The sequence below is a fragment of the Eupeodes corollae genome, chromosome 1 (assembly GCF_945859685.1).
Source record: "Eupeodes corollae chromosome 1, idEupCoro1.1, whole genome shotgun sequence".
In the NCBI taxonomy this organism is placed as follows: Eukaryota; Metazoa; Arthropoda; class Insecta; order Diptera; family Syrphidae; genus Eupeodes; species Eupeodes corollae.
In genome coordinates this window covers 257,893,373-258,007,169 of record NC_079147.1, presented here as the reverse complement: position 1 = coordinate 258,007,169, position 113,797 = coordinate 257,893,373, and the positions used below count along the sequence as shown (strand labels likewise).

Below are 113,797 nucleotides of genomic sequence, written 5' to 3'. Positions count from 1 at the left end.
CCAGTCTATATACCAAGCTCCCCCATGTCTGAAGAGGTCTTGTGCGTCATGTCAGAAACTCAGACAGATAATTCGGTTCTATTTGCTTGGGTTTTGTATCTCTAATGTTCTTTTTCTGCCGCTTCGAATTTTGGGTGAATAATTTAAAATCCCGTTCACCCGTATATAGTATTCCAAAATGAAGTGAGGGCGGAGTGGAGTTTTTGCCATAAGTGGGCGAGAAAAATACAAATTGAAAGGAAAACAAAACACTGAAAGTCTCACTTTTATATTATTTTTTTTAGGCATCTGCACGACTAACGGGGGTAAGAGAACAAGAAAAAGGGCTAAAAACAGACGTCTAAAGGGGTAGACCACACAAAGAGAAGGCTGAACCATCTGCCACGGCCCAGCCACCCCCTCAAATCTCTCAAATGTTCGTTCATTTGTTCAAATTCGGTTTTACTCTATGGCTCATTCATATGTATGAGCTTGAAAAGAAGCGCTTCTTCGTCTTTTTATGGAGAGCAGAGCGTGTGAAGAGGGGATGATGATGATGATGATGATGCTTGGTTTGGCTGTGTCGACGAGATGGATGAATGAATGAGGTTTCCATATATGTGCGGCATGGTGGAGCTGAAACGAAACCACCATTCTCCATGGCCAAGAGTCGAAGCCAAAGCCGATGCCAGGACTGGGACTGGGACTAGAACCGGGAAAAGCCAAAGCAAAAGAGAAATGAATTTGCACAAAAAAACATATGTTCCATTCCGTTTTCGGGGGAGAAATCGGTTTTAGGTGGCAGCCAGAGTACCCTTTAAGTGGTAATCATTTACGCTTTGCAATTGTGTTTTTGGGATGGAAGTTATTTTTGTTGTTGTAAGAACATGAACTGAGACTCCATATACCCACATTCATACATACCTTTGGGGGATTATTGGGAACGGGAGGTTTAACGATGGAAGGAAGTATGGGGTGTGTTTTCTGTTTTATTTAATTTTTTTCTCCTCTTTTTTCTTTCATCATTTTCGATGGGTGTTTGCTTAGGGTATGTCATTCTCATTGTCTGATCAAAGAGGGTGGAGGGATGATTATTTTTTCTTTATTTTTTTTTTTTGAAGAAGTGTGACACAACAATAATACAAGCAAAATATTTGCTCACTCATTCGAAATGACAACGATTTGGGGATACGTAAAGCGTATAGGGTATAGTGGGTGGGTATAGTGATTGTGTGTATTTTTTTTAAGAATATCGACTTAAAAAATGAGATATTTGGGTTTGTGTTAATTCATTTTTATTGATTTTAAGAAACACGATTAATCCTATATTGGTATTTAAGCTTAAAGAACTTGTAACGTCATTGAAGTAAGTTTTCAAGGTATAGTATACATATACATATGTACTTAAGGAAATTTGTGTATGAGAGCTCACATTTTTTATATGTGTTGTTAGATAGTTAATAAACGATGAGTTTGACCTAGAGACTTGTGTATCTGGAATTAGGACGAAAAGTCAAGCTAACGTCATTCAAGTATACAAATAACGTTTGGGATAATTGTTGTCCTCCAAAATTCAACGACCCAGCAAAGATATGAACTTCAAACTGATTTTTGTCTTGTGCAAAAGAATTTTCCAAAAAAATTTGGGACTGTTTGTTTATATATATTTCAACTATCTCGTTGACATTATCATAAAAAATTAATTTTACTTTTAAAATATGCACTGAAAACTTTCTACTTGGGCCTGTTTATGTATATTTTCTAAAGTCTTACTAAACATTAAAAACAACATTTTGTATGAAATCAAAAAAAGATTGAAGTCAATACCCGTGTTTTTGTTGGCATTCTATAAATAGTATAGAAGACAATTCCCAAGAAAACTCAGACAGATTTTTGTTTTTAAAAATTCGTACAACTGGAAGTAGACCTGTCAGAATATAAAAAAACACAAATAGAAGAAAGTTTAGTGAAAATCAAAAGTTAAACAAAAAAAACTAACTAAAACTTCTAAAATGGATAATTTTCAAGAAGAAATGGTAAGAAAACATCTGGAAATTGAAATGTTGGAGGTCAATTCAAAGTTTTAACCAAACAATTTGACATAAATAAACATTTAAAGAAGGGGGTTTGTTCGTAGACTACTACATTAACATGTGGTGATGAAGCTCGCTTAAAGCTCGCCTCACTACCTTATACACCTGAATCGAGTTGAAATGAGCTTGATTCCTGCGGTGAAAAAAGATATATTTAATATAAACTGAGATAAACCTTTGGTGGAAACATAGCAAAACTTAATTATCTTTTCTATTGCTTTTTTTTGCAAACTCAGCACAATTAGTTCATTTTTATAAACAAAACTAAATAATGTCAACAGGAACAGATTGATTTGTTCCCCAATGGAAAACATATGATTTCAAATACACAACTACTCAGCGAACACAGCCATCGATATACAAATGCGATATTAATCGTACCACTATTTGATTAAACTGAGATAAACCTTTGGTGGAAACATAGCAAAACTTAATTATCTTTTCTATTGCTTTTTTTTGCAAACTCAGCACAATTAGTTCATTTTTATAAACAAAACTAAATAATGTCAACAGGAACAGATTGATTTGTTCCCCAATGGAAAACATATGATTTCAAATACACAACTACTCAGCGAACACAGCCATCGATATACAAATGCGATATTAATCGTACCACTATTTGAGAACTAAATCACATAAGATCCATTCGAGACTCGTATAAATATCAAAAACCTATCCTTAGTAAGATTTTACTCTAACTTTTATTGGTAGTATTCATACTGCGGATATTGTTTTAGTTATTCGTGCAGGATCCTACCATACCATACAAAATATTGTTAATTAGATTTTTCTAAAAAAGTAGCTATTTAGAATTAGAATATGATCAAATAAGTTTGTTTTGAATATCATTTTTTTGTTTCTGAGATATTTTAGACAAAACCCAATTTTTAGTAGATTTTTGGTATAGAATAAAATTGTTTTGAAAACAATACCTTCATTTATTCTCCAAAAACTCGAATTCAAAAATTAGTTTCCATAAATTTTGTGTAGTGTTTTGTATATACTTGGTCTTTATACAAAAAGTTTCAGTTTGATTATTTTAAAAATTTTACAAGATGTTAAAAAAAAACGTATCCTTGTTTTATGGAAACTAGATTAAAGTCAAAATTTTTAATTTTAATTAAGATATTAGGCTCGAGAATCGATTGTTACCAATTTTTAGTAGTAGTGACTTTAATTTTTCGAAAAATTTACCAAATTTCAAAAACAATTTTTTTTGGTGCATGCAATTAACTGGAACTTAATATGGTTTTTGGTTTGCTAAATATTCGACGTGGCAAAGATTTTCTTCAGTTTTTATAATTTATTAAACCACAAACTTTTCATTGTTTTTGAAATTATTACGGTACTTACGGTAGTCAAATTAGATTTCGATTTTCAACAAAAATTGTCATATTGCCTAGAGCAGTTGTCATATTGACTACCGAGGATTTCGTATTGGCTACCACAGTTGTCATATTGACTACCGCAGTTGTCATATTATTCAATATGATAACCGGAGTTTCAAATTCCTTCAACCAAAGTTGTTATGTATACTATTATAGTTGTCATATTGACTATCACGGTTATTCTCTGAAAATAGACTACCAAAGAGTCATATTGACTACCAAAATAGTCAATAGGATGACTTTTTTCGTCCTGTGTATTATCTGTAAGACTGATTGTATTTTGAAGTCAATATCTTTGCCAGTTCTGGAGATATGGCTACCATGAGCACGTACTGATCTAACTTTGGATTGTACGACCGTTAGGTTAGGTTAGGTGAAAGTGGCTGTTGGTTGGGAAGTCCAACACACTTAGACCAAAGTATGGTCCGTTGTGATACCACATGAATCAGTTGATCAGCTTAACTCGTCGAACCAATTAGAGCTCCTAATGAAGCGTAGGAGACAAATAATGTCAGAATTGTTTAGATCACTGGTATCGTTGAAGTAGTAGTCTCCAAGGTGGATTCTACGTCTTTGTGATAAGGCAGGACATGTGTACAGAAGATGAGAGACTGTCTCCTCCTCCTCCTCGTCCATGCAACTCCTACAAAAATCATTTGCAGGTGCTTCAAGTCGAATAGCATGCCTTCCTTTTAAGAAGTGCAGTTTGTTTGCTTTATGGTATTTTGGTTTAGCATGAGTTAACTTGTAGCTAAGGGGATACGCTAGCATTGTGAACCAGCAGAGGTAAAGTTGTTCCGCTTTTTGCAAGTTCGTCATCTTTGCAATTTCCTGGAATTTCTCTTTGGCCCGGCACCCAGAAAAGGTGAATGTTGAACTCTGTAGCCATCTCCGTTAAAGATGATCGAAAATTTAGGGCTGTTAGTGAGTTAGTGAAAACAGATTCTATGGACTTATACGCAGCTTGGTTGTCCGAGAAGATGCGTATATAATTAGTTGATACAACGTTTTCTCTAAGTCATGATAGGACTTCTTTTATAGCCAGGATTTCAGCTTGTAACACTCTACAATGATCGGGTAGACGAAAGGAGAGACTTAAGTTTAGTCTATCTGAGAACCTTTAAGCCTCCACCAACCCTATCCTCCGTTTTTGATCCGTCTGTACAAAAGTTTATAGGATCATCGTTCAAAAATGATGTATTCTCCCAAGAAGACCTGGCAGGTATAGTCACTTTGAAGCTATAGTTATTAAACTGAGAATTGGGTATTACTGTTTATAATTCTGAACGAGTTCAAAATAGTAGTGTGGCCAATTTCATTATTGATCCACAGAGAGGAGGCTTGAAGCCGTATGTCTGTATTAGCAGCCGTTTGCTTGCTGAAAATTTCCAGCGGTATTAAATGGAATAGAACATCAAGTGAGGCGAAGGGGGTAGAGCGAAGTGCTTCTCCCATACACAGGCAGGCTGTTCTTTGGACTTGCTGAGTTTATCGCAATTTGTCGCTATATCTAGCGCCTTCCACCATACCGCTACTCCATAAGTAAGGATCAGCCTTAAGTCCAGGATATATAGCCAGTGTGTAATGCGGGGCTGTAGGCCCCATTTATTACCAATTGCCTTTTTACAGGAGAACAGGGCTACTGTGGCCTTGTTTATTCTCTCTTGAATATTAAGTTTATAACTTAATTTCTTATCCAAATTGAGACTCAAGTATTTTGCTTGGTCAGAGAATTTAAGTGGTACACCGTTTATGAGGGGAGGGTCAATGAGCGGGACTTTGTATTTCCTTGTGAAGAGGACAAGGTCGGTTTTTTGTGGGTTAACGCCTAGTCCACACCGATTTGTCATCTGGTGAGCTTATTTAAAGCGTTTTGTAAGAGTTCTTTTAGTATATTGGGATGTTTACCCGTTACTGCAATAGCAACATCGTTCGAGTAATAAGTAATTCATTTATTACTAAGTTCCAGAGGAGAGGGGATAGGACACCACCTTGTACCTTTGCCGACATCCCTTTGTGCAGTAAAATTGCCCAGTTTTGAATTGATAATCCTGCTTATCAGCATCTGATTAATCAAATCGCTGATCGGCTTATCTACCTTCAGAGACTTCAAGACAGGTATGCAATTGCAGATGTGTCGACATTGTTAAATGCACCTTCTATATCTAAGAAGGCAACTAATGTGTACTCTTTATGATGGAGGTAATATTCGATTGTACGTACTATACTGTGTAGAGCGGTTTCAACTGATTTCCCTTTGTTGTAGGCGTGTTGAGCCTTTGAAAGGAGGGACTTATCAATACTTGCTCTTAAGTGGATATCGATCGAACGTTCAAGAGTTTTGAGAAGGAATGGGGATAAGCTGATATGTCTTAGGTATTTACTGTTAACGTGGCTGGATTTTCCAGTTTTTGGAATAAAAACGACTTTAACTTGTCTCCAAAACATCATGATGTATGCCATTTTAAGGCATCCCTTGAAGATGTTTTCTAGGATGGGTATTAGAAAACTTGCATTTTCTTGCAGTGCAGCTGGAATTATACCATATGGACCTGCAGATTTATATGGCTTTAAGCTGTTAATAGCCCATTTGAGTTTTTCCCTAACACCTTAGATCCAGCCTTATTGGGAGGTAGATTGAGGAAATTAGAGGCAGTTTAGTACTGATGGAAGGACTGATTATAAGAATGGTCAAGAGAGGAATCGTAGGATGGGTTCGTTGGATGTTTTTTTTTTCCCAACAACGTGGGGTGCGAAGAAGATGAGAAGGTAACAATAGTCGACTATTTAGCTTCCTATGTGGGAGAGGAAGTTATCGAAGGAGGGGTGAAGATATGTGAGCGACCTTTGGTTTCAGGACTCATCTGGAGATAAATTCTCGAGAATCATTGACCCTTCTATGCCTCTACAACTTGACAAGCCGACGTTCGGGTAAAGGGTTGTACGACCGTAGAAACTATGGATTTTTATTCTAGAGAACTTGAAACGTAGAGATATTGTAACATTTTTGACATCTAAGAAAGGTGCGACAATTATCATCAAGAAATCATCAAGATTGATTTTACATAATTTTACAATTTTTTTAAATAAGAATTTGTCTCGTTATAAAAAATGCCAGATGGAAGGTTTCACTGACACTCCAAATACAAAATATTGTACACAAATTATATTGAAGCATCACAGAGACCTTGAACATGCCAAATATTTGATCATTCAATTAAAGATGATCTGTGACACACCCAAACCTTAAAATAATAGCTGCTTAGTCTAATCGATGCAAGTACAAAAGATATGTAAAGGAGATTTAGTTTTTAGAGACAGCATTGAGATTTGAAACTATTTAATTCTGCTTGTTATTAAGAACTGAATTCTTTGACATATTTCTTAAGCTGAAAGTTAATAACCTTTTCCATGGCATAGTAAAGAAGAAATGTTAAGGTTTTCTTTAAGATTAATGTCCGTTTTAGATCAAAACTGTATTACTGTGGAGTAGTAAGGATAAAAAAGATTACAAAGTGGTTTTGGCAGCGTTGAGAAGCACCACTCGAACGAACTAACTGGTCCATCGGATTTGGGAATCATGTAGTATTGTAGGTATTGGTACAAAAGAAGCTAACTGAACTGCTTCTTTTCAACAATTCGGGCTTACAAAATGATTATCAATAAAAACGAGCGTAGAATCTTACGAAATATCTCTTTTCTTAAGAGAAATATAAAATAGCTCAATCTATTTTATAGAATAGCCAAAAACGAAATGGTAAAATTGATCAACTCAACAAAAAGATCAACCAATCAACAGTATCATCCATGAAATACAAATAATATTTCCATAATCGTATTTCATCCGCGACAAAATGTTTTCATTTTCATGTGTTACCTTATTTCATTTCGTCAAACATCCATTCAGAAATGTTGTTCTCCTTTACTTTCTTTTATCAAAGTGTATCTGTGTATATGAATTTCTATATATAAAATTCCAACTATCAAAATCACCAATTTATATAAAAGTATAGTTGGATGATCCGTTTTGTCATCTGTAAAAGTTCTTGAACGTTTCACGTTATCAAATCGTTTATGGAATTTCTCTATCAGTTCCATTCGTTTTGGTTATTGGCATTTCAAAGCGTGCGTTTGGCATTAAAGTACTTCCAACCTTGATATATACCCTTGCGATATATACCTACCTTACCTTCTCTTATAAATGATATCATTGATAAACTTTGTTCAAGGCTCTATAGATATGTATATGGAATATACTCAAACCTAGGTACATATGTCATCTCATACATCATCTATAGCTGCAAATGAGAATTATATCGAAGCAATACCTTATACCTTTCATATAACTCGTGTATTGCTGGCTGGAGCTATTGCAGGAAGGAAAAAATGGAAGAAGTATCTATTCACAATTCCAAAGTGCTGCCGGTTCGTCCTTTTTTATTATTTGTCTTATTTTTTTCTGTAGATATCTACCCCGCTGTATATATGTTGTCGTCTGTTCATTCCATCGAAATGAATGAAAGTCTTCTGTCGAACGTGACATTTATGCGAAATGTGCGTTTTCGCATTTCCTCTAAGGCACCACACACCACTTACATAAAAGCTAGGTACATAGAACCTGTGACTGCCTTCCGAACCTCCTAAGGGCATATATCTTTAGCGATGATGAGCATGGGACGAGGAGGTGGTTGAATATCAACGGAAAGCATTTGTTCAATTTCACTTTTTTATCCTTTATGGTTCGTTTCTTTTCTGCTTTCGTCCTTTTCCGGTGGATTTTATATATAAATATGACGATGACGTAGGTATAGGTTCCAATGTTACAATGAGATGTGCGGTGCACATTGAAAAAATACCATTACCTCTATTCATACATACACATATAGAAGATCCAACTTCGAAGGGCGCTGCAGGATCTGATGGGTGTTAAAGAAATTGAATGAAACACATATTATCTACATATAGCATCATCATATATAGAGGACCTCTCGTCTCGTTTCGCATCTCACAAATGACACAAACAAACTCATAAAATTACAAAATATTTTTCTGTTATCGCATTCAAGGACATTATTTCCCGTCACCATGTGTAATGATCTCCAAGTGCCAAACGAAGCAACGAAGGTACATATGGCATCGCAGAAAATATACTGAAATGGTAACATTTCTGCCGCAAAGCAACGACAAGACACGACACCATTAAGGATGCTTGCGAAGAGTGATACTCTGATGAAATTACCATGTGGAATGTAGGTAAATATACCTATGGGAAGGAGTATAAGTTATAGAAGAGGGGCATATTGCGCGAATGATGCAGAAGCTTTAAATTGAATTAGTCAAAGGAAAAAAGCAAAAAGATGGAAAATACTTGTATATACTGTAAAGCTGTTTAGGGACCCAACATAAATAAATAAAATAATGTTGTGTTCTATTGCAGATGATTTCTTAAAAAGTTAACATTTCTTAAGATCCGATTATATGTAAATTGAGTGATGAAAAGAATTTTACAAACACTGAAATTATATGAATTTCTGACCATTAGTAATATTTCTTTAACTTGTAAAATTTTGTCTAACTAAAAGAAGTTACATTTTAAATTTACTGCTTTTTACGCAGTTTTCATTTTTTAAGTTGTCTTCTTTTGACATTTGATGACTTGAAATTACGAAAATGGCTAAAACGATATACCCTTAAACAACGCATTAAAATAGTAAAAAAAAAATTGGTTGCGCATCTGTCCTTTGAGAACTAGGGTCTAGTGACTTACAATTCTTAACCATTCCAGTGGGTGTGTCAGGGATAAGGGGGACGTACAGCCTTAAGACGAAACGAATCTGAAAGGCTAAAATAATTAAAATTCACTTAAAATATCGAAACAACTGACTGTTTTTGTATCGAATTTGTTTTTAATAAGGGCCTTTGATTCGACCCTCACCTATTCGTGCCCCTCTATCAATATTTGTAAAAGTTGTATAATATACCAATAACATAAGATCACAATAAGACGAGTGAGTCCATTTTTATACAGATGAATCAATAACAAAAGGAAAGGTTGGTGGAGGTGTGTACGCTGAACGACTGAAATAAAGTCTCTCATTTCGCCTTCCCAGTCATTGTAGCGTGTTCCAGGCGGAACTTTTGGCGATAAAGGAAGTCTTGTCCTGGCTGATATCAACATCTGATATCCGTATTTTCTCTGATAACCAGGCCGCTATCAAATCTCTAGACTCTGTCTTTACAAACTCCAAAACAGTCCATAACTGTCGATCATCTCTAATGGAGATGGCACAAACAGCTTAATATTCACCTTTGCTGGGTGCTGGGCCATAGAGACATTCCAGGTAACTGTAAGGCAGATGAATTCGCCAGAAACGGTACACGTTTCGCAAATGCTAGCATAAAAATCGCTACATTAAAACTATTGCTGCTGTATAGGACACTATGAAGAAGGCAAGTTGATTAACATCACCACTTGTCAGGTCACTAAAAACATCTTGGCCTACACTAGATTTAAAGCGATCAAGGTGCTTGCTATCTCCAAGCTGATCGCTTCTCAAATGACTTTTGCGCAAGCTGTAAGGACGAGAAAGAGGAGGAAATAATTCTATACCTTCTCAGTACATGCCCTGCTCTAGCTCAAAAACCCAAGAATTCGTCTATAACGATCTAAATCATATTAACATAATCAGCCTCTCCCGTTTCGTTAGAGACTCAAACTGGTTTCGGTGAGCTTATAAGAAATCCTCAAGATTCATGCGGTATCACAATTGGCCATTAAACTGGCCTTATAGTGTCCTACTCCATCACGGACAGCCCCTTCAACCTAACCTAAGCTTATAAAAGAAATGCGAATTGGAATTTCTTAGACATGCACCTTATATCAAAAACAACATTTCGTAGAGAACAGCATTATTTTGAAGTAAATACCTTCATTTATTCTCGAGATATTCGAGTAGAAAATTAGTTCTTAGTTTATATAGTATTTTTGGTTGTTTTTAATTTTATAAGAAATTTAATAATTCCATTTTTCTAAAACGTTAAAAACCAATTCAATCCAATGTCCTTAATTTTTACCTAGATATTTGATTCAAAAATTGATTCTTACGTACTGTTATTTTTAACTTCCCATAGGAAGTTATTGTAATGGGTCCGATTTGTCAAATTGAAAATTTTGAAATTTCTCGACGTTTCAAGGTCCCTAGAGTCGAAATAAAAGATTTTTAGAAAGATGTCTGTGCGTGCGTGTGTACGTACGTTCGTACATCCGTACGTCCGTACGTTCGCGACGTTTTTTTCGTTCCATAGCTCAAGAACCAGAAGAGATATCGACTTCAAATAAATTTTGTTATACAGGTACTAAGGCAGAAAGACGCAGAAAGGGCTCTCAAGAAAATTGCGTGGGTGGTTTTTTTACCATAGCAGTTTAAAAAAAAAGGTGAAAATTTTGGTTAACCATAAATATCTTACGAACCAAAAACGCTAGAGACTTGAATTAAATTTTATACAATAAACTGTAACGTGATCTCAAAGAGGTATATTTTTTGAAAAAAATCTATCCCACGGTTTTTTTTCTAAATCAAAAAAACTGAAAAAAAAAATTTGTCACCTCCTAAATTTAACGACTTACATATGATTTCATCTCCAAAACAATTTTGAGCAACGGAGAATAATGTTTTTGACATCCGATAAAATTTTGAGAAAAATCGAATTGACAGTTTTTTTTATAAAAAAATAAAAATCTAAAAAAAACATTATTCAAAATTCGTAAAAATTAAATATCGATTCAAATATCTTTTCAAAAACTTGAAATTTACGCTTTAAGCTTATTTTATCTTATAAGAAATATTGTTTTCAGCATTCAGTAAAATTTTGAGAAAAATCGAATTGGCAGTTTTTTTACAAAAAATAAAAATTAAAAAAAAAATTAATAAAAGTTGGTAAAAATTGATTTTCGACTCAAATATCTTTTCAAAACTTTGAGATATTGGCTTTAATTTACCTTTATCTTTCAAAAAATATTGTTGTCAATATTCAGTAAAATTTTGAACAAAATCGAATTGACAGTTTTCTTATAAAAAATTAAAAACCGAACAAAAATTGACAAAAGTTGGTAAAAATTGAATATGGAATCAAATATCTTTTCAAAAACTTGAAAGTTAGACTTCAAATTTATTTTATCTTATAAGAAATTTTGTTTTAAGCATTCTGAAAGATGTTGAGAAAAATCGAATTGACATTTTTTTTACAAAAAATAAAAACCTTAAAAAAAATTTATAAAAGTTGGTAAAAATTGATTTTCGACTCAAATATCTTTTCAAAAATTGTAGATATTGGCTTTTAACTACTTTTATCTGTCAAAAAATATTGTTGTTAACATTTAGTAAAATTTTGAAAAAAATCGAATTGATAGTTTTTGTACAAAAAATTAATTACCAAAAAAAAAATTTAACAAAAGTTAGTAAAAATTGATTTTCGACTCAAATATCTTTTCAAAACTATAAAATATTGGCTTCAAACTAATTTTATCTTATAGAAAATATTGTTTTCAACATTATTTAGAATTTTGAAGAAAATCGAATTGACTGTTTTTTACAAAAAATAGAACTCTAAAAAAAAACAATACTAAAACTTGGTAAAAATTTACTTTCGACTCAAATAGCTTTTCAAAAATTAAAAATATTGGCTTCAAACTTATTTTATTTTACAGAAAATATTGTTTTCGATATTCAGTGATTTTTATATAAAAATCCAACAGTCCGTTTTTCATAAAAAATAAAATCTATAAAAAATAGCACGCAAATTTGGTAAAATTGATACTAGTCCATATAGACAAACTTTTAAGCAAGACAAATCGACAGACGGGATGGGAAGTTATCAGTGTGGGTGCATCCCAGCCTCTTTTTTAGGTTTTCATTTTTATAAAAAAATTGAAACTTCGGGTCAAAAACGTTATTCATCGATGCATACAATTCTTTGCTAGGTGACATCATACACTTCGTGTCACATGAGTACGAATAGGGACAAGCTTTTTCGTTCTTTATTTGACCATGTTTTTCAAACCCTTAGGTTGAATGTGGAATGAAATAGGTATATATTAAGTTTATATTGCAAACAAATTGGATTAAAGGAGGTGTAATAATATGGGAAGCAATAACCTATTACGGGAACGTGAAGCTGGCCTCTTAAATGACGACAATCACTTACAAATCGATTGTAGAAAGAGCTTCTCAGCAGTTTACTAAATTATTTCGTTCTTATCGATAGACTTTCCAACAAGATAATACACTAATTATAGCACGGACAGCAAAACCTGGATTTAAGGTCAAAATGTGAACCTATTACCATAGCCCCATATTCTCCTGACCTCAACGTCATGTAAAACGTGTGGGGATGGCTTTCAAGAAAAGTTTAGAAAGGAGGACGGCGGCGTTACCAACAAACCGGAGAGATTATTAAAGCTATAAAACAGTGATGTGTCCAATTTTCGCTCAGCACTCTATGAATCCATACACCACAGGTTACTTGAAGTAATCTGTTCGCAGAAAATTCGAGGAGTTATATATTTGTTTTTATTCAGAAAAAAATATTTTTTAGTTTCTTGTCGAATATATACCAATTCGTATTACGTCGCAACATATCATATTAAATTTAATGTAATTTGATAGCATAATTGGTATTATTTAAATGCTGTAGTAAAATAAGCATCGTTGTTATCTGTGGAACAAAATTTATTGGAAGTCGATACCTCTTCGGGTTCTTGAGATCTTGCAGACGTTAACACAAACGTAAGTACGCATCAAATATCTCGCAAAAAAACCTTTGATTTAGATTCTGGTGACCTTAAAACGACGAGAAATGTCAAAAATTTCTATTCGAAAAATCTAACTGATTGCAATAAATTTCTCAGGGAAGTTAAAAATGGGCGATATATTAACACAACCAGTTGGACTCCGCCGCAACTTATAAAGAAACCGGATGTAGTGGAAGAAAATCGTCATAGGACAAATTTGGGTGTGCCTAACATTTCCATGATAATAAAGTCAAAATTTGCCACATTTTACAAAGAATTTCCAAACCTCGTCTTGGGTTAACATCTTCACTGTTATTAAATGATTTTGGACGATGCAACTCCATGTGGGGGGTCCACTGAGTGGTAATGCATCCGCAAAGAAAGTCACTAAATGGTGTGGATTGTGGGCTGGTTAAAAGCCCCCACAACACTTAAAAATAAATTTATTCAAATCGCTTATAACTATGACACTAAAATTTGAATTTAAATTCATTTAAATGCTCTTTTTTTTTGTTTTCATTTTTTATTAATTTTGTTATTTCAATTGAAAACGATTTAGATTCATTATCATACAAAAAAAAAACATATAAAAAGTTTTATACTATATCCAATTTATATCTATTTAGCTTTGAAATTGTCTTAACAGAATATAAAGTTTCATAATGCTGAATATGGTGACTCTTTTCACCCCATTTATAAGAGAGATCGAGATCAGTATCTAAAAATCCTCGATTTAAATAAATTAATACAAATTCTTACTTAACCATATCATTAACATGCAATGATGGTATGTCCCATCATCATCTATGAAACAACTAGCCTAGCCATCAACCAATTGACCCCCCACAATCACTCAAAATCCACTCTCCCAAATTTATTTCAACATTTTCCTTCAGTTTTTTTTGTATTTTTATAAATATTAATTTTCTGAGGAAAAGAAACTCATTTGTCATTATTTATTCGACAGGCATCAGAGTGACACATATTTCCATTGGGGTAACTGCATCAACATGGGAGATTTAATTCTGGATTCTCAGCAGCTTTTCGTAGCTAAATGTGTATGGATGTCGACGTCTTCTGAAGTCACAGTCATCATCATCATCATCATCATCAACGTCATGATCCCATGACCCACTTTTCTATTATTATTCTGGTGTCTTTTTATTATTTTAATATTAAAGTGACACTTTGCTCGTTAACTGCACTTCGATGGTCAAATTGATGATGGCGTTGGTGATCACTTTCATCATCTTGAAAATTACCTTCGTTTTCTTGAGAACACAAAGCAATCTGTTCATATGTAAAGAAGGTGCAGTTCTATATATTTCCTTCCACCTACTGCGATGTTTATTAATATTGATTTTCAACGCTGCGATGTAGTTCGATGCAACAGCAGCGTGGGTGGTTTCCAAGAGGCGACTTCTTTATTTATGAGGTGCATTGGAAAAGTGTGACCATGACCATTGAATAAAGCTTGAAATTTAATGGTCAAAGGAAATAATAAACAAAACCTAATGTTATGGATTTTTGTCTAATTTATGAATAGAATTCAATCAGCTACTGGAGTGAACTATATTTTTCTGTAGATATGGAAATTTAACCAAAATCCATTCTTAAAGTTCTTTTATCATTATCATGACGTTCATAATAGAACTTGAAATACTTAGTGGCACAATGCGTTTGTCTTTAGAAATATCCACAATAACTTCAAATAGTTCATCTTTGGTACCAATAGACCTTATCCATCAAATTGTATTTTTCCCAAATAAAAAAGTCATAAGATGTTAAGTTACAAGACCTTAGTGGTGAATTGTAATCACCCCTTAGCGAAATATCCCGAAGAGGCAACTTTTCTTGCATAGTTGCAAATTTGCGTAGCTCTGCTCCATCTGCTTCTTATTTAAAATAAACGATCGTCTATAACAATATTTTGATTACGGCTTTGAGAAACCGTAATAGTTACAAGTTACTAAATACAAAAATTCTGTTTATAAACGTTGCATGAGGAATGAAATTATGATTCAACACTGAAAATGATTTCTAGAAAAAAATCCCGATCATTGTGATGCATTCAAATAATCAATCAGCAATTTTACTACACATTGCTAGTGATCGATCTTCATTATTTCTTGCGTAACTAAACTTCAAAAGTCTAAAATGCGTATGTAAGTCGTTTTAGCAGTATTTTTTCATCAGATGGCTTTGGGAAAGTACTCATTTCCTTTAGCTACCAACATTGACCAATTCTACCCCTTGTTTACCTAGCTTTATACTTGAACGTGAAAATGATTCGATGTCAAAAGAAAAATCTTATTTCAATTTTCATAATGCTGACTCCGCTTTAATAATAACTAATAACCTAATCAGTAAATCCGCCCGTATCTGAGGTTTGTTGTGCTTCAAAAGCAATAATGAAGTTCAAAAGTTTTATGAGAAATGAAACGAAATTGACAAGTACATAAACCTCGAACCGAAGGATGCAAAGTCGAAAGTGGAACATCATAGTGGAACCACAGTCAATGCTTAGGATATGGAATTACCACTGCAAACTGTATAACGGCGATGGCGAACCGAATTCTACTGTAAGGCAGGATGATCAATTCAACAAAGACTACGAAAGCCAACAATCCCGTCCTACCAACAAAGAAAAGATTGCCTTTTCTAAGCTGAAGTCTAACACAGCCACTGGAGCAAAGCAGCTGCAGATAATTTGCCTAGGAGCATGCATCAACTTACTTGTAACATATGGCTGGAAAAAAGCAAAGAAGACCATATAAACTGCACCAACTATAGTGGCATTAGTCTTCTTAACATAACTTAAAAAATCTTCTCTTCCGTAATATGTGAATTCTAAAACCGTTCGCAAACAACCAGATGTGTCCTTATCAGTGCGGTTTCAAAAGGAAAGTTCACTATCGACCAAATATTCACATTACAGCAGATCTAGGAAAAACCCCAAGAACATCAAATCGACACAACCATCTTTTCATCGATTTCAAGGCCGCATATGACAGCATCTACAGGGACGAACTGTATAGGGCCATGCCTAGTTTTGGCATCCCTGCCAAACTTAATTCACACTGCTCCATAAAGGTTGTAAACAACTTGACAGAACCTTTAGATGTCAAAAAAGGCTTTAACAAATTTATTCGATTTTTGTTCACATCGTACTTGGAAGAATAGTGCAGAGCTCACACATAAACTGACTTTTCAAAAGTCTGTCCAATTACTAGCATATGCTGATTACATTGACATAATCGGAAGAACTCAGCATGATGTCAATGGGGCTTTTGTGAGTATTGAGGCAGAGGCAGCAAAAATGGGTTAAACGGTAATGTGGCAAAACAAGGTACATGCTGTCGTCAAGAAAGGACTTACTATATCGACGTCTCAGTCAAAACATCACCATCGACAGACGTAACTTTGAGGTAGTCAAGGACTTCGTCTACCTAGGCTCCGCTATAAACGCTGAAAACATCACCACGCTGAGATCAAACGATGAATAATTCTTGCTAACCGCTGGTACTTTGGGTTGAGAAAGCAATTGAGCAGGAGAACCCTCTCTGGAGGGATCCAAATGTAGCAATATAAGACCCGCTCTCCCATTTCCATTCTCATTCTGCTATACGGTGCAGAAGCATGGACAATGACAAAAGCGAATAAATTCACCTTGAGTCATTTGGAAAGAAAAGTTCTTCGTTTTATCTACGGTCCTTTATGCATAGATTGGGAGTGGAGGAGAAGATGGAACTGTACGGTTTGTTCACGTGAAGCGAATGGAAACCAATGGCATGGAAAGCCTTCGAATCCACACCCACAGGAGTTGAGGTTGACCGGGAATCAGACGGCTGCGCGCACAAATGGAAAGTGACCTAGGGGTTGACTTGAAACGCGAAACTGAAGAAATCTAGCTAGGGACTCAGCTAGATGGAGAAGTTTGATGGGTGAGGCCCTAGTTCACACGTAACTGTAACGCCACCTAAAGTAAGTAAGTAAGTATAAGTAATAACCTAATCCACATTGTTGATTTTAATTCGTTCTTCGATAACAACACCTCCATTGATCATGATTTGGAACTATGTATAGTTCAATGAGTACAATGTGTTCCACGTATAATTGTGTTTTCACCCCCTACCTGGTATAATAAAGATTTACGATCCCTTCAGATTTCAGAGAAATATCGTGAATAACATAATGTATTTGAAAATCAAGTCTGTTGTTGACTTCAAAAACTATCAGAAAGCTCAATACAGATTTTTGTATCTTTGTGAATTCCTTTATCTCGAATGCATTGATAAAATGAAAAATATCCTGATTACTGTACTCAGACAAATTTATTGATATCAAACATAGATGACATCATGCACGCTTTTTAAAACATTGCAAACCTCTTCATATGTTCAAAGGAGCAAACAATTATGTTATAAGCAAGAGACTCATAGCTATCTTTAATTTCCAAGCTTTCAAAAGCATTGTTTACGTCTCTCTCAATTTTCATTGAAGATCTATTTTTTATTCATAATTACATGTCTCCTTTTAAACAAGATCTGTACAACCAATTTTTCTGAATTTGTGTGTAAGGGTTTTACCCCATTAGAGAAAATATAGTAGTCGTTCTAATCACTTATTTAATCAAGCCTTTCTTAAACTTAGTCACCAAATTATTTCTCTTACACTAAAAGGCCTTGATTTTTATTTTAATTCTTGGCAAAGAGCATACCGCCAAGATAATTATTTTTCACGTTCTCAATCTCATATCCATTTTTTAGAACTTAAAGAATTCAATTTTGTTTAGTTAATGCCAATTAATAACATTTATCTGAAAGGGATTATAAATTTCATGATGGAACTGTGTGGTTTGTAGAACGACGTAGACTTAGCCAGAAGGGTAAAAGTCCAACGACTAAGGTAACTGGTTTACGTAGAGCGCATGGAAACCATTGTTTCGGCTCGGAAAGCCTTCGAATCCACACCCTCAGGAGTTGAGAATGACCGCGGATCAGACGGCTGCGTGCACAAATGAAAAGTGACCTAGGGGTTGACGTGGAATGCAAAACTGGAGAAATCTAGCTAGGGACCGTGCAAGATGGAGAAGTTTGTTGAGTGAGGCCCTAATTCACACATAGCTGTAATGCCACTTCAAGTAAGTAAGAAATTATAAGTAGTAACCTAATCAACATTGTTGATTTTAATTCGTTCTTCGATAACAACACATCCATTAATCATGATTTGGAATTTTTCTATGTCTAGTTCAATAAGTACAATGTGTTCCACGTAACAAAAAATAATCTTACTGAATTTGTGTCTTAAACTCTAACTAAATTAGAGAATGAAAATATAGTAGTCGTTCTAATCACATGTTTTAGTAAAGCCTTTCATAAACTTAGTCACCAAATTATTTCTCTTGCACTTAAAGGCCTTGATTTTTTATTTTATTTCATGGCTAACATCATACCGCCAAGATAATTATTTTTCATTTTCTCAATCTCATATCTCATTTATTCAAAATCAATGAATTCAATGTTGTTTAGTTAATGCCAATTAGTAACATTTATCCAAAAGGGATTAGAAATTCCCGCCCAAATTTACATGCTGTACCATACAATATGTCTCTTCTATTCGCTACTCTATAGTTATTTGCGATACTCAGTTAAGTTAATGAATACGGCCAACTTATTTATACCTCGGTTTGATCAAACGTCCGTCACTACATCCCTATACATCACCTTTGTTAGATATCTTCTTGAATACTCTAGTGAAGTCTAGTCTTCCCATCAGAAGTCTCAGTCTCGAACAACGCAGACTTTTTTGATTTGTGTCCTAGAGTAGAAGTAAAACATGCGTAAGACGTACTTAAGCAAAACACATGTAACATCCTATTTCTGGTTAGACAAGTTATTAAAACAAATTTTCCACATACGGCCCGCGTACGAGTATTATGTTTTAGAAAAACTTTATTACGTCTATTTGAATTTATTTTAGCCTTTAAGTTAGCTTGAGTTAACTTAAGGAAACCACAATCCTTAAAGAATAAAACCACAAACAAAAACATATTTTTCAATCCAACATAATGTCGTAATAAAACAATGCCCTTTCTTTTGACTAACAGAATAATTTTCCTTTTGCAAAAGTGTCAGACCAAATGACTCATGAATTTAAACCTTTATGTACCTTGCTAATAAATCGAGTTCGCAATCAAATTTGCACACATACAATATCAAAACTCTTCCGCCATATCGTAAACACTCGTAGTTTTAAAACTTCAATCTCAGTCTCTTTGGTAATTTTTATGTTTTCGCTTTTGTGTTTGTTTCCATCTCAACTATGAAATATAGCGAGTAAATATAACCCCTTTTACTTATATAAACCAAAATGCACAATAATTGGAAAACCATCCACTGCCTGTCACTTAACATCATGTTTCAGTTCAGTTTGCAAAAACACACATTCAAGAGTGTAGACGAGTATAACAAAGCCGAAATGCTTCAACCAAACTGTTTCTAAATTTAAACCAAAAGCCGACACGATGACGACGACTACAACTACGACTATGACTACCACGGTGAGATGTTAGTTCCTAGTTTGAATATTGATTCGCAGGATTTTTTTTTAAATACCATATCGAATGGTTCCCTTCTACTCTTCGAGTTCCCTGCGCTGCCCTCCTCCCCCGCCAAACAGCTTCAATGGTTCCTCCTTTTAATCATTTTTCGCATTGGTGCGTATAGTTTCTATGAAGTTTTTCCTTTAGGAACTTACCGCATGATGTGTGTGTACTTGAAAGTTTAAGCAGGCCCGTATTTATTTTTAACCTCGAAAATATCCTGAATAAGGTTAGGGATTGAGTTTCGAGATTTTGATGGTTAAATGTCAGGAAAAACCGATAATTATCACCAAACGCTCGATGTGACGATTTGCTGAAGTAGAAATATCCTGTCAAATATTGGTTCCTAAACTTCAAAGCAGCCTTCAATAGTTTGAGACCAAATGCAGCCGTGATTTTAGTATGTATTCACCATATTTAATATAGGTATACCTAGAAAAGCTTTGCTTTTGATTTTTCATTCTAGGTTCGTTTAAACGGATTGCATATAAAGCTGAAGCAAAAGCAATCACATCCTCTTAACGTCTCCCATTGATAGCTATTTGCGGTTATCTTTCAGTGCACAATGAAATCGATGCATTTTGGCGGGAAAACGTTGAATTTTCCAATATGTCTTTTTTTATATTTTCAAATTTTCCATTCGCGAAGTGCCATAGTGAGGTACCCTCCATCTCTCCTACCTCTATAGACAGACTTTATAAAGCAATATTCAACATACACATACTCGGCCTAGATATGAAAGACTCACTCATTCGTAAATGAAAACGCTGTCAGACATTAATGCGAGCTTCAGTGAGCTGGCTCGAGCAAACGTTCGTTCGTTCGAACGTTAGTTGGTTCGTTTTCGTTCTTTCGCTGAAAAGAGGAAATGACGTGCAAAACACTGGGAGTTTGAGCGTGTGGGAGGGCGAGGGAGGTGTTGAAAGTTAGTAAAACCATCACCATCATCATTTCCATCTTCCTTGACTTCAATTTTCTACCTTCCTAGGTATAGGCTATAGAGGCTATAGGGCTTATGTAGGTGATGGCATAAGGTACTCCAAAGCAAATAAAATCAATTGTACAAAGGCGGTTTTTCATATACATACCCAACAGAGCGGCGGAGGGCGGTGGTGGTGTCGGCTGGGTTTATTGTGGAAAACTGCCAAAAACATTGAAGCGGCACTCATAACGCCACTTTCGACAATAACAAAAGATTCAACGAAGTGAAAACTTGGCTATAACAAAAGAAACAAGAAAACACACTGACAAACGAAAGTGATGGCAGAGATTTTTGTTTTCCTTATTTGTGTGTGATAAAAATGCACTTTTTGTGGAACTCAACTCAATTACTTGTTGTTTTTGTTGTAAGAGATCTTGACTTTTTGGATAGCGTGTTATCTAATAAAATATTCAAATTAGCTTTCGCTTAGATAAGCTTCTGAAAGGTGTAAAGTTCAGGCTCGTTGGATTATTTTCAAAAGGGTTTTTCATTTTCTGCTGAAATTCAAAAAGCACCTTCGTAAAACTTTTTGAAACTTTTGACAGTTTGAAATGCTTTCATAAAAATACGAAAGGTGTGAATGAAATGCTGATTCGCAGGCACATCAACATTGTCGACGATGAAGGAAATGATGTAACTATAATTTTAAGAAAAAGATCATGTTTATTTATTTAATTTACTTTTCCAGTTGTCAATTTACAAACACAAACACTGATCCTGCAAAAAGGAGAACCTCTAAACTGATATGTAAACGTCTTAAGCCCATTGTCAACAACGTGTTAGGTCCTTATCAGTGTGGTTTTAGACCAGGAAAGCCCACAGTCGGAAAATATTCACATTACGGCAGATCCTGGGAAATAACCAAAAACTTTAAATCGACAACCACCTACTTTTCATCGATTTCAAGGCCGACGGTGGAACGACGAGCTGTACGGGCGTAGCCAGAAAGGTAAAAGTTCAACGACTAAGAAGGCTGAGTTGCGTAGAGCGCATTGAGCGCGAAGCTGAAGACATCCAGCTAGGGACCGAGCTAGTTGGAGAAGTTTGTTGGGTGAGGATCTTGCTCACACTGGACTGTAGCGCCACCTTAAGTAAGTAAGTATTTACAAACACAGATCAAATATGACATTTGTTTTTGATCAGATCAGGGTGACACCGAGGTTAATATTCAGGCTCGCAAGCTCATCGCGACATTGCTAGATGAGGATGTGGCCGAGTTAATGGCTTTGACAGCTACCTGGCTGTCTGTAAAGATATCCGAATTTCGGTTTTGGTTTGCCTCCCTTATTGCCAGCAGTTCAGCCTGAAAAACGCTAGCAAAGCCTAAAGGATTTAGCTACATTTAGGGACTCTTTCTGCCGTCAGTAAAGATGGTTGTGTAGAAAGCTATCGACACGATGTCATCCTCCCAATCTTCTCTGGATGGGAAAATAAACTTTAAACCCTTACTAACGCTCAAAGTAGGAGTGCAGTAGTCAGTGTCTATCGAGATAATATCTGAGGGAATCAATTGTTGTATTGCTATAACCATAGGTTTTTGACAACCAGCTGTTTGATTCCTTCAGCCTAATATCGCTGCAGGAAACTATGTATTTAATAAAAAGGTCGATTGGTAGAAGATCCAAAATAAAGTTTAAAGCGTCCGTTGGGCAAGTACACATGGCTCCTGTGGTGCCCACGCAAGCTGTTCTCTGAACCTTCTTTAGCTTATTAATATTATAGGCTTTGCTAAGAGCAGGCCACCACACAATCGAACTATATGTTAAGATTGGACGTACTTCATCTGTGTACGTCCATAAAATCATCTTCGACTGAAGTCCGCACTTTTTGCTGAAAGTTTTACTGCAGGCGTAAAAGGCAACCCAGGCCTTTTAACCCGTACTTCAATATTTAGTTTCCAGTTTAGTTTAGGGTCGAGTATAACTACCAAATATTTTGCACTGGAAGACAATGATAGGATTTGACCATTGAGTCGAGGTTGCGTAAAGGGCGGTCCTTTAGTTTTGGTGGTAAAGAGCAACAGTTCAGTTTTACTTTGGTTAACTCATAGTCCACAACTCGTGGCCCAGCTGCTAACTTTCTTCAAAGCTGACTCCGTGGTTTCACTTTTCACTTAGCACCAAATCATTTGCATAGGCTACCGCCTTCACTCCACATCTCTCTAATTTAACGAGAATTGTATCCATGACTAGAAGTCATAGAAGAGGCGAAAGGACAGCACCCTGGGGTGTTCCCCTATTCACGTGTTTTGTTCCGATTGTATTGCCTAGAGTGGCTCGAATCTTCCTACCACATGGGCATGGTTTGAGAAGGAGGAATCCTTTGATAATTTGTTCCAGCCATGGAGCTGCCACATCATGCTACTTTTGAAGCATAACTGGCAGTATGCCATCCATGCCTGGCGATTTATATGGAGAAAAAGTGTTGATGGCCCACAAAATATTTTGTCTAGTTATAACGGAATTGACTTGCTCCACATGAGCTACGTTTAGCTCTGTGGTTTCAAGTTGTTCGGGGTTATCACTCTCGCAACCCGGAAAGTGCGTCTTCGTCAGTAGCTCAAGAGATTCGGCTGGAGAGGCTGCCCAGGTTCCATTAGGCTTTTTTAGAAATGAAGGATTACAAAGTTCCTTCTATAAAACTTTGCTGAGCCTTGCGGAGTACTTTATGTCTTCGATTGATTGACAGTATTCTCTCCAGCCTTGTTTTTTGGCTGATGACAGGGCTTGCTTGTAAATTTTAAGAGAGTCTTTATACGGTTGGTAAAACTTATGTTTGTGGCAGATATTGAAAATTGTTCTCGTCATTTTCCTAAGACTGGGCAGTTCTTCATTCCAATACGAAGGAAGGGTTTTACGGCTATATTAAAATGGGCAAGAGACTCTACAAGCTTTACTTATAGACGTTTCAAAGGTTTTCACCTTTGATTCAAGGTCTTCTATTGATTCAGTGAGATTCGGTTGGTTGCTTAGTTTATAATTCGCAATTTGACTGAATTTCGTGGAGGGTTTTTCGACTCGAAATTAATTTGTAAAAGAATCCACTTGTGATCTAAAAACGAATTCAAAGGGGAAATTCTCCAACTCTCCACTAATAAATTACGGTTGTTTACTAAAGTAACATCAAGCACATTCTCCCATCCAACATAATTTTCCGAGCTCGGTAAGACGAAAGTGGGAGTATTGCCTCTGTTACAAATGGTCATATTATTTTCAATAATTAAATCAAAAAGTGACTAACCTCGTTTGTTGATGTCAGAACTTCCCCAAAGGATTTGCCGAGCATTTGCGTCGCCTCCGATTAGAAGGTTTGGCTTTTTGATTTTAGCTTCGGTTATGATTTTGCACACCTCCTCCGGAGGTGATGGTGTATTATGGGCAGAGTAAAAAGAGGCCAACAGCAAACCCTGTGTATTCTTATCTTCAAATCTGACAACTGTCTGATCGGGAGTGCTAAAATTTGGACACGAAAAACCTTTTAAATGTTTCTTAGCTAAAATACAAGTTCTGGAATTACCTTGGTCTTGACCTGCGGTCTTATAAAAGAGGTCGATTGGTTGTCTTGGAGGCCGTTTATCCACGGTTCTTTGAAAATGCCAATGTCGAAGTTTTCCTCCCTAAGGAAATCTTTCAGATTATCTGAAGCACACTTAGAGTGCTTCAGATTGGCTCTATGTCAAAACTATATGATATTGTATGTGGGGCGTATGTGGAACATTTATGTAGTTTTAAATTTTTCACCTTATACTTTTTGAAGAAGATGTTTTTTTCAGTGTGGCACTTGCATCCAGGAAACTAGTCAACTTTTAGTACTCGGTATGTGTATCACAGATCACTTTTTATGGAATGATCACAGATTCGATATTGCCGAAAATGCTGCTAGATGCTTTGGATTTCTCCGACGGTGCAAGAAATGTGTTACCCCTTTTGATCTGGCTGTAATTTACAAAGCCATCATTCGTCCAAAACTCGAATTAAACTCCCATATTTGGACAGGTGCCCCTAAATCAAGTTTAAATATTTTAGACAGGATCCAGAAATGCTCATCAGTTTACCCTTGAGGTCAGTTAAGGACGTACTGTCAAGTAAAGAGATTCTTTTTTTAACCGCACTCCCAGAATGTGGAATGCTTTACCCAAATCTGTTTTTCCTTATCATTTTAACATTCAAAACTTTAAGACCAATGTGCATCGGCATCTCCTCTTTTATTCTTCCCTAAATTCCTAAAGTTGGCACTGTGTTCAAACTTGTTAAGGGTATTAATAACCCCTTAAGTGCCCGTCAACTACATACAAAAAAAAAGTCATCGGTTTTTCTTACCATCTCACGAAACAGAAATGGGTCTCAATGTTTTTCGGCACCCATATTATTTAATTTATTATTTTATTATATTATTTATAATTTTTAGTTCTAAATCAAACACTCAAATAATAAATGAAATAATATGGCCTACAATGTTTAAAAAATATATACCTACAACATTTCATTCGCCCAACTTGATATACAATGATACTTTATAGATAAATGGTCAAGGCCAAAAAAAACATTAAAATATGTTAATTTAGAATTTAAAACTAAACACATAAAAATAGATAGTTTATATGGATTAGTTTATAAGCTAAACACTTGGGGAAATTTTCACTTTAGATATGTTTTAGTTCACTTTTTTATATCCCATATGGTCTAGTGGCTAGGATATCTGGCTTTCACCCAGAAGGCCCGGGTTCGATTCCCGGTATGGGAAATATTTTTTTCTGCCACTTCCACTACCTAAGGTTTTCCTATTGTTGAATTATTAAATAAATTACTTGACATTATCATTCCTTCCGGCACAACCAAACTCTTCCTATATAATAGCCTCAAAAATTAACATGCAAACCATCGCATCATCATCATCATCATCATGGAGACCAGCTAGAGACAGAAAAAATCATCCCCACTCTTCACCTTTGTATAGATAGGTATACCCAGACTCTATGTAACTACCTGTTGAACTCTTACCTTCAATTTAAGTATGGCAATAAATTATAACTTCTATAGCACACGACACCAAATCGCCAAAGTTTTCCACCGCATACTCGTACTAGGATATTTTTTGCACTTACTTTGCACCTTGGCGTTTTGTCGAAAGAAAAATTGCCACCACATCCGTATCAGCATCATTTGTACGCGTTCGTCTAAGCCTCTTCGTTTCCTTTCTCCCTTTACCACAATTTTCCAAAAAAGAAAGAAAAACTAAAATAAAAAACTTGGTAGATTGAAAATTCCGCACTTTAGAATCTAAAAGTTGGAAGAACTTTCTTTGTTTGTGTAAGTGTGAGTATTTGTGTGTGTGTGTAGATGTGGATTCCTGTGTGATTCTTGAAGCAGAAAAGCAACCATCATCAGTCATTTAGAAGAAGTGGGAGGCAGACTTTCTCTCTTGGCACTTGTATATTGCTGTGCTGCTGCAGCTCTCACAGGTAGCCAAGCCATATAAAGCATCAGGAAGGAACGAACAGCTCCATCAGCCCTGCTTCTGCTTCTGCTGCTGCACACTATACATTGCACATTCACATAATAAGACGTTCCTTCTTGTTCTTGCTATGCATCCGCCCAACAAATTGGCAAATATTTGCGGACGTAAAAGTGTTTGCTACTATTGATGCCCCTGGCATGGGCTTAGAATTCATTCAGATTCTCACCCTTCGTCCAAGGTTGCATTTTCTTAAAGGACGACGACCGTCGTCGTTCTCGACAACGACGACGACGTCTCTTTGCTGTTTTGTGTTATTTTGCACTTTTTGTAAAAATAGCAGTGTGTGTTGGATCCAGGCAAACATCAGAAGGCCAAAGCTCATCAGTGTCTCATTTTATGTGTCCCCCATGGACTTTGAGAGGCAACCACCAGCTCAAGCTCAGTAGCGAACGAGTCAGAGAAATGTTTTGAAGGTACATTATCCTTCTTCGGGTGCTGATGGTTTCCTCCATACTCCTACATATCCCATGTGTGGTGGCGGTGGAGGGTTCACTGAACTTTGATTGAAATATTAATATTTAATGAAGAAGTGTTGGCTGTTGGGTTGGGGTCTGTATATATGGAACTGTAAGTTCTGCGCCCATTTCATCCTGATGGGAATACAACTCTCATTCTGCACCAGAAACAACACCCACCCAAGTCAAGAAGGAAAATTAATACTTTTTGGATATACTCGCGTACTTGTAGAGAAAAACTACCGCGTCTTCACTTCTTTGGTAAAGTAGCACCACGGCTTTTGTTTATGGATGTGATTTATCGAAAGGATATCAACGCGATGAATTTTATGACGCGGCGACGTTGAAATTTCGAATGATTAATCATCATCTGGTGTTGCTGGATGTTGAATGTTGAAGCTGATGCTGATGCTGATGCCAAGGAAGTTGAATCCGGAGTTGCTTCTCGCTTCTTTTGAAAATTGAAAATTTGATTTCGCGAGAGCTTGTGCTGATGGTACAGTTCCTATTTATATGAATGTATGTATAATGGACTCTGGAATGGGGTAGAGAAGATGCGAGCTTTCTTGCGGTTGTTTGGTTATCCTCAGCTAATGGAGTATTTCGGTTTAAGTCGGACGAGTGAGTAAGAAGGGATTTAAAATATGTTCATGTTCCATATAATGGAACTCTCTGATACGTGGGACTTTGAAAAGGGTATGCGGTTGGTGTGATGCATTGTGTACATAGACGTCTGAAATCTTGTATACCTTTTTTATTAAAATTTTATTTAAGTAGTTATAGTGCTATTCAGGATTCAGATGATAGTTTTGAATATTGTCTTATTTAGTCATTATAGTTTCATAGGTTCGTCTGAGAAACTTATTAACGTTACGATAAAAAGGAAGTACATCAATAGGTATTGTATAGGTCGGAGAAGCCATTTTCCAATATTCTTTTGTTTTTTTAATGTACCAACTTTAAGAAATTAACACTTAACATTCGGACAAAATAATTTCCCATACCGGGAATCGAACCAGGGCCTTCTGGGTGAAAGCCAGATATCCTAGCCACTAGACCATATGGGATATGTGTCGAGCCAATGGCAGAAGATTTACCCGTAGGTTTTGATTTCACAACAGTGTTCTTATTTTTATTGACAATGCTTAATGCTTTTAGACAAAGTGCTGGCTTTCAAATCGATTTTAATTCATTTAATTTATTCAACAGACATAACATTTATATTTCTAGCACTTGGAGGATCTAACAAAGTAGAGTAAAAAGAGGCTAGGATGCGGCCCACATTGATAAATTCCCATCCCGTCTGTCGATTCCTTTAGATTGAAGTGTGTTGGTTTTCCTGTTGTGTAGAAAACTTGTCAGTTGAATTACTGTTAAAAATTCAAAAAAAACAATAATGTTTTGCATATATTAACATAGTTTGATTGCAAATTCAATTTTTGTTAACTAGATTTTTTGTCGCAAACCAGTTTTTTACCATTTTAGTAACATTTCTTTAATGTTTTTATATCTTTTATAAACAAATACAAATTGAATGAATAAAATTATTATCTTAACATAGGAAATTATTGTAATGGGTCCGATTTGTCACATTAAAATGTTGACATTTTTTGAAGTTTCAAGGTCCCTAGAGTCGAAATGAAATATTTTTAGAAAGATGTCCGTGCGCGCGTGTGTACGTTCGTTCGTACGTTCACGAAGTTTTTTTCGTTGTCCATAGCCTAAGAAGGATAAGTTAAAAAAAGTCCAACGTTCAGCCTGCCTATGTATCAGCGGATCGCTTCGCACGACCCAATCTGCGGCATTGGACACCTTGCTCTACCTTACAACTCTTGACATATTTAGTAAACAAATAGCTGCAAGCTCTGCTATTCGCCTCAATGCTTTGTCGCAGTGGACTAACAACAGCATTGGCCACTCCGTAATTCTAAGGTACTTAGAATCAATTCCAAAGCACACAGACTATACCATCCCCCAACTATAATTCGACAGGAATTTCCAGATTTCTATACCTACCAGATCTTTTTGGGAGGATAGGACATTCTTGGAGGATGAGTCAATCCACTTTTACACAGATGGCTCAAAAACCAAAGAAGGGGTTGGTGGTGGTGTGTACTCTGAAGGACTGAAATTAAGTCTCTCATTCCGCCTTCCCAATCATTGTAGCGTGTTCCAAGCGGAACTTTTGGCGATTAAGGAAGTCTTGTCTTGGCTCAAAGAAAACGTGATATCCGTATTTTCTCCGACAGCCAGTCCGCTATCAAATCTCTGGACTCTGTCTCTACAAACTCTATAACAGTCCATAACTGTCGATCATCTCTAATGGAGATGGCGCAACAGTTTAATATTCACCTTTGCTGGGTGCCGGGCTATAGAGACATTCCAGGTAACTGTAAGGCAGATGAACTCGCCAGGAATGGTACAGTACAGCCCATCCTACCACGTTTGGCAAGTACTGGCATACCAATCGCTACTTGTAAACTGCTACTAATGCAAGACGCTGCGAGGAGGGCAGGCACCAGGTGGACCAACATCACCACGTGTCAAGCTACAAAAAACATCTGGCCAACACTGGATTTAAAACGTTCAAGGGGATTGCTCTCTCTAAGCAAATCGTATATAAGCTCAATAATAGGTGTCATAACCGGACACTGTCTAATAGGAAAGCACGCCACGATACTAGGCGTATTCTCAAATGACTTTTGCAGAAGCTGTATGGACGAGGAAGAGGAAGAAACGGTTCTTCATCTTCTCTGCACATGCCCTGCTCTAGCTCGAAAACGCAAGAATTACCTAGGAGAATTCTTCTTTAACGATCTAAATCATATCGGTATAATCAGCCTCTCACGTTTCGTAAGGGACTCTAACTGGATCCATTGAGCTTAGGAGGAAGCCTCAAGATTCATGTGGTATCACCATGAGCCATTAAACTGGCCTAAGTGTGTCCGTTTCCATCTTGGACAGCCACTATAACCTAACCTAACCTAGCTTAAGAACCAGAAGAGACTTCGACTGCAAATAAATTTTGTTATACGGATAAAAAAGCAGAAAGATACAGGAAGGGCTCTCAAGAAAATTGCGTGGGAGGTTTTTTTAAAGATAGCGGTTCAAAAAAAAGGTGAACATTTTGGTTCACCCTTAATATCTTACAAACCAAAAACGCTTGAGACTTGAATTAAATTTTATATAATATTTTGTAACGTGATACCAAATAAGTAGGTATATTTTTTTATAAAAAAACCAATTGACGGTCAAAATTTGTCACCTTGAAAGTTTTACGAATACAAAATGATTTCATCTCCAAAACAATTTTGTGCAACGAAAAATAACATTTTTAAAAATTTGAAAAAATAAAATTGATATTTGTTTTTAAAAAATAAAAACAAATATCTTTTTAAAACTTTGAGATATTGGCTTAAGGCTACTTTTATCTTTTAAAGAATATTGTTTTCAATATTCTGAAAATTTTTGAGAAAAATCGAATTGACAGTTTTTTTACGAAAAATAAAAACCGTACAAAAAATCAATACTAAAACTTGGTAAAACTTTACTACTCAAATAGCTTTTAAAAAATTAAAAAGAGGCTAGGATGCGACCCACACTGATAACTTCCCATCCCGTCTGTCTATTTTGTCTTGCTTAAAAGTTTGTCTATATGTACTCGTATCAATTTTTACCATATTTGCGTACTATTTTTTGTAGATTTTATTTTTTAGGAAAAAAAACAGAATGTTGGATTTTTATATTAAAATTATAAAAATCGAAAACAATATTTTCTGTGGAATAAAATAAGTTTGAAGCTAATATTTTTAATTTTTGAAAAGCTATTTGATTCGAAAGTAAATTTTTAACAACTCTTGTTAATTTTTTTTAGGTTTTTAATTTTTTTACAAAAACTGTCAATTCGATTTTTTTCAAAATTTGACTGAATGTTAACAACAATATTTTTTGAAAGATAAAAGTAAATTAATGAAAATATTTCAAGGTTATGAAAAGATATTTGAGTCAAAAATAAATTTTTACCAACTTTTATACATTTTTTTTTGGTTTTTATTTTTTGTACAAAAACTGTAAATTCTATTTTTCTCAAAATTTGTCCTTATGTTGAAAACAATATTTGTTATAAGTAAAAATTAATAAAAAGCTTTTATCTCAAATTTTTGAAAAGATATTTGAGTCGAAAATCAGTTTTTACCAACGTTTATTAATTTTTTGTAGGTTTTTATTTTTTGTAAAAAACTGTCAATTCGATTTTTCTTAAAATTTTTCAGAATATTGAAAACAATATTTCTTATAAGATAAAATAACATTGAAGCCTAAATTGCAAGCTTTTGAAAATATATTTGAATCGGTATTCAATTTTTACCAACTTTGAGTAATTTTTTTTTTAGATTTTTATTTTTTATAAAAAAAACTGTCAATTCGATTTTATTCAAAATTTTATCAGATGCCAAAAACATCATTCTTCGTTACACAAAATTGTTTTTAGGATGAAACCATATTTTAGTCTTGGAATTTTGGAGGTGACACATTTTTTTTCAGTTTTTTTATTTATAAAATAACCGTTTTCAAAAAATATACTTCTTTGGTAACACGTCACAGTTTATTTAATAAAATTTAATTCAAGTCTCTAGCGTTTTTGGTTCGTAAGATATTGAGGGTTAACCAAAATTTTCACCTTTTTTTTCAAACTACAAACAAAAAACCACCCAAACAATTTTCTTGAGAGCCCTTTCTGTGTAACAAAATTTATTTGAAATCGATATCTCTTCTGGTTCTTGAGCTATGGACGACAAAAAATCGTCGCGAACGTACGGACGGACGAACTTACGTACACACGCACCCATAGACATCTTCCTAAAAATCTTTTATTTCGACTCTAGGGACCTTAAAACGTCGATAAATTTAAAAAATTTTAATTTGACAAATCGGACCCATTACAATAACTTCCTATTGGAAGTTAAAAATATTGTCTTCAAACTTTTTTAATTTCACAAAAAGTATTGTAGTTTTTTTTATAAAAATCCAATAGTCCGTTTTTTTCATAAAAAAATAATATCTACGAAAAATAGTACGCAAATTTGGTAAAAACTGATGTCGGTTCTTGAAATCTCTCAAATTAATTTCGTTCATCCAATTTGTAAAATTTTAAGAAATGCTACTAAAATTTGTAAATTTTGTTTTCGACTAAAAATCTAGATTTTCAAACTAAACAATTTCTTTATATGGAAAATGTTGTTAAAAATTTTTAAATTTTTAAGAATAATTAAATTAACAACTCGAAAACCTACAAACTTTTAAGCAAGACAAATAGGATGGGAAGTTATCAGTGTTTCTCGCTTTTTTTGAAGTCAATATCTTATATTGCTTACGAGATATTGAAAACCGAACATTAATTTTTACCAAATTTTAATACTATATTTTTATGGATTTCATTATTTTGTATGAACAAAAAATTATAAAAATTATAAAAAATTAACTGAATGTCCAAAGCAATATTTTCTGTGAGAAAAAAATAAGTTTGCAGCCAATATTTCTAAGTTTTTAAAAGATGTTCAAAGTAAAATTTTTACCAACTTGAATGATGTTTTCCTTCGGGTTTTTATTTTTTATAAAGAAAAACTGTCAATTCAATTTTTGTCAAAATTGTACCGAATATTGAATACAATATATTTATAAAGTGGTATTAATTAAAGCCAATATCTCAGAAGAAAGACATTTGAGGCGAAAAGCTATTTTTCGCATTCTTATAAAAAGATTAAAAGTTGTTACATAGTTAACTTTGAGTTATGTAAAATTTTTGAAGAACAAAGGCTTTCTAGATTATCAAAGTAAGTTAATAATAACTTCCATTGGTTTAAGGTGAACATTTAAAGTCTGAATTGAAAAATTTTAAGAATCAACCAAATTGCTAGAAATTGTTAAGCAGGGAGCTATTGTTACTAGGAAACACTCAGTTAAAATAGTGGCTTTGCTTGTTTTTTTTTCAGAAATGCTTTTCCATTTGATTTTATTGGTAATATTTCCACCTTAAACTTCTTCTTACGCAGTTAGTTGTTACTATTGAGGATTGGCAGCTTACAAATATGTACTAAACGTTATTGAAACTATATCTGATAATTTCTTACAATTTGCGTTAAGTTCTATATAATGTGAAAAATCCGTTGAAGTTTGATTTGTTTTATTATAAAGCAATACCTTGAAAAAAAAACCGAAAAATGTAGGTCCTACAACCAAAGTCTAGCAATCTTGGTGCCATAAATATATCATTCCTTTTCTTATTTCAAACAATTCAAAGCCATACCTTATGACAACGCTTAAAATATTTTTCACTACCTTCTTTTCCTCATACTTATAAATTGAGTACTATATTATGTACATAATATAGTATAGTGCACATATAAAATGACTGTAACATTTATTTGTGTTAAAAACAATCAAAATTGAAGAAAAAAAAAACATGAAAACTAAAAAATTAACTTTCAATACGATGATAGCTTTTCCAATAACCTTCACCGGCAGCCGCAATGCCACTTCTTCTGCTGCTTCGACCAATAAAAATCGGAAATAAATATAAAGAAAAAAAAAAAAGAAACAAACAAAAAAATAACGAAGAAACGAAATTCCATTCCTAATTAAATTCTTCTAGAGAGACCCTCATATTATATTCCCCAATTCTATTCATTGTTATTTAACTTCTTTTTATTATTAGGTATTTCTGTTTTTTTTTAAGACCACAGAAAAGAACTCTCCAAGGTAATGGACAACGGCGAAGAATATACCCAACACCAAAATAAGATACAAGACGAGAAAAAAAAGATGACGAAAAAAAAAACTCAACTTTTCCATCGCTTTTATAAAAGAAGCTACGAATCTTTTCGTAATCAATCCCTTTTATCTGCAAACACCAAACCAAAATAACGATAAAAAATCGACGGAAAATAAAATAAAAGAGATTGAACTCCTGAAACGGGTTCCCATCAACATCACAGCAGAACCATTGCCATCAGTATACCGAAGGCGATGGCAGAGCTATAGCCTTCCTACCTACTGTGTTTGTGTTGTTATATTCCCTCCCTGATGGCATGGCACTGGTACTGGCACTACTGGCAGTCTGGATCTGGACCAACCTGCATTTGAGGCAATTACCGCCTTCACAAATATACACCTTCTTCTTTTACTTCTTTGACGTCGTCGTTTTGGTCGTCGTCGTCATCGAGATTCGAATTGAGAATCTCAAGTCGAACTTTTGAGCCTTATCATTGCGCAATCGATACAAATCTGGTTCGGTTCTTATTTAGTCCCTTCCAAATCGAAGTCGAAGTCGTCGTCGTCGTCTTCCACCTTCTTCATTGCTCGACTTCTCTTTGATCGTTTGTTCGATGTCGTTTAAGATTTCCTTTGTCTTCCCAAAACAACAACAGCTTAACAACACAACATCAAGTATCTGCATCCGTATAATATTGGAGCATCATCAGGTGGCATGACAATTAAAATCGAACCAAGATCACATGAAAACAGCCGCACCTTTGATCCTAACCGCCACCGGCAGTGGCAACGGCAACGGCAGTGGCAACAGTTCAGCAGCAACAAACAGCGATCCAGGCTAAAAGGTCAAAAACGCTACTGGTACGGTCAACAACAACGCAACGGTTCCGAATCAAATCAAATTGATGCTAATGCCTGATGGTGAAATGCACGTGATGAGATGCAGGGAATCAAAACGTTTTCTGATGCAAACATTTTGTGATGAGCGACCCTCGAAAGGCTCTAAATAACTAATCAGACTCTTGCCTAATTCGAATTTGGTGTTTTATTTTAATTTTTATATTTAGGCAGGTACGTACGAGTGTTATAGTTCAACTGAAGCTGTAGCGCATTCGAAGGTAATTAGTTAAAGAATTAATTAAGTAGTCGATAAAAAATAGTGTTAGGGTCATCGTGATTTTTGTTTTTTTATATTTTGTCGGAAGATCAATAATTCCAAATATTCGATGTACAACATGCATACCTGCCTAGAACCCTCATAGCCGATATGAATATGGAAGCAGGACGAAAGGTGATGATGAGATTTCTCATCCAGCAAAGTGGAACGAATTGCGTAAAGTGCGTGTATCGAAATGAATGAAAATGAAATGAATCTTGGGAGATATTTCTTTTCTTTAAATTTAAGGTTTTAAGTTTTATAAATAATAAGATTCGATAAACAATTTGGAAAATGGGTTGTGAATTGATTTCAAAATACATATTATATGCATCTCGATTATAAGGAAATTAGTCATGCAAATTTCAAGGCGGCGCTTGCGCCTTGATCAAGGATTTTTTCAGTCGGTTAATTTTAAATAATAATGATCCTTGTTTATGGTAGACACATTCTCTAATTTTTGTGATTTAAATAAACTGAGTGCATTTCAACTTGGATTTTTTAAACTTAAAACACATAAATTATGCAAGACTGTTATTATAAATGCTAGAAAAATAAGATTTAATGAAATAGAGAAACATTATTTAGTTACGTTTTTAATGGAAATTTGAAAACTTTTTTAACAAATTTAGTGCTAACTCAAAATTTGTTTCATAAATAAAAATTGTAGTCTAAATTTTAATATTTTTCAGTTAAAATGTATAGCTTTTTGAATTTGTTGCATATTTGTGCACAAAGTGTTTTGTGTTCAGAAATTATAGAACAAGAAAACTACACCAGTATCTCAATTACTTAGATCCAAATGTTTAATTGTTTATTAATAATTTTTGAAACAAAAAGATGCTGGGTTGCGACTCACACTGGTAACTTCCCATCCCGTCTGTCGGTTTGCCTTGCTTTGAAGGTTTCTATGTTTTCCTGTTGTGTCAAAAAAATTGTCATTTGAATTATTCTGTAAAAAATTAAAATTACTAAAAACATTTTTTGAATAAAGAAATAGTTTAGTTTAAAAAAAATAGTTTTGTTAAATACATTTTTAGCCAAAAACAAATTTTTAGCAATTTTAGTAGCATTTCTAATACTTTTACAAATTGAATAAATGAAAATAAATTGAGAGATATCAGAAACAGTACATCAGTTTTTACAAAAAAAAACGGACTGTAAATATTTTCTCTGAAATAAGAAAAGTTTGAAGACAATATTTTTAATTTTTTAAAAGCTATGAGTCGAAAGTAAACTGTTGCCAAGTTTTGGTATTGTTTTTTGTAGGTTTTATTTTTTTTTAAAAAACCGTCAAATCAATTTTTCTGAAAATCTTACCGAATGCTGGAAACAATATTTCTTATAAGATAAAATAAGTTTGAAAAGATATTTGCGTCGAAATTCAATTTTTACCATCTTTGCGTTATGTTCTCTTAGGTTTTTATTTTTTATAAAAAACTGTCAATTAGATTTATCTCAAAATTTTAATAAATGTTAAACCGTTATTTTCGTTGCACAAAATTGTTTTGGAGATGAAATCATTTTTTGTTCGTAAGATTTTTGAGGTGACAATTTTGTTTCCAATTTGTTCGTATTTATAGAAAAACCGTCAATGGGATTTTTTTCCAAATATACTGACTAATTTGAGTCTCTAGCGTTATTTGTTCGTGAGATATTTAGGGTTAACGTAAATTAACCTTTTCTTAAATCGCTTGGTAAAAAAACCACCCACGAAATTTTCTTGATATCCCATTCTCCATCTTTCTACATTACTATCTGTATAACGCACGCAAATTGATCTTTCTAAAAATCACAATTTTCAATTCTACAATAATTTCCTATGGGAAGTTAAATATGTTTTATTTTTTTTATTGATTTTTTCTTAATGCAAGAAAATCAATTGAATTTAGATTTTCACCAATTTTTTCTTAATGAACGTTTCGTTAAAGTTGGAACCAAATTTTTGAATATGTAAATAGTTAATTTTATTTGTCGATGCTGATAAACACAGAAAAAGGCATTTAACATATACTTTTATAACTGGGGTGTTGTCCCCTCCTCATATATACTTATAAATTGTTTTATAACTATATTTGTCATTTTGATGTGAAAAAACAAGTATTTTGTTAAGGCCAATCAGTGAATTGAATGCACGGCAAAAAAGAAAATATTCCATTTACAATAAAAAACGATAATATCCAAATGGTCACCATTGTTACGTCTTTAAATTTTTTATTTAAAGTGGCCCCAAATAAAAATTCTTAAAGTTTTAAATTATAAGACCAATAATTGTAATCATAAAGAATGAAAAAAGAAAAAAGTCAAAAAATATTTTTAGCAAAAACTACTAACTGCAAACTTTGACTTTTTGAACATTTTATAGATCGTATTTTTAAAATGTCAATCCATTTTTGAAAAAATAGTGTTAGTGCATCGTTTTTAGTAATAACGTAATAACGATGAATTTTTCATATTCTAAATGTACTCTTGTCTGCCACTTCTAATCCGGTAAATTTTTTTACTGACGACAGTACAATCAGCTACTTTTTTTCGAAAAAAAAAAATGTTTATGAATTTCTAAATTAATAATAATTCATTTGAAAAATGTATAGTTTTTCATAAAATATTCAAAACTCTACATAAGTTGTTTGATATTTAGGCTTAAATCGTTGTCAACAAAATGGTTTGAAAGTAATTTTTGTTATTTGAGCGAATGCATCCTCTAACTGATTCTATTCTATATCAGTTTTTTTTTAAAAATCAAGGGTTTTCCAATAAAGACAAGTAGATGTTGAAATGGCGTGGCGTTTGCTGTGTAACACGTAGCGTTCAAAGGTTCAATTTGGGCCATAAGAAATTAGTTATCATCGTTATGTAGCGCTTGCTATTGACGGTAGCCGCCTCACTAACGTCGTTTTAAAGAAGTACGGACATATTACGATACTGCTTCTGCCCAAAATTCAAACCAAAGGAAAACTTTTTGAGGATGCATTATCACCTGGTGAACCTAGCTTGGGTTGGTGTCGTCCCTTTTAAGGCAATTTTGCTTCTTAACACAGCCATTTATCCTAAAGATGATTTTTCGGAAAAAAATTGGGTCCCCTTCCAAATGTTTCGATGCCAAGTCAATGTCTATGGTCATGAACTTTAAACTCTTGGGTCAGTTGGATCTTGTACGGGTGTAGGCCCAGGTCCTTTCCCCAAGTTGAAGTCTGTGATAGGCCGAGTTCAAGACTGCCTCGGGTTCTGCTGTAAACTTTTACGGACTGCGGCGATGTTCTCAACCAATCTTGCTATTCTTGAATGTACGGATGTTTAATGAACCGGTCGTCTTAAATTTGGCAACCAAACGTTGAAGAGTCGACTATGAAAGGCCACCAAGTCTGCCCTAAAATAAGGGCAATGCGCCCAACGTTTGCGATAACGGACACTCATTAAAAAAAAGATTTGACATATGTCACCAATGCACAGTGGGCACAACAGGGTGCCAAAATATACCTGTGCCAGTTTAAAAATTATTCATTGCATAAGGTAAAAATTATGTTGAAAATTATTTTTTTTTTTAATTTAAGCGGGCAGCTAGAAACGAAGTCTAGATTTGAAATCAGCTCTAATAGTTAACTCCAATATTTGTTAAAGCTATGAAACGATTTAATTAAGAGCTTATGAAAAGCTTCATATAAAGAATCAAATGAAGACTCATAACTAATGAGAATTTCCAGAACATACTTAAATGCTTTAAACTGCATCTAGAAGAAAGACAAAATATATCTGAGTGGAAATTTTAACATGATCCCATATGAAGTTATTTTAATAAGTCCGATTTGTCGAATTTTGACATTACTCGACATTTCAAGCTCCCTAGAGTCGAATTAAAAGATTTTTAAAGAGATGTATGTACGCGGATGTGTATTTACGGTTGTTTTTTCGTCTTCCATAGCTTAAGAACCAGAAGAGATATCGACTTTAAATAAATGTTTTTATACAGATAGTAATGCAGAAAGAACTTTCAAAAAATTGGCGAACATTTTACTCAAAGTTGGTAAAAATTGATTTTCGACTCAAATATATTTTCAAAAATTGTGAAATTATGGCTTAATACAAATATTTGTTTTAATATTCTGTAAAATTTTGAGAAAAATCAAATTGACAGTTTTTTTACAAGAAAATAAAACCTAAAAAAAAAAAAAAAACAATACTACAACTTGGTAAAAATTTACTTTCGAATCAAATAGCTTTTTAAAAACTAAAAATATTGGCTTTAAACTTATTTTATTTCCCAGAAAATATTGTTTTCGAGATTCACTATATTTTTTATAAGAAGCCAACAGTCCGTTTTTTATACAAAAATTAAATCTACAAAATATAGTACGAAAATTTGGTAAAAATGTAAAAAATCATTTCTCGATAAATCGTGACTTCAAATTAATTTAATTCATCCAATTTATGTTTGTTTATATAAGAAATAAAAACTTTTACGAAATGCTACTAAAATTGACAAAAATTGGTTTTCGACTAAAAATCTAGCTAACAAAAATAGATTTCGAAGTAAAATTATTTCATTATATGCAAAATATTGTAATTTTTTAATTTTTAAGATTAATTCAACGGACAACTTTTGTAACACAATAACAACGATATGTGATGGCATTCAATAAAATTATCGAGTTAAGTTTATTAACAAATGTATATCTGGTTATTTAAGTACCTTTAACATCGTGCATATATTTAGAATTGGGTGTCAATAAAAATGAGTTAAGTAATTTAGCATAAAAGGTTTTTTTCTTAAAAGTCAAATAATAACTAAGCAAATTTACATCCATACTTACTTTATTTTGTATAAAATAGATTTAAAAAGAATAAAAAGAGGGTATTAGATACATTTTAAATCTCAACCACTTAAAACACTAAATTATTAACTTTAAATTCCTAAAAAGTTTGTTTTTATATACATTTTTATCAGCCTAAAATAAAACCGCAAGAATGGAATGGCTTTTTATTTGATGTCCATTTCTTAATCCCGCTTCCATATAAGAAATATCAAACAAATAATCACTCCAAAAAAATCTATCTACTAATCTGCATAAATCAAATAAATCTCAGAAACCCATTAACATCATAAATACCCACTCATTAAATAAATCTCCATTTATTTCGCTTAGCTTAATACAAAATAATTTGCCCTAATCTCATCTTATAATCATCAAAACACAAACAATACTTTGGCCAAAGCTGAATTCCAGTCGTTGGCGCTGCTCGGGCACGGCGGTATTCGAGATCGCCAGTTCAAAAAGAAACTCAGCCTCTTATAATAGCAGTCAAATAGGAGTCACTGCCATCTATTATTGGAATTGGTCAATTGCAGCTATACAAACATATACATTCCAGCAACAACAGCAGCGGCACAATTAACCCTGAAATAATAAATCTATTGCACCTTTCACTTTAGACTTCAGTTCACTTCGATATACGAGTTAAGTATAGTAAACGCCCGACTTGAAGCGGACATAAGATCTCATTTCAAAAACTGATGCAATTAGCCATAGAATTATATCTGCGATTGTCAGAGAACAGCGAGTACCAGTACACTCCCCGAAAACCGAAAACGACAACGAATCCGCACTTAATTCCACCGAGAAACAAATTCAATTACAAGAAATATGATCACTTGATCGTGATGTGGACCACTTTTGTCCGTTAACTTGGTTTCCAAGTCTAGAGTCTTGAGAGTCTATGGAGTCTTATAATATATGTTGTTGATTTAAAATTTACATTATGTTTATTTTTATTTTTCCATCTAGCAACAATAATTACACGTGATTTGTGGTGGTCCAGAGCTGTAGATTGACCCAGAGACGCACACGATCGTATCTCGTATCTCGGCCACTCCCAAGCTTAAAGTTAAAAATGTGGTCTGTAGTATAATTGTGTCCACCTGCGGACATAATTCCGTTTGTTTTCTTTCTTCTTATTTTCAAGAAGATAGGCTTCCCAATTACATAGAAAATTATGTCAAATCAGCCTTCTGATGCATGCTAAAGCTATACTCCTCCTTCTGGCTTCAAAGAAACTCACTAGTGGTATCTAGACGACTTCTAAAGAGACTTGAAAATGAAATTCAAGCCCGCAAGTCTGATATCCCACCATCAAACAACAACATGTTCACTAATGGTCCAATGGATCACTTTCGCTTGTTAGACGATTGAACGAGCATTAAAAGCAGCAAGCGGGAAAGGTAAATATAAGGTAGAGGCTTATAGAGGTGAGGTACCTACCGTCGTCGCGTCCGCGTTCCTAACGTTAGAAATAAAAACAAATAAAACAATTTAAGGTTTTGATTGATGGAAACCCAGGAGATGTGACATGTGCCATGGGCTGTGACAAAAATTGTCGGGACTCATTTATTTTGGACTAGAGTTTCAAAAAAAAGGTTTCTGGGTGGTTAGATGGTTGATTTTTGTTGTTTTGTTGTTGTTGTTGGTATTCGAATTTCTTGTTCTGTTAGGGCTTTTATTTTAGTTGTTTGATTGATTGGTGGTCTTTGGTTTTGTATTCAATGGAATTTACTGAGAAAAGAAAGTTCATTATAGACGAGAATGCAGGTCTTTGAGAAACAGACAATAGAATAAGTGAACTAATATCAAGATCAATTTTTCGGACTCACACGTCATGGAAAAAAAGGTTTGTGAAGGAATTTTATCTAAGATTGTACTTACAAGGGTACCTACACGTTATAATCTATTTTTCTAAGAATGAATTTTATGTTTTTATAAGCTGAGTTCTTAAGATTAAGTTTATTGACATTTAATATAGGTGGACACAATTATAAGAACAACTGAAAGGAATTTCTGTTCGAAAAATTAAAGAAACTGGATTAAGAATAATTCTTTTTGTGAAACACAATACTAACATAAGCTTAGCATGCATTTATCTGTTCTTGATTTCAGAGATTTACTCAAATTAAAATATCGATATCATTTTTAGACTTTGACCTGCTATTACAAACTTAGATTATGTATTTCCAGGAAATGAGTTCTAAACATTCTGAGATTTTAAATTTAAAAAAGAACATTTTTATTTAATTAGTTTGGCATACTTACTAATAAGTGTACTGTTTCAAAATTCTTGATTTGCTTTGTCTCTTCAAACTCTTAGCTTATCAGGTTCTTTGCCTTTTTAATGAACAAACCTTAAATCAAACAATATTTAGATTTTTAAACAATTTCAATTTAATGGAGTCTGAATCGGGAATTAGCCTGAAAAATCTATATCAAAAACACAAATTTTAAATCATACGAAAATAAGATGTTTACCGCGGAAAAATTCTTAATTATTTTTCACTATACAACATTACTTAGAGTTGGTAAACATTTTCTTTCGACTCAAATATTTTCTCAAAACTTTAAAACATAAGCTTCAAATTTATTTTATTTTACAGAAAATATTGTTTTGGAAATTGAGTAAATTTTTTTTATAGAAATCAAACTGTCAGTTTTTGCATAAGAAATTAAAATCTCCAAAAATTAGTACGCAAAATTGGTGAAAATTGATGTTCGGTTTTAAATATCTCGTGAATAATAGATAACACATAATTTTATTCATCTTATTTGTATTTGTTTATATAAGAAACTGTTGAGAAATGCTACTAAAATTGGTAAAACTTACTTTTCGACTAAAAATCTCGTTAAAAGATCTAAATTTTAAAATCAAACAACTATTTTTATAAACAACGAAACCCTACAAACCTTTTAAGTAAAACAAATCAACAGACGAGATATTAAGTTATCAGTGTGGGCGCATTCCAGTCTCTTTTTAACTTCAGATAGGTAGTTATTGTAATGGGTCCGATTTGTCAAATTGAAATTTTTTACATTTCTCGACGTTTCAAGGTCCCTAGAGTCGAAATAAAAGATTTTTAGAAATATGTCTGTGCGTGCGTGTGTACGTACCTACGTTCGTACGTCCATACATTCGCGACGTTTTTTTAGTCGTCCATACCTCAAGAACCACAAGAGATATCGATTTCAAATAAATTTTCTTATACAGTAAATAAGATAGAAACATGCAGAAAGTGCTCTCAAGAAAATTGCGTGGGTGGTTTTTTTTACCATAGTAGTTTGAAAAAAGGTGGACATTTTGGTTAGCCCCAAATATCTTACGAACCAAAAACGGTAGAGACTTGAATTAAATTTAATATAACATATTGTAACGGAATATCAAACAAGTATATTTTTTGAAAAAATCCATTTAACGCTTTTTTTTATAAATAAAAAAAACTAAAACAAAAATTTGTCACCTATAAAATTTTACGACTAAAATATAATTTCATCTCCAAAACAATTCTTTCCAAAACTTTGAGATATTAGATTTAATTTACAATAACCTCTTAAAAAATATTGTTGTCAACATTCAGTAAAATTTTGAATAAAATCGAATTGATAGTTTTTTTACAAAAAATTAAAAAAAAGTTGGTAAAAAATGATTTTCGACTCAAATATTTACACAAATAGCTTTTTACTAATTTTTACTTATAAAAAATATTGTTTTCAACATTAGGACAAATTTTGAGAAAAATCGAATTGATAGTTTTTTTTTACAAAAAATAAAACTCTAAAAAAAAATTTATAAAAGTTTGTAAAAATTGGTTTTCGACTCAAATATATTTTCAAAAATTGTTAATATTGGCTTAAAACTACTTTTATCTTACAAAAAATATTTTTTTTAACATTCAGTAAAATTTAAAAAAAAATAGAATTGACAGTTTTTGTACAAAAAATTAAGAACCTAAAAAAAATTCAACAAAAGTTGGTAAAAATTGATTTTCGACTCAAATATCTTTTCAGAAATGTGAAATATTGGCTTTAAAACAATTTTATCTTATGAGAAATATTGTTTTCAACATTCGATAAAATTTTGAAAAAATCGAATTGACAGTTTCTTACAAAAAATAAAACTTAGAACCTATTTTTTAAATTGCTATGTTAAAAGAACCACTCAAGTTTTTTGAGAATCCTTTCTGCATCTTTCTGCATTATTATGAATATAACAAAATTTATTTGAAGCCAGTATCTCTACTTATTCTTAAGCTAGGGACGACGAAAAAACTTACAAACGTACGTACACAAACATCTTTCATTTAGACTCTGAGGAGCTTGAAACGTCAAGATATGTCAAAATTTTCATTTAGACTAATTACAATAAGTTCCCATAGAAAGATAATAATATCTTTTTATTTTAAGATTTCCATATCGACGATTTGAAGATTCCTTTGTTTTTCCAAATTTAAACTTATATTTACCTTATATTTCAGGTATTAAATATTAAACATTGTAAACGATGTAATATAAAGAATTTAAAAATTTAAAAAAAAGCTGTGATGCGAACCACACTGATAACTTCCCATCCCATGAGAGGTATTAAGAACCGAACATCAAAATTAACCAAATTTGAGTACAATTTCTTGTAGATTTAATTTTGTATGAAAAAACGAACTGTTGGAAAAAACAACTGAATATAAAAAACAATATTTTCTGTGAAATAAATCCCTGCCTATGCCATCTAAAGTCTTTTCACAGGTACTGCCTCTTGCGAGGAATTGACAAATTCTCCAAGAGTAACTCTTGTCATGAAAAAGTGCTTCTCGATTTAGCCGTTCGGATTCGGCATATAAACTGTAGGTCCCCTCCATTCCTGACAACATTACTCGCACACAGGAATGGTTGAGAGTTGTAAGTCACTAGGCCCTAGTTCTCAACGGACTGTTGCGCCACCCAATTTATTTATTTATATTTATTTGAGTAGAAATTAATATTTTACCAGATTTTAGTATTGACTGACATTGTAATATTCGCAATTTATTTCTTTCCGTGCGTATCTATTTTCCAATCCTATCTTACTCAACTAATTTTGTTATTATTGCGAAGGTATTTGTGACATCTTGAGCTCGTGCACAAAAAAAAATTTTCTTTAAATGACTTACGTTAACTATGATAACAGTATAAGATGGAACTTCGAACCATTTCTGCTAAGATATCAAATCAGTAGTATTTTCGAAAAAGTGTTAATAGTTTCGAGTCGTGAAAAAACATTTACCAATTTTTGGTAGTACTTTTTTGAGTTTTTCGTACACGCCAATCTTCTTATTTTTAAAACACTTAATTTAAAAACTAGAATACAATCTTGTCATTTCTGCATTATTATTGCAAAATAAAATTTAAAGTCAATTCATTTGTTTTGGCGAACGTGCAGACGTACTTTACAATTAAGTCAATATTACACTGAGTTACAAAATAAGTGGCTCACCCTGAAATTTTGCAATAATTTTAAATAATATGTAATTAAGACTTTTTTTTTATTCAGTATTGTTTATTAATAATTTACTATTATTAATTTATGTACAAAATAAACAAATGATAAGAATTTATGAATTAAACATAAAAAAATGAGTCACTGAGTAATGGGTATTGTCTCCCTTACATCTCAAATCAAAGTTTTAATTCGCCTCGGCATACTTTGGATAAGCTTTTTTACTCCTCAATCTGACCAAATCTCGGCCCACTTCGTGTCTCGGGAAGAGCAGGGTGCTTCCTTACCATTTTGCAGCAGGTCCCAAATATTTTCATGTTGGGGATCATGGCAGGCCAAGCCATCAATCACATCGATTTCTACTTCTTCCAAGTAGTCCGTAATGCAACTCGCAACTTGAGGTCTAGCATTGTCGTGAATCAGCAAGGAATGGTTATTATTCCAAAATTTTGGAGATGTAATAATTGAAGTTTATCGATCATTTCACTATGCACAGCCCCAGAAGTTTTCCCGCTAGGTAACTATTGTGGAATTGCAATTTTAATCATCTCCACACTCTTTTACGTCCATCTGGTAAGCGTAGACAAAACCTGGACTTATCAGTTAAGAGAAATATACCCTAGTCAGCCTCTGTTCAATCTTGGTGAAGACGAGCATATTCCATTCGCTTGTGCTGTATCGCGACTCTAAGTATACGACCAGGTCACTCTCAATTAAACTCTGCCCCACCGTTTAAGCATTCAAAGTGATCCCTCTCACTGATTAAAGTCTGTGAAAAACTTCAAAATTTGTTTGGTGACGGTCTAGAGGGCTTTAAGGCACCAACACAAATAGGTATATAATCAAAATAATAACAACACATCAAAAAGTATGACTGCGCCACTTGTTTTGTAACTCAATGTATTTTATAAATAACCGATAAGTTTTGTTTACGCAGAAATTGATATTTACGCACAACTTCTTCCATTCAAAGTTGTTCCGTTGAAGACTATTTTATCAAAGAGATATTATTAACTTCGATGTAACTTAATATTTCTTTGGGGTAAAAACACTGACAATTTTGTTTTAGTACTTATAAAAGGCCTTAAATTGATTGTTTGAAAAATCATCAATCTCAATATTTTTTTGAGATATTGATGATTGGAATTAAAAAAAAGAGGCTGGGATGCGACCCACACTGATAACTTCCCATCCCGTCTGTCGATTTGTCTTGCTTAAAAGTTTGTCTATATGTATTTTTACCAAATTTGCGCACTATTTTTTGTAGATTTTATTTTTTATGAAAAAAACGGACTGTTGGATTTTTATATAAAAATTACTGAATATTGAAAACAATATTTTCTCTGAAATAAAATAAGTTTGAAGCCAATATTTTTAATTTTTGAAAAGTTATTTGCGCCGAAAGTAAATTTTTACCAAGTGTTAGTAGGTATTGTTATTTTTTAGAGTTTTATTTTTTGTAAAAAAACTGTCTATTCGAAGTTTTTAAAAATTTTACCAAATGTTATAAACAATATTTCTTATAAGAAAAAATTAGTTTGAAGCCAATATTTAAAATTTTTGAAGAGATATTTGAGTCGAAAATCAATTTTTACGAACTTTTGTTAATTTTTTTTTTCGGTTTTTAATTTTTTGTACAAAAACTGTCAAATCGATTTTTTTCAAACTTTAACTGAATGTTGACAACAAGATGTTTTGAAAGATAAAAGTAAATTAAAGCCAATATCTCAAAGTTTTGAAAAGATATTTGAGTTGAAAATCAATTTTTACCAACTTTTATAAATTTTTTTCTAGGTTTTTATTTTTTGTAAAAAAAACTGTCAATTCGATTTTTCTCAAAATTTGTCCTAATGTTGAAAACAATATTTCTTATAAGAAAAACTTAGTTAAAACCTATTATCTCAAAGTTTTGAAAAGATATTTGAGTTGAAAATCAATTTTTACGAACTTTTGTTAATTTTTTTTTTGGTTTTTAATTTTTTGTACAAAAACTGTCAAATCGATTTTTTCAAACTTTAACTGAATGTTGACAACAAGATGTTTTGAAAGATAAAAGTAAATTAAAGCCAATATCTCAAAGTTTTGAAAAGATATTTGAGTCGAAAATCAATTTTTACCAACTTTTATAAATTTTTTTCTAGGTTTTTATTTTTTGTAAAAAAAACTGTCAATTAGATTTTTCTCAAAATGTGTCCTAATGTTGAAAACAACATTTCTTATAAGAAAAAATTAGTCAAAACCTATTATCTCAAAGCTTTTAAAAGATATTTGAGTCGAAAATCATTTTTTACGAACTTTTGTTAATTTTTTTTTCGGTTTTTAATTTTTTGTACAAAAACTGTCAAATCGATTTTTTTCAAACTTTAACTGAATATTGACAACAAGATGATTTGAAAGATAAAAGTAAATTAAAGCCAATATCTCAAAGTTTTGAAAAGATATTTGAGTCGAAAATCAATTTTTACCAACTTTTATACATTTTTTTTTAGGTTTTTATTTTTTGTAAAAAAAACTGTCAATTAGATTTTTCTCAAAATTTTATCAGATGTCAAAAACATTATTCGTCGTTGCACAAAACTGTTTTAGAGATGAAATCATATTTCAGTCGTAAAACTTTGGAGGTTACAAATTTTTTTTCTTAGTTTTTTTGATTTATAAAAAAAAACCGTTATATTGATTTTTTTCAAAAACTATACCTGTTTTGTATCACGTTACAATTTATTATATCAAATTTAATTCAAGTCTCTAGCGTTTTTGGTTCGTAAGATATTTAGGGTTAACCAAAATTTTCACCTTTTTTTCAAACTGCTATGGTAAAAAACCACCCACGCAATTTTCTTGAGAGCCCTTTCTGCATCTTTCTGTCTTATTATCTGTATAACAAAATTTATTTGAAGTCGATATCTCTTCTGGTTCTTGAGCTATGGACAACGAAAAAAACGTCGCGAACGTACGGACGTACGGACGTACGGACGTACGGACGTACGGACGTACAAACGTACGTACACACGCACGCACAGACATCTTTCTAAAAATCTTTTATTTCGACTCTAGGGACCTTGAAACGTCGAGAAATGTCAAAATTTTCAATTTGACAAATCGGACCCATTACAATAATTTCCTATGGGAAGTTAATAAATGTATCGAATTGTGAAATAAAAAAAACTGTAGTTTTTAGAAATGTTACTTCTCATAAATGTGTAGCAAAAATATCTGTAACCTTTTTTATTTTTAAAGTTAAAAATGTTTTTATGGCATTTTTGATTTAATTTTGTTTATTAAAGCTTACCTAATTATTTAATCTAAGGAAGGAAAAAGTGTTAGAGCTTTGAAATCCATCCCATTAATGATATTAAAAATCATTGAACAAAACAAAAAAAACTTCCATAATAATAATTTTCTTAAGGCCTAAGAGAATATACGTTAAAAAGATACAACCCAAATATAAACTAACTCAAAACAAACCTTAATTCATTTTTATTTCTAATCTAAAATTCCCAGATGACAGAACCTATATCTTTTCTTCTTTTCCTTATTCCGTATATCAAGTCTCTAGAAATAATAATATTCTTTATACCAACATATATTAAAGGAGAGGAGATACGCATCGAAGTAGCCTTAAAGTGTTGAGACAACCTAAAATATAATTTAATTACCCCTCGACAAAACAAAAAAAAATAAAAATATATAATTCAAGAAGGTCTCTCTCCACCTCTTTCTTTATCTATCTCCGTATAAACGTATACCTAAGATTATTAGCCTAATTATTAATAACCATATTAGCCCTTTCTCCTCTCTGAAGCCATTTAGACTTAGAGACTACTATGTGCTAAGCCCCGAAGCTAGGTTAGTTACGTTGCGTATCTAATATAACGAACCTAGATTTTTGTTTTCTTCTTCTTCTTCTTCGTTTTTTTTTTTTATTTGTTAAGAGAAGAAAAAATTATTGTTTCTTCGTCTTTGGGTTTCTTTTCGTTCCATAGACAAATTTTTAATTAACTAACGACTTTTGGCATCTCCAGCATTTTCATGGGTTATTTTTCTAGAACGAATAAAACAACAACAACAATAAAACAAAAATATTCAAAAAACAAGTGGTGATGGTGTCTAGTGTTTCGAGCGGATATTATGGACCACCATCATGATGAGGTATGAAAATGGGGCGGTGAGGGGGATTTATTCAAATTAAATGAAAAATCCAAAGAAGTGTATAGAAATTGTTGTAGGTAGATGATGAAAATAATTATAGCCAATTATTGGATGGATTCAGAGTCAGACTAGCTTATGTTGAGGCCTTTTTAAGCATAACATCAAAAACTCGTATTCTTAAATAAGCTTGAGGAGTATCGAGCCTTCGAAGTCAATTTATGGGTAATCCGTCACTGGGGTGAACCTTCACTTCTTCGAACTCAAAAATGACCGACAAAATTCTGTTTTAGGCAAAATAAATTGCTAACCAGAAACACAAAAAACAGAAACCAAAATTTTGTAATTATGTATGGACAGCGGATGTTGAAATGTCAAAAGTAATTATGACAGCTGTCAGCGTGAAAAAGGGGGCCTGAAATTGTGATTTCCTTGTTCTTGTCTTCTTTTTTGAACTTCATGCGATGTTATTTTCTGGACATCTGAAAATATTGTTTATAATAGAACAATAGATGAGGCTATATGACGACAACGAAGACGATATGACGATGACAACAACAGCGACAAGAAAATTGACTGACATTTTCAAGGAGGGTTGTAAATGGAGGCATACGAAAACAATAGGAAGCAAAATAGTCACAATGTTGTATATTCAACTCAATTTTATACTCTACCTCCTTAAAGAAGATGACTTTTCCAAATGAAAAGCCAAAAAGTCAGAAGTGGTATACCAATACCAAACCAATGCCTATATAGTTTTTGTATTGAGCTTGAGTGGGAGGGTGATGAGGAAAGACTTGATGCGAATGTGGCAAAAGGAATTGGGTCTTTGTTAGACACTGAAATTAAGCCATTAGCCTATAAGTTAAGTATCTATAGATGCGATGTTGTCGGGACTGAGTTGGAGTTGGAGTTGAAGTTGTATGTTTTGTATTTATTTTTTTTCTTTGGCCACTTTGACAGCAGATGGATTTCGGTTATGCAAATGAAGTCGTCTTCATCGTTCTACTTGTTTTCGTCGTTATTTTGAGGGGGTAATTTTTACAACCCCTCTCTAAAAGATGGACTTTCGGAAGCCCTAATGGGTGTCAACAATGAAGAATTGTTTCTATATAGCTGATGAAATTTTATTGATGTTTGGTTGAACATTTTATGTAATAGCGGATGAGAATATTGTTGACATGAATTTGGAAGGTATTTTACGGAATTCATTAAATGTAAATTTTCTGGCTTGGAGGAAGTCTAAGAACATCAGATAAAAATTAGTAATAAAGCAGTAAGAAAAATCAAAGTTTATTTGTTTAAAATTGAGATTAAAATCACGCTAATGCAAGGTTAAAGATTTTTCTTAAATGGCTCTTCTCCAAAAAAATTTCAACAAACAAACTAAGGTTTTTTTTTTAATAATCAAAAACTACTAAACTTCCATAGGAAGTTATAGCAATTGGTCTGTTTTGTCGAATTGGCGATTTCAACACTTCTTGAGGTTTCAAGGTCCTTAAAATCTAAATTAAAGCTTTTTAGCAAGATTTTTCTTTATCTATATCTCAAGAACATTCACAGACATGGGCTTCAATAAGTTTTAATCCTTGGACATATGACGTGATACCGAATTGGTAAGAATTCTAAAAATAAATTTAAACGACATTTGTTGTATAAATCAAAAAATTAAAGAAAAAATTTGTCACCCTTAATATTTTGTGCACCAAAAATGGTGTTACGTCTAAACTGATTTCATTCGACGAATAGTTATTTTTTCAGACTGGTAAAAGTTTTATACAAATCTAGGAGGCGAAATGTTTTAGCTGAACTTGAAGATTTTAACTTGAAAATAATTTCGTCATCCAAAATATCTTGGTAAATATTTAGGGAAATGCAATAGACGATAGTTATTTGTTTTTGAATCCACACCCACAGGACAGCGCAGTACAGAAAGACCGCGGATCAGGTGGCGCTCACAAGTAGAAGGTGACTTTACCCAACTTGGAGCGCGAAACTGGAGACATCTAGTTAGGGACCGAGCTAGATGGAGAAGTTTGATGGGTGAGGCCAACGTTATAGACGATATTTAAATATTTTCGACTAAAATATGTATATTTTGAACAAGAATGGGAAGTTATTAGTGTGGGTCGCATCAAAGCTTTTTTTAAATCCATTTGACAATAGTGATTTTATCCTTCTATCGTTTTTTGCTTAACACCAAAATTTAGTTCTTCATCAAAATTTAGATTTATCAAAACTTGGTAGTTCAAGAAGAGATTTGTAATTTAAAAAATATAATTATTATTCCAATACTGACTTTTCAACTTTGTCATTCGATAGCGGAAGCTGTAAAATTGTCTGTCAATTATTTACTTTTTTAGAGAAGTGCACATTTTGACATTTATCGATGTTTTAAGGTCCCTAAAATTTAAGCCCATTGTTCTTAGAAAGATTTGTGTGTTTCCATAAGTTTTAAGTAAAACTTTGCGCCCTACACAAAAACTGCTCAAAATATACAAAAATTGATTTTAGAAATACATTGACTTTAATTGACTAATTTCATTTTATACAAAATATCTTCGTTAAAATTTGGAAAAATATAAAAAAGAAATCCAATTGATAGGAGCTTAAAAAAAATAAAAGTCTTACTAGCTACTGAGTTGATTAAACGTCCCGAATACTTCTACAAACAAAAGGTTATATTCCAATTTGCTTGGTTACCTTTTTGAACTGTTTAAATGACAATTTTACTCAAAAAAGATGATGTCATCAATAATAAGAACTGCGCTTTCGTGCGAACCAACTTGACAATTATTGCCTTATCAAGAGCGACATGTAGACTTTTCCTAAGTTTTTTCATAAGAGCAGCGATGATGCTCGTTAAAAAATTGCCAAATGTGAGGTAGTAAAAATCAAATATTCAAAACCATATGTTTGAGTGCTTAAAAGTTTGTAAATAACTAATTTCATTTTATTTTAATTTAATAATATTATCTTAGAAGGACTAAGCGAGTTGCAACATAACTTCTTCTATGTCCTAAGGTGGATTGGTCAATTAACAAATAATGTTTGACCCAAATAGACTTTTGAATTTTAAATTTTCTAAAGCGCAGGTCTGTGAGAATAAGCTTAAATACTATCCTTGTCTGAAACATAGAAAACCATACCACTTTGCAATTATTTCTGAAAGCGATTCTTAACCTAATAATCCGTTGGATTTATTAAACGAGTACACCTTACAGTTTTATTTTACTATACATGAAAATGTCCTTCAACTATACTATTTGCCACAAATATGCATATTGTTGAAAATTAAAATTAATTATTCAACTAAGCTAGGTAGTAATGTGTAGGTACGTTTGTATAATAGCAAAAGGGTACCTACACATATAATAACCGAAAGCCTCAAACAAATGTATAAGTATAAATGTTACTTATAACAACCTAAAATACCAACCTACTTCAAAATACCCGCAGTTCACCCATATTTGCCTAAGCACTTTCAGTAAATTAAAAGGTAACACCTTTAATCCATTCATCCTTATACCACTGTATTTTAAATGTACCTATACATATACTTATTCTACATACCCTAGAACGGATGATTCTTGAGCTTTAGTTGGATACTAGATATGCAAGTATATCGTTTTTATGGCATGGAATTCAACATCACATACCTACATCAGAAGAGATATGACATTAAAAGGGAAAAGACCTTGAAACGTGACATCATCTTCGTTTCCACCCAAAACAAAAATGACACACAAAAATCCAATGTCGACAGAGTTACGCCCGCTATTTCCGCAGCCGCCGTCGTAGGTAGGTTTAAATATACATTTTAAGAAAAAAAAGGACGAAAAGGGTATGATATGAGGTTCTTCCTAACGACAACCAGCAAAAATCAAGAGATTCCTTTCAAATCTTATCATCTTCCATGCCGACGACTACGGCTCTATGACTATACAACGACGACGACGACCCATAAGATCCTTGGCCCAATTAAAAGTATTATTGCTTGAGATAAAATTTCCCAAAGCTTTTTTACGTGCGGAAGGGTTTTTCCTAATTCTCTGATGGCATCAACACTTTCAAATTGATATCACAGCATTTCTATTCGAGAGCATAACAGCTACCGCTACTGCTACCGCCCATGCTTCTGCCACCACTCCCAATGACGACGACGAACGCTGCCACCGACGACGCGGCCGCCGCCACTGCTCTGCCTTCGTTATGATTATAGAAATAATTAAAGATAAATACAAAGTTTATGGGTGCCATTTTCTGCATCCCCTTTCCTGATGGATCTCATTCCCCAAAACAACTACCCTTTTAACCGCTATATACGTATAACGTTTACGCGCCATCAACAATTCATCTTTTTGAAACATCCTCAGCCTCAGAACGTCAGAGCCTCAGAGTTCGGTCTGATTTTTGCGAAAATTCTCGACACAAATATTCAAAACACACAACCACCAACTCCCGTTTAAAGCCATTAACCCAAATCGTAGCTCCCGGTTGCATTTCAAAAAACATCAAATATATATGTGTGTATAGATACTGTATAGTGTATATATGTATATAAACTGTGAAATCTTGTTGAAGATTAATATAATATTCTCCTTTGCCACCACATCCGGTTTTCTTGTGATGTTTTATTGCGTTTCACATAGAAAACTTGAGCAAATATCTAGACTTTTGCCTAACATCATCAACCGACCCCCTACTAACGCTGTTAAAGTCGCTATAAGAAACTTTACTGATATAATATAATGATTTAACCAGGACGATTCGTGTACCGGAACCTTTTGCATAGATAAACTGTTTAACTTCTGATAAATTAACTTCACAACAATTCTAGATGATCGGATTTTATCTTCAAAAGAAAAAGCTCGTGTGTAGGGTATAAAGGTGCCGGCTTCGATATATCGAAATATCGTTTATTTGAATCATTTGTCAGGAGTCATTCGATTGCAATCTCTTGAAGTGCGTTCTTTTGAATATTTTGCGAGCTGTGCTCATCTCTAAAATTACCTTTTTCAATTTATGTGATTAGTCAATTATTATTTAAAGATTGCAATTCAATGAAGGAACGAAAGGAATACCAAGAATACTACAAGAAATATACAAAAGAAACCAAATTTGAACCGTAAAAATTCGTATTTGTATTCAACAAAATATGGAAAACGTGATAATTGCGAAAGATATGCAAATAAAATGCCCGCACAACTCATAACAATATTTTGTGGAAATAAATAATTTGAAGTCAATATAATTTATTGATTTACATACATACTTTAGTCGAAAACCCTTTCTTATCAGTTTTTGTTGTTGTTTTTGCAGGTTTTTGTGTTTTGTTGAAAAAGTCAGTTGATTAGATTTAGTTTAGACTAGAATAAGATTTTATTAGATACAATAATTTATAAGAATTTACTTAAGGTTTACAAATCTTTTATGACATGGCTATAGCCGTCTGTCAGATTGACAATATAATTGTAGTTTAACAAAATAGTTACTAAAGTTACCTATAATTATTATAATTAAAATGCTCTTCTCTTAAAATTTAGTTTCGATATCGTAATGCGTAATGAAAATAGCATTTCCAAGGTATAGTTTTCGTATTTCTTTAAGTAATGGCCATATTCCCACAAAATGCATTATATCTTCACGAGTATTCAGATTACACATACTACATTGGATTGGGAGATCTGGGCGGTGGGGTATAAAATTTAACGGCAGTAACTCTCCTCGTGTTTTAAAAATCGTAGATATTTTATTAATTTCTCATTACTTCCGAAATAACTTATCTTGCTGAGATCGTGCTCAGCTTATTGAAGATTCTTCGATAAATGATTTGTGCATACTTTCATCCAGAACCCGAAGAATATTGTATAACTCATTTCATTTGTTGAAAGTTGAACGTTTCTAGATTGAGCGGACATCCGGTCTTCTCAGCCAATTCCTTCCACTTTTCAAAACATAACGATTTTTTTTCCAAGGCACAGGTTGCTACTGTTTTAGGAAAACGATGTTAAGCACTTAAAGGATGTAGTCGATATGTAGTTTCAGTGTTGTGATGTATATTGGTTAAAGTCCAGTTTCAATATGTAACATATAAGTGGGTGTTGACATGGGCAAGTGTAGTACTCGTTTGAGAAAAATCTAAGTAGTTGTTCGACAGTCTCATATTGAAGGTATCCCCAAACATGGGCTGCATACAACATAATTGATCGAGCAGTAGCCTCAAACATCTGGTATTTTGCACGTAGACCAATATTTTTATTTTTCATGCAGCTGAACCAAGTAGAGTTGATAACATTTTTTGAACTTTTTAGTTTTTCTCCTAAATAAAACTTCATACTATTTTGTGGCGTCATTATTAAGCCAAGGTATTTGTAGTTGTCTAATATTTCTACAGGAACCCCATCAAGTTTTCAATTAAATTTACCACTCTGAAGTCCCTTACCACTACCAAACACCATTATCTGAGATTTTGCACGATTTACGGTTAGGTTCCATCTTTTGCAGTGCTCTTCCAATTTGGTAATCATCATCTGAAGTTTTATGGGAGTGTCGGCTAACATCACAATGTCATCAGCATACATCAAGACTTTGATTAGACTGCCTCGTATATCAATCCCACCGCTTAAATAACAAACTATATTATCAAGGAAGAGGAAGAACAGTAGTGTGCTTAAGATACATCCTTGTCTCAATCCCATAGGAGTCAAAAAACTTTCCGGCATCGAGGTCCCGTCCCAAACTTTTGCTGAGCAATTTGTATAAATTTTTTTTAGTGTTTTCCAAATTTTAAATGGTGGACCTAATACCGATAGTTTATAAAACGTCAATCTCTATCAACACCGTCAAACGCGGATTTAAAGGCTGTAAAATAAGCATACACTTTTTTACTCTGAGTTCGTTTGATATCAACAATAGTACTAAGTGTACAAATTTGATCCACAGTGGAATATCCTTGACGAAAGCCAGCTTGAAATTCACTTCGTATCTGATGGTCATTAACAGAATTGGTTAAGCGCTTATACAAAATACTTCCAAATATCTTGCGGATTGTATTAAGTAGTGAAATCCCTCTATAGTTTTCAACCACATTTTGGTTTTCTTTTTTGAAAACTGGAAGAATAACAGATGGTTCAAGGTATGGAGGGATATCATTTTCATACAATTCATTGAGCTGATTTAAGAGACAGTTGGCAAAATCGTCCGAACAATACTTATAAAATTCGTGAGGGATTTGATCTACTCCAGGCTTTTTGGGTTCCTTCATTTCAACTAGTACTGCTCTTAGTTCTGTAATTGTGAAAGGCTGGTCTATTTTTTGATCGTTTATGTAATTGACGCAATACTGAAAAAGTAGAGATGATTTCTATACATTTAAAAAAGATTGAAAATGTATTTTTAAATCCGATGTGGGTATGTTTATACCAATCCTAAGCTTTGATCCATTTAAAATCAAACTGCTTTCCCAATTATGATCTGTGCTTTTTCGTCGTATTACTGATCTTTCTTAAGAGAACAAATTCCTTTGAACGTCGCTTTTTCTTGACATACTCTTGTTTAAAACAACAGGTATCATACTATCTAAAAAGCTCGTTGAAAAAATTAAAATTTAAAATTACAAAAAATATTTTGGAGAAGTAGTTTGATTTCAAAATCTATTTTAGTCAAAAATAATATTTTCGGTGAGATAAAATTAGTTTGAATACAATATCTCAAATTTTTGAAGAGATATTTGAGTCTTCAATTCGATTTTTTTTCAAAATTGTATGGTACGTCAAAAGTATTATTCTTCGTTGCATGAAATCATTTTGGAGATACAATTATTTTTTGTTCGTAAAATATTCGAGGTGACAAATGTTTTGTTTTCAGTTTCGGTTCAAGTCACTAGCTTTATTACTTCGTGAGATATTTTGGGTTATCTAAAATGTACATCTTTTTTTTGAATTGCTACGGTAAAAAAAAAACAACTTTTTTTTTTGAGAGTCCTTCTGCATATTTCTGCATTATTATCTGTGTACCAAAATTTATTTGGAGTCGATATCTTTACTGGTTCTTGAGGTTTGCACGACGAAAAGAGCTTAGCGAACGTACTGATGTACGAAAGTACGAACATTTGAACGCACAGACATCTCTCTTTTATTTCGACTCTAGAGACCTTGAAACGTCGAGAAATGTCAAAATTTTCAATTCTACAAATCGAACCGATTACAACAACTTCCTTTCGGAAGTTAACTTAATGCATTTATGCAAACATTTTAGAAACCACAAAAAATTGTGCAAATACGAATAATGTAAAAACTTCAAAAATATCCAATGAATGTAAAATAACACAAGAAATTGATGGATTTGAAAGAGGCAAAAGAGATAAAAATGTGAAGGAAAGCAAAATGGAACTTAAACATTTAAAGAAAACTAACACGTAATTTGTAGGTAATTCAAAAAAGTGCAAAAAATGCAAAATCTTTATAAATGCCGCTGAAAAAAATCAAAAGTACCGCGAATAAATATTGAAATTTAAGTATATCGTGGAAATTTTGCAATCATGTTAAAAAATTTAAAACAAACGACTGCAATAAGTATTCCAAATATATAATTACTTACTGAAGGTGGCGCTACAGTCCTGTGTGAAGTCAAGGCCTCACCCAACAAACGTCTCCATTCAGCTCGGTCCCAAGCTAAGATGTCTCTAGTTTCGCGCTCCAAATTGGGTGGGGTCACTTTCCACTTGTTCGCACCACCTGATTCGCGGTCTTCCTCTAGTCCTGTGGGTGTGAATTCAAAGACTTTACGTGCCGAAAAATTTTTGTCCATGTGCTCCACGTAATCCAGCCGTGATAAGGGTCGTATATAGCTGCACTTTGGTCCTTTGAGAGAGGGCTTTGCTACTCAATTTTTTTCTTAGGCAAAAGAAACAGTGGTTAGCAAGAGTTACTTTTCGTTTGATCAAAGCACTGGTGTTGTTTTCTGCGTTTATAGCGGAGCCTAGGTAGACGAAGTCCTTGACTATCTCAAAGTTACGTCTGTCGATTGTGAGGTTTTGTCCAAGACGTCAGTGTTGTAGATCCTTTCTTGACGACAGCATGTACTTTGTTTTGCCCTCATTAACCGTTAAACCCATTTTTTCCGCCTCTGCCTCAATACTCACAAAAGCCCCATTGACATCGCGCTGAGTTCTTCCGATTTTGTCAATGTCATCAGCATATACTAGTGATTGGACAGACTTTTGAAGGATAGTGCCTCTAGTGTTGACATGTGAGGTTTGCATTATTTTTTCAAGTACTATATATTAAAAAAAATCATCGTGTTGTCTGAAACCTTCTTTGACATCTAAAGGCTCTGTTTAGTTCTTTTGAATCTTTACGGAGAAGCATGAATTTCCCTTGGTCATCCTGAACAAACAGACGAGTTTGGAAGGGATGCCAAAAATAGACATGGCTCTATAAAGCTCGTTCCTGCGGATGCTGTCATATGAGGACTTAAAATTGATGAAAAGATGGTGGGTGTCGATTTGGTGCTCTTGGGTTTTTCTTCCAGGATCTGCCGTAATGTAAATATTTAATCGACTGTGGACTTTCCCGCTTTAAAACCACACTGATAAGGACGTATCAGGTTGTTGACGAACGGTTTCAGACGTTCACATATTACGGCTGAGAAGATTTTGTAAGCGATTTTAAGTAGACTGATTTATCTATAGTTGGTGCAGTTAAGAGGGTCTCCTTTTTTCATTACAAATATACTTACTTACTTACTCCAACGTCTCCAGCCAGCTTGGTCCCTAGCAAACTGTCTCCAGTTTTGCACGACAATTTGGTCTTCACCCAACTGCCTGCCTGCGCCACCTGATTTGCGGTCTACCTCTACTGCGCCGTATCTAGAGATTGGATTCTAAAACCTTCCAGGCTGGAGCGTTGATATCCGTTCGCTTTACAATACCTAGTCATCTAAGCCGGTGGACTTTTATTCTGTTAAATAGGTCTGTTTCGCTGTAAATCCTGTACATCTCGTCGTTATATTCTCTCCTCCATTCTAAATCTATGCAGACGGGACCAAAATCACCCGAAGAATTTTCATCTCCTAAGACCTTCTCATCTTTCTTTGACAGGGTCCAGTCCTTAGTGCACTAAAAGAACCGGTATGATGAGTGTCTTATAGATGGTGATTTTAGATGCTCGAGAGAGGACTTAATTTCTCTATTGCCTTCTTAGTTATTCTTTGTTTGATTTTAGAGCTGATGTTTATAGCGGTGCTGGGTAGACAAAGTCCATAACTACCTCGAAGTTATAGCTGTCCATGGTGATGTTTTGTCCAACACGTCATTGTTCAATGTCCTTTTTTGATGACAGCATATACTTGGTTTTGCCCGCATTGACTTAAATCATCTTCTCCGCTACCGTCGCAATGCTCAAAAACGCTCCAATGACATCACGTTTTGATCTTCAAATTATGTCAATATCATCTCCGTATCCAAGTAATTAGATGGAACTTTGGAAGATTGTGCCTCTTATAGTGTTGCCGGTTGAGTTTTGCACAATTCTTTCCTAAAAGATGTTGAACAAATCGTATGACAGTGCATTGCTTTGTCAAAAACCTTTTTTGACATCAAATTCATCGCGTGAGATTTTTTCCCACCTTGATACAGCGGCGTGTATTCTCCATCGTCATTCTGCACAAACGGATAAATTTGATAGGGATGCCAAAACCCGACATTGCTCTGTAGACCTCTTCCCTATGGATGCTATCATACGCGGCTTTAAAATCGATAAAGAGATGGTGGGTATCGATTTGAAGCTCCTAGGTTTTTTCCAAGATCTGCCGTAGTGTGAATAGGAGACTTTCCTTGTCTGAAGCTACACTTATAAGGACCTATCAGGTTGTTGAAGAACAGCTTCAAACTTTGAGATAGTACGGCAGAGAGGATCTTATATGCAATGTGAAGGAGACTGATGAATCTGTAGTTGGCGCAATTTAGAGGGTCTCCTTTTTATGTATCGGACAAACTATGCTGAGATTCCATTCATCGGGCATGCTTCTTTCGACCATATTTTGGAGAAGAGTTGGTGCATGCTCCCTACCAAGTCATCGCCTGCTGCTTTAAATAGTTCGGCAGCGATGCCGTCAGCTCCAGCAGCTTTGTTTGACTTCAGTTTAAAAATGGCTATCTTCACTTCGTTGAGGTCGGGTAGCCGGAATTGTTGACCTGCGTCGCCTTCATTACTGTCGGTTCGTCATGGCTGTTATATGGTTTGGAGAAGTGGTCTTTCCATATTATAATAATTGCAACAGTGTTTTAAAAATGTCACTGATTCAAAAAGAATGTTTGAAAGTGAGAAGTTATAAAACTGGATAGAATACGAAAAACTATGTAATTAAAGCAAACACTTGCGAAAAGAATACATAAAATGCGAAAATTCAAAGATAAAAATTGATGCAAAAAACACTTAAATTCGATGATTCCAAGTTTTTGCTAAAACTAAAAAGAAACCAAAATTAAACTGTTGCAATTTTCATTGATGTTAAAAGAATTGTCATTGCAAAATCTGCTACAATATATCAACAAACTTCAATGAACAATTATTTCAGATCTCATTCACAAAAGATTCCATATAAAGTAATGATGTTAGCTACTTTATGAACAATTCTTCTCCAGTTTTGCTCTACTTCCCTCGAAACCAAAACTGTTTTATCAATTTAAAAAATGTAGATTGTCCTTTTGACATGAAATAATTTCAAATAAGGTCATGGTTTTTAAGCATACAACTACTCTCGTTTTGGGGCAGACCATGTTATCTAGGTAGTACCTAGATATTTTTTGTATCCAAATATCGTTTCTGTTATCTTGTATCTCTTTTTAGTTGTTCAATGTTTAGATACCCACATTTTTCTATATTTATATTTTTTTGTACGGAACTAAGTCAAAAGAACCTTTCAGACTATACTTAAAGCCTATTGTGGGGTTGTGTGCTTATCAAAAGTTCATTGTATCTTTGAGTGGATTTATTTTTGCTTTTGACAAAGGACTACTATAACGAAGTTGCACCCATTTATGTTTTTTTTTGTGTTGTATTCCTGCACAGAAGTCCCAATAGACGCAAACTATATTCTTTTCACAAATATATATACCTATAGGGAAAAGAATAGCAAAACAACGCCACAGACTATAATAATGAAACGACTTGAACTCTCTTTGAATGCGCATACCTATATCTACATATGGAAACAAGAATAGCACCAGCATCAGCATCAGCATCATCATAATCTTCATCATCGTTCATCAAAAGGACTCACTATAGTAGAGATAGGGATCCTTATGGCCAAAAACAAAGAAAACTATATGGAAATGTGCTGCAAAGCCCAGAAAATGCACAGAGCAAAATATTATATAGTGTTGCTGATGTGCCTCAGATGATGCATGACTTGACTATACGACGACGATGATAGCAACTAAGATGACGACGAGGACAACAAGGACGACGAGCGACGGCAAGCAACGCTCAACAGCGGCTATATCAGGGGGAATATAACAAATAAAAAGCGGTGATATGAAATTGGAGCAAATATTAACTTTAAAAGAAGGCAATGCTTTTATATGTACTGTACATGCTTTTAGCTTTACAAGTTCGTGGAGTCCTTTGCTTTTGTTTAGTTGGAGATTTGTGAACATGAAACAATTGCATCAAGGATGTTTTGTTTTGATTCTGTTTCTGTTTCTGCATCATCATAGAGACCGAGACGAGTGTTGCTTGGATAGAAGCAATTTGGTTATACAAAAGGGTTAAATTCTTATGTTGTCTTATATTTTCCTTTTTTTTTCAAACAAAAGCTCATACTTGAAATAGGTTATTGGGAACATTAACTTGGCCAAGAATATATGGTAGCAGTTATTCGACTAAGGACTTTAAAAGAAATCAATAGGAATTTAACTTAACTTTTTGATATTGGATGCGAATAAAAATGTCAATGTTACATAAAAGATTTGATTTAATAAAGACACTGAATATCGGTCTATTGGATAAAGTTTTTAAAGAGGGCTTGTAGCGTTTTAAAAACCTATGGCTTGTCAATTTTGAGGAATGAACATTTGTTTGTTTGACTGAAACTATGGCAATGCTTTCTGACTTTATGTATGTCCTCCACAAGTTCACGAATTTCATCTTTAAGATCTCAAATTGATTTTACAACTACCGTCAAACATATCTGTTCCAAAGTGAAAAATCACAAAATTTCGGTTTCCAATTTGATTACTTTTTCGACAAAACTGTCAGGAATTTAGTTTTGCACATTTTTGACTGTTTTCTTTTGTGTAGTCTCGTAGGGCAATATACATTCTCCGAAACAGTTGTACCAGTCAAATGATCACACTATATTTTTACATGTTAAAAATGGAGAAAAGGGCTTTTCGAAAAATGGTCACAAATTTATTTCTTTGTGGAATGAGAAATTTTATCTCGAATAGGTTGAAATCTATCAAACCCAAAGAGAACTCATGTTTTGATTCGAGGTTATTAGGTTCAGAGATGTATGTTTCCGTTGTTATAAAGACAACCCGACTGAGGAAAACCGGAATAAGTTCAAACAAGCTAGAAAGACCTGTTATAGTCATATTCGACGAACCAAATTTTTGAATGATCAGAAATTTATGGAAGTAAACGTACGAAACACCACGTCATTCTCGGTTCCAACACTCATCCACAATGACACTCCCTATGTAAGCTCGATTGATAAATCCAATTTGCTTGCAGCACAGTTTGCTGTTAATTCTACGCTACCGGAAAGTGTCATGAGTCCTCTTGAAAGCGTAAATGATTCTATGGGACGAATCTTCTTTCGTCCTCGTGCAGTTGCAAGTACTGAAGTACTGAAAGACCTTGACATACACAAATCCGATGGCCCGGATAGCATCTCCCCAATTGTTCTGAAGAGGTGTTCGTCATCGCCGGCAAAACCACTGCGTAAACTTTTTCATCTTTCCTATTCTACAGGTCTCTTTTCGTGCGGATGGAAAATAGCATTTGTCCAGCCTGTTTGGTCTATTATTTAACCATGAAGACTTTAAAAAAAAACTGGTGTTAGAATTAAACCCAAAAGAATTACATCAACGCCAAATTGGGATGAAGAGCAGCCAAGCACTATCATGCGGTTCAAAAATTTAACAAAATGGTTCCACACGCCAAAAAGTACAATGGATCAATTGAGGTGCAAGTTCAAATACAAACCGGCTTCGACTAACAAACTAGAATCATTTATTCTTCAGATAATGTACGAAATATAAGAAAAAAAAGAGGCTGGGATGCGACCCACAATGATAACTTCCCCTCCCGTCAGTCAATTTGTCTTGCTTAAAAGTTTGTCTATATATGTACTCGTATCAATATTTACCAAATTTGCGTACTATTTTTTGTAGATTTTATTTTTTATGAAAAAACGGACTGTTGGATTTCAATTTTTACCAACTTTTCTACAATTTTTTTTTAGTTTTTTATTTTTTGTAAAAAAAACTGTCAATTCGATTTTTCTCAAAATTTGCTAATGTTGAAAACAATATTTCATATAAGAAAAAACTAGTTAGAAGCTTTTATCTCAAAGTTTTTAAAAGATATTTGAGTCGAAAATCATTTTTTTTAAACTTTTGTTAATTTTTTTTTTTCGGTTTTTATTTTTTTTGTAAAAAAAATGTCAGTTCGATTTTTCTCAAAATTTGTCTTTATGTTGAAAACAATATTTCTTATAAGAAAAAACTAGTTAGAAGCTATTATCTTAAAGTTTTTAAAAGATATTTGAGTCGAAAATCATTTTTTTTTTCGGTTTTTAATTTTTTGTAAAAAAAATGTCAATTCGATTTTTTTTAAATTTAACTGAATGTTGACAACAAGATTTTATGAAAGACAAAAGTAAACTAAAGCCAATATCTCAAAGTTTTGAAAAGATATTTGAGTCGAAAATCAATTTTTTCCAACTTTAAAACATTTTTTTTAGGTTTCTATTTTTTGTAAAAAAAACTGTCGATTCGATTTTTCTCAAAATTTTTCAAATTGTTGAAAACAATATTTGTTATAAGATAAAATGAGCTTGAAGCCCAAATTGCAAGTTTTTGAAAAGATATTTGAATCGATATTCAATTTTTACGAACTTTGAGTAATGTTTTTTTTAGATTTTTATTTTTTATAAAAAAAACTGTCAATTAGATTTTTCTCAAAATTTTATCAGATGTAAACAACATTATTCTTCGTTACACAAAATTGTTTTAGAGATGATATCATATTTCAGTCGTAAAATTTTGGAGGAGACAATTTTTTTTCAGCTTTATTGATTTATAAAAAAACCATTATATTAATTTTTAAAAAATACACCTGTTTTGTATCACGTTACAATATATTATATAAAATTTAATTCAAGTCTCTAGCGTTTTTGGTTCGTGAGATATTTAGGGTTAACCAAAATGTTTACCTTTTTTTCAAACTGCTATGGTAAAAAAACCAGCCACGCAATTTTCTTGAGAGCCCTTTCTGCATCTTTCTGCCTTTTTATCTGTATAACAAAATTTATTTGAAATTGATATCTCTTCTGGTTCTTGTGCTATGAAGGACGAAAAAAACGTCGCGAACGTACGTACACACGCACGCACAGACATCTTTCTAAAAATCTTTTATTTCGACTCTAGTGACCTTGAAACGTCGAGAAATGTCAAAATTTTCATTTTGACAAATCAGATCCATTACAATAACTTCCTATGGGAAGTTAATAATCTTCAAACATTAAATTATATCCACATTGTTATCGATAAAAAAAAAACTTAATGAATGTTAGGCGCCAGTTATAGCTATCATCGAAATCGATCCGGAAAAAGTTTGTAATCAATATTTGACGGTGTTTTCTTTGATAAAAAATATAAATTACATACTGATCGTTCGGAAATCACGCAAATAAGTTTTGTTATAAAAAAAATGTAATTGCGCATTTATTTTTCTATTTTCCGGACACGTACAAATTCATTTTCCTGAACAGTTGATACTTTTATGTTCAAAAGTGAAACGGACCGTTCCACTGATTTGTGTTCTAATATCACACAATTCCAATGACAGATTTCTGTCAGAAAACATTTTTCGGTATTTTTCAATCAGGAAGCTATTTTCTATGACAGAAATGGTTAATGATAGCAAAACGACCTGCCAAGAGAATTCCAATGTTTGCTTTCAATGATGAAAACCAATGATAGCTATAACTAGCGCCTTTTGTGTTCTTTTATTTCTGATATCTCTCAAAATTTACTAGTTAAATGAAAACTCCCACGTTTGATTTTTTAACATACTTTACCTATAAAAAGTAATATACCAAAAGATTACACTTGGACTAGTCGGAAACAAGTCTGAGATAATTAATAAAAATGATAAAAAATCTCTGTCATATACGAACAAAATAATTATTTGAAAAAACAAATCAGTTTCAAAATGAAAGTGATGGTATCAATAAATTTAGTAATACTAAATGGAGCACGTGCTCAATGAATGTAGGTTAATTGCAAATTTTCAGTTCTGTTCACAATCACCCATTGTGATTGTATTAAATTTCAAAAAAGCCACTAATAAGTAAGGCTTCATTATAATATAAAAGTTAAATATATATAAAACATGATTTCCTATTCCCTATTAACTAAATTAGTTCTTCCGTTTAGCTATGTAAGATTTCATTAATTAATTATGTAAATTTAGATTGTTGTTACACATGTGGCTTTTTATTTCGTTTTCATCCGCTTTGCCACCAAGAAGATAGGCATAAAATTGTTGTAAACCTAACATTAATTTATTGTTTCAATTTAAGCGCGTGCTTATTTGTAACAATGCTCTAGTTTTGATACCTTCAAAGCTTCACACACCAAAATGTTACATACATGAATATCTTAAATTTAATCTATGTATTTTGTATAAAATGTTTTATTCATAAAAAACTATTTAAGTAAATGGTTTTGTCTAAGGTCTATTTTTAAATTTAGACATAAATAAAAAAATTCGTCTACCTTAAATTTTTCAACGGTCTTGTGGCGCAATGGATAACGCGTCTGACTACGGATCAGAAGATTCCAGGTTCGACTCCTGGCAAGATCGAATAGAAGGACACTTTTTTACAGAAATATGAAGAAAATGCTAATTCTAAGCTTGATGTTGTTCAGATGTATTAATATAATAACCAACTATTTATCCAAATTATAAAAGTGCCTTGAAATAAATTTTACTTTCAAAAAGAGGCAGGAATGCAAAAACTTCCCATTACGTCTGTCGATTTGTTTTGCTTAAAATTTTAACAAAATGTTCATAACAATATTTTGTTCGAGGTAAAATAGATAAAAGTCAATATGTTTCTTTGTTTTCTTATTACTTGAGTCGAAAACCATTTCTTCTCGGTTTTTTGTTGTTTTTGTAGGATTTCTTGTTTTTTTTTTAAGTTGATAGATAAAATTTTCTAAGAAACAAACTAAAAATTACCAAAAATATTTTGCATATGATGAAACAATTGATTTCAAAATCTATTTCTGTTAACGAGATTATTATTTTAAAACTAATTTCTACCAATTTTTGTAGCATTTCTTGAAAGTTTTCATTTCTTATGTAAACAAATACAGACTGTACTTTTATAAGAACAATATCTTACGTTAACAACAAAATTTAACACACAGTTAAATATTTTGAAGACAATATTTTTATTTTTTCACGAGATATCGAAAATTAAATATCAATTTTTCGTATACGTCCGTACGTTCACGATGTTTTTTCGTCAACCATAGCTCAAGAACCAGAAAAGATATCGACTTCAAATAAATTTTGTTATAAAGATAAAAATGCAGAAAGGGTTCTCCAAAAAACTGCATGGGTGATTTGTTTACCATAGCAGTTTAAAAAAAGGTTAATATTTTGGTTAACCCTAAATATCTCATAAAGCAGTGACGCCAGAGATTTGAATTAAATTTTATATTATAATTACATTGTAACGTTGTACGAAACAAAAATAGTTTTAGAAAAAATCAAATTAACAGCTTTTTTTATAAATGAAAAAACTGCAAACAAAAGTTGTCACAATGAAAATTCTACGAATAAAAAAATATTTTATCTCCAAACTATTTTGTACAAAATAACGTTTTCAACATTCGGTAAAATTTTGAGAAAAATCGTATTAATATTTTGATAAAAAACTTGATAAAAATAGCTTTTCAAAAATTAAAAATATTTTCTTCAATCTTTTTTTGCTTCACAGAAATAATTGTTTTTGATATTGACTAGTTTTTTTTATAAAAATCCATCTGTCCGATTCTTCATAAAAAAATAAAATCTTTTAAATATAGTAAGCAAATTTGGTAAAAATTGATGTTTCTTGATATCTCTTATACCAATTTCATTCATTAAATTTGTACTAAAATTGGTAAAAAATTGTTTTCGACTAAAAATCTATTTAACAAAACTAGATTTTCAAACTAAACTATTTCTTTATATGAAAAATATTGTTGGTAATTTTAAAATTACTAAGAATAACCAACTAACTACTTTTTTAACATAACACAAAAACTTACGAGCTTTTAAGCAAGAAAAATCGACAAGCGTGATGAGAAGTTATCAGTTTGGGTCGTATCCCAGCCTCTTTTTTTATTGCTATGGTAAAAAAAAACACCCACTCATTTTTTTAGAGTCCTTTCTGAATCTTACTGCATTATTATGTGTTTACAAAAGCTTCCCGAACGTTCGGACGTACGAACGTATATGCATCTCTCTATAAATCATTTAGGGAGACTGTATGGACCTTAAAGCGTCGAGAAATTTAAACATTTTCAATTCGACAAATCGAACCAATTACATTAACTTTATATGGGAAATCGAACTCGAGATTCCGTCCGGTCTGTTTTGTCTGTCTGTCCACGCTCCTACAGCCTAAGCCATTGGGTCGATTGAGTTCAAACTTAGAAGTTAAGATTTTGAACAGATTCGCGTTAGGCGTTTTTTTTTCATTTTTTTTAAGATCAAAGCAGTGGCCCCCATACAATTTTTGGTCAAAAAACGAAAATTCGAATTTTCTCAAAAACAAACAATAGATTTTTTTTAAATTTTCTCTAAAATTTTATTTTTAACTTGGTTTATTTTAATAAGAAAAACATACTTTTGTATTGCTCAGGAAAGGTAACGCTCGTAGAACCGTTATTTTGATTCTTAATTTTCTCAGCAACTTATCAACCGCTTTTAATAATTTGCAATTTTTAATTGTTTGGATTTAAAAAAAAAAATTTTTTTTATAATTTCTATATCTCAAAAACTATTCGAAATTTTATACAAAATTCAAATGCAGAGCGTATATTTAAAATCACTAAAAACTGCGTACGAAAAATATTATTAGAATAATTTGGAAAAAATTTATATATAAAAAATAAATTTAAGAAAAACCGCTTTAACGATTTTCAAAAAAAAAATTGATAAATCAAAGGTTTTTTGATTTATAAAATAGCATCAACATTTTTGAAAACAAACTTATTTTTCAGGTAAAATTGTGAATCTTAAAATATTTTATTTTTTAAATTATTTTAACTCTGCATGAGCCCGAAAGCGCGCATTATTTTGACAAAATTGTAATAACATTCCCATCTTTTATTCAAATTAATTTATTTGGTACATATTTATGTATTTTTTAACAATAACTATTGTAAATACCAACAGTGGCCAAGTAGCGCCATCCACTGCATCGGCTTACTAAAATGTGATATATTTAATCAACAATCTGTTTTAAAGTGCATATCAAGAAGTATTATGTTGGAACCTTTGTATATATGATTTTAAGATATCATTCTTTGCGAATAAGATTGTTTTACACATATTTTACTTGCCTTCACCTATATAAAAGAATAAATACTTAGTACAAGTTTAAGAAATGGGCCAGAAAGAGTATATGTATTACACATTATATCTGTATAAGTGTTACGTACAACCTCTACAACTATTGTTTAACTGTCACTTCATAACTAAAATCCAAAACGCACAAGAGCCTGACTGTAAACAACACATGAATAGCAATTTCTTGTACTTGTTTGTATGCTTGCTTCTTTTAAAATTTAACGAAAAAAATAAACTCCATGTTTGCGCTAAAAACTTGTAGGAAAGAAGGAATGTGATTGGATTGTAGTAAGTACCTTCTACCTACTAATAACATTCCTTCATTATCATCCTAAACATGACTGAGCACATTAATGAACTATTCTTTATTCGTTTTAGACACCTGCCTAACTACACAACCAATAGGCGATCGCTTAACAATTTAAACATACATGTTCTTTCTTTTTCTTATCATCAGATAATTTACTTTCCATCCTGGTTCTTCTAACACTAAACTAAAATAAAACTATTCAAACGAAAAAGCTTTGAACGAACTAGTTGAATGCACAAACAATTGGTTTCGTTCAGTATGCTTACAAGTATTTTTCACTTTCGGGATGAGTTGTCCTAGGATGAGTTGTGTCTTGGGATGAATTGCGGGTTTTTTTTTTTGACAGTCAAGTCAATGTACTTTAAACATACACTTTGCATACTGGAGCAAGTTCGTGTGACCCAGTCAGCAACACTAGCAAATTGACTATTATGGGCATACATTTTGCGTGTTAAAATTTTTGAAAGATTTTCGATGGGGTTGCAATCTGTAGAACGTGACGGCCACTCCATCACATTAATGTTGTTCGATCCAAACCAATCCAAACTTTAACGACTAACATGAATTGGGGCATTATCTTGCTGGAAGACATGGTCAACTCGAGGAAATCTTCTTAAATAAGGTACTACATTCTCCTCAAGGAACGAAGTGTAAATCAGAACTTTTCATTCCAGTAGAAGTGAAGGCAAGTGCAATCTTACCACGCTCGCAGAAGGCCCCATAATCTATACAGCTGTCACCACCAAAGTTACTCTTGGAAACCAACTTTTTTTCTATCCTCAAATGGTATGCCAATATCCGCTAAAAAGATCTGTTCCATCAAGATTAAACTTTTTTTCATCACTGAAAATAACCTTATACGTAACGGTACTTTATTTTCTTCTTAATTTGTTTGATCAGTGATGCAACTCAATAAAAAAAAAGTAAGAGTCACTCCTATTTGAAGTTTTCTATAAAACGCATTTTTGTTCAGGTGTGGTTATACTTTTGCAAGGCACTGAATTTCACTTAACAGATCCTTCTTTTGTTTGTACTTAGCTAAAAATGTTGAGTCTACTGCTATTTGAATCATTAATATTTTTTTATTACATCTGCTTCTTTTGTATTTATCATAAACATTAAAAAAAAATGTTTGAAAGCTACACACTGCACCTTACACCAATAAACGTTTATTTTCGCAGTTAATTCAAAAGGAATTTGGTTATTTTTAAATTAAATATTTTGCATATTTTCGAAGAGGTTAAAAAACTAAAGATGCATCTTAAATTGTGTATTTATTAATATATATTTGTATTAAAATAACAAAATTAAATAATAACAAACAAATATTATTATCAAAAATATCACAAATTATAGGCCGAAAGGTATTTCTAATAAATATACAGTTTTACAAACGTTTTCGCATGGGGCAAATAACTTAGTTGTAAGTTTTAGTTCTGGTCTAGAAATTAAAAAAAAAATCGATTTTTTTTTCTTCATATTTTCATAGTTTAACTATTTAAGAATATGTCTACGAGAGGATTTTCCCAAATTCAAATTATTCTCGGAGAAATAAGTATTTTGCTGAGCAGCCATCCAAATCGATTGGGCTGCAACTAATCGAACAAAATACGTAATGGGGTACTTTAAACGCGTTTTTCTCAGAACTGTCTTTTTGAATCTGATACCCATGATTTCTCAGGTTCTGTCGAACCGATTTACTTGAAATTTTAAGAGAGTCTTCTTTAGGGACTCGTCTACGTCCGAAACTACGGCCATCCCCAAATTTTCATTTTTACTATTTTTAACAGATCGAAGAATGTTCAAAAAAGTGGTACATTTTTTTTTTCTTTAAGCAGTCGCCATTTTGTAAATAAAAATGTTTGTAACTTTTCCGTAGTTCCAGACATTGCGACATTATTGTAGATTAATAATCTTTTTTAGTTTTAATCGTGGTATGGTCACGCACCAAATTTTTGAGACGCACCACTCCATCAGCTGATAACTAACGGAATTTTGATTTTTTTAATTTTTTTTTGTATGCTTCTAATGTGAATAAATAATGTATACAAAAATGTATGGTAAAATTGTTGCTTGCTTTTTTCTACAGCACTTCAAAAATACCTAAAATTCATGTCTCTAGACTAGAATACCCCCTTAAGTTTTAGGTAAACGATCTATTTTTGTAGATATCCTCTATAACTATAAAATTTTATATGAAATAATAACACTCAAAGAACTTTTCTCAATTTTATTTTAAATTTTGAAAACGTTTACATCCACAAACATGCCCCATTCGTTAACAATTCAATTCATAGAAATGTATTTGCTTCTCACATAAGTTGGATTATTTTCTATTTTTAAATAACAAATTTAAATAAAATATACTAACTCTGATGACGACTGAAAAAAAAAATATGTAACAAAAATGAAATTCTACGATCTTGCCAGGAGTCGAACCTGGAATCTTCTGATCCGTAGTCAGACGCGTTATCCATTGCGCCACAAGACCATGTTTTTTTGGGGAGCTGTGCTAAAATTCGAGGGCCTTTCACACGAATGAATTTGATTGTACTCTTTAAATAAATATAGTTTTTTTTTTTTATTTTAAGAGATAAGTAAGAAATAAATGATTATAATAATCTAGAACTTACTTTGATAAATATAAGGTACGGAAGTAGAAAAGTTTGGCATATGTTATTTATTGTGCTTTGATAGTTTTGTTTAAAGTTATTTAATATTTTGTATCAATAATTATTTTACTGTTTAATTGATATGTCATTTTTTCTTTTTTATTTATTATTTGAATATGTTTTTTAGTATGAAGAATAAATTAAATTAATATAACATACACTGACACTTGTTTAAGAATCAATCAAAACGAATTAAACGATTAAGTTGACACGAGTTTGTTTTTTATTAAATGTGTAACGAAAACCTGTTAGATTGTGATGATGATACATTTTTATAAGACCAATGCTTGATTTAATTAAAGAACTAAGGTTTATACTTGCGAGGTAAAGCTTATGAAAGAAAATTATTTTTCAATCTAATTATTAAGCTTATAAGAATAATACGTATACGCCGTAGTTAACAGATTCAACAAAGAGGTAATATTTCGTGTAAGCTTATAAGCAAAAATATTAGTTATAAACATATTTAACCTATTAATAATTTATGCTTAAAAATAGTTTAAATCACATAGTTGCCAAATAACATGCATAGTGAATGCGCTGCACTTTGGTTAGAAATAACCGTACAATTGTGAACAAACTAAAAACAATTAGGAAATTTTGAATTTATACATTGAGTGTCCCAAGAATGAATACAAATTGTTTTCAAATTAGTTTATAAATTGTTTCTTAGAGGAAGTCGAGATCATCGTTCATATCAAAATTAAGTTGTTTAATTAAACTATATGCTTAAATACACTGCTTGTCATCAGGTTAGCACATCCCCCATAAGCTTAATAGAACTGTTCTGGTCGTTCTTGTTTTCAACATGCAGCTCACATTGTGTATCCTATTTTTCTTATCTTTGTATACTGTCTCACTGGATCCCGTTATACGGTTTTTATTGTTTATGTTATTTTTTATGGAAAAGTGACCTTTATTTTTGTGTCATCAGGTTAGCACATGCAAATTGTTTTTAGTTTATCTTCAAGAGTTAAACGCGTGGGCTAACCGCATTTTTGTTGCTGCTTAAGTGGTGTATTAAAATTAATATGGGTAGGGGAAAATCGTTATCTGTGCAAGAGAAAGCTAAAATTCCAGCCTACAAGGATACAAGGCTGTCAATAAGTGCAATATTGAGAAAAATCGGTAGAAGAAAATTAATTTAATTTGGAATGTCCAGACGGATACAATTTCTACTTTCACGATCTTCGTAAGGAGGAACACCGGTCGGATCGCCTTCATAGTCGGGTGGAGGTGTGATGGTGTGGAGCCATCTCCAACTATGGTACGTGCGACTTACAGTTTTTGACAGCTAATATGAATGGAACTACTCACAAAAACGTACTTGAAAATGCTTTTCAACATTTCAAAAATTTGTTTGGAAACTTACTATGGCATTTTCAACACGACAACGCTCCGATCCTTACACAATATAAGTTTAATTCAGTGGCCGGCTTACTCACCTGACATTTATATAAAAGAAAAAGTGTGGGGGTTGCTTGCTTGTAAAGTTTATGAGCCTCGGAAACAATATTCCAACAAACCAGAACTAATCGAAGCATTAAACGCTCTTGGTCATCCATTTCCTTGCATTATATTGAAAAATTGTACGAGTCGCTTCCCAATCGAATCTATGAGGTCATTGTCAACATGGGGGGATCTACACACTATTAAATCTATTAAACAATGTTTTAATTACTAAATGTATAAATTAGGAAATAAGTGCAAAGCTTAAAAGCTTTGAAAAAAATGAAAAAAGTGATATGTGCTAACCTGATGACTCAAATGAATTGTTATGTTTTGTGTTATTTTCTAAAAAAAATTAAAATAATATTAAAAAACGGAAAAACTAAAAATTGAATCGGCTATAAATAAAAAATAATGTAAAAATCTTAACTCATTTAATTTGGTTGGAATCAGTTACACGAGAGTGTGTGCTAACCTGATGACGAGCAGTGTATATACATAATACAGATTATTGAGAACTTTTATCTCTTCTTGCTGGAGACATTTTTAATTCAAGATCTAGATCTTTTATGAAAAGGTCATACCATTTTTAGGCAGTTTTGATTTATAAGTAGTTCAATTTAAAGATTCTGAAGTGCTCTTCAGTAAATGTTTTAAACATTATTCAAAACAACCCAAAGTCTGTATACGTAAGTATGTATTCTATGATAATTTTTTTTCAATAATTTTCTCCACATTTGATAATTTCCTTAAGAGAAATTATTTGAGAAGTCTTGGAAGTCTTTGTTTGAAGTCATGTCCAAGTTTTTGTGACTAATAATCGACTTTGACTAAAGTACATACAAAAAGAACAACTGGGCCGCAATCTTAAATGAAGGGCCCTTAAAATAAAAAATAAGGACAATATAATTAATTTACCTGAACCGATTTTTACTAAAATCTACAAAAATTTGAAAGCTGCAATTTGTACCTTGACGAAAGTTTGCAATTTGCACCTTTAAATTTCTTGAAACCTTACATTATCTTAAAGGCTTTACTTAGGGTCCGCCAAATAATATGTCAACTTCCCATAGGAAGTTAATGTAATGTATCCGATTTGTCGAATTAAAAAATTTGGCATTTCTCGACGTTTCAGGGTCCATAGATCGAAATAAAAGGTTTTTTAGAAAGATGTCTGTGCGTGCGTGTGTAAGTACGTTCGTACGTAAGTACGTGACGTTTTTTTCGTCGTCCATAGCTCAAGAACCAGCGTAACGTGATACCAAACCGGTATATATTTGAAAAAAAAAACAAAATTAAATTAACGGTTTTTTATAAATCAAAAAACTGAAAAAAAAAGTCACCTCGAAAATTTTAGGAATTAAAAATGATTTCATATCCAAAGCAATTTTATGCAACGAAAGATAACGGTTTTAACATCTGGTAAAATTTTGAGAAAAATAAAATCGGCCGTTTTTTTTATAAAAGACCTTAAAAAACAATTCTTAGAGATGGTAAAAATTGAATTTCGACTCAAATATTTAAAAAAAAACTTGAGATTATGGCTTCAAACTTATTTTGACTTATAAAAAATATCAATTTCAACATTCGGAAACAAATTGATAAAAATCGAATTGACAGTTTTTCTTACAAAAAATAAAAACCTAAACAAAGAAATTAATAAAAGTTGTTAAAAATTATTTTCGATTCAAATATCTTTTCAAGACTTTGAGATATTGACTTTAAAATAAAATCTAAAAAAAATAGTACGCAAATTTGGTAAAAATTGATGTTCGGCTGTTGATATCTCTCAAATTAATTTCATTTAACCAATTTGTGAAAATTTAAGAAAAGCTTTTAAAATTGGTAAAAATTTGTTTTCGACTAAAAAAATATTTCTTTATATGAAAAATATTATTGGTGATAGTAATATTTGTAAGAATAATCCAACTGACAAGGTTTTTAACCCAAAACCTACAAACTCTTAAGTAAGACAAATCGACAGACGGGATGGGAAGTTTTCAGTGTGAGTCGCATCCCAGCCTCTTTTTTTAAATGCTATAAAAACATCGAGTGTTGAAATTAAATGTTGCCATTATACTTCTATTCAATTTTTGTGGTCAACAATTCGTTCAACAGGCCCGATAACATTGACTGTAACGACCACTCCTTGCTCATTTTCGAAGAAAAATGGGCCAATTATCCCTCTGGACCAAAATCCGTATCAAACATTGGCTCATGTTCGGTTTATCAGCTTTTCAATGCATGCGTCCGGGTTTTCTATGCCCCCAATGCGACAGTTTCGCTTGTTTACATACCCGCCAAGATCAAAATGAGCTTCATCCTAAAAGATAATTTTTTTGACAAAATCGCCATCTTCTCTAAGCGTTGTTCGAGGCGCCTTTCAAGCGTATATACAAACATATTCGTTTAGCGGAAGAATCGAACTAACTATTCGTAAATTAGACATGAGCTTAGTGTTACCATACATTAAATAAGCACTAAAACGTTAGATGGCGGACCCTATATAAAATTTGTTTCATAATGCCAAGAACTTTAAATTTATTTATTTTTTGTCAAACCTTTAAAAATTCAAAAAATAATAATAATATTATACTTTGTTCCTCTTTAGTATTTCTAAATCAATCTCTGTACCTGCGTTTAGTTATCTTTGGGTTTTCATTAAGGCCAAAAACTGGGTTAACTGAGAAACCCATTGATTTAATTTTAAAAGAAAATTAAATGCTCTGTAAGAAATTGTGTTCATGTTTAAAAACTTTTATAAGTTCAATCAACCTTGTCCTCGTTTTTGATAAGTCTTCCTTAATCCCATTAAAGACTTACAATACTTTCTTTTTTCTTTTCTTATATAATTTGTTTGTCTTACCTATAAATTAAAACTGCTTCTTTTTGTCAGCAGGGTAATTTTATGACTCAATTGTCCTCATCTCCATCAATTTAATGATTAATCCAATTTAATTTTAATTTCTCTTTTATATATATATATGTATATGTAAGGAAAAATACATCATCAAATTGAAATCGAGCCATTTCGCAAGTCACCTTTCTGATGGCCGCCTTTTGAAGCAAAAACAGAAGATAAAAAAAACAAACAGCTAAACCTTCGGATCAGTACATAAATGCAAATAAAATTAAAATTAAATTCGCCTAAAGGTGGACTTATCAAACATTGGAAGACCAACGACGACGGTGACAACGGTGATGGTGTCGATCAGGAGAAGAAAGAGCAGCAGCAGCAGCAACGGTTCTGACAAGTAGCTTTAAATAGACACTTTCATAATCCTGCTCTAATCGGTTGGACATTCAACTTTTATAAACTATGCTCTCCACGAGTTGGCAACTTCAAGATAAGCAATGAAGGAACCGTCTTATAAGTCAGCAAAAATAAAGTAGGTGCTTTTCTGAAGAGTATAGGTACGAAAGGAAAACAAAAAAAAAAAGAACTCTCAAGACTTCCTCGAAAGAATAAACTCTGTCTCTTAAACGGTAATCTCATTACAATAATGGGAACAATTGATTTTTGAATAGGTAAAGACGTTCATCGTCGTCGTCTGCTGATGGTCGCCCGGGCCCAACCCTCTTAGATGTGGGGGTAGATATGCCTAATTCCAATGGACATATCACCTGGAGAGGTTTTAGTGCCCTCCCCCAACAACCTCCAATCAATTCGAAATGAAAACAAAGAGGGCTTAAAGCGAATGCTTCCGTTCAGTCGTGCCTCAGTAGATATCTTTTCAATATAATAATGATAAGACGCTGGTTGACAAGAGCTTCTACTTTTTCTTCTACTTCAACGTCGACTTGACAATTTTAATTTTGGTAATGCAGCAATGAAATTTCGCTTTTTCCTTTTTTTCTTATTTTCTAAAGGATTTTCGGTTTCTCTGCTATGCTTTTAAATTGGTCCTATAAGATGTCAAAGCTAGCTTATTAAATTGGAACATTGTGAAAGACTAGGACAAGGACAAACCAATAGTGACAATATCCGTGCGTTCGTATAGAAGAGCCTACACAAAATCCTTACTGTCATATCTGCCTACTTATTTCTTTGTGTACAATAGAGACAGGAAAAGTAAAAAGAAGTGGGTTGTATTGAATGTAGGCAAACGGCACACGTGACCTCTAAAAAGTGGTTAGATTTTCAAAGGCGTTTTGAACATTAAATATGAACATCTAGAGACACATATACATTTACTATATATTTTTATATATTAAAGAAGATAGGAACTTTTGAAGCTATTTTCTTTTAGAGTCACTTACGTGAACCTTTTTCCAAGTGGTTCATATGTATGAGATGAGTATGTATGTATCTCTACTCTATGGTGTCAATATGTATCTAAAGTGAAGAAGTGTCAAATACATGGTTGAAATTTTAATGAAGTCATTATAGAGAATTTTGTAATTGGAAAATATTCTTTAATAGACAGAGTCAATGCTATTAAACTTTTAAAGCGTTTTTCGTTTCTTTTTGTGTGTGTATGATTTTTTTTGTAAGATAGTTTATTGTTACATAGGTGTGTCTTGGACTATTACATTAAATTGTATGTTATTATAAAACATACAATTTGTGAAAGGTATGCCTTTATATTTTTTTAAAGAAAGTGAAATGCATGTGAAATCGGATAGAATGTATATACACGAGTTTTCATGGAAAACAAGGTTATGAAGAAATAATAAATAAGAATGGATCAATATATTTAGAGAACGAAGTTTTGTGTTTTTCCAAAACAAATATGTATTTAACAGTTTACAGTAATATGATGGATAATTCAATTAAGAATTTATATGCACACTTGACAAAGGAATAGAATTGTTTTCAAAATTTGTAATTACAAAATTGCTGGGATGATTACACTGATTAGTTAACACGTGTCCATCTGTATATATAAGTCTTACCAAATATTAATAACAAGTTACAAAAGCTTGAAGTCAACATTTTTCTTTGTTCTCAAGATACTTGCGTTAAATATTGTTTTTCATCAGTTTCTATTTGTTTTGGTAAGTTCCGTTTTTTTTTGTGAAAAATAAATTTCAATTGATTTTTAATAGAAACATAATTAAAAGCGTATGTAATAAATTGAGTTGGATTTTTATTTTTTTTCTCATACATACTTTATGGTCTACGTTCAATACTATCCAAGGGGTTTAAGTTGCAGGAGCACCAGCCCAGATATGGGAGTTATACTTAAGCTTTGGAAGTATAAGTCTTGTAAAAACAGCCAGATCAGATCAGATCAGAGGGGGAGAAAAACTTCTTGGTTTGTGATACACATACCGAGAATATCGAGATGTTCAGTTTCCTCGATGCAATCATATTCCCAATGATGTTCCAGGTAATGTTGAAGTGTTCGTTAGAGATGACGATTTTAAGAGTGAGTACGACATGACAATGCACCATTCAAACTTTTTTTGAGCTAAAGACGAAAAATATGAAAGCTGTTTTGGAAAACAATCTCCAGTGGAAATTTTTAAATTCTTTTCCATCATTATGTCACGGAACTAATTTTGAATCAGAGTTGTCTTTACGCTTCACAATATAATGACCACGACTTCAATTTCAACTAAGAACACCTCGAAATCTTTATTGCTATTCTCTTTTACAGTGGTTACCACTCAATGCCAAGAGAATCTATGTATTGGAAATTGGATGAAGATACGAGAACCGCATAAGTGGCCAACAACATGTCGCGGAATCGTTTTTTTTTAATAAAAAAATATACTAATTTGTGGATAACTCTCATTTGGATTCGCAAGATAAAATGGCAAAACTTAGCCCGCTGATGAATCTTTTGAGCAAAAAATATAAGCAGTGGGGTCTTATGCGCGAAAAGCTATCCATTGATGAAGCCATGGTAATGTATTTTGGTCACCACTCATCGATGCAGTTTATAAGAGGTATGCCTTGTCGTTGAGGATTCGAAAATTGAATGCTTACAAGTAGTTGTGGCTACCTGTATTGTATAGCTTTGACACGTATTGTGGGGCAAAAAATATGAAAGCAGAAATAAGTTGCATGCCACTGGGATCGAGGGTTGTATTTGAGCTATTATAAACAATCACATGCCCTTCTGATCATGTAATTTTGTCGTTATTGAGAGCCAAGGGATTCAGAGCCATTGAAGCCAAAAAAACAGAAAAAAAACAGTTCAAAAAAGAAAAAAAGAGATCACTTTGAACATATTTACGATGCCAACAATAAAGTGCATTTCGTCAAGTGGAATGATAACAATCTTGTCACTATGGCTACAAATTTTAACACAATTATCAAATCTTTTTGCTAGTAACAATAAGGGAATGGGTAGCGTTGACTTCCGTGACCAATCGGTCAATGCATTTAAAATAAAAATCAGAGGCAAAAAATGGATGTGGTCGCATTTTACTTCAATGCTGAGTTCTACTTTGGTGAATGCTTTGAAGCTGTATAAAGCCGTAGCTAATTACGAAGATAATTTGCTTTCTTTCCAAAAAAATATTACTAGGCATTACCTTATAAGGTATACAATTTTCCAACCGACAACATCAAAACGCTCTATCGCTTCCAGCGTGGCCTATAGTGGAAAACACAATTTTCCAAAAAAAATTTAAAAGCCTCTTAGGTATTGAGTATGCCACATGCGAGTCAGATGGACCTGTGATTTATGCGCAATAGCTCTGTGCATCGAAAGAGAATGTTTTAAAAAATGTCCTGATAATTAAATATTTAAATCCATATCTTCCCATTGTACCTGTTTGGGTACAGCCTTAAAAACATTGTTCAAACCTAAAAAAAAATGTCTTTTGTTCTAACCATATTTAATAAAGTTGTGTCGACAAAAGTTAAAATTTTTCTGTTTTTAATTCTTTGCTTACAAATGGACTAATTCATTTTTATTAATTCATTCTTAAACCTATCTTAAAGCTAGACAAAAATTCATAAAACTTGCCTTATTATCCATAACTTACAACTAACTTAATGGTCCCATACAGACACTCTAAGTTAAACTATAACACTTAAAATTAATGCCTTTCGGCCCTAAGATCTATTTTACTTCATTTAAATTTTATTTATTTTTGTATTTATTAGAAAATTTGAAAAAAAAAAAACTAATATAAATATCCTTTTTTATTTTTACTTACAAACTACTTAAAATAAGGTCCTTAAATAAAACTCAAAACTAACTTAAACAACCTATTCAACTTATAAACTACTTAAAACTAGAACAACCACAGCAGCAAATCTAACTATCTTAAATTTTTGTTTTTCATATTTTGTTGTCTTTTTTAATTTTTGTTTTTAAATGTTTTTTTAATGTTTTTTTTTGTTTGTTTTGTATTTTTTTCGTGCCACCATGCCTATTCTACTTAAAACTAAATCCTTATACTATTAAACAAGTATGTAAGCCGGCCAAGGCTTAAAACCCCATCCCGACTACCAACTATCAAGTGCCGATTGAAGCCACCAAAACAATTTCTCCTGCTTCACCCTATTAGTTCGGTCCCGCTCGGACACAGCCCTACTGAACCGAAGGAGCTCCGCTCCACCTTGTGCCATGACGTCCGATTGTACAGGAGTCGCCTATCCACGGTTCTTCGTCTGACGTGGTAGACTAACGGAACGGCCAATCTATCCTGTATCAGACCGCATTTGTCTAAAAAGAGGAATGCTTCTGGTGGAATAAAGCCGCTCAAGCGTGCACTTTCAAAATACTCGTCGTTCGGATAGAACGCCCCGAAAATTAAATTTTTGGTCGAAGACATAGCTCTTGCAATGTGACCTCGAACGAGTTTTATCACGAAATTGTCAATTCTGTTGATTCGAGCCCCGTTGTATAGGACCTCGTTGGAAAAGTAATGCACATAAGAAGATTCGGCTGTTCGATACAAGCCGGTACAGCGTCGTAAACACTGCCGCTCGAACACCCGAAACTTCTCCATCTGGGAAGGGGCAACGTTGAACCACACAGGACAACCATAAACGATCATTGGCCGTAAGGGCCATGTAGCAAATTACCTTCACTCTGGGGTCAAGCCGACTGCTAAAAAGCAGCCGTTTCGTCAGAGCGAAGGCTCCTCTGGCCCTGGTCAGAGCAGCATTATTTATATGTCTGTCGAAATATAAATACTGATCTAACCAGATACCGAGGTACTTCACTACACTTTTGCTCGCTAATGGCTGCCCGTGAAGATCAACGATGACCATCTTGCGCCAATCCTTACACGTATCCCTCGTGGCCCCAGCCAACGGAGTCCGGAACAGAATTGTCTCCGACTTCTGGACATTTATTTTCAGTTTCCAGTCGTCGCAATATCGCTGAATCTTGTCGAAATCACGCTGCAAGAGAATTCTAATAACCTCAAACTTTCGGGCCGTTCTGTACGCAATTAGATCGTCGGCGTACGCAATTGCCTTTGTAAGAGTACCTATCAGATCGCTGGTGTAAATGCTGAAGAGAATCGGCGAATTCACCGCTCCCTGTTGAAGACCATTTTTAATTGAGAATGTTGTGGTAGAAGTTACATTGCCACTTTTGACAACAAACTTTCTACCGTTAAGCATATCATAAAGTATATACAACAATGGCTTGCTAATGCCAAGCCTGCTCAATTTTAGGTAAAGACCCTCTAACCATACGGTGTCAAAGGCCTTTTCCAAATCAACCAGGACAGCACCTGTGCATTGTTGTTTTGATTTATTCCATTGGATACCAGAAACGAGTTTAGACGCAGCATGAATTGTGTCATGACCCGCCTTGAACCCGAAATGTTTATCCGGAATTATTTTGTTGTCCGCAGCCCACTTAGTCAGAGCCCTATTAATGATTTTTTCGAAAACTTTGCTGATGCTCGGAAGAAGACTTATCGACCGAAGATTTGACGGGTTGGAGTTGTCCTTTCCCTTTTTCGGGAGAGGATGAACCACAGCAGTCTTCCACTGCACTGGATAATATGCATTATTCAGTGCATTGTTAAAGAGCGTGGTGTAAATGTCAATTGCTTCCATCGGAGGCAGCTCCCACCGCCTCCAATTTTTCCTTCGGATCTTCAATTATGTAAAAGTCAAAGATGGTTTCCCCTGGATCTATTTGCGCTGTCATGAGTACGTCTCTGCTCTCTTCGGTTCTTTGGAGTTTCAGACTCGGAAGGTCACTGTCGTTCTTTTTCCTGAATATCTTGTTGATTTTGGGGAACATACTAGGGTCACTCGAATTAACTGACCGGATCTTACAAATGGACTAATACAAAATAAAAATTTACTTTCGACATTCAAATTTAAAATAAAAATAAAGGGGCATATTCATATTTTAAACCCGAGCATATTTGAACTGGAGTTGGAGTCTTAATTTTACATATAGTTTAGAGACAGCTGCTATTCATAAAGAATTTGCCAACTCTGTTAGAAACAGGTTTGAGGCATATTCTACTACAATTTTGAAAAATTTCACTTAAACCTAAACGAAATAGATTGTAGAGGGTAACAAAATAAATTGCGTTAGCTGGAGATCCAAAATCTTTGAAACTATTTAAACTAGTTTGTTTGCTGTTAGTTTGAATTGAACGAAAAGCAAAAGGTGATCGTCTCCAATCTAGCAAAAAATACGTGTCGTGAAAATCGAAATGGAAGCGAGTCATCTTTTCAGATGAAAAAAATTCAACTCAGAATCTGGAGGTGGCTACAATTATGACTTTCATGGCCTTCGCAAAAAAAAACATTATTTAAGTCCACTGCATAGCTGTGAAGATCTATAAGATACAATTATTTACATCGTGAATGGATACTTATGTGGTTAAAGGTGTGACACAAAAGGCTTTCAAAAAAATGTCTGCATTTTTGGACCAATACTATGGTCATTCTAAAATAGTAAAAACCGTCTCGGGTGCTACCCACACTACCATTCCTTCAGTCGATTTTCTTTATATAAAACTTTATATATTTTTATAACATCCACAGCAATTTTTTTTATTTGTTCGCCTAATACTTAATTCGAAACCATTTCTTATCATTTGTTGTTGGTTTTCCTGTTTTTATTTTCGTAAAAGTTGTCAGTTGAATCATTCTAAGAAATTAACTTAAAACTACCAACAATATTTTCGATGTGTTTAAATACTTTAATTTTAAAATCTATAATTTTTTAACAAGATATTTAGCCGAAAACCATTTTTAGTAGTGTTTCTTGAAAATTTGTATTTCTTATCCAGATTAGATTTTTCTACTAAGAATATCATACGTTAAAAACAAAATTTTGCACAGGATGAGATCATTTTGAAGTCAATGCCTTAATTTTTCCAAGAGATATCGATAATCGAATGTTAATTTTTACAAATTTTTTGTAGATTTTAGTTTTTATGACTGGTAAATTTGTATAATAATTTTGCTGTGTGTCAAAAGCTTTATTTTTTCTAAGATAAAATAAACATGAAGCCAATATCCTGAATTTTTAAAAAGACATTAACTTGAAAATCAATTTATAGCAACTTTTAGTACTCTTTTTAAAGTTTTTTTTTTGTTTATTAAAAAACTGTCATTGCGATTTTATTAGATGTCAAGAACGTTATTCTGTGTTGCATACAATTATTTTGGACATATTTGGGTTTACCAAAATGTTCGATTTTTGTTTTTTATTTGCTATGGAAAAAAAGCTATCAACTCAATATTCTTGAGAGCCCTTTCAGCATCTTTCTGCATTATTATCTGTATAGCTAAATTTATTTGAATTGGATATTTCCACTGATTCTTGAGGTATATTCGACGACAAAATTTTCCCGATCATACGAACATACGCGGTATACGGGCGTAATTACACACGCACGCACAGAAATCTCTCCAAAAATCTTTTATTTAAACTCTAACAACCTTAAAACGTCGAGAAATGTCAAAGTTTTCAGTTCGACAAATCAGACTGATGACAATAACTTCCTATGGGAATCTAAAAACAAAAAAAAATAGTTGTTTTCAGTATATTTACACGCAATTACAAAAATTACATTTTTAAGCTAAAAGCTAGAGACCAAATGCTTTATCTTTCCAGAAGACTCAATATTTGTTTGAAGGTTAAAAGTTTACATTCCATATTCCTTATAAAAAAAAACACATCGAACTACTAAAATAGTTCAAGGGAATAAGGGACTTAAAAATATACGAAAATCATTGCTTAGATAAGCCCAGCCTAAGAAGAAATTTGCATAACGTCTTAGTAATTAATTTTTTAAGAAAAATACTATTACATTTATTCTTATTTCTGACAATTCAATGGAACTTCTACTAAAAATATTTTAGACAAAAACTTAAATAAAAACAATGCTTCAAGAGATGAATTATTCATACATTCTTCATTAAGACGGTTAAATAATTTCTGAGTAGATAATTTGGAAGAAGGTAACCTACTATATACGTAGTTATCCAATAGAAAAAGTAATATTTTGAAATTAATGTCCTTAAGGATTCTTTCAGAAATAAATCGAGCCTATTTGTTATTTTCCTACTTTGGCCTAATAACTGCAAGGATTTTGTCAGAAAAAAAAATGTAAACGCCAACCCGAACCATTGCATATAAGAGAACTTGTGACTTAGTAATTTTTCCATCGATGGAAGTTAAACAAATGTTGCCTCTACTCTATATTATAAGATATAAATTATTTTTTGAGACGCATTCAAATGGTTTTAAATAAAATTGTAGCAGACAAATGACTAATACGTGTCTATTAACTTTTTATCAATCAATCAATGTTTTTATTCATTCAAGAAAGTCAAACAAAGTTAAGTACAAATATTGTCCCATAAAATAATATTTTCCTTATCATACTTCATTTATCATTGAGTTGTTTAGATACCTACCTCAGAAAAGTTCTTGGAATTAAAATAGAAATCCTTAGACTACTATATTTGCTGTTTTTCTGTACGACGGAAAAGAAAAATGCCTCTGAACATAATTAAGAGTAGAGATTTTTTCTCAGGGTTGTCCAGTTTCTCAGCCTGCACGCTTCTTCTAAGAATATTTTATGTTCATCCTTACCTACATTCACATAACAATAAGCATGTTGTCATTTAAAATTATCCATAAAATGAAAAGACATAAAAGGCAAATCCTTGTAAAAACAATTGAGCCATTCTTCTGAAGACATCCCGTAGAGATTCCATAAACAGGTACATTTCTTCGAATGCAAATTGGTTTGACAGAAAAAAAGAAGAACAAAAATTCAAAGAATAAGAAAAAGAAAAGGAACCTGTTTATGCAATTAAGTGCAAGGGACATCACTTATCCCGATGCACTACTCTCTGCGGGTTGTCCTTCCTTCCTTATCGCTTCCTCCTTCCTTCTAATCCCCTTAAAACAGAGTGTTTTCTTCTTGTTTTTTGGCAACCATCCTCTAAATCATTGAGCTCAGCTCAGATAGCTGGGGTATTCTTATCTTCGTTAATTGCATTTTTTCTTCTTTTGCAAAAGTAGATCCTTTGAAAATAAAAATTAAGAAAAAGCAAAAACAAATTTTTTGTGAATAACATTACATTAATGGACTTAGCCAAAAGGCTCTTATCTCTGGTATACGATACATATGCGATACACTGGTATACCGTATAGCAGCATTGAAGGCAATTTTATATTACTCTCTTAATGGCGATGGCGGCAATAATGCCGATGACGGGTGTATCCATAATCCTTCGCATGGTCTGAGATTATGCGTGAAAACTTAAGCCCCTTCAATATTGTTGCTTTCTATACACGATTCGAGTGTACCTACCTACCAACCAACCTACCATTGCCTCTTGGGCGTATTTTGGGGATTAACATGACAATCGGCCAAAGAACAAGCAGCTATAAGCAGCGTTGTTGGTGGTCATCCAAATTTATATTTACATACCCAATGGAAACACACTCCACAAGACCGCACTGCTTTGTTTTGTGCTCTAGAGTATAGATACCACTTCCAGAGAAACCCATACACACTCGTCGTGCTCAATGCTCGTATAGGGCTGTCATATAATTAGCGAAAGTAATAATTAAAAATACACAACTTAAATCGCATAATGCATCTGATTTGTGTGATTTATCCAGGACTAATCCCACTTTAATCACGATAGACGCTTTTATGTGAGTTGTGTATTGTGTATATGTATATCTGGAATTGTTTTTAGTGTAAATGAGTGAGCGTGCTTTCGTTCGCTCGTTATAGACACAAATGTACATATATGTAAGTAATCCTTTTAAGTGGCCTTATGAATGTTGAATGTAATTGAATGACTTTAAGGGAGATTAGGTAATGACAATGTTTGATTTTATGACTTTAGGATTAATGAGTTTTTTTCTTTTGCCAGTTTGTATGACGGTAATGTGATTTGTGTTCAACACGCATGCATTTAGTTTGAATTCTTTGAATTGTTTTATTCAAGTAAAAATTCCATTGAATTTAACTTTTTAAATATACCAACAAGATTAAAAATTGAAGCAATTAAGAATAAAATCTATATTTACAAGTATTTGAATTCTAAAGATCCTTGTAGGAAATAATTATATTTTTATCTGACTAGCTTGTGTTAGATCTTTACTTTAAATTAATAACAAAAAAAGAGATTGGAATGCCATCCACACTGATACTAACATTTCGTGCATTCATTTCTAAACGTCTTAAAAAATATTTAAAACAATATTTGTTAAATGAAAAGTTGTAAGTCAATTTCTATCATTTTCTCAGGAAACTTAAGTCGAAACCCTTTTTTAACCACTTTTTGTAGGTTTTCGTTTTTTTTTTTTTGAAAAAATAGGGATTGATTGGATGTTTCCAAAAAATTAATTAAAAGTTAACGACAATATTTTGCTTATGTTGAAATAAATCTTAAATTGTTGCCATGATATTTGAGTTGGAAATCAATTTTTAAATGTTTTGATAAACAAGTTTACCTTATATGTCAAAAACATTGTCCTTTAATGCTTGCAATTATTTTGGAGGCAATTTTATTTTTGGTACCAAATTATTCAAGGTGAACAATATTTTTTTTAGTTTGTGATTTATACCAATTTGGTATCACGTCATAATATTTTAAAATGTTATTGAAGTCGCTAGGTAGGAGAGATATTTCAGATCAGCCAAATTTATAACTTTTTTTAACTTGCTACAGAAATAAGAACCAATACAAAATTTTTTTTGTAAATGTTTGTGCATCTTTTGATTATATTATCTTCAAAACACGTTTTTCAAATTGATATATCGTCCGGTTCTTGAGATATGGCGGACGTATTAACTTAAATACATAAAATGTTTTTTGAAGTTTACATATTCAACTAACTAGTTTTCATTTTGTATATTTACAAATTTCAGACAAGAAACAGAAAATATTTAATGATGATATTGTCTGTTTTTGAATAAGAACAGTTTATAGAAAATAAAAAGGAAATATTATGAAAACTTTCTGAACTTCCGCATTTTATTTCGGTCTGGAGTTACAACAATAAATATTTATAAATACTTATTCAAAAACATTTTGTATTTAAATGGGTTGCAAAGAGACCATTACATTATTATTTAAAATAGAGAAGTTGGTATTTTTTGAATAGGGTCATAGTTTATTGTTAAAAAATTGGTAGCGCTAACAATCAAAACCTGTCAAGCCCAAATAAAATAATATTGGCTAAATTTTTAGTATGATAAATAAATAACGAATAAATCAAACTCAGGCACTTATTACGCTTTACTAACTGATTATTGCTGTCGAATTTGGAGAGAGTGAAATTGGGTAATTTTTTATATTTTACCAATATTGTAAGAAATGTTTTTTTTTTTTAAATAAGCACACACTCAAGGGGATATTACTACCCTTATTAATCAGAGGCACAGTGTGAGCACTAGGGAGAGGATAGAGGGTTTAAAAGGAGATGTCGGTGCACATTGGTTTTGAATTCCTGAATATTGCAATGACTAGAAAACACAGAGTGGTAAGGCATTCCACATTCGCGTAGTACGGCTAAAGAAGGAATCTTTGTATTTGACAGTACGGCCGAAGTCGGGCTCAAGGGTATACTGATGAGCATTCCTAGCAGTGCTAGTGTTACGGTTGAACTGTTTAATGGGAGGAATGCAAATAAGCCGTTTAAATAACGGTAAAAAAGAATCAGACAATAGACCTTATGACCATGTTCAAGCGAAGTAAATGAACTTATGATGATATTATGATCTATCAATTTAAATGCTCTACGTTCAATGCTATACAAGACGCTTAAGTAAGTTGCAGGAGAACCAGCCCAGAGATTTGAGTTGTACTCAAGCTTTAGACGTATGTAAGTCTTGAAGATAAAAGCCAGATCAGAAGGGGTGATATATTTCTTGCATCGCCTAAGGAAACCCAAACACCTTGCGGCATTTTTGGCGATAGCGCGTATGTGATCATTCCACAAGCGGTGAATGGTACCGAGAATGTCGAGGTGTTCAGCCTCATTGATGCAAGTGCCATCCATGGATAATGGCATTGGGGTATATCTCGCTTTAACGATACAAGACAGCATTGCATTTTCGAAGCATTAAATTAAACGTGGTTTTTAATCCCCATTGAACAATGCTGTTTAGGTCGGAATTTAATGAGTTTATCATATTTTGTCGTTGCAGTTCCACATCCGAAGAAGAGGGATGTGAGTCTGAAAACGAATATGAAAAGCTAAGAGTTCTATCGTTAGCGAAACAATGTATTGGATTAGATGTAGCAGACAGGAGATCATAAATACAAATTAAAAAGAGTGTTGGAGATTTAACAGAGCCCTGGGGCACACCCGCATTTATTTTATGGTTTTCAGACTTGAATCCATCCAATACTACTTGTATTGAACGATCCGAAAGGTAATTACTAATCCAATGAAGGAGTGATTCATGAAAACCGAAAGGACACATTTTCGATAAGGGAGCCTGATGCCAAACCCTATTAAATGCTTTTGAAATATCAAGTGCAATAATCTTGCTTTCTCCAAATCGATGTAAAGATTTGCTCCACTGTTCGGTGAGATGAACTATGAGATCACCATAGTGCTTCGAAAGCCGTACTGCCGGTCATTTAGAAGCTTTCGATCTTCAAGATATTTCTTGAGCTGATAATTAATCCATGACCTTGGAAAGAAGGGACGTAAGTGCAATCGGTCGGTAATTAAAGGGTGAGGAAGATTCGCGTTTTTCGGGGATGGGCTGGAAAAATGGAGTTTTCCATTCACTCGGAACGAGACCTGAGGAGTAGGACAGATGAAATAGCTAACGCAGTGGTTTTGCCAGAGTTAAAAATTTAAAATTATGACCTTTTACAAAATTCGGTACAATTTTGAGAAAAAACGGTAGTTTTTTAAGTTTGTAAAAACTGATTTTTGACTCAAATATTTTATCAAAAATTTGAGCCTTTGACAATTATTCTAATTCTAATTAGAAACAAAAAAAAAAAAAAAATAATTCAATGAATTAAGCCACGAAATATAAATATGTGCAAATTATGCCGAATTGTCAAACAACAGCGACGAAGAGGCGACGAGGCAAAATTGCAACAAGCAGCATATTAAGTGTTGCCACCACGACGAGTTCCGCAATGAATTGATGTTTTTAATAAAGCTTGGTTAACATTTTCTTTCGACTCAAATATCTTATCAAAATTTAAAAATATTCGCTAAAAAATATTTGTATCTCACATTCAACATACATTAAATTTTTTTTACAAAAATTAAACAGTCAATTTCTCCATAAAAATTAAAATGTACAAAAATTAGTACGCAAATTTGATAAAAATTGATGTTCGGTTTTCGATATCTCGGGAATAATAGAAGATATTGACTTTAAAATTATAAAATTCATCCAATTTTTATTATTGTTAAAAAAACAAGTTTAAATCTCTTGGATAAAATACAAAAAAGGGCTTTGAAAATGATAGGCGATAGAACTATAATCGAAACATACACATTGCTAGAACACCTCCGCAATGTTTCTTGCCTTTCGTTATTGTATCGATATTTTTGCAAAGAATGTTCTTTCGAATTAGCCAGTTGCATTCCACCCCTTAAACAATTCAGCCGTTATACTCACACTTCCAAGAATGCTCATTAGTTTACCCTTCAGCTCAATTTCGGGCGTTCTGTCACGTATAGAGATTCTTTCTTAAATCGCACATCAAGAATGTGGAATCCGTTAGCCAACTCTGTTTTACCCTAGCATTTTGATGTTCAGAACTTTAAGACCAATGTGCACCGGTATCTCCTTTTAAATCCTTCCCTATTTTCCTAATACTCACGCTGTGTTTTAATATAAACATATGAAAGGTACTAATAACCCCTTCAGTGCCTCTAAATTATAAAAAAAAAACTTTGAGAAATGCTACTAAAATTGGTAAAAATAGATTTTTGAATACAAATTTGACAAAAATACATTTTAAAATCAAACTTTTTTATCACATGCAAAATTTTGTTGGTAATTTTTAATTTTTTTTTAGAAAACGTCAACTGACAAGTACTAGACAAATCGACAGATTTTCGTTTTTGAGAAAGTTCAAATTTTTTACTCTAAAAATTGTATGGGTACTGCTCTTATTTTTAGTCTGACAATACAAAATTTAAAAAAAAACGCCTTACACAAATCAGCTTAAATCTTTAACTTCCAAGTTAAAACTCAATCGACCCAATGGTTTGGACTGTATAGGCGAGTAGAGGCAGGCAGATAGACAGACGGAATCGAGAGACTCACCTTTTTGGTTGATTAAAATCTCGAGTTCTAAATTTTTTAGGAATACACTACAAGTAAAAACCAATCCCTATAAGCCAAAGTTTTGCTTTGTGCAATATATATGTACGATTTTTTTTTAATTTTGATTATTTTATTATAATGACAAAAAAAACTACATTTAAGGTTTCTTTTGTTTCCTACGTTGATTTTTCTAAATTTTCACAGTTAAAAATTTAAAAGTTTTTTTTAAACTTATTCCAGTTTTCTGAATATTAAATAAAATGTCTTAATTTTTAGTTATAAAGTTGTAAATCAAATTTAAATATATGTATCTCATATAATTATTATTGAGATTATTTACTAAAACTATACATAGCCTAATTGTCCATAACCAAAATTAATACAAACAAATCTTGTGTTCATTAAATTTTTTGTGGCTTAAAATAGATTAATAATGCTTCTCTTATCTCCAGTTTATATCAATTCATTTGTCAATTTTTATTGAAAAATAATTAAAATTGTTTCCTTTTTATTAACTTCAATTAAATGTACCTCAAAAGGAATCCCACAAAAATAAACCCGAAGAAACTCACCCACATCAAAATCCCAGCAAAAGAAGGCAATATCCTTGTAAACATCTATTTCCCGTCTTCAATATCAATAAAGTAGTTGGTAAAGATACAACCCCAAATAAAACATAAATCAGTGGATGTTGTCTTAAGCCTCTCTATATATACAGAAGTTTCTATATCTATATCATCTTAACCAAGCAACGCAACAACAATAATATCTCTCCGCAAAAAGCAATGAAATGAACCGAAGATAATTCCATAATCCTTAATATCTCAAATTGTGTCCTTTTCATCTTTCAGAAACAAACATTAATTAAACATGCCAACGGCCCATTTAACAATCTATCCCCAATAATCTAAGAGACTTTACAAATACATAGTACGAGCAACGAGCATATCTCCACTGAATTGATGTTCATAAGACATCTCTAAATTGCTATAGAAATCCTTTTTAACCGTCTTCACCGATACCGGCCCGCCACCCGTCACCCGACGACGCTTTCAATGCGGTAGTGTATACCTTACCTACCCATCCATAACTTAACGATTGAAGAACACACAGCAAAGCACAGCGAACGAAAGGAGCGTTGCTGTATCCTTGTTAATCGCAATAAAACCGATTATAACCACAGTAATAATTCTAAAATCCAAATAGAGTCCGGGCGAGAAAATGACAATGCAGAAAAAAAGGAATAACAAATTAACTGATCCAATTTAGAAAAAAAGGACATTTATCAGAAAAGGACCAAAAACGACAACAACAAAAAATATTTCACTCATTTAAGTCGTTTAATTACCTGCATAGTATATCAGTTACTGTTAAGGTCCTGTTCGTGGCTCCTGCTGGATTACTGCGGATGCGAATAAGTTGAACCCTCTTCAAGGATAAACCCGTACCAACAATATTATTTGCAGACAGATATCCCGATTGAGGGATGAACTCTGGTTGTTTTTTTTTTGTTTTTTCTGTTTTTATGGAGTTAATGTTTTGTTTTATTAATCGTGTCCTTTTACTTATAATCCTGTATGCAAATGTAATTATTTTCGCGCGATAAGATAATTTTAATTGCGGCTACTTTGCATGTCATACACAGCAAAACAGCAAAGGGTTTTGCAGAAGGTCCTTGTTTTTTTTTGAGAGCTTGCCATTTACCTATCTTCATTCATTTATAGAGAAAAGAGGTATATGAATTATCTATGAATTTATTGTATGTGTTACCAGGAAGCAAAATATTTTCTAGGATTAAGTCATTTACGGCAAATCACCCAACTGAGTATTGGTTCAAGGAACAGAAGTCATTTTATAAAATGGCCCAGCAATTATATGGGAATTTATAATTGCCCACAAAGGATAAACGATAAATGGACAATTGTTAAGTCCTCATACTACTTTCCAACAGTATATATACTACAGTTGTTTGGGGGTTCTTTTATCCTTTGGTAAGAATGACGTGGTACAACTTAAGACCTTAGGTAAAACAGAAAAAAGAAGAAGAGGAAGAAAGACACAGTTTGTATTGTATAACCTTAGTCCTTGTCATATGTTTGCATATTAGTTGTCGTCGTCATCGTCCTATATTCCAATTGGGAACAGACTTAGCATTGACTTACGTGTCCTTACACACACGATTATATCGAATAATGATCATCAACAGAATAGAACAGAAGCATGTTCAGGACCTACATAATGTAGCAATGACGTGGCCTTAAAGTGTTATCCTGCAATTTCCTGGAAATCCTTTAAATTTTCTTACCTCTATAGACAAAAGCCCTGCAAGCTTCTTCTATACTAAGTTACAAGTATATCCACTGATAGAACCTTTCATAGCCATGTATCCTATAAGTTGGTTTGGATCGGGAGACTGGGTGCAGTGTAGACAAAGTTCTTGCACTCTTCGAGGGATTATCCTGGGCAGTGATATAGGGGTTGATGGTGCTTTCCCCCTTCTTCTTGGTTAGTGGTTAGGGTGGGGAAGTCTTGTTGGTGGTAATCGGATTTACTTCCATCACAGGCAGAGGTAGGTTGATGAGGTCGTTCTTTCTGTTGGGTAGGGACAGAATGGGGCGAGACGGGAGGAACTTGGGGTTGAGATAGACTCGTAGCTTGTACTATTTACAACGGTGTATAATTAACGCATCTGCAGGTAGGATGTTGGAGTTTTAATTTTACAATGGCGCTGATGTTAAACCCGGCTGCTTTTGCATCAGACACACTGCTTTTGACTAGGTTCTGGGTTATTTCCCATTCCCGCATACCTTGCCTCTCGCTTGCAATTTCCAGGGTGTGGCTGACTTGTCCTGTTTTAGCCTTGTTACACAAAGTACCGGTATAACCCCAAACAGAAGGTTACACATAGAGCCTTATAGTGAAGTTTTCCGGTAAATTGGTGGAGAAATTTATATGTGTGGTTGATGATGATGGTGATGGTTATAGGGTATGTGAAGGGGGTATCTGAGGGGTTTCTTTGTGCATTAACAACACGAACAATTAAGTTGGACCGCTGCTGCATGGGTGTTGTTTTATGCTGTGCTGTGCTGTACTGTGCTTTGCTTTACTGTGCTGCGGGTGCAACGATGCTTTTGTTTCTAACACACTGCAATATGCGGGTTAATTTTTGGACGGGGTTTGGTTTTTGATAGAATTGATTTTCCTTTTGAGAGAAAAGATTTTTAAACTTGTTTTGACTAGGAAGAGGTATAGGTATTTACTTGGAACTAGGTCAGTCGAGCAAAATCAAATGAAACAACAAACTTGTTATATGTAGTCGATTTTTGCATAGAAAATGAAACAATAGCTGTTTTTGACGGAAAATGTTTTGGCTAAAGTTGATGGTGGTATTAGAATGTTTAAAGTATAAGGTAACGCTATTGTTTCATTTTTCTTCGAAAGTTTATAATTAAAATTAGTGTTTTGATTTTTTTTGTAGGAAACTCCACTAGGGGGTAGAATAAGTATAATATTTAGAATAAATTTGAAAAATAAGCTTTAGAAACAGGTAAGTAAGTTATTGGATGTCTTATATAGGAAAGAGTTGTGCAGTAAAAATTATGTTTTTCCAGCGTTCGGGTTTTTGATTTAAGGACATGCTCTATAATGAAGCTTCATTATTTGTAAGAAACGTGTTCATTAATTTTAATATATTCAAATATTTATGATGGAATAAAAAAAAATTTAAAACAGCACTTTTCACATGTATTGATTTTTACGGGAAATATTTGAAAATTGTAAATACTAACATAATTCAACTAGCATTCTTAAAATTCACGTTCTGACCGTTTTTAGCAATTATATTGAAAGCGACATTTTCAATAAAAAAGAATATTAATTAATTAATTTATTTATAATACATGAAGTCAAAAAACCTATTTTCAAATTAAGATTAAGTGCAGTTTATCATTTTCAATGATGACCATGACACTTATGATCTCATAGACAAATAATAAACTTTGGATTTGTTATAAACGATCCAAGCATTTATTTGGTGCTTATACAACAATTTGTTAGTAATGGTTTATTTGGTTCTTAACTTAGCCAAATGTTCATCATAGAAAATTATATAAATAAAAATATACATAAATATAAATATCTGATGTTGAATTTGAACACTTTTGATCCGTAATGCAACTGAACTTAAGTTTTTCGGAATCTGATAAGCCCACCCATTTACGAAAAAGTTATTTTTTTAATCGAATATTTTAGGAAAAAAAAAGGAGCTGGGATGCGACCCTCACCGATAAATACCCATTCCTTCTGTTGATTTGTCTTAATTGGTAGGTTTAGTAGGTTTTCGTATTTTAAAAATAAGTTGAGATTTGATTTATTCGAAAAAAAATTAAAGCTTCCAACAATATTTTGCATACGATGAAGTTGTTTAGTTTCAAAATCTATTTTTGTTAATGAGATTTTTAGTCAAAAACCACTTTTAGTAGCATTTGTGTATTTTTTTTATTTCAGATTTTTATTTTGTATTTTTTATTTTATTTTTTAAGGTTTTTTTTTTTGTAACAAAACTATCAACTTGATATTTCTCAAAATTTAACCAAATGTTGAAAACAATATCTTTACATATACAACTGAAATCAAGGAAAAGAGGAAATCTTTGCTACGGTTTCGCTTCGAAACTTCTGATCCAATTGCCATGCAATTTTTTTTGTAAATCAAAGACGATATCACGGAGCAGGTTTTAGGCATAAATAAAGTCCGATAATGTCAGCCGATAATTTGTTATCTATACATATAACATCCGAACTGCCCTCACATTTTAATAAGAAATATGAATACCAAGTGCCATTTCTGTCGTGCATTCAAATAGCCTAAAGAACTACCTAGCCACTGATTTTCAGGAAGATATACGATTAAAAAGTCTTTTGAATTATTCTAATCGAGGTTCTAAATATTTTCTTGATATGATTCGTGTTTACAATTTTGCCTTCCAAATGAGTACATTCGGTGCCAATGAAATCAGACATTTAGATTTTATGCCTACATTTAAAGATCAGGGTCAAGTCTATCATTCAACTGGATCCCTTTTACCAAACAACCCTGACGAACCGAAATTTTTGAAAATATATTTCATGGGTGATTCGGTGAACGAAGTACAACGGCGAATGTCGGTAGAACCAAATACGTACAGAGAATTATTATACGACTTGCAATATTTGTTACATTGTCACAATCCTTACATACGCAGCTTCAAGAGTGCTTTTGAAGCAATGCCATCAAATATAGAAAATTGTTCAGTCATTATCAGAGCGCCACACACAGAACACAGACGTCGTTACAATGGACCTCAATTTGATGATGTAGCATTAATTGTTCGACAAGAATTTACAAAAAGGGATATCGTTTTGCAAGCACGAGATAACACTCTAAAACGTGTAAGTGAAATACACCGGTCTTACGATACAATAATTATTAAATTAACGTACTACAAGTTCATCCAGTTCCTCAGAAAAAACTGTGTTAGCAATGGATTTTTACTCTTACAGGCTCAAAGTCAGAGAAAATTCAAATATTTTGCTTGCTTTATTTAGAATGCAAATTGAAGAAGCAGTCGCATCATCTGGGATTGTTGCAACATTTTTACAGAATGAAAAAACCGCTCTCACAACTTTCAAATTGCCTTTAGATTTGCAAAGCCAAGAGCGTTCATTTTGTAGTATCTATAAACAAAGCTCACTAGCTAAAGTGCTTAAAGAAACGACATTTATTGTGTGGGACAGATCGACTATGCTCAATAAAGATGGGCCTGAAGCCCAAAAAAGTACAAAAAGTGATGAAATAAATACTTGCACCTAAAAACGATTCCGTTACAAGCATTAATTATAAAATTATTTCAATGTTTCATTCCCATCAACAAACTTATCTCTCTATTGATAATCTTTTATATTCCAATTGAATTTTTGAATACTCCAGGACTTCCTCCGCTTATACTTATCAGGAATTTAAATGCACCGAAATTATGCAATGGTACATGATTACGGATAGTAACTATACAAAGGAACGTGATTGAAGCTAAGATTTTTTCCGGCTCAGCCCAAGGTCAAGTCTTTTTTATTCCTAACGAATACCCGTTCGAATTTAAACGAGTACAATTTCCTATAAAGCTTTGTTTTGCTATGTCTATCAATAAGGCACAGGGACAGACAATGAAGGTTGCAGGCATTGACACCTCAAATTCCTCTTTTACCCAAGGTCAATTTTATGTTGCTTGCTCCCGTGTCAGCTCGCTAAAAAATCTATATGTGTATGCGGCTCACCAAAAAACAAAAAATATTGTTTACAAAGAAAAACTACAAGCATAATAGAAATATGTACAGAGATAATAATATAAATTAATAAGTAAAAAAGGTACAATATAGGAAAATAGTAGTTTTTTCACCCTCATTTTGTTATATAAAATAGTTGAATACCTCCCGGGTGAAGCGTAACCAGCTAGTTTCTTATAAGATAAAAATAGTTTAAAGTCGTTATCTCAAATTTTTGTCTTTCGATTTGTCTTGCTTGAAAGTTTGTAAGTTTTCGTGTTGTATTAAAAAAAATTGTCAGTTGAATTATTTTTAAAAATTTATAATTACCAACAATATTTGTCACATAAAAAAATAGTTTAGTTTAAAAATCTAGTTTCGTTAAATAGATTTTCAGTCGAAAACAAATATCTACCAAATTAATTAGCATTTCCTAAATTTTTACAAACTGGATGAATGAAATTAATTTGAGAGATATCAAAAACCCAACATCAATTTTTACCAAATTTTTTTTTTAATTAAAAACCGGACTGTTGGATTTTTATAAAAAAAACTTCTGAGTTTTGAAAAAAATATTTTATGTAAAATGAAAAAAGTTTGAAGACAATATTTTTAATTTTTGAAAAGCTATATGAGTCGAAAGTAAATTTTTAAAAAGTTTTAGTATTGTTTTTTGTTGTTAGGTTTTTATTTTTTTCAAAAAAACTGTCAATTAGATTTTTTTACTGAAAGTTGACAACAATATTTTTTAAAAGACAAAATTAGCTTAAAGCCAATATCTCAATGTTTTGAAAAGATATTTGAGCCAAAAATCAATTTTTACCAACTTGGAGTAACGTTGGTTTTTATATTTTTAATTTTTATAAAAAAAAACTTTAAAACGTTATTTTAGTTGTCCAAAATTGTTTTGGAGATAAAACCATTTCGTATTCGTAACATTTTCGAGGTGAAACACCTTTTTTTTCAGTTTTTTTGATTTATAAAAAAAACGTTATTCGTATTTTTTTTTCCAAAAAATATGCTTGTTTGGTACCACGTTAAAATATATAATATAAAATTTAATTCAAGTCTCTAGCGTTTTAGTTCGTTAGATATTTTAGGGCTAACTAAAATGTTCCTTTTTTTTGTTGAGAGTCCTTACTGCATTATTACATTTATAACAAAATTTGTTTTATTTCCATACCTCAGCTGACTGAATATACGTTCAAACGTACGCTCAGACATCTCTCTTTAAATACTCTTTATTTAGACTCTATGGACCTTGAAACGAGAAGAAATTTCAAAATGTTCAATTCGACAAATCGTACCGATTACAATAACTTCCTATAGTTAGTACAAAATTTAACGATGTATTCTTCAACAATTCATCGAAATGTCAATGCCCACCCGATTTGTTTACTAAAAATTATTTGTCCCACCATCGAGTTCTTTTAAAATTCCAATTAACTCTCGCTTAAGTACCCCTTTTTTGATAGACAGCATAATAACGATTTTCTAAGATTAACTTCTTTTACCGATTTATTTTGCAAAAAGTTGTTTTTATGTACTTACATAGCATAATTACTGTATGCATATATCCATATACATATATATAACTCGCATTAGTGCCTCTACAATTGAGGCATATAAAACTACGCAATTATGTAGGTACTGCTGAAACCGAAAAATTGGTTTAAAGTCTCTTAAATTGAAAAACTTCAATTTTTATTGTAAATATATTTTTAAGTGTTAATTCAAATTTTTTTAATGTTGCTAGCACCACAGCCTTCGTTGCTTTTTAAAATTATAATCCATGCTAATAAAATATCTACCATTAAATAAATTGAAAATTTCTTTCTTCACATTTTTATTTTATTAATTAAAAAACAACATTTATTTCAAACATGTTACTCTACTCGTTCTTAAAATGAAGTAATTCCAATACGTATTCTATAGGGACCTTGAAAAGTCGTCAGGTATAAAAAAAAAATCACTTAATTCGTTTTATTTTTGTTTTGTGGCAATAATCCTCAATTTTTTTATTTATTTCATCATCATCATCCAAATAATTCATTTTATAAAAATAATGCAAATTTTCCTGTTATTTAAACAGCACCTCCCAGAAAAAATCAAACGATTGAGGTCAGAAAAATTGCATTAAATATCAAACAACCACACAAACCAATATATTATTATAAGGTAGATAAGGTAGGTATCACTTTAATAAACAAGACCAACCCATCAATATTGCTAAGAGACATTAAACATCATTTAGTTCAAATTTTCAAGCCACCACACTGTAGCATTATGGTAAAAAAAACCTCATAAATTTGATTATATTCTCGACCAAAATAAAAATACCAACAACAACGATTAATTAATCAAATAAGCGTTGGCTGTCAATTTGCTGGCAAAAATGTTGTTCGACAATATTTTTTTATTCATCATTAGGTCACCGAAGCAGAGCTACCTTTTTTCAGTGGCATCCCAATTTCGCAACATGGTTTTTTAAGTCTTTGCTCTGAACACCTCTGCTCTGGTGTGCGCGTGTGATTTGTGTTTTGAGTTTTTTATTTTTGCATCTTCCTACGCAGAAATATTTGGTTTTCTTTTTTATTTATGAATTTCTGACATTTGCAAGAAATTTGTAAGAATTCTCCACACCATCAGCCAACACACCATCATATCAACATAAAACCAGGCAGGCCAGGCTTGGCTGCACGCCGCCGCCGGCCGCCTCCTCGCCGGACTGCCACAGCACTGATCTCTGTTTCCAGGTCGAACGCGCCGCCACCGACGACTCATTACTCATCAAGACCTGCAAAGAATGCATGTAAAAGCCTTTTGTACGAAGACCACAAAGTCTTGATTAATTTAATTTCACATTAATCAGTGGAAAAAAAGATCCAAAGATGGAAGAGGAAATGCAAAAATTGGTCACACTTAAGATTTGTACGAGTACATATGCTGAGACTCAGAGGTCGGATGTAGGCTGGGAAGATTGTAGTACATTGTACAAGAAAGGCTTGCTTCATCATAATGGAACTTCGTTAAGGCTGGCTGGCGTGTGCGACTTCGAAGAATGGGGGCTGTGTGGCTAATTTTGTGGTCTGATCTGAGCTCTGGGCTCTGGGACATGGGAATCAGTTTAATACACAACAACATCATCATAATATGGGATGGGATGAGATGTTGATGAAATATTTAAGAACAGATTGTTTTGTTGAGTCTAATTGTTAGCAGATGCACGCGATTTGTTATAATTTGTGGGACAAAATATCGTTTTTCATTTATTATAAACACAATGTGTATTGTGTTTGTTGTATTTAAAAGCTGCAAAGTGTGATCTTTTTTGAAAATGTATTTATCTCTTTGTTTGATAAATGGAGGATTTGTTTTTATTATACAAAATGTCACATTAGTTGAGTATAAATTCCGACACACTTGGTTTATAGTTGCACGCAAAGCACGCTATGTTTTTATTTTATAGTTTTTGTTATACTTACGTATTAAGCTGGACAATTCTAATGTTATGAGAGTTAGATTTAAAATTTGGTTGAAAACCCAAGATGATTTATGAAACACGCAAGGATTGTGATATGTGAGTGTTGATTTTAACATGACGTTTATGTTTTGACTAAGACGGTAAACTGTAGGTATATACTCATGCAGGTGGTCCAGAGAGCGTGATTGCAAACATAAGTTATTTAATTTCCTTGACGAAAAGGAAGAGTGTGAGAAAGAAATGATGTGTTGAGGAACTTTAAGTTGTTTTTTGCTCTGTTATGTTCTTGTTGAAATTTTGAAAAAGGAATGTCATCACTTTTGAACGAGAAAATCAGTTAGTTTACACTTTGGAAGTTTAAATGCCGAAAAGAGATTTTGGTTTTTTGAAAAAAGTTAGTAGTGCTCTACTACTTAATTAACTTTGTACGATACAAAAACACCAAAACAAGAAACCTTTTCAAATGTTTGTAGTCTAGTCTTCATTAGACGCAGATGCTGTAAAAAGTTTTCAACTTACCACACCACAAAAACATGAACCCCAGGTTTGTAGAATTATCAGTCTGTTTCAATAATTCGTTGAAACACTATTAAGTTTCTTCATAACTATTCTTTTATAAAGTATAAAGGAGGGTCTTAAAGCCGTTTGTTGATATTTTACTTAAATATTTAAATAGTTTTAGGTTTTTCTAAGCGTAAATTGTAACAAACGTTATGTTGACCAAGTGTTTACGATTGGCATCATTAAACTGCTCTTAACTATCTATATACCAGTTTTAATATGGACATTTTTCTGTGATGCTTTTCAAATACTATAGAAACAAACAATTCTTTAGATTCAAAAAAACAAAAGCCGCCATTGAAACAAGATTTGAAATAACGCTAAATTTGACTGATTTATTTATTTCAATGCTTTGGACCTATAAGGCTGATAAAAGATAAAAATATTAATAAGAAACTCATCGAACGGGTTGAAAGAGGAAATGATTTTGAGACATATTTTATGAATAATTGATAACGGTATGGAGATGGAACTGAGACGAAATAAAGGCGACGCGAGTTTAGACTAGGGCTTTATTAAGATGGGACTGGAACGAGATTGAGTCCTAGAATTCTGGAGGAAGTCATTACTTCATACTTTTAATAGAAATTGCTTTAAACTTTCTTAAAAATAAAATGTATTGTTATTTACATCAATTTAATATTACTCGACACAAAATTGATTTGAAAAAATATGGATGACTCGGTCGCAATTTATCAAAAAACATAATTTTACTATTTTTTACTTTAAATTAATTTTGTTAATGTAAAGGGTTTTTCAAATGGCTCTGGTAGGTTTTAGAGCCCCGGGGCGGTCATTTTGATTTGGTGACATCTGTCAAATCTTTTGTTTATCAATTCCGTTTATTATGTCAAATCATCATGGCTAGTTACACAATTGAACGACAAGTTTAAATGATAAAACTTTATCATCAATATTAGTATTTTACAGTAGACGTGGTGGCCCTTCACAGTCAAACAGTTCAACGTTTGATTGCCAAATTTGAGATGAACGGTTCAGTAAACAATCACCCAACCCCAGTGCTTCCAAGGAATCCAATATCAGCCGAGAACATCGCCGCGGTCCGTGAAAGTGTTCAGCAGATCCCAAGGAGTCTATTCCTCGACGTGAACAAGAACTACCCCTTGCGCAGACTTCACTTGGGAAATTTTGCTCCGGGACTTGGGCCTACACCCGTACAAGATCCAACTAAACCAGACGCTCAAAGTTCATGAATAGACAACGCCGTTTGTTCCCTGACTGGGCTTCAAATATTTCGGAAGAGGACCCCAATTTTGACCGAAAAATCATTTGTAGTGACGAATCGTATTTTTGGATGAAAAGCTGTGTTAACAAGCAAAACTGCCATATATGGGACGACACCAACCCACGTGAGGTTGACCAGGTGATAATCAACCCCAAAAAGTTACCGTTTGATGTGGATTTTGGAAAGGTGCGGGAGCGGCGTAATTGGTCCGTACTTTTTTGAAAACGACATTAGTGAGGCTGTCAAAGTCAACCGGGAGCGCTACATAACGATGATAACTAATTTCTGATAGCCCAATTTGAACCATAGAGACCTAACGCCACGACTGACATTTTGGGTGATGTGAATTGGCCACCAGTGTTATGCAATTGGCTATTTTAGACTTTTTACTGGGGATTTCTTGAAGTCGCAGGTATATGCAAATAAACCACAATTGACCGAAGCTCTAAAAGTGAACATAACAGAGGATCCGTGCCTACGTAAGAAGCCGAGACGGGTATTTTAATGATGTCATTTTCCGCACTTAATGGCTTACATGCGCCTGACAGCTTATTTTATTCCATTTCAACTTTTACCCGCACTTATAGAAAAACCCATTTTTAAATTAGGAAAATATTTTAAGGGGCGAATTTGTCGAATTGAAAATTTTGACATAAGTAAAGTTTCAAGTTAAATAGAGTCAAAATAAAAGATTTTTAGAAAGATGTCTGTGCGTGCGTGTGTACGTACGTTCATACGTCCGTACGTTCGCGACGTTTTTTATTCGTCCATAGCTCAAGAAACCGAAGAGATATCTACTTCAAATAAATTTTGTTATACAGATAATAGAGCAGAAAGATGCAGAAAGGGCTCTCAAGAAAATTGCTAGAGACTTGACTTATACAGCTGTGGACAAATTATTAGAAACACAAATTGAATTCACTTTTAAAGCAGTTTCTGTATTTTTTTTTTGTTTTTTTCGTTGAAAAAAATATATTTTTTTTCAAAACATAATTTTTAAACTTAAAACAATGTTTCCCAAACATAACATTTATTTCATATGGCAGTTTATATATCTTTAATACCTTGTTGCAAAACCTTTTTGCTTCATCATCATTCGTTCCATTGATGAAATAAGCCGCCTGCACTACTCTACGGGTAAAGCCTTATAAGTAGCTTATTATTATTTTTAATACCTTCGAAAGAACATCATTGTTGGAGTTATTGAAAGCAACAGCTCTTTTAACATCTGCCCCAAGATGCTCTATCGGATGTAGGCCTGCACTTGATGATGCACATTCCAGAACTGTTATCGATTGGTACCTTAAGAACTGTTTCGTAATTATAGCAGTGTGCTTGGGGTCGTTGACTTTGCTGTAACTTCCGTATCACTGGCATGTTTTCATCGGCCCAATCCACTAATCGTTCCTTAAGAATGTCAATGTATTTAACGGCTGTCAGCGTTCCATCGATTCGATGGATTGGGCCAACTCCACATCACGAGAAACAACCCCAAACGTTAATCGAGCCGCTTCCATGTTTAATTATTGCAAAACGTATTTAGGGTGGAACGCTGTTCCTTTTGGCCTTCGGACAGAGCGTGCACCATCTTGGCCGATCCTATTTATTTTAGTTTCGTCATTCCACACTATGTACTTCCATTCGTTTTTTGTCCAGTTGGCGTGTGATCTTGCGAACTTTATTCTAGTATTTGTTACCTTGCGGTTAATAATGGTTTCTTCCGAGAAACACGACCATGCAACGCAACTTCCACCAATCGTCTTCTGACCCGAGAGTTGGCGTTGTATCTCTGTAGAGCTCATTTTTTGGTAATTTTTGGCCAGCCTACAATTTGCTACTTACCAATGCAAAATAAAAAGATTATTTTTATTTCACCAAAATCAAATATAATTTAACTGCTTCCAATTAGGTGACCAGTTGAAACGAACACTTTTTACATTCTACCTTGATTTTATTGTGTACTTTGCAAAGACTTATGCACAAATGATGCTTTTTCAAACAATCATCTAATAACGCTTGCATTACACCGTTTTGAATATCGCTATTCTAGTCACACATGATAAAGTGAATGTGGAAATGAGAAGCAAGTAATGTTTCTAATTAGTTGTCCACAGCTGTATATTGTAACGTGATACCAAACTAGTATATTTTAATAAAAAAAATCCCATTAACGTTTTTTTTTATAAATAAAAAAAAAAGAAAAACAAATTGTCACCTCGAAAATTTCATGAATAAAAATAAAAAAAAAAACTAAAACTTGGTAAAAAAATTACTTTTGACTCATATAGCTTTTCAAAAACTAAATATATTGTCTTCAACCTTTTTTTTATTTCACACAAAAAATTGATGTTCAGCTCTTGATATCTCTCAAATAAATATTATTCAAACAATTTGTAAAAATTTAAGAAATTCTACTTAAATTGGCAAAAAAAATTGTTTTCGACTTAAAATCTGTGTAACAAAACTAGATTTTAAATAAGTCATCTGTTAGTATTTATCATTTAAACAATTAAATTATTTAAATATTGCAATTCCTTCATTTGTTCCTGAGAAAATTTATCGTTTTTTTTAACAATGCACAAATATATTTCATATATTTCCCAAGTTATAAAAACACAAATTTTAAAGAAAACAAAATTTGATAAAAATCTTTTCCAGAAAATTCAATTTTAGATAATTTTGTTGGTCTTAAAAAAAATCAAAATAAAAAACGTCTTGCGTGCTTAAAACTTTTGAACTCAATCGGGTCGGCTAAATAGTTTAGGGTGAGGTGGCGAAGGCAGATAGATAGACAGGCGAACGGAATCGCCGGTCCCACATTTTTTTCTCTGTCATCGTATTGTCATGTGTGTTAAAAATCTCGAGTTAAAAATTTAAATGAATGATTGTCCATCTTAATGGCTTTAAAAGTGCAATTTTAATTTTTGTTTGTCTTGGGATGGTAGCATTATGGAATGAGACCATGCATAATTTAGCTTAACGCAATATTAAAGAAAAACAAATCTTCTACAACTGTCCGGATTTTTTTTTAATTTAAAGTCACTAAAATACATAGAAAGGACGGTATCATCTTCAATCTTAACTTCGAGATTATATCTATTTCAATTTCAGTCTTGCCCTTTTCTCGTCACACTTAATTATCCTCTTTTTCTTAGATTTATGCATATTAGGTATCTATTGCTGCAAGACAAATTATTTTCAAATGGTTCGTCGCGTCTTGCCACGCGCCTTATATCCGTATGTACGTTAGTACTCGTTTCTTTAGCAATATCGCAAACATCTCAAGCTAATATAATATCTATTTGTCTCAGTTGGGCTATAAAATTGTTCTGCATCCTTTGTCATTTATGTCCTTAGATCCTTTTTGCATTACTATATATCTGGGCTCGTGGCAATTTGTTACGCTATCCCACATAGAAACATCCTTCGATAAAAAAGAAATGAAACTAACAAAAATCAAATTTTAGTTGGAAATTTACTATTTTTGTTGTTGTTGTTGCATAGTCAAATATCCTTTGTTCTTGACTAAATTAGTTGATATAGGTAAAGACGTATATATGGCAACATAGAGTAGTTTGTTCAAAAGGATACTCTTCTCATGTCACTATCGTGTCCTTCTATAGAAATACGTCTATATCCTGTATATGTTTACTTGTGTATGAAATCCAATTTGTCGCGTGGCAATTTTCTAGTTTGCCCATTCTTCTTGTTCTTGTTCTTTTTCTTCTCTTCTAGGACGACAATCACTATATGGGATATATTCTCTAAAAGTGATAACCATTTTCATGGATCATAAAGATCGTATAACAAGGACGAAAAATTAAATAGCATATAGACAAGTACGAGAACAAGAATTCAGCTTCGTGTGTCCTCGCTCTGGATGGATTTTCTGAGTATTCTAAATTCTTATGCAAGTGTTTTACTTTTTTTTTTATTTGTTGTTATTCTAGTTCCAAGAAGTTTTTCTTTATTTTTTTTTCTTTAAAGGCTCACTTTATTCAAACTGCCTGAGTTTATAAGGATCCTTCGAGGCATTTTTTGTTAAATTTTTGTGTACACTTTTGTTTTAAGTGAACATGTAATTGGTTATGCGACACTTTTGGTTCAAGTCCCCGTGTATGTGTATGTTTGTTGATGTATACAAGTAGCGTATAGATATAAATATAAGCAAAAAGGACAATTTATTGTCCTACCGAAGGAATTGAAGCTAATAGCGAAACGCATTGCTATACATTCGTACATATGTACCTATAAATATTTCAAATGGATTCAGATGAAATAATAAATTTTCATTCTGTATTCTCATATACATAATAAGTGTGGGTGTCTATTTGACTATATGTACATGTGTTTGAGAAGCCTTGAAAAGGAAGTTAAACCTTACTCGGAAGCATTTACTCATAATTGTTGCCTTCCTGACGACAAGCTAAAGTGTGTGTCCTTTAGATTATTTATGAAGGAAATTTAATTTTAATGAATGTAGTGACAGACAAAAACAATGAAATAGAATTTAGCTGGAAGGAGCGTTTGTAATTTTAGACAAAACATATTCAGAAGCTAACTGAAGGATACGCTTGGATAAGAGATTATTTTAGAAAAATTTCAAGTTCCAATTTAAGAAAGAGAAAAAAATCTATAACTGCAAAAATATGCTATTTATGAAACATTGCATCTGAAGGACTTTTGAAATTTGACAAATAATTGACACCATATTGTTGAAGTCACATTTGTCATCAATTGACGATGTCAATTGGAATTCTTTAGAATTTTTCTTCTCTGAACTTCTAAAGTCGTATGTGTTAATTTGTACTTTGGATAAAGCTACTCTCAGTAATTTATTCGAAACTACATAAATCTCAGTTTACGTTTCGATTCAAGCTTTCTTTAATTTGTAAAATATAATTAATCTTTTTTTTTAAACTTCAAACAGTAAAATACTTCTTTTATAATAAATATTGGTCTTTTTCTTTTCTCTGGATCTCGGAATATTCTGAGGTTATGGACCCAGGATTCGGTTGAAGAAAAATTAATTTTTGAATCTTTCTAGAAGCAATTATCTTGCACTGGATTTCCGAGATCGTTTTTGATTTGAGACGAAGAAAAAAAAAATAAAAGCAAAATGGCTGATCATTCGGTTTCTAAGCTTCCATTATTTGGTGGTACGAATTTCAGCAACTGGAAGTATCGTGTGGGTATTTTGTTGGACGAGAAGGTTCTACGAAAATACATTGAGATTTTAAAACAAATTCTTGCGAAGATTGAGCCTGCTAACCAAGACAGTGTGAATTAGAAGAAAAGAAGTGTATTTCAATTTCGGTCCAGACTATTCATGATGGACAATTGGAATATGTGAAGGAGAAGAGGACTGCCAAGGAGATGTTCGACACATTGTGTGTTATTTTTGAACGAAAAAGCATTTCGAGCCAGTTGCTACTCCGTAAACAGATTCTGATGATGAAGTACTCAGCGGCGACGCGTGCCTAAAAAATGTAGTCGTTCAGTTTCAAAATTCTTATTTGCGATGCCAAGAAGTCAAACAAGTCTTTTTTATATAAAAGTACATAATACATAATGTGGTTTAATTTGTATGTTAATAATAAATAGGTACATATGTGATGATTAAATATATTTGAAAGTTTAGTTTTTTTTAAGGTAAATAACAATAGACATTTTACGTTAGTACTTTAAGCTGTTTATTGTTCAATTGTAAGCATTGAAAGATTTGATAACCTATTTTGGCCCATAGTTGTTGCAGAATAGGTTTTTATTCTTTTAAGGGTTGAAAACGACCATTCAACAGACGAGGTTGTTAAAGGGAATGTAAGTACAAGTTCACATAATTTGTATATCTCAGGGAAAACTGAAACCAGATCATCTATGCCCCAGCTAGCCGTTTTCCTCATTTCCTTCATTCCACAGTAAAAAGAAGCTTTCCTCGTTCAAAACTGATCTGAACGAAATCGTCCCTAGGAACGACGCCCGTCTCATTTCTCATATTCGAAAAAATAAAAAAATAAAATGTTGGAATATGTACCCAAATAAATAAATAAACTACTTACCTACGCCCTAGCTATCCGTTTTCCTTATTTCCATCATTCAATATATTAAAAAAAGCTCTACTCGTTCAAAACAGATTTGCACGAAATGCTCCCTACAACGAGCGAATTGTTTTTTTCTTTTCTTTTATGCTTTCTATGGGCTCATTTCGTTGCCAAATCGTATGAACGACTTGGGTAGGGTAGATACACTGTACAGATCGGTTGAGTAAAACAAAACAGTAGCAGGTAGCTAGTTTGTTTTTTTTTTATTTGGGTAGTTCACAGAAGGAACGCGAGTTACATATGATATAGCAGCAACTACAATGCAACCGATAAGTGCAGCGTCGGCAATGAAGGGTCAACAGCACGATCAACCAAAAAGTGCAGCATCGGCTAATAACGGTCAACAGCACTTCCAACCAATAAGTGCGGCATCAGCAATAAAGGGTCAACAGCTCAATCACCCACTAAATGCAATGTCAGCATTAAAAGAATATAAAAGCAAAGTCATAACCGATCAGCGGAGCCCAATAATACGTATGTAACCCCAATGATCGCAGCGACGCTTGGACGGCGGATCATTCTGGTTTCTTAGTTTGTTATATTTAATATTAATAAATAAAGCGTAAGAGGCCTGTGGCCCAATAAAAAATAAATAAAAAGTTTTTTTTTCTTTTCTGTGGTCACATAAAACATAAATGGCGCAGTCGGTTGTCCTCTATAATATAAATTAGAGGATAGTGAAACGAAAAAAAAAAAGAAATCTCAGTGTTTTGTTTTAGAAATAAACTTTTCAATAAAAAACAATAACCACGGATTTTCAAAGTGTATGTGATTATAATAAAGTGACTTTAAGAAGCTAATAATCGCATCCGAAACCAATAACCACGGAATATCAAAGTGTATGTGATTATAATAAAGTGACTGTAAGAATCTAATAATCACTTTAAAAAATTAAAAAACCAAAAACCTTGTGTTATCGAAGTGAAAACTGTGATTATAATAAAGTGTAATCTAATAAAGTAAGAATCTAATAATCACTTTAAAAAATTAAAAAACCAAAATGGCACAACCTATAATGGAACAATGTCTACTAACACTGACTGAAATTCTAAACAGTCAGAATAATGCAGTGCGGAACATAAGAGTTACAATAGAAAAACGTTTAAAATATGTAGAGAACTTTACGGGAAAGCAAGGCACGTTACCTTCTTTTATCGCGACGATAGACCAAATTATAGAAGAATTTGGACCGGTAAATATTAACGAAGTGTTTGCTGTTGTCTACAATGAGAAAATCGGAGGAATCGCAAAGAACTTCCTAGCAATTGAAGCACCAGCATCGTGGGAGGAATGCAAGCAAAAACTGAAGATACACTTCCGGCCAACCAAAGACGAAGCAACAATCCTGAGAAGCATTAATAGTATAAAGGTATATAGTATAAGTCAATTATTAGATAAGATACAAAATATTATTAATTATATAACGGAATGTGCAACATTCAATAAAAATGGTTTAGAAATTGCTAACTGTCTAAATAGTGCATTAATTCTAAAAATAAAAGATGTAACAGCAGGAGCTTTAGCTGCAGAGATTTACAATGAATACAATTTATCAAAAATTAGAACAATTTTGTTTAAATATATAGGTCAGGATGAATATAATTTACGATCAGATAGAACACACAACATTGAACATAGAAATCATTTCCAAAACACAACTCCTCAAAATTTCCAAAACAACAGACACAATTACACTAATCCAAATAAAAACAATACTAACACTAATCAAAATCCTTTTAAAAACAATAATTACACTAATCAATATCCTAATAGAAACAATAACTATACGAATCAAAATCAAGTTAATAGAAACAATAACAGTTATCAAAATCAACCTAATGGGAATAGCCCGACAGGACAAATAAGAAATAATAATGCATCAGGCCAAGCTAGAAATAATGGGTATAATAACCATCCCCAAAACATTCAAAATTCAGGTCAACATAGATCAAGACAGGCTAGAATAGAACCTATGGAAGTAGACTATTTAAGTAATAAAGATGAAACCAATCAAATAGAGAATCACGAGTTTTTTATCAACTAGCCTCGGATTCAAGAAAAATGTGCATACAATTAACTTTTGAAAAAACAGACTATATAGCATTGATTGACACAGGATCAACCATTAGCCTATTAAATTCAACTAGAGTTCCCTCAAATCTTTACGAATATATTAACGATACACCAATTCAAATTAATACTATTAATGGTATTGTTAACGAAACAGCACAAGTAAAAACAAAATGTCCAATACAATTTAATCAGCCTTGCAATGCAAGAATGAAATGGACAAAAGTAGAATTAAATAAACCTTACGATTTCCTAATAGGAATGGATTGGATAAGGAACAATGCAAAAACTATAGACTTAAAAAATGAGGAAGTTATTTTAGTAAATGGTATACATCTTCCATTCTTAACCACATTACTTGAAGAAGTTAATGTGTTGGAAACAAGTGAAGTTTGTAACATTCAAACAAATCACCTCAATGAAATAGAACAAGAGTCTGTAGAAAAGCTTTTAAATAAATATAAAAAATTGATTTTCAAAGAAGGCGATCAATTAACAAACACTACTACAGTAGTTCACGAAATAAAAACTACCACAGACCAACAAATTAACTCTAAACTATATAGGTATCCACCAAAACATGAAGTCGAAGTGCGTAGGCAGATGGAAGAAATGGAGAAACAAGGAATCATTCGAAAGAGTAACAGTCGTTACAGTTCACCAATAATAGTTATTCCGAAAAAACTTGACAATACCGGCATACAAAAATACAGGATTGTCGTTGATTATAGAAAGTTGAACCAAGTAACCGTAGATGATAAATACCCAATTCCCAATATAGACAGCATATTGGATAAGTTAGGGAAATCACAGTACTTCAGCACATTAGATCTGGCAAAAGGTTACCACCAGATCTTAGTTGCACCAGAAGACATTGAAAAGACAGCGTTCGTTACTCCAGCGGGTCTATATGAATACATCAGGATGCCATTCGGGTTAAAGAATGCACCTGCAACGTTTCAGAGACTTATGAACAATATCTTACGTGATTATATAAATAAAATATGCGTAGTCTACTTAGACGATATTTTAATATTCTCTACAACATTAGAAGAACATATGCATTCTCTAGAAAAAATATTTAAAAAATTACAAGATCATAACCTTAAAATACAAGCAGATAAGTGTAGCTTTATGAAAAGAGATACTGAATTTCTCGGTCATATTTTGACTAAGGAAGGGATTAAACCAAATCCTAACAAAGTAAAAGAAATTGATAACTTAAAGATACCAAAAACAGAGAAACAACTTAAAGGTTTCCTAGGGATGACTGGGTACTACAGAAAATTCGTAAGGGATTATGCTAAGATTGCTTATCCTATGATAAGATATTTGAAAAAAGGTGAAACAATTAATATTAAAGACCCTCAATATATTTCAGCATTCGAAAACCTTAAAGATTTAATAACTTCACACCCAATTTTAAAATATCCCGAATATGACAAACCCTTTGTAGTTACAACAGACGCAAGCAATTATGCCATTGGCGCTGTTCTATCTCAAAACGGGCACCCGGTATGCTTCGTATCCAGAACCCTTAATAAACACGAACAAAAGTACAGTGTAACAGATAAAGAGTTCCTGGCAATTGTTTACTCAGTCAACTATTATCGACCATATTTATATGGAAATCATTTTAAAATTGTAACTGATCATATTCCAATAAAATATCTAAATAGCAAATATAAAGGAAAGGAGTTCTCCCAACGAAATCAAAGATGGCTTTTGAAACTTCAAGAGTATAATTTTGAAATCGAATATTTAAAAGGGAAAGAGAATAAAGTAGCAGATTTCCTAAGTAGATTAGAAAACACTCCCAAAATAAACGAGGATAATGATTCAGAATCTAATATGGAGCTTACGGAAACAATTCATTCAGTCGAGGAACAGCATTTAGATCATATAGGAATAAAAGAGGAAATTGTTAACAAATATAAAACGCAATTAATCCTAACTTACAGTAGAATAACAAACGAAATAGAAATATTGCATGAACGTAGAATTATATATCTGAATCCTCTTGAAGGAGTGGACAAAATAAAAGATGTTCTAATTAGAGTAACTAAGAAAGGAACAACAGGTATATATTCTGAGGTAGAAGATCATGACTATAATAAAGTTCAACAAGTTATAATTCAATTATTCTCCATGAACAACAAAATTAAATTCATTAAATGTACTAAAAGAGCAGCCGAAATCAAAACCGAGGAGGAGATTCACAAACAGATTTCCCTCTATCACACTAAAGAATCTATGCACAGTGGTATAAACGAAACATACTACACGCTGAAAGAAAAATTTTTTTTCCCTAAACTTCACGAGCAAATACAGATAGTAATTAACAATTGCAAAAAGTGTCAGGAAATAAAATACGATAGGAATCCCATTAAACCAAAATATAACTTAACAGAGACCCCAAAACATAAAAATGAAATAATACATTTAGATATATTTCACATTGAGAAAAAAGCATTTCTAACTATAATCGACAAACTTACAAAATTTGCAGTAGGGTATGTAATAACCGATAGAAATTGGAGAAGTAAAAAAGCAATTATTATTGAACATTTCTCAAAATTCGGTAAACCAAAAAAAATAATATCAGATAACGAATTCAAATCAGAACATATTTTAGATTTTCTTAATAGAAGCGAGGTCGAAATACACTTCACGAAACCTAATAGCCACACAGGGAATGCGGATATTGAAAGATTGCATTCAACTATTTTAGAAAAAATAACAGGCATTGAAGAAAAAGATTTATCAATAGAAATGAAATTGCAATTAGTTCTAGATAATTATAACAACAGATATCATTCCACGATAAAAACCACACCTAAAATAGCTAAAGAAGAAATTGATGAATTAGTACTTTATGAAAGAATCCAACAAACGAAAGTTAAGA

General features: G+C 32.8%; 4 non-coding genes across 4 annotated transcripts; 2 read left to right on the top strand and 2 right to left on the bottom strand.

The window, feature by feature from the left end:
* Positions 1–25,507: 25,507 nt before the first annotated feature.
* On the top strand, positions 25,508–25,579 carry Trnae-uuc (transfer RNA glutamic acid (anticodon UUC)). Its single transcript has one exon. It is a non-coding gene; the product is annotated as a tRNA-Glu (tRNA).
* A 2,224-nt stretch (positions 25,580–27,803) lies between these two features.
* Trnae-uuc (transfer RNA glutamic acid (anticodon UUC)) lies at positions 27,804–27,875 on the bottom strand. Its single transcript has one exon. It is a non-coding gene; the product is annotated as a tRNA-Glu (tRNA).
* Positions 27,876–66,191: 38,316 nt separating this feature from the next.
* Trnar-acg (transfer RNA arginine (anticodon ACG)) lies at positions 66,192–66,264 on the top strand. The gene has a single exon. It is a non-coding gene; the product is annotated as a tRNA-Arg (tRNA).
* Positions 66,265–71,755: 5,491 nt separating this feature from the next.
* On the bottom strand, positions 71,756–71,828 carry Trnar-acg (transfer RNA arginine (anticodon ACG)). The gene has a single exon. It is a non-coding gene; the product is annotated as a tRNA-Arg (tRNA).
* Positions 71,829–113,797: the final 41,969 nt, after the last annotated feature.